The following is a 144,179-nucleotide window of genomic DNA, read 5'->3' on the forward strand; positions in this document are numbered from 1 at the left end:
CAATATTTCTAACAACAGAAGAGTGAGTGCCTTTGACTGGGAAGAGTATCCACTACAGCGCATTCCTTGGGCCACTGACAACCACTTGCTTCTGTTAGTAATTTTGCCCCATTTGGGGTAGCTTCTTTAAGATCTGTTGTTACAGTTGATCTTGAAGCCATAACTGATACTTAGTCATCCCCCTTCTCTATCTGTGCCTAAGTCCCTTTCCTTCAGCTAACACCTCCCTTAGTCCGGGCAGAATTTTTGGTGGGGTGACCCTAATCTTTGAGTAGTCTGAGCCCCTAGTTACCATGTCCCTCTCAGATGATGGCTATTCTAGCAATGAGATTCTTAACCCTGGTAGCCTAAGAATGTGGATATTCCCTGACATCCTGTTATTGTAAAATGGTTACAAATTTCACTGGTTGTAAATTTGGATGCATACTGGTAAAGGGGCCCCACTGGTTGCTATAACATATCTAATACTAGAAAGAAACTAGGAAAATTATAAAAATAAGGCCCTGGAATTATGTGGATACTCCTGAACTGTGTTAATTTGTTGAAGAGAGATAATGAAGGCTATCTATGATTAATCAACAATTCAAGAAAAAAAAATGAGAAGTACTTAAAAAAAAAAAAAATGTCAGCACCATCCTTACCCAACTTTATCAACTGACTCCAGGCATAGAAACATCCTTTGGTCCTCAATCTTTTTAGAAGACACTATCCCTCTGGAACTTAGTTTCTTCAGATTTTAATGCATCCAAAGCTCTCCAATGACTTTATTTTTTTTCTTTATTTTATTTTATTTTTTTAATTTTATTTTAATTCCATTAATTAATATATAGTGTATTATTAGTTTCAGAGGTAGAGTTTAGTGATTCATCAGTTGCATATAATACCCAGTGCTCATTACATCACATGCCCTCCTTAATGCCCATCACCGTTACCCCATCCTCCCATTCCCCTCCCCTCCAGCAACCCTCAGTTTGTTTCCTAGAGTTAAGAGTTTCTTTTGGTTTAAAGAAAAACATGATTTTTTTTGTCTATCCAGGATTTCTTGTTATTACCACAATTTGGTCATTTTAAAAATATTTCTACACTTACTCTGAAATTCTTTTCCCTTCGAGAGATGAAACTTCATTCCCCTTCATTTGAATGTTGGCTGGTTTCAGGACGCACTTTTGAATAAAATATGGCAAAAGTGTTAGCACGTACCCAAAGACTGCAGCTTCTAGCTTGGGGAAGATATTCTCTCTAGCTCATTCTCTTGATCAGATCAGTTGCTTTGTGAGAATTGGTTTCCATGGTTTAAGAATGTTCAGGGACTCTGTGTAGAGGCCCACATATTCAGAAACTGCAGACTCAATAGCTGCACTAATGCACTTTCTTGGAAATGAACCTTCTACACTGAAGCCTTAGATGAGTGCAGGCCCAAGGGACTTGTCTACAAGATCATGAGATACCTGGGTCAGAACTACTGAGCTAAACCACTCTTAGATTCCTGAGCCACACAAAGTGTGTGGGATAATAATGTTTTAAGCTGCTAAGATTGGGAGTAACCTGTCATACAGCAAAAGATAACTAATGCAACAGAACCGAAAACCATTCAAAGCCTTCTACATCCTAGAAGGTTAGAGTACATCCTAACTCACTCTAAGCCATTCATTAGAGAATTTCACACACCTACGTGGATCGTTCTCAAATTTATATCACTAGTCCAGAAATCTCAGACAAGCTTTCATACGTTGTAATGTTTTCCGTTCGTCCTATCTTCCCACTTCATTGTCTTCCTCTCTATAACCCTATTTATGTCAGAGGGGTTGGTGGTAGCTTAATGTCCTGAATGTATCTCTATCATTGCATTTAGCACTTTGTATAATTTCTAATATTTCTTTCCAAACTACTAGACAGTGAGATGCCTGAAGGTAGGAAGAGTGTTCATCTTTGCATCCCCTTGGGCCTAGCACATATGGGTCCTCAACACATTGCTATTAGTTAATGAATGGATAATTAATTAATAGGCATGATAGACCCAGTCACAAACTGTCTAAGGCAACTGTGAATTGCAAAATGTGGCTTAACAGTAATTATAGTCACCAAGCATGGAAAAATATGATAAACATTAATTGTATTTTTCATTTAGACTGGTGTTGATTGAGCTTCATCTAGAATCCTTCATCAGTATTTATGAAACATCTCCCATAGGAAAAGGATCTTCAATGAAATAACTAAATCTAATATATGCCATCTAATAAAGAAAAGATGAAGGGAGGATTAAGATCATGTCTGAAATGCCAGATGAGTATCTGTATCTGATTTACTGATTAACTTAGGCCAGAACTAATTTTCATCATCATGGTATTTGCTGAGACTCTAGACACAGGAGGTCTGTGGATGCCCCGTAACTAGTGCACTAATGCTTCTCAAGTTCATGAACCATGTCCCTTCAACCTTGACACTAGTTTGAATAGAGCAAGGCCACAATATATTTTCAGTTTCTAATCCCTTGTTATCAATTGTTCAAGTACTTTGGCATTAAAAGGAGGGGGAATGCCACTCCTTTATCCCCTGCTGGTTATACCTCTCCTAAAGTCATAATCCTTGTGACAAAAATCGATTGAAGAGGGCATTGCTCTGATGAGGCTCTTTAACCTCAATCCTTTTACATACTGTTTGTAATCTGCACAGCCATACAATTATTCAGCTTCCCTTTCTTTTTATGGCATCTCTTTTCACACTTGCAAAGCTCCCCAAACTTATAATTCAGCTTCACTGGCATAAAGACAAAAAACCCTCCCAACTGTGCTTTAAAATCATGCCACTGTTGGCCTTAATCTCCTTCTAAAGCCCTCAAATATAAATTAGGTCTGTATTCATTGTGTCCCAAAGAGCTTTCTTTTCTGAAACCAGCTCTCGCTGCCGCGGAGTCTCCCCAGCAGTTCACAATGGCCATCTGGTTGGTTTGCATTCCCAGATGGGCTCAGTCAGCACAGATTCCAGGGTCTAGGAAAAAGGATAGGAAAGAGACATTTGGTAGATGACTAAATTTAAAATTTACAGTATTGAGACAGTCTGCATTTCCTTTTCTCTCAGCTTCACCAACACCTGCAAAAGTTATTTGTGCCTAATAGGAGCTGCCATCTTGGTTAACAAACTTTATAACAGTTTATGATTTCCTGATAAAAGAACACTTTGAGACATCAAGAAATTATATTAAATGTGACAGTTTCCTTGACTTAAAAAAAAAATCTGTTACAAAAATATAAACAGATGCTTGAATTATTGTGAAACAGTAAGTTTGAACAATGTGCTCTGTCCTACAATAGAAAAGTGGACGAATTAAAAGATATGTTGTGCATTCTATTAAATAATAGTAGAAAATGCTTATCTAGGGGTTAAAACATGCCAGGCAAATGTCCTGAGTAATTTACATATGTGAGCTCATTTAATCTTCATAATAATCATGTGAAGTATTCACTATTGTTTAAAAACAGAGAAGCATAAAGAAGGGAAATAATTTGTGCAAAGTGACACAGATATTGACAGAACTAGGATTTAAACTGATGGTCTAGCTGCAAAGTCCATGGTCCACTCTTGACTATCATCAATCTCCTCCACATTTTATCCTATATTCTTGATCAGACTACCTAGGTAGGTCCACATTCCAACACTTGACCTCTGTAAAGTTATTTCCCCTCCAGCTAATTGTCACAACTGGCAAGCAGTGCAAGTACTTCTGATGTACAAACAGGGGCAAACCCGCCATTTGGTGATCTTCACTATCCGCCATGTTAGAGGAACCCAGAACTTTGTTGCTGATATTAACTGCTCTTAGGCTGAGGGATCAAGGTGGTTGGTCCGTTCGGCCCATGCAGCCCTGAGGTTAAGCAAATAATTACTCACTGTCCCACAGTAACATAATCCAGTTTCTGCTGCACTGGGTTCCTGGTTGCACCAAAAGCTTTCTCAAACTTTCAACACCACAGACCACAAATATGTATCTAAGAACATATGTGTTTTAAATCAATTCAGAGTCAATAATTTCGTGTCCATCCCATTTAGTACACCATTTGGAGACTTGATAAAGTATGCAAGTTAACTATGTTTTCATCAAAATACAAAAACATAGTTTAATTTCCGATATTAAATCCTCTGCCCTCATTAAGTCAGATCAGGAAAACAATGCATGATACGTTCAGGGCTATCGGATTTAATGCCTTCTACACATCAGGCGATCAAGAATTTAACCAAGAAACCCTATTTTTACCTCTATCAGATAAAGGTGCAAAATGGTGGGCTTTCTAAGGAGGCTATAACTCATAAGAAAAAAAGTCAAAATATGTGACTGGGCTACACTTGCAGGGGTGACCAGCAACAGGGAGAATCATGCTTCAAAAGAGGCTGTGCCATGACCATGACCATGGTAATTAAATTAGAAGGTGGAACTTTACAAGGAAGTGAAGTCTGGGAATTTGGAGATGGTTTGAGCTACTAAATATAGTTATGCAGAGTTTAAGTCTAATTTGCCTGGATTTCATAGAAGAAGGAAGCAACAAGAAACATCTGGGTTACAATGGGAAACAAGTTAGGCTCTCTTTCCTACCATGATGCTAAAATCTTCCCAGGAACATCGCAGGCCTTTTAATCTCCCTAAAGTTTCCATGGTTCTCTTGCAAACAAGCACTATAAACAAAGGATAGAAATTTCCACAGTATTTTTGGGCTCCCTAAACATTAACAAGAGAAGTTACAAGATATAAAATTCTTGATCTTTTAAGGAATACCCATAAATCTTTTAATGTAAATCTGTATTTGATATCCAGCCAGAATTAAACCACACTAATAATCTCAAAGAAATATGCATTTTAGCATTTATATTATTGTTTATCCTACATATCAGTATGAATGTAAATATTAATTTTCAACCACTCAAACTACTATATAAAACCTAAACAAGTAACAATAAAATGTTTTAAATGAGAATTTGGGAAGAAATTTGATTTAAAAAAGAAAAGAAAGAAATTTAAAGGTTGTACTGCCTATGGAATATCCTCTTTTTATGTTGGCAACCTTTATGTTGGCACTTTAGCAACAGCCTCCTAAGTGGACTCTTTCCCTCTCTGCATTCATGTTGAGCCCACAAATGTGAATTATGACACATCACTGTTCCAAGCCATCAGTAGTCTCTCATTGACTACAATATTAAATAGAAACACAACATTTTATTATGGATCACATGATAATAAAATGGTCATAATTGGAATTTTGCCAAGCCAGAGTTTCCATGCTGGCTGTTTTAACTTGCATAAGTGTTCTTTTTTTCTTTTCCATTAAGATAAACAATAAATAATAGTAACTTGGCAGTGAAATGACATTAATGATAATTTTCCCCAAGGAGAGTAAATGCATAGGTAATAAGAACTGATACTCACTGTTATAAAACTTGGCCAGGACTATTTTACAAAATTTTCTTGGCAGTATAAAGAGATCCCAAGTTGGAAAGCAATAAGAATTCTTGATTTTGAAATATTGACCAGATATTGAGGTTACAATTTTTTGCAATGACTATATTCAGGAGTTTTGTCTAACACTTTTTTTTTTTTCAGTTTAAAATGTTTCATACATAGTCCTTATAATCTTGGAAATAGAAGAAAAAATATAATATAGAACTAAAAATAGGAGTGAATTAGAAGGAAGGAGAGATAAAATGGGTAAAAAAGTAGAAAATCATGGCATCAAGATGAAAAAATGGGTAAAATGGCATGTCTGAGGATCGTGGCTGTTTTAAAAATCTCAGCAAAAGTACATTTTTAATTGAAATTTAGAGAAAATTGTAGATTGATTTGCTATTGTAAAAAATAATGTGTAGCCTTTACCCAGTTTCCTCCAAAGGTAACATTTTGAATCACATTATTGATATTGATTATAATCTACCAATCTTAGTCAGACTTTCTCAATTTTACTTACTCATTCATGTGTGTGTGTATTTGGTTCTATATATTATTTCACATATGTAGATTAATGTATCTACCACCAACAGTCAAGAAACTGAACAATTCCATCATCAAGGTGTTCTTCCTGATTTACTATTAGAATCGTACCTACCTACTCCCCACTATTCTTATTCCCTGGCAACCACTGAGCCCTCCATTTCTGAACTTTGTCATTTCAAAAATGTTATATAATCGGAATTACAAAGTATGTAACATTTCAGGGTCGCTTTTTTCACTCAGCATAGTTCTCTGGAGAGTCATCCAAGTTGTTGCATATATGTATCAATACTCTATTCCTTTTTATTGCTGAGTATTCTATTTCTTCTAAGTTGTCTAATTTTTTAGCATACAGTTGTTCATAGTATCCCCTTGTTAATTTATTAAAGGCTACAGGATCTGTAGTGATATCTCATATTTCATTCCTTAGTTGGATGATTTTTTGCTTTCTGACTTTTTATTTTTATTAATGTTATTGATTCTTTAAAAAGAACAATCTTTTTGTTTCATTAACTTTATTATTTTACTATTTTCAATTTCATTGATCTATGCTCTTTATTATTTTCTTCCTTCTGCTTGCTTTGGACTTATTTTAGTTTTCTTTTTCTGATTTCTTGAGGTAAGAACTTAGGTTATTGATCTGAAAACTTTCCTCATTTATAATACAAATGCTACTACAGAAGTTTTTCTTTTAGCACTGCTTTAGCTACATCCTATGTATTTTGATAAATTATGTTTTTGTTTTCATTAAGTTCTATATATTTCTTACATTTTCTTTTTTTAAAACATTTTAAGGATTTTATTTATTTATTTGAGAGAGAGAGAGAGAGCATGAGAGGGGAGAGAGGCAGAGGGAGAGAGAGAGAAGCAGACTTCCCACTAAGCAAGAGTCCCACGGTGGGCTCGATTCAGGACTGGATCCCAGGGCCTCGAGATCGTGACCTGAGCTGAAATCAAGAGTCAGCTGCTTAACTGACTAAGCCACCCAGGAGCCCCTTTTTTACGTTTTCTTATACTTATGGATTATTTAAAAGTGCTGTTAATTTTTATGTGTTTAGAGAATTTCCTGTTTTTATCCTGTTACTGATCTAGTTAGATTACATTCTGCTCAAAGAGCATTTCTACATTATTTCATTTTTTAAAAATGTGTTGAAGCTTTTTTTGTGGCGCACATTATTTTAGTGAATGTTCCATGAGTGATTGGGAAAAATATATATATGTATATATAAAATATATAATACATATAATAAAAATATATATTTATATATAATATAAAATATATAATATATATGCATTAGATCCTGTTGGTTGACTGTTCCCATCTTCATCTTTTCTTGATTTTTTTGTCTAGTATTTATATCAGTAGCTGAGAAGGGGACTTTAACACCCCCAATGATAACTGTAAATTTGGATATTTCTCCTTTCAGTTTTATCAATTTTGTTTTATGTATTTTGAGGCCCTGTTATTTTGTGCATACACATTTGGGATTATTATGTCTTCCTGATGGACTAATGTTTTTACCATTATATATTGTCCCTTTTTTGATAATAATTTCCTTGCTCTGAGATCTACTTTAATATTAACATAACCAATCCTATTTTTTTATTTTATTGATGTTGGCATAGTGTATCTTTTTCCACCATTTTATTCTCAACTGACCTTTGTCACTGAATTTGAAGTGAGTTTTATGTAAACAGCATATAGTTGGGTCATTCTTTCTTTTAATTCATTCATGTTGGTCTCTGTTTTTTGATTGGTGTATTTAGACCATTTACATTTTAGGTAGTTATTGATATGTGACTTAATTTGACACAAATGTGGCTTAAAACAGTCTGCTGATAGTAACATTTTACCACTTTGAGTGAAATGTGGAAACCTCATTTCCTTTTAGGTAGATCTTCAGTCTCTCCATCTTTAAACATCATTGTTTAGAGTAACAGATGGGATTATAATTTTGTTTTACTCATCAAACATGATTTATAAAATTTATGAAATAAAGGATGTCCATTGTATGTATCCATAATTTTACACTTTCTTTTGTTTTTTCTTCTTTATTAATGCTCCAAGATTCTTTTATTATTTCTTTCTGTTTGAAATTTTAAGAGTAGGTCTGATACAGACAAATCCCCTTAGTTTCCCTTCATCTTTGAATATCTTTATTTCTTCTAGTTCCTGAAGAAATGTTTCACTGGATATAAAATTCACAACTTAAAAACGATCCAACTCCTATTGGCCTCCATGTTTTCAGATGAAAAATTCATTGTTGTATAAATTGGATTTTTTCCAATAAGTAAGTGTTCTTTTTCTTTGACTGTTTTCAAGAATTTTTCTTTTGTTTTTGTTTTCAAAAATAAATAATTTTGGGAAAGGAGGTGTGTCTTATTTAAGGTTTGCTCAGTTTTTTGAATCTGTAGATTTGTATCTATCCAAAATGTGGGATTTTTTTAGACATTATTTCTTCAAATATTCTTTCAGCTTCATTCCCTTTCTTCTCTTCTGGGAATCCAATGATACAAATATTGGATCTTTTGTTATAGTCTCACAGATCCACATCTCTGTTTAACCTTTTTTCAGTGTATTCTATTTCTGTTTCTCAGATTGGGTATATTATATTTATTTTTCTTCAAGATCACTGATTTTTATCCTCTGTCCCTTTGATCTACTGTTGAACCTATCCAGCAAGGGTTTTTAAAATTATTATAATTATTATATTTTTCAATCTTATATTTTCCATTTGGTTCTCTTTTACAATTTCTATTTCTTTGTTGAAATTTTTTATTTTTTCATTTGTTTCAAAAGAATGTGTAATTTATCAATAAAGCATTTTTATAAATGCTGCTTTAGAATCTTTGCCATATAATTTGAGCATCTGATTCATCTCAGTTTTGTCATCAGTTAACATCTTTCCTAATTCAAGTTGTGATTTTCTTGTTTCTTAGTATGATAGGTGATTTTCAGTTATATCATGGAAACTTAATCTCTTATGTTAGGTGATTCTAGGTCTTACTTAAGTATTTTATTTTAGGAGACTACCACCCTGTTTAGGTTTACCACACAGTTCTTGACCTACTCTTACATGCTTTGGTTCCAATGTCAGTTTAATTTTCAGAGTTTTTGTGGTGTATTTTGGTCTGCTTGATTTTTCAGACACTACTGAGACTCCCACTTGTCTCTTTCTGGTGCTCTTGGCGGTGGTGGAAGGAGTTTTCTTGGGACCCAAAATGGATGAAAAATATAGTGGGGTTCCCTCTTACTTGTGTTCCTGGTGGCCTTGGTATGTCTGGACAGGGAAAGGCATCTCATGCCCATGGAGTCAAAGAGGCTTCTGAGGTCAGGCTACTTGCTGTGAGTGAGTCCTTCTTGCCTGTTCTGCCCACCTGCCCCGTGTCTGTGCATGGAGGAGAAGAGTCTCATGCTCTTGAAGACAAAGAAGATCTATCACCAGCTACTTGTTTTGACTAGGTCTTTCCTGTCCATTCTGCCCACATGCTTTAGTACCTCTGTGTGAAAGATGTCCAGGGGAATAAAGTGGCTACCTAGGCTAGACCATTTGCTGTATCTGTGTTTTTATTGCCAATTCTTCCCACTGCCTCAGTATCTCTTGTTGGAGAAAGGAGTCTCAGGACCACTTATTGGTGGGGGAGCTCTCCATCAATCACCTTTGCAGGTGGTGTTCAGCTCACCTGATGCTGTCAGAGGGACTCCCTTTAGATATGGAAGAATAATGAGTCTATCTGGGTGGCTTTGGTTGCCAAGTTGGAGTCAGAAAACACTAGGTCTGAGTGACCTTCTCTCTTGGGAAGGCAAATGCATTGCCACTATGTGTTTCTTCTGGTCTTGAAGTTTCAAACCAGTTTGTCTTTTTCTTGCCACATTTTAGAATTCTTCTTGAGTTGTCCCCTGAACCATGTCCAAGACTAATAGTTGGACTTAGTGGGGAGAAATAGGTCCAATGTCATCTTGTCTGGACTATAAGTGCAACAGTACATTTAAAAAACAATTTTCCATATTATCTGTAATATTTTGCCTTTTTCTCACTTCCAATTTGCCCCCCCCACACAAAATAAATCAACGAACATAATCTGCAATCTTTATGACTATTGATATCTTTTTCATTAATTTTTAACATAACATTGATTCTTGTGTAGATATGAAAAATATAGAAATTCCACATAGAAATATAAAATTCTGGCCTATATAAAATAGGTGAAATTATTCACACACATATAGAAATCATTTATCTATGGAAATACTATTTTTAAAAGCTTAATATAGCAAATTACAATCTTAAAATGTGTATTAATCATACCTCTAAATGTATTACATATCATTTAAATGACATTGTATGATTTTAAAATCTTGGAGGACACAGATACTATATTCATTATTGAATGGCAAAAAAACATGAAAGTCTAATATCTTTAAAGGGGAGTCTATCTTTAAACAGAATTTAAGGAAAGGATTAATTGCTAACCTTTAAATTGGTGGGAAAAGATTTTTAGAATTATTCATTTTTAATTCCTTTAGACACTCTTACATTGAGTGACTTTATGCAAGACTGAGTCCTAAGCAAAATTAGATATATGACTTTCTGAGGCAGTCATATTCAAACAATTCTAGCCTTAAAATAGGATTTATCAAATAATACTACTTAAAATTTTTAACATGTCATTTTGTGTCTGTGGGCTATAGAATATACATTTTTCACACTGATTTTTTTATAAAAGACTGTTATTTTTCTGAGGGCTCACAATCAACACTCCATTGCTTAAACAGTCCATGTATCCAGTGAATCAGATATGTTACCTGATATATTTTCAAATTTAAGTCTTCTTTGACATTTTAATATTTTAATTAGGAATTTTGTTTCTTTAGATAAGAAAGCTGTCGTTGTGAAATTGTGCATTTCAGCTCATTTGAAAGTAGCATTGTATCCGAGCTTTGGGAATAATGACTAAGGACAACAATGTTGAAAAATACATTGAGATAGGACAAAGTGTCATTTAGAAAAATTTAAGTAAAAAGAAAGCAAAAGAGAGTGGTAGATTTAAAATACATCCACAAATTCTTTGATATGCTTCTCTTCAAGAGGTAGAGTTTAATTCCTTTCCCTTTGAGTGTGGGCTGGATTGGTGACTTGCTTTTATCAAAAAGACTACGAAAAAGTGATGGTGCATGATTTTCAAGATTAGATAATTAAAGAATTTGCAATTTCTCTTTACTCTCATTTGAATTAGTGGCCCTGGTGAAAGCTAGATGCCATGTCATGAGGACACTCAAGGAATTTTACGTAAAGGTCCAGGTGGCAGAACGGAAACCTCCTACAAAAAAACCCATCAAGGTTTTGAGACCTTCTGCTAAAAGTCATGTAACTGAGCCATTCTGGAAGTGAATCCTACAGCCCTGGTTAAATTTTCAGATGATAGTAGCCCCAGCCAAAAACTTGACTTGACTCTGACCCAGAACCATGAAGCTTAGCCATCTTCAAGTCTTTGACCCCTAGAAACTATGAGAGAATAAATGCTTATTGTTTTCAGTTCCTAAGTTTCAAAATAATTTGTAAAATAGGAATAGGTAACTATTAGAAATAGCTTCCCTTGGGGCACCTGGGTGGTTCAGTCGTTTAAGCACCTAACTGCAGCTCAGGTCATGATCTCAGGGTCCTGGGATCGAGCCCCACGTCAGGCTCCCTGCTTAGCGGGGAGTCTGCTTCTCCCTCTCCCTCTGCCCCTCCCCCTGCTCATGTGCTCTCTCTCTCACTCTTGCTCTCTTTAAGTAAATAAATACAATATTAAAAAAGAAAAAAAAGAAATAGCTACCTTTACAGACCTTGACAAAAGGATCATATCCTTCAATGTCCAGAAATAAACATGGCCTGACATGTGCTAATCTTTGAAAACATTCTGGGGAAACACATAACTGTTTCCTTCTAACAAACCCATTTCTTCTTACCAATTTCACCTAACCAATATTCTTACGGTAATCCTTTACTCTATTGGATTTCTCTCCCATTGAAATTGGCATATTAGAATAAAAGATCTGGTACATTTTTGTTTAGGCAGACTTAAGTCAACTTCTCGTATTCCATTTTATGGTTTTCAATGAAGAGATTCTGCAGCAGCATTGTCTGTTCCTCAGAAATCAGACCATTAGATTTTTATTCAAAATAAGTACTTTTTTATTCCCATACCTCTGAATATTCTCGTTCTGATCTTAACATGAAATTGCATGTACCTGCAGTCTTCTTACATAAATTATTTTAGTATCACATTAAAATGGAGAATGATGTGTATTTAAAATTCTGTTTGAATGTATCAGCTCATTCACCTTTTAATACAAATTCTTCAGTGAAAATTAATGTGAAATTATCTGCAGCAAGGAAACCCGCTGAGGTCACTGGTAAGCAAAACTGTAAGGCAAATAATGACTTCCTAACTTAGACAGTCTTAGGAGTGTCATAATTCTGTCAATGGTCAAATTATCTTCTCTGAAATCCCACTGTTATGTGCAAGGAACTCCCAAACAGAATGCCCAAAGAGTAATATTAACAACCCTGGTCAAATCCAGTTTCTATATTTTTTCCATCTAACCCTTCATATGTCTTTGCATTCTTACAAAGTGGCAAAATTGTTGTACTGTCTTAGACAGATAGTTCTCCTTGAAGGGGAAATAAACTCTATGTCTCTATTCTAAACTGGACACATATTTCTCCCACTAATTATTTAATTGCTGTGTTTTGGCTTGGCCAACTACTGTGTATTTCATGATGGCTTTTTCTAGAATAAATTGTTTAAACTCCAAAGTTAGAAGATATTTTTCTTTAAAAAGAATTGAAAACTGCTCTTCACTAAAATGGCATGGGAAAGGATAAGTCATTCCAAATATCCAAGTTATTGGTAGAACACTTTGACAGTTGCATATAATGGCTATGTTTAACTAACTTTCCAAATTTTATAATATTCTAAGTGTGATCCAAATGAAAAAATGAAATGAATGTGCAAATCACATTACATGTCTTTAAGAACAATACAGCAACTCAAAGACTGCATTAAGATAAGAATTAATAATTCAGAGTATTTCATCAGAAAAAGTCTGCAAGTTGATTTGAATATTACTTTAACGTTAAATTGGAGTAAGGTACAACCAGAATGCCATGTATAAAGACTCAATGACAGTTATGAACTGCTAAAATGAAGTATTGTGGCATTTTAAAATTAAGATTAACAATTTGCCATCACACCAATCACTCTTGACACTTAAGGCTGAACTGCTTCTCTTATATTACCAAATTATGACAATACCAGCTCCTGTGTTATACTGAGAGGGACATTTCAAAAGGTTGACAACTGATCCTCAGGAATCTGAAAGGAAATATCAAGTAGGTGTTACTTATCCACATGTGAGGCTTCCAGGAAGACCGGGGAAATTTGTAAGGCTCAATATTGCTGGAAATTCACTTAATGCATTCTGTCCTTCTCCCTAGTGTCTACAGAGGAATGATTTAGGGATACCGGCTGCCATGTCTTGATTTAGAACTAAGATCTTAATCACAATAAAACCCCTGCCTTGGCAGACCTTTCCTGTTATCTTCATAAAGACCTCGGCAATAACAGCTACTTGCCTCCTCACAATTCTCACAGAACCACCTTATGGTTTTTCTGGGCATCCATTCTCTTTTTGGAATTTGCACTTAGACCAATTGGAGATAAGATCTGGTGCTTTGGGGAGCAGGTGCTAACAGATCCAACAAAAAGCGGAGCTGTGGAGGGCTGGAGAGCAGTGTAGGTTGAAGCAATCAATTTTATTGCAGGACACTTTTCCTCCTGCTACTAACAGCTGCTCGGAGGATAGTGGGGAAGCTACCCTGCTGAGAGATTTAAGTCAGAGGATGGAAAATCCACCTCATTTCCAGGCTGAAAGGTCCCACATTAAAAGACCATAAAGCTAAAGTCATTTAAATAGTAGCTCCGGGGGCATATTAACTTTGCCTTCTTATAAAATGTCTGTTAATATAGATCTCAAAGACAAGTTCCTGGTCACTTGAACATTCAACACAACATAGCAGCTTTTTTAACTTCGTTTCCCGCCTCAGACATTTGTGTTTGCACACACATGCGCGCACGCACAAACACACACACGCGCGCGCGTTGATTAAATGAGGGAAAAGAGCACGCCATCACTTTTTGTGCATGTGGAAGCCACCGTCTCCAAAAAGCTAAGACTGGCCATTTGAAACCTTGGCAAAGCATTTCAAGTAGTGAGAGGGATATGTCATCATTTATGTGGGGAAAAAAAATAATTTATTGCCACACATCGTGCTACAAGCTTCATGAGGTTTTGAAATTTCTGGATTGTGGATTTGGAATCTTTCTGTCGTGGAGGAATGCCTTAGAGGAACGGATTTGGAATATAAATTGGCCTTCGAGAAGTCCAGTGAGTTAGACGGCTGGATGCATGTCAACTTGTTAAGTGCGCCACCGTCTTGGTGGAGAGACACCCGAACAGCGGGACGGCCTGTTCCTGCTGCTGTCAGCCGGATGTTCCCTTGGGAGAGGCAGCTTATGGGTGCCACACTAGAACCGTAAACTACTTGGGGAAAGTGGAGAGAGTGGGATTTAGAAATGTCTGGCAGCTCAAGGATCTGGTTTGAATGCCAAGTAGCAGCTGAGACAACTGTGTAATAGCTTCACATTCCCAAAGGAGAAAAAAGAAAGACAGCTAGGTTCTTGTCGACTGTTTTGAGAATAGATAATGCCAACGCTTCTCAACAAGATCATTATTTTTGCGTTTTAGAAGTAATGTATAAGTATGTTTCACACCCAGGGCAAATTAAAACACTGAATTTATAATCAGGGTGCCTGTCTAAATGGAATTATATAAATCTGGCTGTGCAATGTGCTAGCTATTAATTTTATATCCTAAAGAGAGCATGATGAATAAAATATTTGGATTACTATAGTCAATTATTGTAATATTTTGTGCAGTGTAGACATTGGTATGGGCAAATTTTATGCAAGATTTTTAAAGTATTCCCACAATATAAAAATACCAGCATCATTTTATTTTAAGTAATCATTGTTTTCGGTAAATTATTTAGGTCAGCAACATTAGATATTTAAGTAGAAAACTGGAAGACCAATAATATAATTCATCAGGTGCTTGAAATATAGCATTAAATGATCATTATAAGCAATAAGATGCTGCAACATAACATTTACTGATATCTCAAAATTAAGAAAAGTGAAAGTTGGCAATTTTGTAAAAATCAACTACTGATAGAAATGTAAATGATGTCTGGAGTGGAATTTTTCTAAATTTTTTTTAAATTTTTTAAGTTGTTTTGTTGTGACATAACTGATTTGTCTAGGTAGGATTTGAACAGTTTGCCTAGATGAGATCTTAGTAATCTCATTTTGAAGAAAATCAAGATATTTATTTTAATACATACTCTACTTTCCAGCTTTGAAACTGTAATCAGAACTTGCAGCAGATGTTCCTTCAGTTCTAAGAACATGAATCAGCTTTTGCCAAAACCAGAGCATCCTATTTAGGGAAACTCCTCTTGGAAAAAAAAAAAATCTGATGTGATGTCTTGGGTGCAAACGAGAGTCAAAAGAACTTGCCAGAGCCTGGGCCTGGGGGGTTGTGCCCTGAAGGTGAGTCAGCATTCATTCTTCCACTCTGGCCATATGCTCTTGTCCTGATTTCCTTTTGTACCTGCCCATCTCTGATTCCTATAGCTCATCAGGAAAGCAGCAGCTGTTCGATCGTCTTCCTGAAGATGTTTAAACCTTAAGCCTGAAACTTCACAGAAAAGGAAATACTAATTTGTAAACATCATCACCCTTCCATCCGTTTATGAATGAATTATGGGGAATACCAAAAGTGATTTGTAAATACGCCAGCATACAGAAGTGTTCCCTATTTCATACCTTTTGCTCTATCTTAAGGGAGAACAGGGTCCAGATGCTTATGTAATTCCCACCTTAACCCCACACATTTTGAAAATTACCAAGGGTGAGGGTAGAAAGGAAAAATACTTGGGTAAGTATGATGCTTACCATATGTACCAGATTTCAAGTATCTTTCATCAAGAATTAAAATATTCCAGATATTTCTACATTTTTTGCCTCAAAAGTGCCTATTCCATTCTGACACTTACACCTGGAAAGCCATGTTTATGCTATTCTGTCTCTCCATTACTTTGGAAAATAGAGCCCTGACAGAGTTGGGAAAAAACCTGTGACTCTGAGACATACTGTGGAGTCTCTTCTTATCAAATTAGCACAGTTAGACACAAATGTATTATTTTGGACACAGTACTTAGTATTACTAATTTTATTTGATTTAGCTCAATGATAAAGGTCATATGGACAATGATGCCTGATCATTGTCAGTCTACATCCCTCAAGCATACAGACTCACTGAAGTTTAAAGATCCATGTTTTTCACAAGGGAAAATTGCAAACCAACCAGCAAACAGGACATTTTTTCATAAATGAAGGTCATCTTAAATGATCTTATGTACAATGACAAAGAAATATTCAGTAAAAGACCACATTTGTGACATAACTTCAAGGTTCCTAAAACTCACGTAATCCCCCAAAGTATGTATCCTGCAGTACAAACAACTTCCATTATTTTTGCTTCTATTATTAAATATATGCACTTTCAGAGGGTCCTTGTGTAAGGGAAATACACTATCCAGAATGTGTAGCAGTTTATCATCTTGGCCCTCATGATCTCATTGGTACAACTAGATTTTTTTTTTAGATTTCCACCAGAGATTAGGAACTATAACAGGATAAGTTTTTGAGAGGAGTGTGTGCAGTTTGGTAAAGTCCTAAATGCGATGCACATTGTAAAATGAGATATGTAGGAGTGCCTGGGTGGCTCAGTTGGTTAAGCGACTGCCTTCGGCTCAGGTCATGATCCTGAAGTCCCGTGATGGAGTCCCGCATTGGGCTCCCTGCTCAGCAGGGAGTCTGCTTCTCCCTCTGACCCTCCCCCGCATGCTCTCTCTCTCTCTCAAATAAATAAATAAATAATCTTTAAAAAAAGAAAAATAAAATAAAATGAGATATGTAATTGAGGTAGTAGAGGGAGATCCCTTGGGCAGCCAGAAGCATGAGCTCATGAGGACACTGGATTTCTATTAGAGGTTATTCAGGAAAAGGACAAAGCTCTACATCAGTATTTTCAGCTGCATTGTGTCCCCTCCAAAGTCATATGTTGAAGCCCTAACCCGCAGTACCTCAGAATGTGACTGTATTTGGAGATAGGGCCTTTGAAGATGTAATTAAGATAAAATGAGATCATATGGGTGGGCCCTAATTTAATATGACTGATGTCCTTATGAAAAGAGGAGGTTAAGACACAGACAGACCAGAGGAATACACCATCTACAAACCAAGGAGAAAGACTTCAGAAGAAGCAGCCCTGCAGACATTGATCTCAGGTTTCTACCCTCCAGAATTGTGAGAGAAAAAAAATGTCTGTTGTGCAAGCCACCCAGTCTTTGTGTTAGCAACCCTGGCAAACTAATAGGGTCTTTTATTATTTATTTTTTTCAGCATGTGGGCCAGAATGGGAAGCCACCCTTAGGCCTAATAGCATATTACACATAGTTTAAAATTTCAAACATAATTTAATGCAATTCAACAAGATCAAAGAAGTAGCATTCAAAAAACACAATAGGATTGAAGTCAAGAAAAAGAAGGAAATGACAAAATAGGAAGAAAGACTCCAAAAGACCAAGTCAGAAAAATTGTGAATGGGATGGCTTAAGCCAGGAAAAATGAGACAAGGGGAAAAACATATTAAGAAACAAATAGTATGTAGTATGTGGTCCCTAGTGGTGATATTGAATTGGCATTGCCAATAGCATGGAGAGTATAAAATGAAGTAAGACATGATGTTTTGATGTCCTGAGTAATGAACTCTTGGGCAAGGTATCCAAATTATAACTACAAATATTATATTTTAGTTTAAAAATACTATTATTAAGCAAAATTAAAAAAGAAAAGCTTGGAGTTTTGGTTGAAAGGCCATTTGGAATCAATGAATGAACTGAATTATATAATATGTTTTTAAAACATACAACTACATTATGTACTTATCCTTAACCGTTTATCAAACTAGGCTGACAAGAGAGCAAGTGAAAAAACAATTCAAATATAAAAGCATAGTCTATAGCATCCTTTATTATACTATATGCTAAATTCCATGCCAGTAAGCGATTTACTGAAAATGGGCCTTTTTTTCCTATTTTTTCTGTTATTACTTGCACTATTTATGTTCATCATAACTAAAGAAAGAACTAACAAGTTGTGGTAGTTAAGCCTACCTGAGGAATTAACCATTCCATAAGACATGACAGTAGACATGAACACCAGTGTGGAAGGCATAATAAAGAGTATGGGGGTAAATAGTGTTTGGGGGTTAATTTAAAATGAAACAGGGTTTAAAAGGTAACAAAATGTAGCTAAAGTAGTTTTCTAATAAATCCATTGCTTAGGTATTACTGAGCACAAAATATATAAAAGTAGTCAGACAACCCTGGGGGCACCGGGATGGCTCAATCGGTTCATCGTCAGACTCTTGATTTTGGTTCAGGTCATGATCTCAGGGTTGTGAGATCAGTCCCACATTGGGCTCCATGCTGAGCGTGGAGTCTGCTTAATATTCTCTCTCCCTCTCCCTCTACCCCACAACAGCGCCCCCCAACTCCGCTCACACATGTGCATGTTCTTTTTCTCTCTAAAACAAAAAAAAAGAAAGAAAGAAAAACAAATGGTAGAACTAGTGCTGAATGTTTTAAATAAACATTATTCCAGACCATCAATATGTCTTAGGAAGATGCTATAGTGGAACCAAAAACTTAATCAGAGAAAGTGATTATGATGCTGATGTTCTCCAGGAAAATAAAGGTGATGCAAATAATGTAGCTGTAATAGTATGATTATGAATTTGAATGAATATCTTGAGATTGCTAATACACTCTATTTCTTTATATTAGGATCTCATTGTTTAGAAGCTTATTATATGCCTGGCAGTATATTACATGTCTCCCAAAGATGGTCTTCAACCCTCAGACCAACACCATAATGCAGATACTATTATCCTCTTCGCTACAAACTGGAGGACAGAGAAAAGATTGTCAATATTGAAAACATTATATATATTTTCTTCTTCCTGCAAACCATTGTTGATTTACCAGCTCCACCTTACAGAGAGCTGCAGGTCTAACTCTCTTTGGAAAATATTTCAGAGTTTTAAAGGTTGTCTCACTTTCCATAAGTAAGAAAATATAATTTTAAATCCCTCTGTTTTGTTCACTATGTAACTCTATAAAGCATAAGCCACTATTGTTTGTGCCTGTAAATTTCATTCGGAGCCTAACTTCTAAGTAATAATAAGCACAGCTCAACAAAGGCCTAGCACAAAAGTCATTCTTGGCGTATATGAATGATCCGTTATGGAAATACTGAAGCATCTCTTAAAATTATGTTCTTGCCAGTAAGAATTATGTTTCTTACTCTCAAGCTTGATTTTTTTTTTAAATTGAGATTATTGAGGAAATAAATGTCTTCATTCTTTTTAAAAAGTACTTTATAGCTTAAAGAAGTTACCTATATAATAAATCTTTAAAAAAAAGTTACCTAAATAGCACACTAGATTACATTCTTAGAAATATTCCTTGAGCATTTTAATAATATATTTTGAAATCTCTCATCCAAATGTTACCTTTACAATATTCCTGCCAAGGGGGATTTCTTGGCTATGCTTGATTCTTTTATATTTATCTGATAACTTATTTGGGCTAACACACCCTTTATTAAAATTCCACAATGGACTGAAAAAAGAGAATTTCTCAAAGTGCCTCACCGAACTAGAGAATGTCTGAAAACAGAGAATCAATAGCCATAAAATCTAATGCATAATGAAAAAAATGATTTTCTACTAAGTCACCATTGCCAAATTCACCTGCAGCATTCTACAATTTTGTTTTTATCTGTAGAATGCTTCTCAGTGTCTTCTTAGGAAAATTTATGTTACTGTTATTTTCACAGTTTAAATGTGTTTTCCTGCACCCTTCCAATGCAATCTAGAATTAATCAAATGCATGATGAAAAGAATGAGGGAAATAATAGTAAGATGGCTTCATTTCATCTCCATGATTTCAGCTTACCAGGGGTGACCGAACAGAGAAATGATGACTTCCAATGACAGGTCACATGAAAGTGTTAAGATAACAAGAACCTCATTTGCTTGAAGCTGCCAAAAGTCGGTAAGCTGGCCAAAATGTTAAATAATAACTGCATGATGAATGTGTCCCACTTTGGGCCTAACCATAAGATGCTGTTAAATATTTAAATGGAGAACATGCATATAAGTAGATATATATGTCAAATTTAAAGATTCATACCCAAAATATTTTGATTAAGTGTTAAAAGGTTTTATTCATTAGGATGTTGTAATATAATTTCATAAAATTTTACTACATTTTGGTCTACTCATGTCTTTGGAAACAACCCAATTGAAATTCTGTGAAAAATCTATTTACAAATGATCAAATAAAAGAGACTTACTAATCTCAACAATTTATTATTCCACAATGTTAATATATCATACAAAAACTACAATAAGAAAAAATTCTCAACTTTTAGATTGAAAAAGAAAGACAGAAGTTAAATATTTCCTTTTCCATCAAAGTGCTATGAACTTGAAAGGATTTGCAAAGTGGAAACAGGTGTAGTCAACTGTTGGGAGTATTTTTAAAATTGTTTGACACATCATAATAGTGTGATCCAAAACTGAAACTTGACAGTACTATAAGCATTGGAAGATCATAAATCACTTTAGACAGCACACGACAGTCTTAGTTTTTGCACACTGAAAGTATTTTGTGATACTTTGTATTTTTAATATAAGAAAACATTAATATTTTTAACACAAGAGAGCTCTTTATTAACTTTATTAATATGAAAAATTTGGTATTATTTTGCCTCCTAATGTATAATAATATTACAATTACTTATACACACAATAATTGTGATATTGTGTATTAGGAAACATAATAATACCAAGTCTAAAGAATAAGATGAAAATTTCACTTTCTTCCCATATCCTCAATACATTATATATAATTCCATAGTGTTTGTAAAGCAGTTAAATATTTTTTCTGCTTTGGCATATTTTAATAAAGGCTGGACATTTATGAATGATGACTTCAAGTGGACTTCATACATACGTATGCATTTTATAATTGATTTAATTGATGCATAATTAAAATTACAAAAAAAATTAGAAGACTTAAAACAAAAACTTTCATACTAATTTTGGTTTTGTAAGAATTTACAATTTCATGTAAATGATAATAATTTCATATTTTACAATAGCATTTTTTCAATGTTCCCAATTTTTTTCATAGAAACAATTTCAAAACAACTTTATCACCATAATCTCATAGTAACACTGTGAGTATAAAGTAATCCAGGTCAGAAAAATGGCACACAGGATGCTGGCTCCCTCTCCTGCCCCCTGCATCACTCTCAGAGTGATGTTCCCACTCCAACTACAAAGTGTCAAAAGTTAAGTCATGCGGATTTCTTAAGATTGCCTCATAGTGACTCAAAAGCAACTTGTTATTGCCTTTCAGTATGTTAAGAAGCAAGAATAGAGTAAACCTATTTTATATCAAAAATGGATATTTTAACATGAGCCCAAAATGTTTAATTATTAAATTTAATTAAGCAATTTGCTTCAGGTTAGCCCAAAGGGTGTCTTTGAAAACTTGACTGTTGACATACACATATCCAATTCTCAAAGAAATAATAAACAATTTAACATTTAAAAAAAATACTTTTGTCAATGCTCATCTGTTCAAGTTTTTACCCCCTCTGGTCCCAAGAGATTTCTGCTGTTTTTCCACTTAATTCCTTCATCTCTTTTTAATTCCTACTTCTACTAGAAATTTTTAACATTGAACTATGCTTTTTTAACGCTTAATGATACTAACAATCTATGCTAGGACTTGATTTTTTTTTCCTGTTCTCCAAGGAGTCCCTTTCTGTTGTGAAGTTTTCAAAATCTGAATACATTTCATGGATTGAAAACATCCAAACAGTCTCTAACAGGAAAATATATAGCCCACAGTCCTTTAAAAATGCGGACAATAACAGCTGGGATTTATAATAACAAATGAAGGGAAAGATGAAGGAAATATACAAATCATAAGCTCCAAGAAACACATAAATCTTTATGACGTTTTATCATAACTCAGACAGAACGTTATCCTTTCAAAACCTGCCAGATCACGCCAGACATTATACCCGGTTTAAAACTCAGGTGCTTTGAAGTTATCTTTGAAGATCTCTCGGTTTTGGAGTTTTGGTCACTCCTCAGATCACAGCAATGTCTGCATTAGTTCTATGCAGTCCTATTGTTTCCCTATGTCAACCATTGTGTCTTCGTCCCTTTAATACAAAAATACATGGTTCTGTTATCTATAATAGATAATATGAAAGTGTTATTTCCTGCATGAAAATGTTAAATTTATAAAAGATAATAGAGTAAACTGAACTTGGTAGATTGCAAAGAGAAAACTTTTTTTCCCCCAAACTACTGTCCCCTTCAAATTCACTCTGTCTACTTAATTTTTCTTGCCTGCAGATGAAATTTGGGCCAGAATGTATACCTTTTCTCATTCAAAAATTATTTCAAATGTCTAAGTGCCTAACACAGTTATAGATGCTTAGACACACCGGTGACCAACACCAAAGTTTCCTAAAGAGCTTATATTCTAGTTGAAGAAAGGCATCAAAAGTAATTCTATGGAAAAAATTAAAATAATCAAGCATGGTAAAGGGAGTTGAAAGATCCGGTTTGGGGAAGTGAGGAGCAGTAGGGGAGATGTGGGAGGAGGTCAGAATTTAGTATTAATTGTGGTGATCAGGTAGGGCTCATTGAAATGGTGAGATTTAGACAAGGTGACAAGTTTAGCCAAACTGATATCTGGTAGAAGAACATTCCAGAATAGATAGAGCAAAAACCTTAAACTAAGAATATATCCAGTATGCTCTATAACATCAAGGAAACCAATGTGCTGAAGCTGACTAAGCATGTGTGCAAATGGTAGAAGTCAGAGAGGTGGGGTGGGTGACAGAACATGAGAGACCATATTGGCCATTTTCTGGGCTTCGGCTTTTAACCTGAGTGAAATGGAGATATGACAGAGTTTGACTTATATTTTACAGGGAAAACTCAGTATACAGGCAAGAGATGAGGATAATTCAGACCAGGGAGGTAACAGTGGAGGATATCTTCTGAAGACAGAGCTACCACCATGTCTTAACAGATTTGATACAGAATGTGAGAGAAAGAAAGGAGGTAATTATTGCTCCAGGGGAGCTGGTACATGAGGAAGAATGGAAGTGAAGCAGATGTCCAGAGGACAGATTATTTGGAATATTAAAAGTTTTATACACGCTACATTTGTGATGTCTATTAGACAGTCTAGTAGAGATGTTGAGTAGGCAATTGGACATATGAGTTTGTAGCTTAGGAGCACAATTTGGGCAAGAGGTATAAAAAATTGGGGAGTCATCAGCATATGTTTTTAAAGTTACAAGGCTAGATGAGATCACCATAAATCTTTAGCTAAAAAAGAGAAGTCTACAAGCTAAGCTCTAGGCCAATGTGAATGGGTCAGTTAAAAGAGAATGAATTGACAAAGGCAACAGAGCAACCAGTAAGCTGGGAAGAAAACCAATCAAGTGCAGTGATTTGGAAATAAAATTTTAAAAGGTAGTGTAGAGGAAGAGAGGGATCAACTATACCAGTGCTGCCAATAGGTTGTTATCGTGTTAGAATTCAGATATATAGCCAGAATTACATTTTTGTTCTGAAAACCAGTGATCAAATTACCAACCAGCATCACTTTTAAATAAAAGGTCTATCAAAAATTACAGAGTTGCTTTTAACATCTCTCTGCTGTCTGTTGAAACTCTTGATTTTAGTAAAGATGTTATTATTCCATACATGAGATGTATCTGAATTGGATTTCAGCACCAAAATTTCCATAATAGTGGTGGTTACTGAACCTGAATCTACAATTTTTGGCATCCTCCAATTGCTTTTTGCTCTTGAATAGAAGGAATTTTGGAGTAAAAAAAATCCTTAGCTCATTCTTCTTTCTCTGAAACTTTATAGACTGTTTCAACATATGTTCAATACCATATTTATGGCTCTGCCTGACTCAGAAAACTGATTGTATTTAATCCTCTTATTATTACCTTTGGGAATAATACAGAAGTGCATACTTTGAAATTTTTTCCTTAATATTGAAGCTTAAAAGACCATAACAAAACTATAACACAATAAAGGATGTCTGCCAAATGCCAATCAATCATTTTCCAAAGGGGTCTTTTGGGGAAATTACAGATAAAATCTTTCGTAAGTGCTTTCTACACATTAATGCTGGAGTTTCTCAAGAAAAATCTAAAGGCATTCTTAGACTTTTTGGAGCATAAATTCACACTTGGTATCACTTTTCACTGACTCTCTCAAACCTGAAGCATCCTAAACCCAGGGTGCCCAGACAATATCTTGCCTTATTAGTAAAGATTACATAACTAGATTTTACAATAGTGCCTCTAAGTTTTATTTTAAAAGATTTCTCAATTAAACCTAATCATTTAAAAATCCTTTTAAAAAAAGCAAAAGTTTTTCAAACCATGACTTTTATTATAAAATCATTTTAATTTTTAGCAAAATATGATTTCTTTATAAAAGGAATGGATTTAATACAAAAAAGTAGCATTTCCATTTTAATAAGAAATACCAATATAAATTATTACATATATGATACTATCCAGGATGCCCAGAACACACAACTCAATCAATTTTCAAACAATCTTCTGATTTTAGATACAATTATGTTCATTTTATGAATAAGCAATTATGTTGCCCAAGTCAAATCTAATAGGTTTAAGTGAATACTGCCCCTTAGAAAGCCCCTGTGATACTTGTTGTTCTAGGATATGAGTGTCAATCCTGGACCTGATATCTATGGTTTCTATCATCTTTACAGATTCACTTAGCCACTCAAGAATCTTAATTCCTTCACCTGTTAAATAATAACATTATTCCATGTAAATTGTCTTTATTTTTAAGTGCATTATAGTTGAAAAAAATGTATAATGTAAAATGTAAAACTATATTGTAAAAAAAAAAAAAAATCCAAACACCTCTGAAGTCTACTCTGGCAGACATTGCTAGTTATATTAGTCAGGATTCTCCAAAGTAACAGAACCAATAGGATGTATATATAGATAGATTTATTTTAAGGAATTGGCTCATGTAATTGTAAAACTTGGCAGGTCCAAAATCTGCAGGGCAGTTTGGCAGGCTGCAGATCCAGGGAAGAGTTAATGTTGTTGTCTAGAATCCAAAGGCATTCCAGAAGTAGAATTTCTTCTTCTTCTGAGAACTTCAGTTTTTACTCTTAAGATCTTCAACTGATTGGAAGAGACTCACCCATATTATGGGAGGTAACTGTCTTTACTCAAGTCTACTGTTTTAAATGTTAATCATATCTAAAAAAAATACCCTCACAGACATCTAGAATGGTGTTTGACCAAACAACCAGGCATTATAGCTTAGCCAAGTTGACACATAAAATTAACCATTAGAGTCTACCCTTTGTCATTTAGGCACCCATATGCATCTCTTTAAATATACTTATTCTCAAAATAAAGACAATAAGAAGGCCATATTTCCACCTTCCATTCTCCTGTGTACATCTGAAAATACACAAATACTTTCCCAGAAGAGTATGTGAAGTCCTTAGGTGATGTTCACTCTTCTCCTTGATGACCTATAATTTAATTATTATGATGTAAACTTAATACATGCTATGTTTTATGAAAAGAGGATAAGAAAGGGAAGAAAACAAAGATATTGCCACACACACATATTCTTAACAAAATAAGGAGGTAATACCCATAACAATTATTGTCCTTGTCTCTGTAACTGGTCACATGGCCATAGCTGGCATTTATAACTACCTTCTTCAGTAATCTATTTCTTTTGCAATCAGCAGGTGCCTCAGTTGGTCATGGATCTTTACCAGGTAGAATTACCCAAATTTCCATTCCTGAGGGTCTGGTCCACTATTAGTCCTGCCTGAACTGATTTGTAGTTTTCCATTGACTCTAATCACAAGGCATGGTAGTACTAAGAGATGCCCTAAGGAATCTCCTGTATTCCAGAGATACTCCTCCTTATCCCCATAGTAGAGTAGTAGTCCAATTTCCTCTTTGATAATCAGAATCAATCATACAGCCATTATAGTAAATATCTCCTTTACTTGTTGATTCAAAGGCATCAGAAGCTCAAAGTGGTTAGGTAACAGTTCTAACTTGAGTTTAGTGAAACATTTCTGTGTCTCTTGGTGGAGGCATTTCTTCCTTTGGAATTAAGACTTCTTAACCAGTAGGATATAAAGATATGTGGACAAGGAGCAAAAGTTTTACTATCAGATCATTAGAGGTAATAATGAGTGGTGCTACTCCCATTTCTACCCCTTAATTTCTGGATCCATGAATCCTGCTTGTGGAAGAAACAGCACCACATGTTGAACACTGATTTAGGTATGTGCAAATGCCCGAGAGCCTTGCCACAGCCCTGTGAGGTGTTGCCACCTAGCTAGAACGGCAACTGAATCTTCACAAGACTATTCCACCACTCTATCAAGCCAGCTGCTTCACACAGGCAGATCCTGGTAAGACCAGTAAATTCCAGGAGAATGGGCCCATTTGCTGTGAAGTGAGTTCCTTGATCAGAATCGACACCATGTGGACTACCATGAGAGTAAATAAGGCATTCTCTGGGTCCACAAACTGTAGTTTTGGCAAAAGCATTGCGTTTAGGGAAGACAAATCTGTATCTAGAGTGTCTATTCCAGTAAGAACAAAATGCTGACCTTCCATGATGGAAGTGCTCCAATGTAATCAACCTGCCCCCAGGTAGCTGGCTGATTATTCCAGAGAATGTCTCCATAACAGAAATTCAATGTTGGTCTCTGCTGCTGGCACTCTGGATTCTCAACAGTGGCTGTAGCCAAGTTGGCCCTCATGAGTAGAAGTTCATATTACTGAGCCATACATAACCTGCCACCATGGCCACTTTGTTCATGAGCTCATTGGTCACTGACAAGTGTGGCTAGGAAAAGAAGCAAACTGGTATCCACAGAATGGGTCATCCTATCCACTTGATTATTGAACTCTCCTTCTACTGACGTCATTCTTTGGTAAGCATTCACATGGGACACAAATACTTTCACATTTTTCACCCATTCTGAGAAGCCTATCCACATACCTCTTCCCTAATCTCTTTCTTAATAATTTTCCAATCATTTTCCTTCCAAGTCCCTAACTATCTAGTCAAACAATTGGCAACTGGCCATGAATTGGTATATAATTGCACATTTAGCTATTTCTCCTTCCACAAAAATGAATAACCAGATACAGTATTGAAGTTCTGCCCACTGAGAAGATCTCCCTTTACCACTTCAGGGATGTCCCAGGGAAGGGCTATAGTGCTGTGGCTATCCACTTCCAGATGGTGTCTGCCCATCATACAGACCCATCTCTAAACCAGGCCCAAATTTTCTCTTTCTCTGTCAATTTATCATAAAGAACTTCCTATGAAGTCATAGCTGCAGGTTGTGAGAAATAAGGCAATGTAACAGGAAGGAGTGGGGACTGTGGGCATTTGGGCCATTTCTTACTTGAACGTACTTGATCCTCCAGACCTGTTTGCACCCAATTTCATATGCACTACTTGCATTTGATGGTGATGTGCACACCCAACTTCATGGCTTGGTGGGTCAGACAGCATCCAGTTCATGATGACATTTCAGGTTGCCTGATAACTTAGTGGCTCATTGTTAGCATTCAGTCTCTACTAAGGCCTAATAGCAAACCAAAACCTGTTTCTCAAAAGGAGAATAATTATCCACAGAAGATGACAAGGTTTTCCTCTAAAATCTGAAGGTTTTAAGCTGTTATTCATCTATAGGGGCCTGCAAAGGCTCCAAATGAAATCCTATTAACTGACCCAAAAGCACCATTGGATCCATGGCCCAAGTGACAGAACAGCTAGCATGGCAGACTGAACCTGTCACAGAGCCTTCTCTTGCTCTGGACCCCAATCAAAAGAGCAGTTTTTTGGTCACTTGGTAAATGGGCTCGAATAACATACCCAAATGAGAAAAATATGTTGCCTCCAAAATCCAAAGAGACCCATTACATTTTATGTATATTTTTGGGTTGTTGGAGAGGCCAGATGAAGCAATTTATCCTTCACTTTAAAATGGATATCTTGACATGGCACACACCACCTGATCCCTAGATATTTCACTGATGTAGAAGGCCCCAGAAGTTTTGTCAGATTTATTTCTCACCCTCTGATATGCAATGTCTTACCAATAAGTCTAGGGCATTTGTTGCTTTTTGCTCATGGCACTCCATGGCATGATGTCATAAACATAACTACTGGTGGGATATCTTGTGGAAGGGAAAGGTGATCAAGCTTCCTGCAAACTAAATTATGACATAGAGCTAGAGAGCTGATATATCCCTAAGGTAGGATAGTGAATGTGTATTGTTGCCTCTGCCAGCTGAAATCAAACCATTCTGCTGGTCTTTACGAACATGGATGAAGAAACATAATTTGCCAGGTCAATACACATAGGTACTAGGGAATGTGTTAATTTGCTCAAGCAATGAAACTATGCCTAGTACAGCAGCTGCAACTGGAGTTACCAGCTGGTTATGCTTACAACAATCCACTGTCATTCTTTAAAATTCATGTTTTCTGCACAGCCAAATAAGCAAGCTGAATGGGAATGTAGTGGAATCACCAGCCGCCCTGCGTCTTTCAAGTCATTGATGGCAGCTGCAATCTCGGCAATCCCTCCAGAAATTAGGTATTGTTTTTGATTTCCTATTTTCCTAGAGGGGCAGTTTTCCTATGTAAAGGCTTCCACTTTGCCTTTCTCACCTTAATAGCCCTCATTCCATAGATGAAGAAACCAATGTAGGGATTTTGCCCATTGTTAAGTATGTCTATTCTAATTATGTATTCCAGAACTGGAGAAATAATCACAGGATGAGCTAAGGGACCCATTGGACCCACTGAAATGGATCTGAGCTAAAACAAAACAAAACAAACAAACAATAACAACAACAACAACAAAAAATGAACTCCTAAAGCTTCTACTCCACCTGGTAGGTCACAGTGGCATTTTGGGTCTCCAAATGGGTCTCACCCCAGTTCAGAGCCAGTGTTTAGGAATCCCTGAAAAGTCTGATTATTTCTTTTTCCCCAATGTCCAGTCACCCAGTAAAAGGGTGTAGATCCCTTTGGGAAAGACTAGGAGAAAGAGTAATGGTATAAATTTTGGGTGGTGTAGCTGAGTCCTTACTCAAGAGGACTCAGCTTCCTTTTCATTCATGGGGTTCTGGGTCTATAAACTGTCTTGAGTCTTAGAATTGTTTGAGGGACCATGACTCTCTTGTTTTTATTATTCAAGCTTTTATGATTCAAGACTTTTATTTACTAGGCCTATAACTCTTTTGTGTATACAAACCAAGGAAGAATTTAGTAGATTTCACATCTATTTCACTTCTAGGAATACCATGATGCCATAAATCTTTACCAGTCAGACTATTCTGATTACTGGTTTGACTTTGTTGTCCATTATGATAACCACACCCACCTTGCCTTTGGTGATCAAGGGTTGCCTCTTGGCTCTTGCCACCCCAAGATCCAACAAGCCCCATTGCATTTAGGTTTCCCAATTCATATAATTTCTGACCTACAGAGAATAGTGACCACAGAGCTCTTCAAAGATGCTTGTCACATCACAAATTTATTTCTCACAGTAGTGATGACAGGTGTGTTCTCTAGATGCACCTAGGGTGGGTGAGCAGGTCTTACATGATAACACCATTCGTACATTCTCATCTCTCTAAACCTTTTGATTACTTCCTCTACTATATACCAAGGTACTTCTGGTATTTCAACTTATTTAATATAGGTCACCTTTTCGTCCATATTTCAGCCAAACAACCAAACAAACTGTTAGAGCCTTATCTAACCCTCTGAGCTGCAATGTTAAATCCGGAATCTCTGCTTATTGATATATATCAATAAATTAAGCCTGATCCAACTTTATGTTCCTTCTACCATTATTCAAAGCCCTTAATAGCCATTCTCACATGTACTTCCTGGATTTCTGTCTGTATAAATTGGAAACGTTGGATGGTTTTTGAGATCACCTCCTCATGGTCCCACTTTGTACCTCAACTTTCAGAGCCTGCTGGGAAGTGAGTTTAGTCTAGAAGAAAAGGAGTGGGTCCTGAGGAGAATCTGCAGTGTTTTGCAGGGAAACTGCTTCACAGGAGGCCATTATGGGTTCTTCAGGCATATCAGCATTAATCTCCTCAGGTGGGGGTAGGACAGCTGAATCTATGGACAAAAAATACTAGAAGTATTAGAGGTTCACTGTCCCCAGTCTCATCAGGATCTTCTTATATGGCCCCATTCTAGCCTTCAGAATTCTATTCCTTCTCAATCAATGCCCTCACTTTACCAGTAGATATTCTGTGAGGTTTGGAATCAGTTTGTGTTGTAATTCAGCCAGTAGCAGGATGAGACTCTGGGTCTGGCTTTCAGCAATCTCTGTGGCTACAGGATATAAAGGTTTCTGTCAGGGCAGACATAGAATCTTTCAGGTTACTTACTGGTACTCAGACTGGGAATTCAAATCCTTGAACTCATCATTTTCTTTCCTCACTTTTTCCAGCACAATTAGGAACAAACAGCCAATTTCATTATACTTGTTAGTTTGACAAAAATGTTGTAAGGTATCAGGTACACGGTCAGCCTAAAACTTGCCTTCTATAAGCCTTTGATTGGGAGTATCCAAGATGATATTTTGCATATCTTTATTGCCACATCATACCATGAATTATCATTTACTACTGGAAATATAGTCATTAGTGCTTTTATAACTAATCAGATTAGAGACTCAATTCCAGAAAAGTCAGAATCAATTCGGAAAACTATCCTTAAGATTTGGTTCTTCTAAACCACTCTCAGTGGTTTTTCAGAATTCTCAGAATTTTTCAGAGAAATGCAATCAATAAGCTGTATAGATAGATAAAGAAAGAGAGATTTATTTTAAGAAGTTGGCTCACATGATTGTGGGGACTGGGAAGTCTAAAATCTGCAGGGCAGGCCAGCAACTAAAAACCCAGGTAAGAGTTGATGTTGCTAGCAGTCTTGAGTTTGGAAAATTTGTTCCTCTCAGGAGAACTCAGTCTTTTCTCTTAAGGCCTTCAGGTGATTGAATGAGGCCCACTCACACTGTGGAAGATAATCTGCTTTACTCAAAACCTACTGATTTAAATGTTGCCCATATCTAAAATATACCTTCATAACAACATCAACACTTGTGTTTGACCAAACGACTGGGCACCATAACCTAGCCAAGTTGAAACATAAAATTCACCTTCATACTACCCAATGTCTATTTTTCTTTCTTTTTTTGTAACCAACAGAAACTAGATTTTGTTTAGAACAGCTATAAACAATTACATCTCTCAACCTGTCTTTCACTTCTGACCAGTGAAATTTCAGCAGAAATCTTTAAGTATGGATTCCAGAAAAACTCTTTAAAAATGTGAGACCAAGGGGTGACTGGGTGGCTCAGCTGGTTAAGCATCTGCCTTCGGCTCAGATCGTGATCCCAGGGTCCTGGGATCGAGGTCCACATCGGGCTCTCTGCTCAGCAGGGAATCTGCTTCTCCCTCTCCCTCTTCCTGCAACTCCACCTGCTTGTGCTCTCTCACTCTCTCTCATAAATAAATAAATAAATAAACAAATAAAAAATAAATATATAAAGTGAGACTAAGTTGGCACATCATTTTGTCATTTCCCTTGCCCTTCTTCTTGCCAAGACTACAGAATATGTGGGGGCTGGGAGACAGTGGGGGAGAAGAAGTCATCTTCTGAAATATAAGATGACAATGTTGACAAGAATGCCTCACACAAAACATGGCAGAGCAGAAAAATAGAAGTTTGGATCCTTGACGTCAGAGTGGAACCACTTTCCCTAGACTGTTAACTTCTGGGCTTCTTTCATGTGAAAAAAATTAAATCCCTATTTGATGAGTCTCTGAAATAAGATCTCCTAATGTATTACCAATCTATGCTAGACACTTAACTATTTCATTTACAGCCTTAATAGTTTAACTTTTAATATTGGGCAGGTAAGTTTTTTTCTTTGAAAAAATGCATAATTACCTTATAGTCAGGGTTTTCTTTAATATCAAGAAATATATTGTAGCTTAGATGCAGATGATGTTAATATTTTCCTCAAATGTTTGTTATGAGGATTAGTTATAATAATATAAACTTGCTTTTGTAAAAGAAATATCATTTAAACAGTTATTAACAATTTTAAACATATATAAAGAAAACAGATTAATTGATATCTGTTTCATGTTCCCCACTATATGATTGAACCAGGACTAGGGCTCAGATATTCTGATACTCAACTAGTTTCTTAAGAATTATAGTCCATCGGAATCTTGTATTTCTTAGGTAGATGATAACCAGATAGATCACAAAAACAAGAGAGAAGAAGAAAGAAAGAAGGAAAGAGAGAGACAAAGATATTGAAGAAATTTTTAATATATACTTTACTCAAACAAAAATTTAGGAAAGAGATAGAAAAGATTCTCCCTAAGCTAAAAATTTTCTTAAAAAATTATTTTCAAAGCAAGAAGTAAGATAATCTTTGAAACCCTAGAGGTTTTTGTTTTAGCAAAAGCAATATGACTCCTATAACTTGGAATATAGATCTGAAGCTCTAGCTCTGGGAGACATTTGTTGCCAACAGTGTCCAAGAAGTATCACTTTGTGTGAGGTATTAAACTAAATGTCATGAAAAGGTTAGTTCTTAGAATATTAGAAGAATAAGGATTCTAGACTATGAGAAGATATTTCATCTGGTTGCTTTATTCCCAGGAATCTGAGATTCTACAATATTAGAAAAATGTCATAGGCTCTACATCCCCTGGCACTTTTCTCATAAATACAAGAGACTTTAACTCCCATGTAAAGCCATAGCTCTCTTAAACATGACAATTAGGTAACAAGGTCATACCTGACATACAGCAGTCATCTTTGAGCAAAAGGGAATAGAAAAAATTCCCTGGAAGAAAGATGAGAAGTCAGAACAAACTTTTGCATCCACGAGAAGGTCGTACTAAATCCAAGTTAAATTAACAATAACATTTCTCTTCATAAGTTGAGCAAATGTACGAAATAAAGTACCAATCCCTCTTCTGCACTCTAAGGACCGGCCAGGGCTTCTAGAATTCAAATGAAGAGGTATAGAGACAGAGCAGCTAGTGTGAGCCTTTTAAAATAAAAGATCATGCCGTATGTCTGCTCAAACCTTTGCTATGATTTCTTATTCTACTCAGAGTAAAATCAAAAACGTATACAATTTTAACAGGGTATTTACTCCCCATCTCTATTATCACACTGACAACACTTCTGGGATCAGCTAATTACTGCTATGAAACAAACCATCCTGGGATCGAGCCCCGCATCGGGCTCCCTGCTCGGCGGGAAGCCTGCTTCTCCCTCTCCCACTCCCCCTGCTTGTGTTCCCTCTCTCGCTGTGTCTCTCTTTGTCAAATAAATAAATAAAATCTTTTAAAAATAAAAAAAAATAAAAAAATAAAAAATAAATTGCCTTTAGACACCACTTGATTAGTTCTCATGAACCTGCTGGTCAGCTGTGCGGTGTCAAATGTCAGCTGTGGGTTCCCCAGGGCTGTCTGGTCCAGGATGATCCCAGGCAGATGCCAGATGCCTCTGCACCACTCCTCGGGGCTTTTCACCCTCCCTAGGCTGTCCCAGCCTTCTTCTGTCATGGTGGCAGGGTTCCAAGAGAAAGGAAAAGCCTTTTACTAGCTCCCTTGAATCCAATTTGCTGCCATCCCATTGCTCAAAGCAAGTCACGTGGCCAAACCCAGAGTCAGTCTTGAGAAGGAGTCAGTCTGGAGAATCAGTATCAAAGTGTACGGGGAAAGGAAGGCATCAAATATTGGGGCCATCGGTGAAAACCATTCACACTTTTTTTACATTTTTTGCTACCCTTCCTTTTGCTCAGACCATCCCAACCATACCGGCTTTCACACGGTTCTGTGAACACAACAGACCCCTTCCTGCATGAGGATCTTAACTTAGCTGTTTCTTCTTCCAGAACTGCTCTTCACCGGATATTAGCTTGGCTAACTCCCTCACTTCTTTCAAGTTTCTGTTCTAACTGCTCCTCAATGAGCCCTATCTGCCCACTCTATTTAATAAAGCAATCCACCGGGGCGCCTGGGTGGCTCAGTCGTTAAGCGTCTGCCTTCGGCTCAGGTCATGATCCCAGGGTCCTGGGATCGAGCCCTGCATTGGGCTCCCTGCTCTCCAGGAAGCCTGCTTCTCCCTCTCCCCTCCCCCTGCTTGTGTTCCCTCTCTGGCTGTGTCTCTCTCTGTCAAATAAATAAATAAAATCTTTTTAAAAAAATAAATAAATAAAGCAATCCACCACAAACGCCCCCTTACTTGTTCTTTTTCCTTCTCCATAACATGGAAGAATTTCTAATATAATGTTATGCATGTATATTTTTTGTTTCTTATATGTCATGGGGTTTTTTGGCTTCTTGTCTATCATTCTTTTCAGTGAAATGTAAGCTGTGATCTTCGCCTATTTTGTTTAATGATGCATCTTAAGACACTTGTTAAGTGAATTTAATTTAAAATACTTGTTAAATGAATTAGATAATCAGATTTCTGCTTCTGTCACTTAAATATAAGAAATATGAGCTTTGTGTACATCACGAAGTGCACAACAATCAGGAAATGAATACAACATAATAAATAATAAATATATAATAAATATAAAGGTTCTGTTCAGAAACTTCAAAATCTCTCGAAACAGGTAGCCTCAGTATTGGAGCAAGTCACAGGAGGTGCAAGCCCAGGAGGTGAAAACCAAAAAAAAAGATCATTTCATCCAACTTCCTTATTCTACTAATGAGGACAATTAGGCTCAAGGGCGTTAAGTGTATTGAAGAATGTTTAAAAGTCAGCTGGTGGTAAAACTAGGATTAGAACCAAATTTTCTCATTACAAACACTCTATCCGTTCTACTTTCTCAAATTAACAAAATCACTGCTCAAACAAAATTTATAATGATCAAATAAAAGTGTGATAAAAGAAATTTCCAACGTTTTGGGGCACTTAAAAATGTAGGGCTTTGCAAATTAAGCTTGCAGCTCCTAATTTCACCAAATGGAAATCCAATAGTCTGATATATACTTGTTTCTCAAAAAAAAGCATAGATGACTGCGGTTTAGCTTGTCTGAATGTAAAACTGTAATAGAAAAGAGAGATGTCTTCCTGAATCTAAATTTACAATCTTATTGAACTAAATTATTGGCTTCTGCCGGTCTGTGGGAATTTCATTTGCAGAATTGAAATGAGCATAGTAACAGCTACTACTGAGAAAGGGAAAGATTGTTTCAGCTAGTAATGTGAAGGAAGTAGAAGTCACTATAAGGGAATATCTTTTTAGTCTATTTGCTATTGAATAGTTTCAAAGAACCTTTTTTTTTTTTTTCTATTTAAACAACCAGGGAGTTAATTTACCTAGGAGAAAAGCATCTAGTAATTATGGTTTTGCTTCTACACACTGAATTTTACCAGTGTGAGAATCTGGGTCAGTGTTTTATATCACTGGCTTCTAAGACAAAGTAATGTGATACTCCCTCCTTGCTGCAACTGAAAACCAGGAAGTTAATAATTTTGTAGCAAAGTTTATCATTTCCTTTCCCAGACATTTGGCTCTTTTGGTCTTGTGATTCTTCCCCCATTTCAATGTTATAGCTAATTGAGATGCATTTCTGAGGAAGACTGAACAAATCTTCCCTGGTGAAAATATTATATATTTATAGCTATTAATGTCCTTATATTTAATTCCCACTTCACTGACAATAAATCAGTTATTAGGTTTCCTATACAAATTGGCAACACGAAGTTCATAAAACTAATCATTTAAAGGTCAATGTTTATATAGTTAAAGAAAAATAGAATCGAGGCAACCAGTTTAATTCTCTGCTTTGCACCAATTAAGAAAATGTTCTTCTACTCAGCAACCACTATAAGTCTATTCTGTAAAATAAAATTAGAATTTCAGCACCATCTGCAAATTCTCTCACATTGAAAGTTAATTACATTATCGTTAAACTGATTTGTTAAAGCTCAAAATGTTGTGTTATAGTAAGAAGACATGAAGAATCTTTCAGACTCTGGTATCAGACTGTTCTCATTTTCAAACAAAACTTTGCCTCATGTATTCAATATAATTTGGTTAACTAACTGAAGTGGTAGTTTTCTTTATTCCCATTATTGTACAAAAATGTTAAATTGTCTCCTTGAGAGTAAAGAAATACTTTATGTATTATGTAGAAAAGAGGGCAGATGCAATGACTCACCAAATCTCCGAAAATCTGAACATGGTTTTATTCTCAGCCCTATGGCAAGTTTCTACTTGACACCAAGCATCTCACTGGACAATCAATAACGTCCTAGAAAGAGGGTAGATGCAAAAAAAAAATTGCAGAAGATTGCAGTGACTTCTCCAGAAAGAAAAATATCTCTAACATCTTTGGATCATTCCCAAATTATGCATATAACAATGCTAGAATTTCTTAAAACTTTGAAAACTTGATGGTCCCTCCCCGCCCAACCCCAATCATATTTTCTCCTGGGACCAGCAATGAAAAGATTTATGTTTAATATTAAAAATCTTCCCAAATTTGCATACCAGCTTTCTAAATTATTTAACTTCTTAGTTCTTAAAGAAAGAGAGAAATCCCTTTTTCCACTTACTAAATTATTATAAAAAGTAAATACAATAATAACATATGTCAGCATAACCAAATCAACTTTCAGTTTAACCTCTAAAATTTAAAAGAAGCTTTATCAGCATGAGAAAATATTGTAGGTTCTGATTATGTGTTTTCTGTATCTCCCTATTTCTATGGTTTGGATTTGAAAATGGTAAGATGGTCCATTGCAGACTAGAAACATAGAACATATTTCCATTCCAAAAGGACAGTAACCAAAAGTATATCTTTAAAAAATAGAAGTCTACCTGGGTCATCTGCTCAAACTTGCCTTGTAGCATTTCATACAAAATTCAATTTATTCTCTAAATTCAGTAACAGCCTCACAAAAGAATAAACTATAAAAATAGGCAATACCCCTGCCCTATAGGATCTCAATATGTCTTGCTGCCAAATAAGAGAAAGTACTTACAGAGAGAGCAGAAATGCATAACCAAAGTGGGAAATAAACTTTAAAGTATGAATTTCTCCACAAATGAGTAGCAAGAACCAGAGGGAGAAAGAAAATCAACTCAATTGTTTCAGTGAGGAACTACCAAACTGAGAAGCAGTAATTTTCAGAACAATAAGCCCAACAATGTCATAAAGAAGGTGATCTGATACTTGGGATCTTTAGGACTATAAGGAGATGAGCAAATATTTAAGGATGTCCACACTGATTTTTTTTATTTTAATTTTTTTAAAAAGGAAGTTTTATGGTCTGCAACATAGAAAATAACAATCACCAAGTTATATTTTCCATTTTGGGGGGCTTGATGGTGCTCTCAGTAATGGTAAACTAAGACTGTCTGCTTGGAATTAATGATTAGAAAATCTCATCTTACAGTTTCGTTGTTAACTTTAGATAACAATTGCAATAGCTAACATTTATTAAATGTTTATAATGGAGTAAGTGGGTGCTATTCTAAGTACTTTGATTTTTTTAGCTTATGTAAAACCTCACAACATAAATTATCTTACCTGTTTTATAGATGAGATAATAAAGGCACAGAGAATTTACATGATTTACCCCAAATTACATAGCTAGTAATATTAGAACTAATATCTGAATCCACTTCAGCTGACCCCCAGGCCCCCCTACTTACACAGAGATCACTATGTCTTAGAAAGCCTAATGAAGTCAAAGGAACTTGGACAGTAGCAACAGAAGCCTAAAACAGATTTTATAACTTTATAGTCAGTTCCATTTTTTGGTGGGGGATCTTGCATATTACTTTTTCCTCTATTATATTTTAAGCTCAGAAAACAATTCTATCTTGCAAAGATAGGACAAATATTCATTTTAACCAACACTATAAATGACACTACAAAATAAGCCAACATCTTTCTTTGTGCTGATCATTTTCCTTGTCTGTACTTTGAGGGGTCCAAGTACACAGTTACCTTGAAGACGACTGCAATCATTCGGCCATGGACTTGGGAAAGACTTGCAGACTAGAAACATAGAACATATGTTCTAGTTAAGAGCTCTACCCACCTTCACATTCCCCATCTCTTTGCAGGGTACACATCAGTTAGATAAGATGTCTTAGAAGTACAAGTCACTTGGCTGAATAGATTGCCTATTTCCCTGTCATACCACCCTAATGCCATGACCTCTCAACATAGAAGTAGGACAAGAAAATTGCACTCTGCGAAGCACTGAAGCTAGCCTAACTGGATGCCCAATACCTGCCTAAATTTAGAAGATGGGCAGCCTCTGAAGCCCAGCTTATATCTCTCTGTCACCATGTGTTGCTAACAAATCACTCAGTCCCAACAACAGGTAAAAAGCTGAACACAGTGAAGAATCAAGAACTCTTCTTGGATCCATAAAGGAGCTGAGGACACAGAGAAAACCCCTGTTCCCCAGATTGGAGAGACAAACAAAGGTACATGGGGAGTCACAGCTTACTGGAGCTGAGTGAAACTGCCTGGGGAACCAGTGCTGGAGGAGGAAAACTTGAACTGTAATTGACAAATTGCTAGAGGCTTAGTGCAGACAAGTCTAAGAGTTAAAAAATCCATGGAGACCCAGTCATGTGGGGTCCCCATGCTTTTGTGAGTCTTACCTCCAGGAGCACAACCAGGTTCTCACAGTAAATATCAGAGAAAAATCCCCTCTTCCTTCTGGCAATGGTTGGGGGGTAAAGAACTGTTTTGAAATACACCAGAGCATTTGTTTCTTAACAAGTCCTGCCTTCGGGGGGAAACCAGTTAACCAGAGTCTCACAGGCTGGGGTTTTATCAGAACCTAACTGACCTGCGGTGGGAGAAATACCCAACTCCAGCCCACCCTACCCATCTTGTCCCACCAAGAGAGGGGGAGGAAAAAAAAAAACAAAATCTAATTTGTAAACTTCACAGTCCAGAGGCATAGCCTCTGGGAAAAAAAAAAAAAAAAAACAATTTGTAAACTTCACAGTCCAGAGGCATAGCCTCACTAAAAGTCATGATCTTTCCCTCATTTTGTGATACTTTTTCAATCCTGATAAATATGATAAATCTATTACAAAGCTACCGTGGAAAAAAGGAAAAGATCTTTTGTATTAGTGTGTGAGTGTGTGCATTGTGTTTGTGTCTCTGGGTGGGGGAGTTGTGAAGTGAGGGAAAAACATTAGAATAAAGCTATTTAGAAGAACATGTATTTAGCTAAGAAGGAAATGAAAAGTGATACTAAATCTAACACTCAAGTAGATAAAGCTTTGACCATCTTCACAGGAAATAAATGAATAGTGCTAATAGCTGGATTCAATTTATAAGGTACTAAACGGATATTATAGGAGGAAGGGAGATAATTAATCTTCAGCTAGAACAATGAAAGATCAGCTGCAGTGTTATCTCAGTGCCACATTGCAAGACATTGGAGGTGGTTTGCCTTCCAATGTATTAATCAAAGACTATCCAGAATTAGGATGTTTAATTATTTGCAAGGATTCTTTGTATTTTTATCTCTGCATAAAGCCACTGATTACTGTACATAAAAAGTTTTCCCCTTAACAGCAATATTAATAACCCCTGAGTATAGAAATAAAGATATTTGACTTCAAAATTTAACAAAGCTATAGTTTTTGTGATTATTTGATAGAGTAGAAATTTGATTTCAGATTTAATAAAGCTTTAGTTTCTGGTGATTCTTTGAGTATTTGGTCTATATATGTATATTTTTTAAAGATTTTATTTATTTGGCAGAGAGAGAGACAGCGAGAGAGGGAACACAAGCAGGGGGAGTGGGAGAGGGAGAAGCAGGCTTCCTGCGGAGCAGGGAGCCTGACGTGGGGCTCGAACCCAGGACCCTGGGACCATGACCTGAGCCGAAGGCAGACGCTTAACGACTGAGCCACCCAGGCGCCCCAGGTCTATATTTTTTAAACTTTAGAACTGATAACAGTGTTATTCTACTTTCAGATGATTCAAATAAAAAAATTAAAGTCATAAAAAAATTAAAGTCATGATTGTTAAACACAGGAAAAACTGTCCAAATATTAATTCTGTTTTTGCAGATTACTTCAAAAATGCGTAACATTGGTAATGAGGAAAGTTTTGTGCAATCTATGCCTCATTACAAATGCATAAAACAAAATGGGAGAGTAGAAAGTCACAGCACCAATTCAAGCACATTCTTTACCTTACAGTATTTAACAAGTTTATTCTTAAAAGTTTTGTGAATAAGCCTCTATCATTATCAAAGTGATATAATCATCAAAATGACATTGTTTGGCTACTTTTCCAATAAACAAGTTTTGAAACAGGGATGTCATTTTTTTTCTGCTCTTCTTACACATAAACCTTCCCCTCTAGTTTGAAAAGACTGTCTCCCACTGTTTGCTATTACCTTGACTCTGCCCCCTAGTACATTTTGCAAGTATATCACATTTGCCTTTCAAATGTCTCTAACTCCAATCCTTTCTTATATTTATTTTACAATAGTCAAAAGGTTCTCAGCATATGCAGATTGATGGTGCCATAACTCCATGTATAAACCTTCAAGGTTTTCTTACCCTACAGATGCAGCCCAACCTTCTTAGTATAGAAGTTACAGCTCACCCTTAGCTTGGACCTACTTACCTATGCAGTGATATCTCCTATCCCATTCTTTCATCTCCATTTCAGCCAAACTACCAAATGTTTCTTGAGATACTCTGTAGATGTTTGCCAGTACTATACTTTTTTCTTCATAGAATTCCTTTCCCCACCCAACAGCATTACCCATGGAAAACTCACACTATCCCTTCAAGACACACGTTCTTTACCGGATTCCTACTACTCACAGTCAGTCCCTTAACTGAAGTACCACCACTTGCATTATAGTTACTTTATGTGCCTTCTCTCTAACTTTTGTATGTCTAAAAGTAACAAGTGGCATATAGGACATTGTAGGTGCTCAATAAACATATGCTGCCTTAATCAATGGACTCTCCCCTATTAGTAGATCAGCATGCCCCAACTTGTAAGCTGAGTTACTGGTGACCCTTCACTTTTGTACTAACATGCCCACCTCTAGCAGGCTTGGTTTTGCCATTCTCCCCATGACAGATTCTATTCTAATCCATATGTTTATTAGAATAAAAGTAAGTAGAGTAATATTTTGGTAGGAATACAAAAAGAAAAAAAATCGTTACTTTTAAGAACTGGTTGGTAGAAAACAATTCTCCATAAATCTAGCATTTCTGCATATCTTACAAAAACAAAGGCTTTTTCTGCCCTTTGGTTCCAAACAACCTTTACAAGTATGTTTACATGGAAAACAGCCTTGGACAATAGTGTCTCCCTCCAAAGAAGAATGCAGGTTTGTTAAATGTCCAGTATAAAAAAAAAGATAATACCTTTCTCTAAGGCAATGATTGTTCAGAATTGCTTGTAGCTCATTATAAAAGATTCAGGTTCCCTAAGCTCAGCGTTTCTCAGCTGTAACATATTAAAATCAGCCAAGAAAAGAAGTGCATAGGGCAGAGCCCAGGAAATTTCCAAAATATGGAGCTTCCAGTTGTCCTATCCCAAGGAGTCTTAATGTTTGTTACTTCCTCAAACTTGCTTTGTGATAATGTGCATGGTATATTATAAACCAGGGAAGTTTACTTGATGCTTGTTGTTCAGACTTTTTATTGAGGCTTGATCACATAAACCTGATTGACCACCAACATGGCTGACCACAGTCTCCAGCCCCTCAGGTGATTGACTGAGACCTCATGACCCAAAGACCCCACCTTAAATCATACTACATCTCAAAACCTGCCAGTAAACAAAGATATTTTTAGCAGGCAGAACATTACAAGGGCTCGGATATTACCTCTCAGGGACCAAAGATAAAGGCTCTACCTCTCTTTTCAGACCATAATCAATCAGACAATAGTATGCTTTTTATTTCAAAAACCATAGAAAAATTTGTTGAGGGTCAAAATATTCAATGGTCCATGTAGATGGACTTTCCACACTCCCTGACATCTGCAAATATCTGGTATCACTTAGTTTTAGAATTATCTTCTCAAAAATAATGAAGAACATTTCCTATCTTTAGCTTTCATACTCTTTCCTTGTCTACAGCTTAATAAGGTAGTTTGGTCACTGAGTATGGTCATCTCAGAAAGAAATAATCCTCCCTCAGCCACTTCCTGGGTGACAATGATGAACAAGGTGTGGGGGTAGCATACAGACATCTTTTGAAAATGTGAGATTCTGCTCTAACTATTCTTGACCATAATGCTATTTTCTTTTTCCTAAGGGCAATCCTTGGCTAGCTTGGTTGTCACACCTTGACTGCTAAGCCAAAACGGGACATAGGAGATTCAAACCAAATTCAGGTCCAGCCACCTGGATCTCTTCTTGCTTGATATGGTCTTATATCATAAGGATAATGACCATTTGGCTGTCCACTGCTTATTGAATCCTCCTACAGTAGCCCATACAGGACAAAGTATAGGACATAGTAGGTATCTGTAAGTCTTATAGAAATGGCCTTGCTGCTCTTGCAAATGATCCTTTGTCTGAAAGGGTTTGGTGTGAGTAGGAGATGACTGGAAAAGGGGTGAGGTTCTAGCTATTGAAATGGAAACACTGATTTTATGAACATGAAGGAAGCACCAATCCTGGTGCCTGGGGAGAGAACATCTTAGATATCAAAAAGAATAAGGAAAGGAGGAAAATTAATCATAATTTTCTTTCAGAACCTTCTGTGGAAACTTTCACATGAAAGAAAATATCTCAGTATGACTCTTCAAAACTTTATTTTATTTACTTGACTTTATTTACTTAAAGTCAACTGAATCTTAGGTCACCTATCCATCCCCTTCCAGATGAGTCTGTCCATGTCTCTTAACTTTCTCAAGATGTCTACCTGAAAGAGCACCGGATGGCCCTTACTCCCAAAATACATCTGGATGTCTTCCCCACCCCAATTTTTAATCATTTAGTTGGGCAGAGGAAAGCCAACCAGCTGGTACTGTGGAAAAACTGGTAGTCCTTCTTAAAAAAAAAAAAAAAAGAATAGACTCAATTATTTAAACCGAATTTTGAACTCTCAAGGCAATAATCCAGCCAGGTGGACTACACTGGAAGCACTTTCAACTTGTGCCCCCTCACTGATGCAGGTTCTATTTGGTCACCATCAATTATAAGCAACACTTTCTTTCCAAGGGCATCTTCAGAATTACATTTTCAGGTGGAAGCTAGGCACTAACATGTCTTTCTCCCAAAAAACATGTTGGCTTGCACCTTAGTAAGGGTGATAAGAGACCTTCCGTGTTTAAGGAAATACCCCCTCTGCCCTAGAAGGCATCCAGCTCGGTCAGAACTCACTGACTAGGGTTGATATGAATGAGACAACTGCCCTATATTTCTTTCTTGCAAGACAATGTAGAGGCTGGGCAATCTTGAAAACAGTTTTGTGCGCCTGGCTTAATTCCGTAAGCCAGGTGGAAAGGTCAATATGGAAACTTAAAGGAGAAACCATCTGGCTTTCTACAAGACACCCTAATGGTTCATGGAGGTATGGCACGATTGAGGTAAATAGTGCATGTCAGCCCCATCCTTCTGCTTGGAATCTTGCTGGGAATGCCTTAATTAAATGCTATTTGAGACAAACTAAGTAGATTTGGTCCCAGCCCCTATAAGTTAGATGAACTAGAATGTTGCAATCTTAGAAATGAATACCATAGCAAAGATGATTCAGACACAAAAAGATACAATTATTTGGAGACCATTCCCCATGGATATCTCACATTTCTGCACATTTTTGTGAGCAAGGACACTACGACTAAGTACACTTTTTTCTGGACTGTTTTTAAGGATGTCTGTATAGCAGATAGAAATAGTGCGTTTCCCTCCAAGAGAGAGTAAACAAACCCGCTTGTCTCCTACAAGGCAAAGGTCAAACAGGTCTGCTTGCAGCTCCTTATAAAATATTGGGGTTTCTTAAACTTGGGGTTTCTTGGCTGTGATGGAAATCTACTACATACACAGCATTCACTTGAGCCCTTCTGCATCTCCCTACACATGAAACTCATAATGCTTGCTGCAATGGGGGAACAAGCCCTTTGTCTCTGACACAGAAGTCTCATGTTCTCCACCAGAATTCAAAAAAATGGCAGCAGACTAACTCATTAGCTCTCTAGTAAGGTATAATTTCTGACCCTTTAAAATTCTTGATAGTGGTCAGAACTTTCAAAACAAACTTATGTACCTAGCATGAGAGATGGGGGTGGGAGGGAGTCCAGAATGAGGAAAAAAACTGCATATAATTTCCATAGTTGTTCTTTGTTAATTTGTGCATTTTTTTTTCCCCTCATGGACAAATTTCCCCCTCTCAGTTAAGCAGAGACATATACAAAAACATAGTTCTCACTACCTAACCTCAAACTGAAATATATATATATATTTCTTTACTTAATTTGCAAATTAATATAAATAGGCTTGCCTTCATTTCATACATACAATTTGGGAAATCCATATTTTTGAATCAAAATATCAAGATACTAAAGAAGAGAGGAGCAATTGTTAAGGAAAATACTTTTCGGAAGTTATTAAAGTGGGATTGTAACTCTTAGTCTATTGCTTTGCCAACTGTACAAAATATGTGTCTATAATGAACAATTCATACAATTCCAGAAATACTAGAAAAGGAAATACTGCAAGCAGCATCCAGTCCCATGGCAGTTACACTGAACCTCTGGAGTGCTGTAGATTTTTGCATTATGTACAAACACGTGATCGTTTCAATTGGTCCATCTATATATATGCCTGCTCTGAGTTATGAATATGCCAGTATATGAGTACTTAAAAGCTGTTATGTTTTAAGATCATCTACGAAATTATTTTTAAAATTTTTGTGATCTGGATCTTTTCTACAATTATTACCAGTTGAAAACGTACTTCATCCTTTCTGGAATGGAAACGGGAATATATACTCTGGGACATTTGAGTATGAAGGCCCAAAGGGACATAGGCCTTGGGAACAGCTGGGTTTTGGGGCCTGATTTCTTGTAAATATTAAATCTAATTTTTCCCAATTACAGCCGGCACATATGGATGTAATACTAGTACAGCATCTCATTCAAGAATATCAGTATAGTTAAGGTATTTGGGTTCATTTAAAGTTTATGGTCAGAACAACCTAAGGCCAAGGGTTCAAACTTCCAGTGTCTGCTAATTGGCAAAAATCCAAGTGAGATAATTCAGTTGGTTGCTATTTTTGTCTCAAATGAGTTTTATAACTGATTCTTATTGTTACATACTAGGGTCAGAAATACTCCACAAATAATGTTTAAAGAATATTTTCGAACACAGAAATAAGCTACCCTTGTATACATTCTTATGAAAATGCTGCATGTTATTTTAATTAAATTGTGATGTTGTAAAATTATTTCACTTCTTATACACCTGCTAAAGGAATATTATAATATTTAAAATCAGACTTTTTAAGTCTCACGTCAGTCATAAATTTCTAAGGGATTATTTTGTCAGAACCTTATAATTGAAGGTTCTTATTAAATAGGGACTTTTTTCCATATGATTTATGAATTTTAAAGTATAAATTTTATACATCACTAGTGTTATTTTTTGCAATAGATTCTGTGAGGTAAAAGCTCCACTTCACTTGATTAATGGATATCTGTTTATGAAGTCAGTAGTTCAATAGCGCCATTGTTTTTAACCAGATGATAGGTAAGTCTATTGGGTGGTTTGAAAAAAAGGATGGAAGGATAAGAGGGAGGGAGGAAGGGAAGGAAGGAAGAAAGAGAGGAGAGAGAAAGAAAGTGTGTTTAAGGAAATAAAAAAATGCTATAAGCAGTCATCCACCAAGTAGGGCATATATTTTAATATTTACCCTTTTAGTTGACTAAATGATAACTTGTATTAACTGTGAACATAACCTGCCTTCTAGCAGAAAGCAATTACTTCAACAAAAATGTTTGTTTAATTATGTCCGCATTTCTGAATAGCACAGAAGTTCAAGTGTGTAGGTAATAAAGGGAAAAGGCTTTCCCAAACAAGAACATGGGGAAGGCTTGAATATGTTCCAGTGAACTATGTCCGTGGAACCTGGGCACTTGATTCAAATTCCCTGCTAATATTAAAAACTAAGTTATAGTAGTTATGATCCTGATTTGGACATTCAGACATGCAAGAAAGAAAATAATCTGCTCCCTCCTTGAAAGAAAACATTTCTTCTTCTCTTTTATGTCAGAGTAATTCTGTACCCCTTTTATGGCTCTTATCACACCCTGCCTTCATTTTAGTTATTTACGATATCTCCCCTCTCTCTGTACACTCCTCGGGCACCTGATTCACCCTTATATTGTTATAGTGCTTAGCGTAGCCTTTGCACAGAAATGTTTGGGATATGAAGGAATAGAAAAAAGAATGACTCCTTTATACAGTTGACCCTGTGTGGGTGGAGCCAAGATTGTTGTAGCCTCAGCAACAACTCAGCGTAGTTCAGAACTTATTCTTCCCTTACATCTGGGCATAATTCTGATTGTCCTCATCAGTCACAACAGTTGACTAAGAGCTTCAGGGTAATAGCTAAGAGAATGGGCCCCAGAGCCAGACTGCTCTGAACCCAAACCCTGCTTTGCCCCATTCCTATCTGTGTAATGTTTTGCAAGTTACCATAGTTCTCCAGGCCTCAGCCAATCTCCACTATAGGATCGTTGTGAGATTTAAATGAGTTAATCCACATAAGGTACTTAAACATCGTCTGAAACATGGAACACATTGCCATGTGTTAGCCATCATCATCAGTATTAATTTAGAATTGCAATACTAAGCACAGACCTATCAGGCACAAAGTTGAGAACTACCCTCAGGCTTTCTCTCTATTCACCAAAGGAGATACATTTTCCTCAGAATATAGGAAAGACTCAATTTCTTTTCCTTAATTTGAACTTGACTGGGGTATAATTGACAAAATTGTAAGATATTTAAGGTGGGCATTGTGGCAATCTGATCAACATTATGAAAGTGTTCTACTCTCTCCTCAAATTCCAGGTATACAGTGTTGTCACCCTTAGTCACCATGTTTTACTTTCCATCCTCAAAACTCAATTTCATGTGCCCTAAAAGCACCCTGAGGTTTTATTTTACTTTTCTCAAGCAAAATTTGTTACCTAAATTTCCTAAAGCTGACCAGTCAGATATCAGCTCCAAAATATCCCTCTGACAACCATATTTCTTCTGCCTGGGCCTTTCAGACATGCAAGAAAGAAAATAATTTGCCCCCTCCTTGAAAGAAAGCATTTCTTCTTCTCTTTTATGTCAGAGTAATTCTGTACCCCTTTTATGGCTCTTTATAACTTCTTGATTAGTTAGGATATAACTTCTTGATTAGTAACCACTATCTCTATTTAATGAGAAAAGTACATTTCTTACAACTTTCCGTAACATATCTCACTCTGTGAAGTCAATCAGAGCTGGTTTCAGGTTTGAAAATAGCATTCATCATTCTTCTCCCAGCATGAATTGAAGCATATACTTTCCTTCGAGATGCAAACTTGAAAAGACTGTGATTCACTGCATTTGATTAAGTAAATCTTCTTCATAAATACATTCCTGGCAATGGAAATATAATGGATATTTATCCTTTATCTTGTGTTTTGATCTTTAATGGATCATAATAGTAATAATAATAATAATTAATAATAATAATAAATCCATTTTCTGATGGCCATGATAGGCATGTTACACTTGGCAGCTTGACCAGATTTTCATTCTTGACACACACTGTCAGAGAAGCCAGAAAAAAGCTCAGTTTTAAGAAAGTGAGAGACTGATCTATGATGTATTCAAGAAATAAATAGCTCTACTACATTAATAGAATTCTAATATACCTCACCCAGGCTTACATGGAACTTGTAATGACAGTATATTTAAGAGAAATTAACTCAAGATATGTAAATTGATTGAGTGTTGAACCGTGCCACAGTTATTAGAACTAATTTGCCCCATCTGAATCTTACATTGACTTTTATACTGTTTTAATAAGAATCCATTATGAGGCTCATTTTAGGGAAAGGGATTCTATTAAGCAAAAGTAACCACATATGCATCCAAGCAAATGCCAAGTAGAACAAGTAATAGATTTTAAATGGAAGTTAAAATTCATAAATGTAATGAGTGATAATAATAAATCATAATTTGTATAATTCTTTTTATTAACAAAGCCCCTTCAAATATCCTATCTCATTCAGTCTTCATAAAATTCTTTGGTAAAGAAAGATATTTATCTGTAGTTTAGGTCTGACACCCTATGGATTTCTATTGCTGTTTGACAATAATATCTTATGAGTTGGGATTTTATCAAGGCAATATTCAAGAATAAACCAATGGAATTGAATTAGTCATGTTTAAATGTTCTAGGAAAGTCAGTGGAGCTAAAGAACATTACATTACCTTATTTCTTATCCTCCCAAAAAACATGACTAATTTGCATGAGAGACCAGGTGGTCAATTTGCATAGATAAGACCCTAGAAAATGTGTGCTACATTATGAAGTTTGGGGGCCGGGGGAAGGGAAGGCTGGCAGAATAATGCAGGGCGTGCTTTTTTTTTTTTTTTTATCTTCGGTTTGTTAACTCAGGCAAAGTCTGACTGGATCAGCAGGGACCAAAAATCTCTTTGTTCATTTTCTAAAACCTTGGCCATTTTTCAAACTAAAAATATCATGTTTATATTTTAGGCACACTTAATAAAGTAAATAATAATAGAATAAAATAATCAAAAAATAATAGAAAGTTGAATTGAGAAATGTAGCATGGCTAAAGATAGTTTCAACTCATCTAAATTTCATTTTCTTGATAGAGCATTACTTACTTTATCCTTCTATTTAAAACATATTATTATATTAAAATGTATTAGTTATAGAAACAATACTGATTATACGCATTTTATTCAACTTTTGGTTACTAGTAATAAATCTGAAAATACTTCAAGCTTCTTAAAATAAAGCTAATACAGTTGTTTCCCCCTTCTTAAAGCTGACATTAGGAAATGGAATGTTAACTCTTCTATTTTTGGGTAGCAGAGGGTGGTTTGTGCACTCTTCTCGTATCAAATTTGCTAGCTACAGGGGAAAGAACAAGTGCCATCATTTGTTGGTTTTACTCTGATAAGGGAGAGAATAGTACCTCCACTACTACAAAACACCTCCCTTTCCCACTTAAAATGACACTTGGTAAGAATGGGAAGCACTAGTGGAGATCAAAGTTATCTCAGTAATTAACCTTTAAGAAAGAGAAATCCCTGGTTATCCATGAAAGGAGTGGAGAGGAAGGATGATATCTAAATCCCTCTAAATATAGAATAAAATAAATTTTCATTTATCCCCCTGATAACACAAGAGATGGGTGCAGGTTCCCTGGAGGGAAAGAAAAACAGCCACATCAACTTAAAATGGAAAAAAGCTTCAGATGTGAATCTTCCAGAAAGAAATTCCCAGTCACAGAGCAGGGTCAATGAGTGGCTATTCAAGGAATGTCTAATGTTCAACTCTCAAGTTGTTTCCTTTTTAGATTTGTAAGTAACCACCATCATTCCTAACTATCTACTTAAAATCTTACACATAGGAAAAAAAAAAAAAGACTTGTGTTAGTTGTGCACTGAAGAATGGAGACATACAGAAAGAATAAAGAGACAATTCAACCTAATCAAGCAAAAGACAGGAGCAAGAATAAGAGTGTTTCTTCTTTTTTACAAGGGAAATCCTTGGAAATCCTGTGAACATATTGGAATTCCCAGAATTTCCTGGGATTGAAGTTCAAGTTTTATTTATTTATTTTTGTTTCCAATATATATTAGAAGAGAGAGAAAGTCGGATGGCTGGAAAATAGTTCACTACATATGTAACTTTTATTCATGTAAACACTATTTATGCCAGGTTCATTTAATGTGCTGTGGTATTTAATAAACTGGTAACATAAGATCTTTCCTATTGCTAATTTATTTCCTTATTTGTGTATCCTGAAGAGGGGGCAGCCCGTTGTCCTAGAAAGAGTAGACAATGGCTGGCCCATCAGCAGACAGCAAACAGCTTGGTTATAACCCTGTCATGGAATTTCCTGGAGATCAGGGACTTTGTCATCTATGATGCTATATCCGCAGTACCTTGTAAATATTTGATGAATGAAAATTTGTACTTCTGTCTGGCTCATTATTTAACATTTTTCACACAAAAAAACCCGTGTTAGTAGTGCCTTTAAAAATGAAAGTATAACACCCAAAAAACAAGTAACCCAGTTAAGACATGGGCAGAAGACATGAATAGACACTTTTCCAAAGAAGACATCCAGATGGGTAGCAGACATATGAAAAGATGTTCAACGTCACTCATCATCAGGAAAATACAAACCAAAACCATGATGAGGTACCGTCTCACACCTGTCAGGATGGCTAAAATTAACAACACAAGAAAAACAAAAGGTGTTGGCAAGAATGCAAAGAAAGGGGAACCCTCTTGCACTGTCAGTGGGAATGCAAGCTGGTGGAGCCACTGTGGAGAAGAGTATGGCATTTCCTCAAAATGTTAAAAATAGAACTACCTGGGGCGCCTGGGTGGCTCAGTCATTAAGCGTCTGCCTTTGGCTCAGGTCATGGTCCCAGGGTCCTGGGATCGAGCCCCGCATTGGGCTCCCTGCTCCGCGGGAAGCCTGCTTCTCCCTCTCCCACTCTCCTGCTTGTGTTCCCTCTCTCACTGTCTCTCTCTGTCTCTCTCTCTGTCAAATAAATAAATAAATAAAATCTTTTAAAAAAAAAATAGAACTACCTTACGACCCAGTAATTGCTCTACTAGGCATTTACCCAAAGGATACAGAAATACAGATTTGAAGGGGTACATGTACCCTCCTGTTTATAGTAGCATTATCAACAATGGCCAAACTATGGAGAGAGTCCAAATGTCCATCAACTGATGAATGGATAAAGAAGATGTGGTATAAATACACACACACACACACACACACAATGGAATATTACTCAGCCATCAAAAAGAATCTTGGCATTTTGCTATTTGCAATGATGGGCATGGAGCTAGAGTGTATTATGCTAAGTGAAATAAGTCAGTCAGAGAAAGACAAATACCATGTGATCTCACTCATATGTGGAATTTAAGAAAGAAAACAGATGAACATATGAAAGGGGGAAAAGAAAAAAGGAGAGAGGGAAACAAGCCATAAGAGACTCTTAACAATAGAAAACAAACTGAGAGTTGATGGAGGGATGTGGGTGGGGGGTGAGCTAGATGGTTGATGGATATTAAGGAGGACACTTGTTGTGATGAGCACTGGGCATTTTATGTAAGTGATGAATCACTAAATTCTACTCCAGAAACCAATATTACACTGTTACGTTAACTATCTAAAATTGAAATTTAAAAAAATGAAGGTTTACATAAAGACTGATTTACTCAAAGATTTAAAACTAATAAATCCTGAAAACCTAACTGAAAATGGGACTCTTTACATAAGAGTTTGAAATAGTTTCAGTTCTGATAGGCAGTTATAGAGAACAGCAATTTTGACTTTTCTTTTTAATTACTTGTATCTATAACTGTAAAGCTTTGTTGTTGTTTTTTCCCTATGAATCATTCTCCAGATAATGTCATTTTGAGCACTAATTGCATCTGATGAAAGTAGAATTGGTACTGCTTGGGAGTTTAAGAATAATTTTGATGGAATCGTTATTTCACTGTGAATATAATATCATTATTTTTCCTATATACACATACAATTATTCTTCCAATGCCACAGATTTGAACATTTGATTGAAAGATAAATTCTTTTTTTAAAAAATGTTAAGAATAAATTTCTTTCCTGTCCATGCAAATAAAGAGTCCCAATATATACATCAATCTGTGTAGTGATTTCTATTCACTCATGCCTACTTGCCTCTCTGCATTTTAAGGAAAAGTATTTTAAGCTTCTTGCTGATGCTACTTCTTCTGTTATAATCTGAAAAAAACAAAATCACATGATTTATGGGTTTTAGCATAAGGGATACATGTTTTAGCCCTAGAGTCCAACTCATTAACAAATTTGACTTTTCTAGACACCTTTACCTGATCGAATGCTACTATTGCATTCTGTCCCTGAGAAGAACATCTCTGATGTTACCCAGCTACTGTTTTACCATGCTCTCTAGTTTCACTTTTCTGTCTCATGCCATTCTCTCTCTCTCTCTCTCTCTCCGGTTACTTTGCTTTGACAGGTTGGCATTGCATTCTTTATTCATCATGTTTCTATAATTAGAATTCTGATAATAGGAGGAGAAAATAGCATGGGCAGAGGTATAGTTTTTGAATCTCTCCAATCTCCTAATAACAGCAGAACAATGGTGTGAGAAGAAGCTGCTGAGAATGGAATAAATCTGCAGAGGCAATAGAAACAAAGACAAGGAACACTGAAATTCAAGTTGGGGAGGGGAATAAAGTCAGGAAATCTCAGAAAGCAAATCACCATATTTTCAGCACTATAAAAATTTTTTTGAAATTAAAAAAAAGGAGAGGGAGCTCTGGAAAGCTAGAACTATGCTAAATCACATCTTTTTTTAAGATAAAATGATTGTGTTATTCTTATTTAATAAAAATAAAGACTAAAGAAAACATACCTTCATATGAGAAACACAACATAGATATAATACATTACTTTTACCAATTGAGTACTATAGTAAAGATGGGCTTCTGTGAATATGGTGAATCAGGGCCAAGTTAACATGAAGCATGATATGTCTCAATGCTTATGCCAGTTCTGACTTTGAACCACGTCATAACAAAAGAGAGCACAAAGGTGGAATCCTGTATAAGGCAATTTGACTTAGAATGGCCCTCGAAGCTTAGAAATAGCAATTGTGAGTAATTAAAAAGACTTCACTCAAACCACTTAGATTTAAAACGTAGGCTTAAAATCAAGAAAATTTATTTTTTAAGTGCATTCAAGTAAATCAGTAAAGAAATCTTTTTGAAAGATAAAGAAAACTGTTTTTTTTTTTAAAAAAAAAAAGAGCAACTCTAGGGGTAAGGGTGAGGGCTTGAGCAAAATGGTTGAAACAGAGGAGAGACGGGCTTCCAGTTACCAAATGACTATGTTATGGGAATAACAGACACAGCGTAAGGAATAGAGAGAATGACATGGTAATAGTGATGTGTGGGGACAGTTGGTAGCTACACTTGTGGGGAACATAGCCTAACATATAGACTTGTCGAATCACTATTTTGTACACCCAAAGCTAATGTAACAGTGTGTCAACTATATTCAAATAAAAAAAATTACAAAAAAAATTTAAAGTATACCTAACCAAATTGGTTCAGAGTTTCAGGGTTGGGGAACACATCCAGGTGCTGGGAGTGTGGCATGCCCAGCAAAGGGCATGGAAGCTCCACACCCTATCCCCACTTTTTACCCTATTCATCTCTTTCACCTGGCTGTTCCTACATTGTATCTTTTATTAAAAGAATAATAATAATCCAGTAAGTTAAAAAAAAGGCAACACAAAAGGGTCATAGTGAATTCTATACAAAGTTATTATAAGAAAAAAGAGAGAGAAAAAATAAGGAGCAGAGTAAAACCCCCACAATGAAAATAATGTAAACTATAATACTAATAATAACAAATGTAAACTTTAATGCACTACTTCAAGAACAGCTAAAAAACTAAAACAATTATACAAGACCTAAAATAACATAAATCTGAATTACAAAAGAGAAGAAATGAAGTAGAACTTTGGAAAGAATTAAAAATAAAACAATCATTCGGAAACACAGACCAAACTAGAAAGAATACAAGAGCCATGAACATAGTACATAATGTCTTAGTATAAATAGAAGATCAAAGGAAATGAAGAGATAAATAGGATTAAGAGAATGTGATGATTATAGAAGACAGATAAGATCTAACAGATGCCAGAAAATCCTGAAGAAAACAAAGCAAGGGTACAGGACAAATACAAAAAACTACATTCTAAGAAAACTTTCCAGAGACTTAAATAAAAATATATTTGTAACTACATATTGAAAGAGTATGCCTCATCCCTGAGACTACCAAACACTAAGGTATATTCAGATATATTCTACTACAATTACTGGGCTTTACAGAAAAAAAAAAATCTTCAAGTATTAAGGTAAAAAGATCAAGTGATGAATAGCCAGCTAACAAAAGAAGGACAATTAAGGGGCGCCTGGGTGGCTCAGTTGGTTGAGCGACTGCCTTCTGCTCAGGTCATGATCCTGGAGTCCCGGGATCGAGTCCCGCATTGGGCTCCCTGCTCAGCGGGGGGTCTGCTTCTCCCTCTGACCCTCTTCCCTCTCGTGCTCTCTGTCTCTCATTCTCTCTCTCTCAAATAAATAAATAAAATCTTTAAAAAAAAAAAAAAGAAGGACAATTAAGGACAATTGGGTTATTATCAAACTGATGCTATGCTTTATGGCAGAAGAAATGGAGTAACATTTTTGTTAGTCAAGTGAAGAAAATGTGAACTAAGGAATGTATATCCAGCAAAACTGAATTTCCAGATAAGTTTATCTGATAATCAATGTGCAAAAATTCAAGGAAAGATGTTCCTTTGATCTCTTTCTGAAGCATCTACTACAGAACAGTTTCAAAGAGCCAAAATGACTATTTGAAAGAGACCCTGCCATAAGGACTGAAGGTGAACATTAAGTATACAATTGCATGGACAGCTAAGTCTAACTAGTTAGGAGATAAAGTGCAATATGTAGTAGCTGTGATCTCTGACAATGTAGATATATTACGACTGCAAAAAAAAAAAAAAAACAGGAAAATGAGGGTAACATGCAAAAGATATTTTTTAACTGTTTTCAGTCACTTTTTTTCCCCATAGTATTAATATTAGTGTTGCAACTCTAAGTGAATTATATAAATGTTGGGTAAAACAACTGAGTAATTCAAATTGTATCATCCTCTGAGCCCTGAAGATTAATAATACTGAAAAAAAAATGAAAGAAAGAAGAAAATGAAAGTAAAGAAAAAGAAAGGAAAATTTTAAAAATTGTTCACCTTTGGAAGATCAGAAACAAAGGAACGATTTTTTTAAGAAAATGAGTATAACTTACCATTGGGAAACCCTTTGGAGAAGTTTCATTTTCCTTCCTCACCCTAGGCTTACTCTATTTGCTAGAGGACATGGACTAAAACTGCATCTTATTTAGTTCTCATAACAGTCATGTAAAATAATTATTATCTCCATGTTACAGAGACAAAAGTAAAGCTCCAAGACACTAAATTATTTGCATAAAACCTCATAGCTAATAAACTGGGCTGTGGTTCAAATTAAGTCCTTTTGAGTCCAAGTCCAACGTCCATTCTGTTATGATACATGTGCACACAAGCACAAACAAAATACAAGAGAAAAGAGGGGCTCCAGGGTGGCTCAGTCAGTTGAGTGGCCGGCTCTTGGTTTGTGCTTACGTGGTGATCTCAGGGTCCTGAGATCAGTCCCGCATTGGGCTCCATGCTCAGTGCAGAGTCTGCTTGAGATTTTTCTCCCTCAGCCCCTCCCCTCCCCTACCACTCGCTCATGTGCACGTGCGCCGGCCCTCTCTCTCTCTCTAAAATAAAATAAATAAAATCTTTAAAAATAACACACAAGACAAAAGACTATTTTCCCAGTATTTCCAATAATTTCCACTGACTAGCATTGTTTTTAATTTGTATTAAGTTGTAAAATACAGGGGGGAAAGTTCGCTTGTCTTCCTACCTCAATGCATCTATGAAATTTTGCATACGTCTACATCCATACAGTATTGAGTATCTTCAGCATCCCAGTAGGCTCCCTCCTGACCCCTCACAGTCAGTACCTTCCCCCAAACTAACTTAACTTGTATCCCAAAAGCTCTGTTTTCACTATTCTTAAACTTTACAAAAACGGGATTCTATAGTAAGTTCCATTCTGCGTCTGGCTCATTTTGCTCAACCTCGTGTCTCTGAGATTTCCCCGTATACTTGCGTCTGTGTGGTTGTATCCATGCAGCTACTCTATTTTTTTCTTTTCTTTTGATGTATTTACTCTACTGTGAGTAAATATCCACAATGTATTTTTATTTATTTTTATGTTGATTGAGATCAAATTGTTTTAGTGTGAGGTTATCATAAATAAACCTGTAATAAACATTGCTTTGCATATATTTTGATGACCATAAGCACTCATTTTTCTTGGGGATGACCTCATATCATAGTATAGGGATATACTTAGCTGTAGGTGAGGTTAGTCTCATTATAACCTAAACAATTCTGGGTTTGGCCCAAATAACCACAACTTCTTAAAGGCATTTGACTTGTTTCCCATTGCAGGAAATCTTCAAACTCCTTCAAGGCAAATAAGAAAGGCCCTTGTTGCACTTTTTGCTGACATCTTTTCCAGCCTGATCTATTGTCAGGACTGATATTAAACTTGACTCCCTAGAGACATAGAACAGCTTGAAATTACCTATTCTGATGCTACCACACTCACATCTTTGCTAATGCCGAAACTTCTGCCTAGGGAGTTCTTCCCCTCAATATTAATTTTGTTTCATCCTATTTATCCCTAAAGATGTGTTTATATTTCTACCACTCCACCAGACTGTGAGTTCTTTCAGAACATTCTCTCATTCATCTTTATGTTCCTAACCCCCAGCATTATATCTGAAAAGCACTTAAAGAAGTGAACACATGAATTCAGGAAACATCCAAACTCAAAGAACTGGAAGAAAAGACATCTTTGTTGTACCATCTTCCCTCCCCTAGTTGTGTCCCTCGTAGTGCAAAATTGCATCTCTGAAGATATAATAGAAAATTAAATATAGTAAATTTAAATATCTTAAATCTCTAAGATTAATGCAGAGGGTCTACATTTTCAAAGATTATGGTCACTAATTTTGAACTCAAATGCAAAATTTTAAAAATTACTTTGTACAACTTGTCCATGATCTTAATAATTTCAAGATGATGTTCCAAATGGAACTTCCACAACAAAGAATAAAAATATTATATTTTTACCCATTTAAGCATTAGGATTTCTGTACATACATATAAATTGATCTGGAACTAGACTGTACATCTGGCAACATTTTGTAGACTGGATTAGAACCTCATGAAAAATCAAAATGCATTACAGATTTAGTGTAGAATTGTAGCTTAATTGTATTCCTCATACCCTATAATAAGCATGCATTAAGATTAGATTATCTTCAAAGGCATATGGTTAACCAAATGTGCAAAGAAATACAAGGTTTCAGAGTAAAACATTAGCAATGTATATGCAAGTAAAAATGTTGTGTGTAACTATACCAAAGTAGACATATGCTTTAAATAGTTGCCACTTCTCCTCATCACAGAACCATTTCAGTTTTAAGGAAGAGGTACAGCTCGGGTCATGATCCCAGGGTCCTGGGATGGAGCCCCGCGTCGGGCTCCTTGCTCTGAGGGGAGCCTGCTTCTCCCTCACCCTCTGCTGCCCCACTGCTTGTGCTCTCTCTCTCTCTCTGTCTGTGTTAAATAAGTAAGTAAAATCTTAAAAAAAAAAAATTTTTAAAAAGCCAAAAAGAACAATTCCTGATGCATTAGATCTCTTGTACTTTGCATGGCAATTTTCACTTTGAAGTTCCAAGAGAAAACCTTCTCTCTCCTTCTCTCTGAAAGGTTTATAGAAGATGTTTTATTTTTTTATTGGTTTCAATTATTTTTACAAGGGGAAAAAAAAAGAAGAAGAACCTGATGTCTGGGCAACATGCTACACTAGCTGATGTTGATCAAACAATTCCATATGCTGATCCAAGTGTAGAAGGTGAAAACCTCTGCCATCATTAACTGTGATTGAATTCTTTCCAGGAATCAGATATTATAACATTATCTGTTTTTCATCTTTTATTTAATATACTTCCTGTAAAGTGTGAAATATTAGAAGAAATTCATATAGACTTTATTTTTGCAATGACTTAAAAAGGGGGATTCAGTTGTGGGAGGTTACCGGGAAAAGCACACTAAATAAGTGTGAGGTTATTGTGCAGATTTAAATTGTTGCCTTCAGCATTGATAAAAGTTTCTAGAAATGTGGTCAACCCCTTTTTCCTGGTACAGCAAGGGAGATATCCTTATGAATGGAGATTTTCCCTACACATGTAAGTAAGTCTTACAAAATCGTAACTTCTTCTACTCAGTTTTCAGATCATCTCCTGTGTCTGCTGTTTCTTAAAAATAATCCCCTTGGGGCACCTGGGTGGCTCAGTCAGTTAAGCATCCCACTCTTGGTTTCGGCTCAGATCATGATCTTCCATTGGTGAGATCGAGCCCCATCTTAAGCTCCACACTTAAAGGGGAGTCAGCTTCAGATTCCCTCTCTCCTTCTCCCTCTCCCTGCCCCTCTGCCTCTCCCCTGGTTCGCTCTTGCACACATGCTCTCTCTTTTTCTCTAAAATAAATAAGTAAAATCTTTTTAAAAAATAATCACCTTAAAACAATCCTTAGTCCAAAGAAGCACATTTTGGAAAGGCAAATTCTCCTTCCTTTCAAATGCCAACAAGTTTTTGAGATTTTGGATTTTATAAAGAAAACAGACAGGACTGAACTTCTCCCAAGAATATATGATCAATCCTTGGGTGTCTCTTAGAATAACCTTACTTTAACCAATTGCAACTGAAAACTCTAGGGGTTGAAAATTCTGGGATCATATAAGCTACAAAGAATATGGAAGTAATTAAATTCAGGAAATGATAAGGAAAATGACAACAGAATAACTGCAGGACAGAAAAAGCTCACAAGGGTTTTAAAGAAAGAGACCATGGATATGTAAATATCCTAAACATCATCAATGTCAATGACAAACTCCCTCCTTGGGCGAATACTTCCAGTAGAAGGGAATTGGGCTGTTTCTTGGGGACATTCAAACCTTGATCTGAGATTCTGCACATATTAGAAAACTGTATGGAAGAGCTTCATAGGTAGGCAGAAGGAGAAAAGGAATAGTTTGCCGCTGCTAACTCCAGTCCTTGTTTTCTCAAACCTTACCGCTTCCCTTAACCAGTGTTTGAAGAAGAAAAGGGAAAGGAAATAAAGGGGAGGGAAGGGAGGGGAAGGAAGCTGGAGGAGAGGGGGGAAGGTAGGGGAAGAGAGAAGTAGGGAGAGAGAGAAAATGAAAGGACAGTGGACAGAAAAACTGTCAGAAGGTTCCTACTGAATTTCTCCTGAAAAACTACAGAAATTACAAGAAAGAATGCATCAGAGGAACAAAAAAACTAACAAGCACTACCAAAACCTGCAAGAAACTATAGAGGAGACTACAGATTGTCATTGTGGTCAGGAAAATGTTCATATTTTGCCCTGTCCTTTCTCCTGTGTTGACTTAGAAAAATCATCACTTGCTGCTTGGGCACAGAAGCCACCAACATCCACAGAGTAATCTCAGAATGCTGCAAAAGCCTTCTTGGGGTAAGAAATGGATTCAAACAGATCTAGGGTGGCCTTCTGCCCTCCAACATTCATTCCGTTAATGCCTTCCTATGCCTACCACTAGTGGTTTACAAACTAAGGCAACAGTCTTCTCCCTTTCTTTCCAAGAATTTAAAAGTGAGTCCCTGACCAAAGGAGTAGTCAGATGATAAGCAAGTGGTCTCATCATCAGTGGTCCTCATCTGATGATGATAAGCAAGAGTGAACAACAGTAGTTCTGTAGTGCCTGAAATTCTCTACTGTGAACTTCATGCCCTTCCATATCCCCAAATTTACCAGGAGAGAAACAAACTAAAATGTAGTCCTTAGTGTTCTCCAATGCCCATTACCAGGCAAAGCAGCTGATAATTTCATAGGATAATGTGCTTATAAGACAAAAGAATAAGTACAACCACTATAAAAGAAAAACCATGACTTGAATATACATGAATTAAAGCTGAACAGAAAAATAGAAAAATGAAAGTATAATAAAGTATAAGTAAAATATAAAGTATATAAATACAGTTAAATATATGAAGATGCTAACAATATCAAATAAGAGCAAGAAACTGAAGAACTAATCAAATTTTAGGTCTAAGAATAATAATAGTTGAAAGAAGAAAAGAGATATTGAATAAACAGCACAATGAACACAGTTTAAGAACAAATTAATGAGCAGGAAATCAGCCTCAGGCCATCTTCCAGAAATAACAAGAAAAACTACAATCTAAAATGATATATGGCATAAAATTCAAAAAGAGAGATATAGAGATTTCTATTGCCAACATCCAGAGAGTTGGAATCCCTGAAATAAAGGAAATTTTTATAAAGGAAGAAAAAATGAAGATAAAGTTCCTAGAATTAAAGAAACATGGAAGACCCCAGATTGAGAGTTCTCAGAGAAACAAAGAAAGCAAATAATAAAAAACTTCACTTCTAAACACATTATTATGATAATCAAGAATACAAAAGACAAGGGAAGAATCCCAAAGCTTCCCAAGAGGAAACTCAAAATCATCTATACAAGGATAGGAATAAGTTGACCTCAGACTTCCCTGCAGCAATACTTCATGTTTTAATGTATTCAAAGGAAACAATTGTAATGTGAGAATTTTATATCCAGCCATATTACCAATTAAGTATTAGGGAATGATTAAAAAAAAAAAACTTCTCAGGCATACCAAGCCTCAGATATTTTGCCACGTTAAAGCCACCATAAAAACAAACCTGAAGAAAGTATTGAAATAAGAAGAAAAATAAAGGTGGTTATTTAAAAAATTATACATTCAACATCATCAAACACCATGATAACGTTTGTAATCTAGAAAGCTAGAAACGAATAAAAAAAAAAGAGAAAATACATTGTAACCAAAAAAAAAAAATTCTAATAAATATCATCACTGTCGTAGGTGATTATCCTGTAGGACAATCAATGAAATCAGTAGCCCAAACTCCTAGAAGTAAGAAAGAAGTTGACCTAGGTTTATTGATATAAAATCAAACTGCAAACTTCAATAACATCTCTTTATACAAACAGTAACAATTAGAAAATATAATAAAAATGATATACTACCTACACATTAAACATTTCTAGGAATTATTCCAAATTGATAAACTCAAGACTTTATGGAGGAAATTTTAAAGCTCTAATGTAGATCATAGATGAGCTGAATAAATGGAGAGACAGAGCATGTTCTTGGGTAAGACAACTTAAAGTATAAAGATGTCAGTTCTCCCCTATAAATTCAGTGCAACCTTAATCCACTAGGGTTTTTGAGCAATTTGATATATATACTCTAAAATTTATATGGGGAAATAAAAGCGTCCACAAATAGCAAAGTCTATCTAAAAAAGAGGAGAAACAAGGGAAAATTTAACATATCAGGTATTAGTTCATACTATGTAGCCTTATTAAAATATCTCTATATAAATAGATATAAATATAAATGCACATGCATACATACTGCGATGAAAGTATGTTATGGGCACAAGCACAGACAATGGTCCAAAGAAAGAAAATAGTTCAAACACTTACCATCTATGTATTATAAAGAACTTTATATATACTATATGTATTATATTATAAAGGTGGCAGCACAACCAATGGGCAAATGGCCAATTGTTTAATAGATGGAGTTGGAAAAAATGGCACTAGAGTAGCTGAAGTGAGATGAATGATGTAGGCACTGTAATGTAATATTAGGCTACTATTAACCTTCCAGCAATACATTAGGAGAATCATCTGCTTCCAGACCACATTTGACCATGGAGAACTGAAACCAGGGAAAGCAAAACCACGGATAAAGGACTACTGTAAATGGAGAAAAATATCATTGGAGCTCTTTGTCTTTTCAGGCTGCTATAACAAATCTTCGACGGGGGGGGCACTTATAAACAACAGAAATTTATTTCATAACAGCTCTGGAGGCCAAGAAGTCTAAAATTGAGTGACTGGTGAGGTCTCACATCCCAATTCATAGATGGCCATGTTCTCAATGTGTCCTCACACAGTGGAAGGGGCAAAAGAGCTATCCGGTGTCTCTTTTATCTTTTTTTCCAAGTTTTTATTTAAATTCAAGTTAGTTAACATATAGTGTAGTATTGGTTTCGGGAGTAGAATTTAGTGATTCATCACGTACAACACCCAGTGCTCATCTCAACAAGTGTCCTCCTTAATGCCCATCACCCATTTAGCCCATCCCCCATTCACCTTCCCCCAGCAACCCTCAGTTTGTTCTCTAAAGTTAAGAATCTCTCAGGGCACCTATATGGCTCAGTCAGTTAAGTGTCCAACTCTTAATCTCAGCTCAGATTCTGATCTCAGTTTTGTGAGTTCAAGCCCAGAGTTGGGCTCCAGCCTACTTAAAAAAAAAAAAAAAGTCTCTTATCATTTACCTCTCTGTTTTTATCTTCTTTTATTTTTCCTTCCCTTCCCCTATTTTCATCTGTTTTGTTTCTTAAATTCCACATGAGTGAAATCATATGGTATTAGTTTTTCTCTGACTTATTTCGCTTAGCATAATACACTCTAGCTCCATCCACATCGTTGCAAATGGAAAGATTTGATTCTTTTTGATGTCTGAGTAATATTCCAGTGTGTGTGTGTGTGTGTGTGTGTGTGTGTGTACCCCTTCTTTATCCATTCATCAGTTGTTGGACACTTGGGCTCATTCCATAGTTTGGCTATTATTGATAATGTTGCCATAAACATCAGGGTGCATGCACCTCTTTGAATCTGTGTTTTTGTATCCTTTGAGTAAATACCTAGTAGTGCAATTGCTGGTTTGTAGGATAGTTCTATTTTTAACTTTCTGAGGAACCTCCATTCTGTTTTCCAGAGTGTCTTCACCAGTTTGCATTCTCACTAACAGTGTAAGAGGGTTCCCCTTTCTCCACATCCTGGCCAACATCTGTTGTTTCCTCTGTTGTTAATTTTAACCATTCTGACAGGTGTGAGGTGATACCTCATCACGGTTTTGATTTGTATTCCCCTGATAATGAGTGATGTTGAACATCTTTTCATGTGCCTATTAGCCATCTGGATATCTTCTTTGGAAAAATGTCTATTTATGCCTTCTGCACATTTCTTAACCAGGTTATTTGTTTTTGGGATGTTGAGTTTGATAAGTTCTTAATAGATTTTGGATACTAACCCTTTTCAGATAATTCATTTGCAAATATCTTCTCCCATTCTGAAAGTTGCCTTTTAGTTTTGTTAATTATTTCCTTGGCTGTGCAGAAGCTTTTTATCTTGATTAAGTCCCAATAATTCATTTTTACTTTTATTTCTCTTGCCTCTGGTGATGTGTCTAAAAAGAGGTTGCTAAAGCCGAGATCAAAGAGGTTACTTCCTGCTTTCTTCTCTAGGATTTTGATGGTTTCCTGCCTCTCATTTAGGTCTTTCATCCATTTTGAATTTGTTTTGTGTATGGTATAAAAAAGTGGTCCAGTTTCATTCTTCTGCATGTTGCTGTCCAGTTTTCTCAACACCATCTCTTGAAGATACTGTCTTTTTTTTCCCATTGGATATTCTTCCCTACTTTGTCAAAGATTAATTGACCATATAGTTGTGGGTCCATTTCTGGGTTCTCTATTCTGTCCCATTGATCTATGTGTCTTTTTTTGTGCCAGTACCATACCATCTTGAATACAGCTTTGTAATATAGCTTGAAGTCTGGAACTTCAACATTCTCTTCAAGCAAAGCCTTGTGCTTTGCTTTTTTTTTTTTTTTTTTTCCAACATTACTTTGGCTATTCAGGGTCTTTTTTGATTCTATACAAATTTTGGAATTGTTTGTTCTAGCTCTGTGAAAAATGCTGGTGTTATTTTGATCAGGATTGCATTAAATGTGTAGATTGCTTTGGGTAGTTTAGACATTTTAACAATATTTGCTCTTCTAATCCATGAGCATGGAAAGTTTTTCCATTTCTTTGTGTCTTCTTCAATTTCTTTCATAAGTGTTCTATATTTTCAGTGTACAGATTTTTTACCTCTTTGGTTAGGTTTATTCCTTAAGGTTTTTAGTGCAATCGTAAATGGGATTGATTCTTTGATTTTTATTTCTACTGCTTCATTATTGGTATATAGAAATGCAACAGATTTCTATACTTCAATTTTATACCCTGCAACTTTGCTGAATTCATGTATCAGTTCTAGCAACTTCTTGGTGGAGTCTTCAGGGTTTTCTACATAGAGTATCATGGCATCTGTGAAGAGTTTGACTTCTTCCTTGCCAATTTGGATCCTTTTATTTCTTTTTGTTGTCTCATTGCTGAGGCTCGGATTTCCAGTATTATGTTTAATAATGGTGGTGAGAGCGCGTATCCTTGCCTTGTTCCTGACCTTAGGGGATAAGCTCTCAGTTTTCCCCATTGAGGATGATTTTAGCTGTGGGCCTTTCTTATATGGCCTTTATGATGTTGAGGTATGTTCTTTCTATCCCTACTTTCTTGAGGGTTTTTATCAGGAAAGATGCTGTATTTTGTCAAATGCTTTTCCTGTATCTATTGAGAGGATCATATGGTTCTTATCCTTTCTTTTATTAGTGTAGTGTATCATGTTGATTGATTTGTCGATCTTGAACCACCCCTGAAGCCCAGGCATAAATCCCACTTGATCATGGTGAATAATCCTTTTAATGTACTGTTGGATTTGATTAGTTAATATCATGTTGAGAATTTTTACATCCATGTTCATCAGGGATATTGGTGGGGTTATCTGTCTGGTTTTGGAATCAAGGCAATCCTGGCTTCACAGAATGAGTTTGGAAGTTTTCCTTCCATTTCTATTTTTTAGAACAGTCTCAAAAGAATAAGCATTAATTCTTCTTTAAATGTCTGGTAGAATTCCCTTGGGAAGCCATTCGGCCCTGGACTCTTGTTTGTTGGGAGACTTTTGATTACTGACTCAATTTATTTGCTGGTGTGACTCTGTTCAAATTTTCTATTTCTTTCTGTTTCAGTTTTGGTAGTTTATATATTTCTAGGAATTTATCCATTTCTTGCAGATTGCCTAATTTGTTGACATATAATTGCTCATAATATTCTCTTATAATTATATTTCTGCAATGTTGATTGTGATCTCTCCTCTTCATGACTTTATTTTTTGTGTCCTTTCTCTTTTCTTTTTGACAAGTCCAGATAGGGATTTATTAATCTTGTTAATTCTTTTAAAGAACCAGCTCTGTGGTATGATCTCAGTCTTTTTGTACTGGTTGAGGCCTGATTTGTGACCCAGTCTGTGATGTATTCTGGAGAATGTTCCATGTGCACTCTAAAAGAATGTGTATTATGCTGCATTAGGATGAAATGCTCTGAATATATCTGTCAAGTCCATCTGATCCAGTGTGTCATTCAAAGCCATTGTTTCCTTGTTGATCTTTTGCTTAGATGATCTGTCAATTGCTGTGAGTGGGGTGTTAAAATCTCTTACTATTATTGTATTATTATCAGTCAGATTTTTTAAGTTTGTTATTAAATGATTTATATATTTGGCTGCTCCCAAGTTGGCGGCATAAATACAACTCTTAGATCTTCTTGTTGGATGGACCCCTTTATTATGATATAGTGCCCTTCTTCATCTCTCTTTTTTTTTTTTTTTTTTGCCCTTCTTCATCTCTTATTACAATCTTTGGTTTAAATCTAGTTTGTCTGATATAATTATGGCTACTCCAGCTTTCTTTTGATGTCCATTAACATGATAGATGGTTCTCGACCTCCTCACTTTCAATCTGGAGGTGACTTTGGGTCTAAAATGAGTCTCTTGTAAGCAGCATATTGATGGATCTTGTTTTTTTCTTTTTTTGTTTTTTAACCTATTCGGATACCCTATGTCCTTTGATTGAAGAATTTAGTGCATTTATATTCAGAGTAATCATTGATATTATGAATTTAATGCCATTGGATTACCTATGAAGTCGCTGTTCCTGTAGATTGTCTCTATTCCTTCCTAGTCTTTGTTGCTTTTGGTCTCTCTTTCCCTCTCAAAGTGTCCCCTTTAATATTTCTTGCTGAGCTGGTTTAGTGTTCATGAACTCTTTTAGTTTTTGCTTGTCTTGAAAACTCTTTATTTCTCCTTCTATTCCAAATGGCAGCCTTGCTGAATAGAATATTCTTGGCTGCATATTTTTCCCATTTAGCATGTTGAATATATCACACCAGTTTTCTGGCCTGCCAAGTTTCTGTGGACAGGTCTGCTGCCAACCTATGTGTCTACCCTTGTAGGTTAAGGACCTTTTGCCCCTCGCTGCTTTCAGACTTCTCTCTTTATTTTGTATTTCGCAAGTTTCACTATGATATGTTTGGTGACCTTTTTTGTTGATTTTGAGGAGAGTTCTCTGTGCCTTTTGGACTTGAATGTCTGTTTACTTTCTCAGATTAGGAAAGTACTCAGTATAATTAGTTCAAATAAAACTTCTGCCCCATTTCCCCTGGTTTTCTTCTTCTGGGACTCCTATGATATGGATATTATTGCACTTTATGGGATCGTTAAGTTCCTTATGTCTATATTCATAATCTAATAGTGTTCTTTCCCTCTTCTTTTCAGCTTCATTATTTTCCATAATTTTAACTTCTCTATCACCTATTCATTCCTCTGCTTTTCCCATCCTCATTGTGTTTACATCCAGTTGGCTTTGCATCTCAGTTATAGCATTTTTTATTTGGGCCTGACTAGTTTTTAGGTCTTTTATCTCTGTAGTAAGGGTTTCTCTGATGTCTTCTTAGCTTTTTTTCAAGCTCAGCTAGTATTCTTATGACTGTTGTTCTAAATTTTTATTCAGATATATTGCTCATATATGTTTTGAGTAAATCCTGGCTGTGGTTTCTTCTTGATCTTTCTTTTGGGGAGAATTCCTCTATCTTGTCATTTGCCTAAGTTTCTGGGTTTTTTTGTGTATCTCCTGCTCCTGAGAGTAACACTATATTAAGAAGGGGTCATACACTGTCCAGTGCTTCAGGAAGTGTTCTGGTGTGTACTGTGTGCACTCTTCTGTTGTGTTTTGGCTGCTCTTTCCCATGGTCAATCCTTTGCAGAGTTCTTCCTTGCTTGCAATGGGGAGTGTTTGGACCTTTAACTAGGTGTGTTTTGATTTGTTTGTTAAAATAAGCCTGGAAAGGGGCGCCTGGGTGGCTCAGTCGTTAAGCGTCTGCCTTCGGCTCAGGTCATGGTCCCAGGGTGCTGGGATCGAGCCTCGCATCAGGCTCCCTGCTCAGCGGGAAGCCTGCTTCTCCCTCTCCCACTCCCCCTGCTTGTGTTCCCTCTCTCGCTGTGTCTCTCTCTGTCAAGGAAATAAATAAAATCTTTAAAAAAAAAAAAAAAAAAGCCTGGGAAAAAAAAAAAATCCTGATCCAAGAAACAGAAAAGGAAAAGGAACAAAGCAAAGCAAAACAAAACAGACAAACAAAAAACTTTAATTCTGATTCCAAAGAAAGAGAAAAAAAAAAAGAAGAAACCTGATCCAAAAAAAGAAAGGAAACAAAAAACAACAAATAAGCAAAAAGCTATAAGACTGATTACCACCATCACCCCCCCCAAAAAGAAAACCCTGGTCCTATTTCCACCAGACCTGAGGCTGATGATTGGAGCACTCTATGATTAGTAGACTTGATGCATGTGGGGGACCTGTGCTGGGCATCTCAGGGAGAGGCCCACTGTGCTGATTCATAGTCAGACTTTCCCTATTAAAGATGCCCCTACGGGGCACAGTGGGGTGGAGTTTGGTGTAAGCAGCTCCAGCCTCCACTGGGGGCACTGTGTTGTCCACTGAAGTCCCACGTGCTAGTGGGCAGGGGAAGATGATGTCACCCCATCCTCTCATCCCTAGGGAGGGGAGCTGAGCCTGCTGCTATTCAGGATGTCTTCACAGAAAAGCAAACAATCTCCCCTCTTATGTCCCAGGTTTCCTTCAGATCCCCGTCCTCAACCTGCTTGTGCCCAGGCTGTTGGCACACCTGATGCCGTAGTTCTCCTGTGTTTTATCTCTGGCTAGTGACTGAGATTCAAAACTCCAAATCTTAAAGGACCCGACAAGGTGCGAACCTGCTCCCCTCCCCAGGAGGACAGTCTCACAGCACTGCCCTGGTGCTGTTTTGTCCCAGAAATTCAGCTGCACAGCTGTGCAGGTTCTTGGAGTTTATGGAGTTTATGATGAAGCAAAAAGCTTCAAAGCAAAAAACCAGGTTATCTGCCCTTTGCACGTGCTTCTGTCCCTTGCTGATGAACAGCCACTCTATGGTACCCAGTGGGTCTTTTGTCCTTGGAGAGGCATATATCCTCTTCCAAATGTGCTCCAGGAATGGAAACGTTCTCTTCCAGTGCAACCCAGGGCATCCCTACACTATGCAGTCCGCTCTCCACTGTCTGCTCCCACACCTCTGCCCTCCTTTTCCCCAGGAGTCGCCACTGCCCAACTCGCTTGACTCTGGCAAATGGTGCGGACTTCTAAACCGTCAGAATTTGAGCTCCACTGTTTGTAAAACTTGCAATAGTCAGTTCCTCTCTATTTCCCAGTCATTGGTTTTGGGGGAGTGTTTTTCTTGCGTGAACCCGATGCACTGCTCGCTCTCTCCCTCTCTCTTTCTCTCTCTGTTCTCTCTCAACAAAAAGGGCTCCCTCCTCTCTGCACCTCGTATCTGCCATGTTCTCTCCCTCTAATTGTGCAGATTGTTCTCTTAATCCTCAGATTGATTTCCTACATGATCAAAATGACTTGATGTTCTAGCTGTGTTCGGGGGACGAGACAAGCCCAGGGCCCCCTGCTATTCTGCCATATTAACTCTGGTGTCTCTTTTAAAAGCCATTAATCCCATTCATAAGGGCTCAACCTCATAACCTAATCACCTCACAAAGACCAGACATCTAATACCATCACACTGGGGGTTAGAATTTCAACACAAGATTTTGGAACATTCAGTTTATAGCAATCTCCATTCTACATCAGATACAAATGTAGACTCAAATATATTAAAGACTTAGATATGTAATGTGAAAATCATAGCTAATGATAGGTAACATGGAAGAATAACTTGGGGACCTGTTGGTCAGACATGTCTTCTTAAACCTAAAACCACATACAAAAATTAGACCAAATAATTACATTGAATGTGAGGATTTTGCTCAAGGAAGAACCTCAGAAATGAAGATCAGAGTAAAATGAAGGACTGGAAGAAGTTTTCATTGTCTAAAACTATCAAGGTTCTGATACACAGACTATGCTGAGAAAATCAAAAAGGAAAACAAAAGGGTGCCTTGGTGGCTTAGTCCGTTATGTGTCTGACTCTTGATCTCAGCTCAGGTTTTGACCTCAGGGTCGTGAGTTTTATATGAGAAAATATATAAATCCCAACTGAAAATGGGGCAAAGTATATGTTCCAGGAATTTACAGATAAGGTAGTCTAAAAGGCCAGCTAACATATGAGGAGATGTTCGAACTCATTAGTAATTCCTTAGAGTGCCCATTAAAACAATGAGATATTATTTTACAACCAAAAATTAGCATATGAGGTAACACTAAATGTCTGCAGGCTTGTGGAAACATGAGAATCCTCAGGAACTGCAGGTAGGAATGGGGACTGGTACAGAGAGCAATGTGGTAATACTGATTTAAATTAATGATGTGTATCACCTAACGATGTGTAACCCGGCAACTCTGTTTGTATGTATACATCAAAGAGCTCCTCACATAGATCCATAGAGATATGTAGTAATCATGTCTCAATGCTACATTGTAACTAGACCAAAATCAGACTTTACAATCTATCCTGTTGTTTCTTTAAATGTGCATAATGCATATTAAGAATCTGCAGTGGGGAAATCCATTTGAAAAATAATCTCCTGATCATCTTTCTGTGCCTGGCATTCTGGCCCTTATTAATCACCTCCCATAAATCTGGTCTTTGACACCACAGACAAATACAACTTTATTAGCTGCAAATCTATTTGGCGGTTTCTAAATGGCTTTCTCAAATTGCACTGCTCTCACAGTGCAATGGAGTCCTTTCATGTTGATTAAAATATTTGAGGGATACAAACAACAACAACAGAGTCACAGGAAATCCAGTCATTCCTTTCATCTTCCCAGTGGGAGCCAGTCAGTGTAACTTGACTTTCTTCAAACAAAACTCCCCTTTTTGTGGCTGAAGAAAGGCTTTGGCAAACACTTCTCCTTTGATATGATATGCACTTGACAAAAATCACAGAGCAAATCAAGCCATTGCTTTGAAGAAAATGCTTATTAGAAACCTGAAGCTCTTAAGTGCACCAGGACTTAATACTGTTGCCAGCCACAGGAGGCCAAACGGGACTGGGGCATCCATGTGAAGTCAAGTCCAAAGGTATTGACTTCAGGGCTGCAGCTGCCATCTCATTCCTTAGTTTAATTGCGAGTATACCTTGAAGAATTGTTTAGTTTTCAAGTCTATTCTGGAATGTCAGTTCTATATTTCAATCCACTGAAGCGTGCATTTCATTATTTAGCTGGAAAGGAATGTGCAAAAATCCTTGTTCTATACCCTTTGCTTAATGTCCCAGAGCCTCCGGTAACATGCCAATTTCTCTTTCAAGTAGAAACTCAGCTTTGGAGGAAAGAATGCTGGAGGATCCAGAGTCAACCTAGAATTCTAACGGGAAGAGGCAGGGTTGGAAATCCTCATACACTTTCAGGATCCCACAGGAAACAGATGGCTGATTCAAATTAGGATAGTTTGAGGGGAGTTTAATAAAAAATGTTACAAGTGTATGGGGAGAAGTGAAAAACCCAGAAGGAAAAAAAAAAAAGGAAAACCCAGAAGGGATGAAGCAATACCCCTGCCCCCCCCTTTTTTTGTGTGTTCAGTTAGCCAGCATCATTAGTTTTTCATGTAGTGTTCAATGATTCATTAGTTGCCTATAACACCCAGTGCTCATCACCACACGTGCCCTCCTTAATACCTATCACCCGGCGACCCCATCCCCCCACTCCCTCCCTTCTGAAATCCTCAGTTTGTTTCCTGGAGTCCATAGTCTCTCGTGGTTTGTCTCCCTCTCTTATTTCTTCCCCTTCAGTTTTCCCTCCCTTCCCCTGTGGTCCTCCACGCTATTCCTTATGTCCCACATATGAGTGAAACCATATGATAATTGTCTTTTTCTGCTTGACTTATTTTACCTTAGCATAATCCCCTCCAGTTCCATCCATGTCGATGCAAATGGTTACCCTTGGCCTTTTAAAAGGTGGACAGTTAGCAACCTTAAGGCTGTAGGAGAGTCAGTAGTGACCAAAACCCAGAAACAGACAGCCACCCTCAATGACCCAAGAAGGAGAATAAATTTCCAAACTCACCCTCCTCCCTACTTCTTATCTCTTATTCAATTTCCCCACTGTCCTCACCTAACCAGGGGACAGAAGGAAAGGGATCCAGGGGCATAGTCTCTACAAGTTAGCTTCCCAGGACCAGAAAAAGATGTCTGTGGATCTGCAGGGCACACAGAAGACAGCCAACAAATATGAATCATGGCTTCCTCTGAAGTCATCCCTAAAGGTAAATGGCACTTGCTAAGAGAACCAGCAAAACATCAGACACCTTCTCTAAGCTTTGACCTCAGGTGAAAACTCCCAATTTTTTTTTTGTTGTTTTTTTGTTTTTTGTTTTTTTTGCGATAAAGCCCTTTCATTTTCCAAAATGCAAATGTGGAAGTTAAGTCAAATTTCTAATTTAGTTAAAAAACATATCAAATAGATTCTTGTAATGACTTATATCCCCTCAAATATACAATGATGTCAAAATACAGATGGTATACTTCATTGAAATAACTATAACAAAAATACATAAAAATATATGCAGAGATTAACTTGTAAAGATTCCCTGAAATAGCATATTGCTATCATAGTTTTAACAAAATGTTTTCTTCTCTGATTCAAGAAGTCATCACTGAAGAGAAAGTGTAGATAGAAAACATTTTTCCCAGTAGCTCAGCTCCTGCTAATCTCTAGACATTTCTGCTTTGGTCTCTCCCTGACACTTCAAGTCCATCATGTCCAGACACAAATTCCCTCTTCCCACCCCAAGACTACTAACTTCCTGAATGATGGTATGCGAGTGCGCGTGCACATGCGCATGCACTGTGTGTGTGTGTATACATATACAACACTGAGCTTTTTACTACATGGTAAATGTTTAATGGATATGTTTATTAATTATTGGATAAATATACTCTTTAACATCTACTTTAAGAGAAAAATGAAATTTTGCATGAAAAATCTAAATAAGCAGAGCCAAGGAGGTACAAACTCCTTTGCTACCATTAGGTGACCAGGACTTTGCCAGGCTGAGCAATGATTTACAAATGAGCTCACTTTCCTTAGTGAAGTAAATGTGGGATATGATCCAAGAATCTTTATCAATTAAATTAAAATAATAGTCTGTAAAGGAAGTGAATGAATGCATTATTAACCTGTCACAATCACTAAATCTCCCAGAGGTAAGCTGCAATAATTAAGAGAGAGTAAAACTGGCACACACGGGAAGACTCCAGTGTGAAGGATAGTGTGGAAAGAACAGGTGTTCCATACCAAATCTGGGACCCATTACCTGTACGACCACAGACAGTCCAAAGTGCACGGGATATAAATGAAACAAGATGAGTCTTGAGTCAACGGCTGCTGAGTAGGTGTAGATGCCAGCACCATCCAATAAAAACATAATGGAAGTGATAGATGCCATATATGTAACTTCAAATTTTCTAATGGCCACCGTTTAAAGGGTAAAAGGAAATAAGTGGAATGCATTTTAGAAGTGTATTGGATTGGGCGCCTGGGTAGCTCAGTTGGTTGAGCGGCTGCCTTCGGCTTAGGTCATGATCCCGGAGTTCTGGGATCGAGTCCTGCAATCGGGCTCCCGGCTCGGTGGGGAGCCTGCTTCTCCCTCTGACCCTATCCCCTCTCATGCTGTTTCTCTCTCTCTCTCTCTCAAATAAATAAATAAATAAAATCTTTAAAAATATATGTATATATATATTGGATTTAACTCAATATGGCCAGAATATTATTATTCCAACGTGTGTCACTAGGAAGCTTTGAAGTGCTCTTTAGCCACATGTAGCTAGTTTTCTGTAATTAAACAATTAAAAGAAAAAATCAAAAAGCCTGCCCTTACCTCCCTCTGGGACTCTTTGCCATCTCTTTGTTGAAGGAGATACACTGGTCATTACATCATTTCCAAGGTTCCTTCTAATTCTCTGGTTTTTACTTCCTTTTCTAAAGTATTCTCATTCTGATTTTTCACTACTCCATAGGAAAATGTCTTTTAAAAAATTCCTTTATGCTCACAGAGATATGACCTGAAAATTACCATTGTCTATCTAAGGAATATTTGGGGATAAATGGCCATTTATTTACAAAATAGTTTTTCTTCTGCTCCAAGTCCAAGCAGTAATATATGAGCTCTGTTCACATTTACCACTGTTTTGCTCATTCAGTTTTTCCTTTCATATAATAAGATTTACCACTTGACCAGGTGAGAGATGGGTATTGGGAAGCGGCAGATTAATAACACAAATATAAATCATAATCTATATTCAAAAAGTAGTTTTGAAGGAATAGAAATTAATTTATCATTTGTAAAAATTTAGTCCTAGTAACTAATTTCATGGATTTATCGCATTTGTCCATTTGGTTTTCTTTTTGTATTGTTTTATAGTTGTGTTTACAGAGCCTCAGCTTCATACCATTCAAAATAAGGTAAAAGTTAAAATAAAAATTCCTGTAAATAATTGATTGTGTGTAAAAATATCCATCTTTATGACTGACTAAACTGTTTAATTTTAATTTAATTGTTTTGATGGCCTGCAGCCCCACTCTGTTCTCTCAGCCCAATATTTAGGTCAAGCTCACCAGTAAATATGCTCCTGGTATCATTTTAAGGAAAGACTATCACTGTGTCTTTCTTTTATTAATCTCAACTAGAAGGAAATTGCATATTTAACCAATTTTAGGAGATCTTGATATATGAAAAAATATACCAAATATAGTGTACATTCTATATATGCAAGATTGCTTGCAATATTAAAAAGTTTAACTACCAAAAAAGATCCCTGCAATTTTTTTTTTGATAGGAAACTACTTTTGGTACACATACATGATAATTAAATTTTGAAAATCAATTTTCATTCAATTATTTAAGGACTGATTTCCTAAAACAAATTTGTTTATATCAATCTATTTCCACAAAAGAAACACAACTAATGCCTATAGAAAGATCTATTGAGTTAAATGGTATATATCTGTTGAGACTTTTCTCCCCAGTGATAGTACAAGCCTGGGATAGACACAGAATTACATCCAGTCCTTAGAATGTGAAGTGAGATGTTTTTGTACCCAGTACTCTATTTACCTCTTCCAGTTGTTAGTTTAAAATGTGGTTGTTCTTTTTTTGTAGCTTTAATAACATGCTTTATAGGTGAGTGAGAGTTCAGTGTATATGCAGTAATCCTATAAAACAATGAAATTCATAGCTTGAAATCAGACACATGCATATTTTCTTTTTTTTTTTAAAGATTTTATTTATTTATTTGACAGAGAGAGACAGCGAGAGAGGGAACACAAGTAGGGGGAGTGGGAGAGGGAGAAGCAGGCTTCCCGCTGAGCAGGGAGCCCGATGCGGGGCTCAATCCCAGGACCCTGGGATCATGACCTGAGCCAAAGGCAGCCGCTTAACCGACTGAGCCACCCAGGGGCCCCACACGCATATTTTCTATATGTTCCTTCACTACTACTCCCATGGGAGAAAAATTAATTATGGAGACTTTTTTGGACAAACAAAAGAATCATTACCATAAATCGTTTCTCTATGGTTTTCTTCATTTAATCAGCTTGTCTGGTCTTTATTACCTGTGAGGTTCCAGCCATCTCATTCTACGACATTCATGAAAACAAAGATCCATTTCCTTTAATGGGACTAAAGAATCTATTGGCATTAACAGGAACAGAAGTCTTTATGCAGTTATGGGAATAAAGGTTGGTTCTCAGTTATGGGAAGAAAGGATTGTTCTCCTGATTTGGCAGTTCTTAAACATAGCATGAAGGAGAAAGGGTAAGAAAAGAGTGACTAGAACAGGAAGAGAATTGTATTACTAATAATACTCTAAGCACACATTTCTACTTACCTGATGATCAAAATATTTAAAGATGCAAATTTAATTTAATTAATTCAAGAAGCAAATTTTCTTTCCTCTAATTTATCCTCAAGGGCCTCAACGTTTTATCACACCAACTCAGCATCTGTGGCTCCTAGAAGAAAGTTTTCCTACAGAATATTTTTTAAAAACGGAAGCCATTACTTTTGTAATTATTGGGGCGGGGGGGCATGGGGAGGAGTGGTCTAGGGGGGCAATAAACCTCTTTCAGGCCAAAAAAAAAAAAAAAAAAAAAAACGGAAGCCAAGGGCCCCTGGGCTGACCTCTTGTCGCGTGGCCGCCTAGAGAGCACCTACGTCGGCATAAATAACCCAGAAAGCAGCCCGAAAACTGGCAGAACAGACTCTCCGCAGCCCGGCACAGACAAGCAGCCACAGCGAAGCAGATCCATCCCCTCCAATCGCTCTTGGCAAGATCCCGTCAAAGCAGTGCCACAAGCCTGGCAGTGTGTGCGTGGCCCAGACAAGTCAGCACCACTCCAAAGTGAGTCCTGCCCCAGGGAGAGGGGAAGATAAGCACACACCCGTCTGACTGTGATCCCAGCAGTGGGCTGAGGGCAGGCAGCTGGTCTGACTGCAGGCCCCTGCTCTGACTGCAGGCCCCAGCCACAAACAGAAGCTTCTCCGAGGACGACACAGGGACAGGGCCTGCAGTTTGGTGCTACTGCATCTCCGGCAAACACCTGGTCTGACTCAACTCCAGCCCAAGGCAGCCCCAGAGCAGCCCACTAACACCATGGGCACCCAGACTCTGCCCACAACAGGCAGGGAGCCATCGCAGACAACAGGACTGAAGGCAAACACATCCCAGCCACAACGGGAGGACACCCCTGGGGCAACACACATAGGAGACACCCCCTGAAGCACCAGGTTCTGGGGAACAGACATTGCACTGCAGGACCTATTCATAAAGCCACTACTTTCAAGTGCAGGAGACGGAGCTGACTTTCCTAACACAGAGAAACAGACAACGCAAGAGACAGAATGAGGAGACACAGGAATATGTCCCAAATCAAAGAACAGGACAAAATCAGAGTAGGAGACCTAAGCGAAACGGAGATAAGTAATATGTCTGATAGTGAGTTTAAAGTAACACTCATAAAGATGCTCGCTAGAATTGAGGAAGGACTGCAGGACCTCCATGAGACCCTCCACCGAGAGCTAGCAGACGTAAAAAAGAACCAATTAGAGCTATTGGACTCACTAAATGGAAATAAAAATAGAGCATCTGGAATAAATAGCAAGCAAGAGGAAGTAGAAGAAAGGATCAGCCACCTGGGGGACAAAGTCATGGAAAGCAATCAAGCCGAGCAGATGAGAGGGGGGAAAAATAAGCAAAATGAAAATAGACCCAGGGAACTCAGCAACACTGTCAGGCATAACAGTCGCATGATAGGGATCCCAGAAGGAGAAGAGCAAGGAAAGGGTGCAGAAGATTTGTCTGAAGAAATAATAGCTGAAAACTTCCTGAATCTGGGGAAGGAACGAGAAATCCAGATCCAGGAGGCACAGAGAGCCCCCAACACAACCAACCCAAAGAGGTCTGCGCCAAGACACAAAGTAAATAAGATGGCCAAAAGTAGTGATAAAGAGAGAATTTTAAAAGCAGCAAGAGAAAGGAAAGCAGGTACATACAAGGGAAACCCCATACGGCTATCAGTGGGTTTTTCAGCAGAAACTCTGCAGGCCAGAAGGAAACAGCATGATAAATTCCAACTGCTAAAAGGAAAAAATCTACAGCCAAGAATATTCTATCCAGCAAGGCTTTCATTTAGAATAGAGGGAGAGATCAAGTTTCCCAGAAAAACAAAAGTTAAGAGCAAAACCAGCCATGTCCCTGTCACACACGATGCCATCGGCCTGTGGGTCCCAAATTCACGGTCCACCCGCCCTCCTGCCCAAGTCAGCGTGCACAGCCTGCCACCTGCTAAATGCCAAGTCAACATGCCTTCACCTCAGATTGCCAAGGGCTCAAATTGACACTGTTCCCCTCAAATTTCAGCCCCTGTGTCCAAGTTTGTGCACAAAAGTGGGAATAATTATAACAGCAGAATGAAGCAACCCAAACATCTATTTCTGTGGAATATAAAATGGATAAAAGGAGTGTGCTAGGCTGAGAACATCTCCAAAAAGCACATGGACAATACATACAGCATGATTCTGGTTAGTAAAAAACAAAAAAAAAAAAACTGGGAAGAATAAAACAAGATGAAACCGGAGAGGGAGAAAAACCGTAAGAGACTTCTTAAGCATAGGAAAGAAACTGAGGCTTGCTGGAGGGGAGGTGGGGGGGGGATGGGGTGACTAGGTGGTGGGCATGAAGGAGGAGGGCACGTGATGGAATGAGCACTGGGTGTTGTATGCAACTGATGAATCACTGAACTCTACCTCTAAAACTAATAATACACTATATTGTTAATTAATTGAACTTAAAAAAAAAAAAAAAAAAACGGAAGCCAAGGGGAAGACTGAAAAACCATGACAGTGACATGGCGCTTTATGCTCTAACAAATCAGCTGCCCCAACACTGGATCAACTTCAGGCCTCATGTGTCCCGATAGTAACCATCTGCAAAGTCAAAGATTTTCCAGATAAAATGCCAACTTTTCTGCAAGAGAGTCCAGACTTTCCAGCAATATTGACTTATATCACTAATAATAACGAGTGTCAGGAAAAAGTGACCAGATGTGGTAAATTTAGATGTCATACCTACAGGGAACATCCAGTTGTTCTAGTAGGAAGAGTAGGATACAAAATGAGGAGAGCGCTTCAAGACCCAATTTTAAGTGTGATCCATTATGGCCCCAAAACTTATGATTAGAAATATATTCAAGATACTTCACAAAATGGACTCACTACCTCTTAAATAGTTTTTCCCACTTTCCCCTACACATTTTCTTTCCAGACATAAGTTTTCCTCATTGATGCCAAGAAATATCTGAGCATTTCTCCCCAACACATCCTCTGCTTTCCATTTCAGGGAATGAAATGTCCCAGTATTTCAAAACCAAAGGCAAAATCCAATTTTCTGAAGCCAATTGTGACAGATCTAATCTAAATGAAACTACTCACATATCTAAATTCCCATGATCTCTTCCACTTATTGGAAACTTAAGTGTTTCCCTTAAAGTTCAATTTGTTTTATATGCGATTTCTAGTTTCCACCCATAACTGTATAGTCATCCTTTTAAGGCACTGGCATCTGCTTAATTCACCTTTGTGCTCCTCTCAACACCTAGTACATCGCCAGGTCCCCACCTGGCATTTAATAAAAGTTAAATGGATTTTATAAATGGAGAAAGGAAAGTGGTGAGAATTAGTATAATTCTCTATATTGATATTGTTCATTGGTGAAAAATCTGAAACTAAAATGTAGAATTCCCCCTTGTGAAGTTAGTGCTCTTTCCAGTAACTAATGCTATTTTCCAACACCACACAACTTTTCATACACACTTTTCAATTCTAGTCCCCACTTAGAAAAATGAGATAGTCGATGCTGCCGTTGATAACAGATGCGATTTATTTTTGGTGTGATATAAATAAGACTTCTAACCTGTTACAGCAGAATGAAGGAGGAAGAATAACTGACCATGCAAGATAACTATTCATCTATAACTATTTCATTACTGCAACAGCATTAGAGGATAATGAACAAGGAGTGATTCAGAGTAGGTGGCAATAGCTAGGCAGTAATACAGTCAAGAAGAAATAACAGCAATATCAAAAGAACAAGAAGAAATAATTGGTATAGCAACCGGTTACTCAACAAATATGTAATAAGGATCTACTCCATACCAGTTAATGCGATATACAATCACGAAATAGAAATGTCGACCTCTCTCTCCAATATCTCTAGTAGGAAAGATGAAATTGCATAAATAAATGTATAAATAATAATAAATAAAATGGATAAATCACAAAGGATATTTAAAGAGCTTTGTTTGGGAGTGGGAGTGGAGAGCTAGCCATACAGGCAGCTTGTTCTCACTGTGTTGCCTAATTTAATACAGCACCCAGCTCTCTGTGGGCACTTAATGACTACCAGTTGGCAAATGGATAAATGGTTGGGGAAAAGAGATGAGTGTGTTATCTCCTGGTTGCCCAGCAAACTGGTGTGGCTTGTGTGGGAACCTCCTCCACTGTGACAGCTACACAGTGACTCCTAGTGGTCACAAGTTGAACCTTATCTTTGATCATAGTATAACAAGCATGTAATTTAGTATAGTATAATATATACACCCACATTTATTATATGAGTTAGTATAATAACTAAAGCCACCACCCTTATTAACAAATTTTGGTACTCATTCTTCTTAAGAGTGAAAAGTATTCTGTAAAGCACAATGATGCGTGCTAGATGAACAATAAGTTCCTTTCCGATTCTGAAAGCCAGATTCAATTATTTTAAACTAACTTTCTAATAGGGTCAGTGTGGTGTTAAACTTAGCATGAAGCAGAACAAATAGAAAAGATTTTCATTATGAGAAATAAGCACTGTTGTTTCCAAGCTAATGGAAATGCCCTCCTCAGGGAAAGACATGGAATATTTCTTTGAGTTTTGTCTAAAAATTAGAGGCATTTTTCTTGACTCAGAACAACTATTAGCTTGATAAGAATTCCAAATTGTCCCAGTTTTTTATAAAATATATACGTTCTCCTTTTTTATAAAGAACAAGAACAATGGTTCGTTATATTTTTGCGTATCACTACAAAGGTATTTCCACTGCTGTTTAATATTTCTCTACCAATAAAAATAACTATGCAGTAGGTCATTCTAGTATATTAGTATTTACTGAGTTCTATTCAGGTCAGCTGAAAAACCACAATCAGTGCCAACTATATGTAAAGCCTTGTGCTAAGTACTGGAAAAATAAAGATAGGTAAGACATAGCCCCTGCCTACGAAGAAATTAAGGTAGAGGAAGGAACAAAGACCTCACTATCGCCCAGAAGCCAGAGGAAATGTGAAAAAAAATCGAACCTGGCGGTTAGATAAGGCATCATCATCATAACGACTTATAACGTCATTCTCACATGGTTCCCCCATGTCAAAGCCCAAATCCAGTCACTCCGTGAGCATTTGTCATCTTCTGTCCCATTCATAAAGGTTTTGGGAAGACCCTGACCTATGATTCTGCTGTTGTCAGCCATCCTCTTGCTCCTGCATATTAAATTAGATGAAGGCTCTGAATTCACATCAGAAGAGAAAGGAGACAGCTAGGGGAAAGGAACAGTTAAGCTATATACTGAAATCCTTTGAGAAATGTCCTGTCAAGAGTGTAGCTAGAAAATCCAAGCTGCAAGGCGCTGTATATTACCGTGTAAGTGTCCAAAGACATTCTCCTATCCCCAAGTGAAAAAGCACTGCATGAAATCAAATCATAACACCGTCCTAAAACTGGACACCTAAGTGATATATATGGACATCTGTTCATGTAGACTGACCCCTAGCGGTAGAAAGTGATTGTTGCAGGGAGAACAGTCGAAAATTAGACTCCCTTAAAAAAAAAGAGCTCACTCCTCTTCAAAATGTAGTGATACAGAGTTTCATAAACATGGACATTCTAGGTGAGATATTTGGCCTTACTGTCCTCTATAAAAACTAAATAAACATAATCTACAAAATTTATAATGAAGGAGAAGACAGTTTGAGAACTGACCTATCTTGAATCATTGAGACTATTTTCTTTATGATGACATACATGTTATTCTATGTCACCCCTAGTATTGTCACCACATGTGTGTCTCTATGACACAATATTCTCAAAGTCTTCCTATTTGGTTGCAAATGACTTATCACAAAGATTCTTTTCAATTTTCCAATCTTATTTCAATGAATTTGGACACACCACAAAACAACCTCACCTATAGTTATGTTCAAAAAGTAATTTGTAATTTCTAAGTAATAAAAAACTAAAACATATATCATTAATATGTTAACTAAATAAAAATGTAAAATAATTTGACAGAACCAGTTAAAGTGAAGAACAACTTATTTCATATATTATAAAATTATGTGCTCTTTTTAATAATGAAACAAAAAATTACATATTAAAGTCAAAATTATATTTAGGTTTAAGGAAAGATGAGAAAAAGATAAGTAAATGGTTTTGTGCTTCTAAAACTAGAAGTGAATGGCCTTTTCTCCACCATCCGTGTTGAACATAGATTAACTTAGATAATTCTTGTTATAATTAAGGAGTTTGGAAACAAAAGCCACCCACAGAGGCCAACTAAGAAGTCTTGTGTGTATTTTCTTTTTCTTCTAGATGTTCTTTCTTCCATTTTTTTCTATTGGCATCCCATGGGAAAACTGCAAGAACCTTTTTCTTTCTGGGTCTCAGAGAGAACTATTTCTATTTTTTGCTTTTCTACCATCCCTACTAGATAAGTCTATGAATCGCCTGTGAGGAGGCAGGATGGGGTAGTGACCCAAAGCATGAGTGCCTAAAGACATACTTGTGTATTCCATCTTCTTTTAAAAATGGTTCTTGATAGCCTCATATTAGGGAAAAAAAAAAACATTATGGTTAATGACAATTTATAGGCCATCTGGAAATTGTTCCACCATGAGAAACATAGACTACCATGTACTGCGGTACATGTAAATACTATAGAAACCGTAAATTGTTAACTATATGAAGTACATACCACTGAAAATTAAATTTAAAAAAAATGAGACAAATGTATGCAAACTATTCTAAAATAGTGAAGTTAACCTGAAATGAATAAATTCGGGAATTCTTAAAGTCAACCCATCAAGAAACTCCTAAATGTTGTGGCTTCTTCTAAACTGTTGATGTCCCGGCCGAGTAATATATCTTTAAATTTTCCCTCCTTCTCCACAACCAAAAACGCAGTAACTAAAGAAAACTAACAGACAAACAGAAAGAGACAGAGTTTTTCTAAAGAAAATAAGGAATTTGGTCAACAGCATGGAGACCAAGCCAACAAATGCTTGTTTATAGCACTCCACATCCTTTCCATTAGAACAACCCAGAACATTTTAGAAACTCAGGCTGTAAGGTTTAGCAGTTCTGAACCTACATTTTATAATTTCATGTAATTAGAGATCCAATACTAGTAATTCTAGATAGAATGACCCAAATTGTATCAGAAGTTTGGGAATTAGTTTCAGATGAATATATATTTTCAGAAAACAATTTATGACAGACTACAATCTCCAGGTCATTTTGCACTAAATTAAAATTCATATTCAGATTTTTGTATGCAGTCTGTGTTCTTCTTAAATAACTCTTATCGTCAAATATGCTTTAAAATCTATCTTACTGGGGCACCTGGATAGCTCAGTCGGTTAAGCATCTGCCTTCAGCTCAGGTCATGCTCCCAGGGTTCTGGGATAGAGCCCCGCATTGGGCTCCCCGCTCAATGGGGAGTCTGCTTCTACCTCTCCCTCTGCCCCTCCCTCTGCTCGTGCTCTCTCCCCCCTTCTCAAATAAATAAATAATATCTTTTTAAAAAATCTATCTTACTACAATGCCATGCAAACATTTTCTAAGTTTTTTCAAATTATTGTCAGCAACTCCTCCCCTGAACAGTAGGAGCCAACATGCAAGGTGTGGAACTCAGCAACTAAAGCCTCTTCTTTATATTTGAAACTGCTTAGTGACAGTCATGTCTGTTTATCAAAGAAATTTTTTCTCACACTCTCTGCTCTTTACCTCTTACATCAATGTTTTGAGAAGTTCTCAGCACACAAATCTCTACAAATAAATCTGTAATTCAGTTGCAAACACACTAAAGCTTGAGATCATCAATCAAAGAAAAGACACACAAAAGCAAGCACAAATTCCCAAGTCAGCACAAAAGTAAAATCTTCACATGCAACAAAGGAGTGGAGGACTAAAAAGAAGAGAGACTCTAACTCCAATGTCCCAATTGTTGATCCCACTTCAATCTTCCTTTTTTGTTGTATTAAAAAAAAAAAAATGTTCTTCCCTTGTATGCAAGTCATGTCAACGATCTATCACAACAAACAGATCCAGATGGAAAAACCAAAATTGTTCTCCAATTCACACTACAGAATGGACAAAAGGGCTTAGGTTTAATATCCACTACTACATAAATAAGTCTCTTAGGTACCTTGCATTCTCCAGTTTAAAAAAAAAATCTTTAATTTAACATGTGGAAGATTCGGCCACATTGGGCTGTTATTTGTAATAGGTCTTGCCCTTTCTCTCTCCTACAATACTCCATAGAGTGATGAGCAAATGCATTCCCCTTACAGTTAAAGAGTTTAGAAATTAAAACTATCTACCCAGAGGTAGATAAGTAAAATCTCACTTTATGAAAGCTTTCCAGATGTCTTTACATCCGCCTCTTTCCCTGGAGGCGAAGAAGAACCAATGAGAGAAACCCTGATACTTTAAATAATTCTCTTTCTGTCTGGCAGTTTTTCCTAGACAAGTCAGGGTCTGTGTATGATACTGCTCATAGCTGTTTTGGCAGCCTGGTGTTCACCGTTGCATGCATACTGTGAGGATTCAAACATTTTGTTTCTTCTAAGCTCAACAACTACCACTGAATGTAAACTTAGTTGCTTCGACATGGGAAATCATAACAGGCGGAGAAATTTCAATTAAACAAACCATGGTCTTTTCCAAACACTCCCTACGGCCAGATCCTCAGGATCAGTCAAACATAAATGTCATATCAATCGCTCTAAATACATCACTAACACATGCAAAAAATCTAAAGTAGTCATCTTTTTTTTTCCAAGCTGAATGACCTGTCAATAATAATACCTTATTGTTGCTTAAACTCTGTATCCAAGGATTTCAATATGTTTGATCTACCCTCTGCCACTCAAGTCTTAGGTAGGATATAGGCAGAGTTCATATTGTGTAAATTTAGGCAACAGCACTTAGAAATCAAGTAGCAACCAAGAAGAGTGAGGCAAGAGTGAATGGAGTACTGCACAACAGAATGAGAAAGTGAATGTGATGTATAAAGCAGAGAAGAGAAGCAAACTGGGCAAGAGCCAGCACACTTGACCAAGCAGAAGGGGCCGATGGAAGCCAATTGCAGGTGTCCTTTTCCACTGGCAAACAGGAAAGCTGTGTTCCCATTGCTCAGTTGGGTACTCAGATGACCTCAATAGTATTGGAAGCTTTGGGGCATGAAGACAAGCAATAAATTTAAATCCAACCTTTATTTCCTCTTCACTAATACCCAGCATGGTGTCTTCCTTAAAGCATAGAATAAATCTATGTTTTAATTTCACTTGGAATTCATTGGTGACTCTTGAGTGCAAAAATAATAGTAGTAAACACAATTTATCCAACTTTAAAGCAAGACAGGCTATAGGAACGTACTTTCCCCAATCCTCCTATTTGCAACAAGAAAACTGGGATCCAAATGGGTGACATGACTAGCTCCAGACTATATAAAGAATAAGAGACAGAATTAAGACTAGAACCTAGATCCACTGGTCTTATGTTCTTTCTACTACTCCTCATGGTCACTCCTGCCTCTATGAGTTTATTATTTCCTCCATTGTGATATCAGGCATGAAGAATCAAGGAATAATTAAAAGTGAAACATTTAGTAAGAAGAAAATACCAATAAACATTCTGAATTTCTGGGTACATTGACGAAATTCATTCCAATATTTAGGGAATGTTGCTAGCTAATACCCACCACTCTTTATTGTACAACATTATTCATTCCTCCCGATTCTTAAATTTAGACAAGTAAAATATTCCACAGACATGAGATTTGTTATTTGAAACAAAACTTTCTAGGTTATGCTAATTTTATGTCTTTTAACTCCTCTATATCATGTAAGAAACTTGAGACTGTATCCAAATGTTTCCCCTTTCCAAAGTACAAGTTTCTTCTCTTTCTTTCTTTTTCTTTTTTTTCTTTCTTTCTTTTTTTAATGTAAGACCTTTGTTAACAGGTGCTTGCATTTGGTTGACTTTTTGGGGGGAAAAAAAAGTTGTAAATTTTTATTACAAATTAAAAGTGATGTTCTTAAAAAAAAAAAAAAAAAGAAAGAAAGAAAAAAAACTGCAACTTGACCAGACATGAAACAACTTAAAAAGTCAGCCCCACCCTGCTCAGCATCTGGAGCTGAAGAATTTTCGCTGGTGGATGCTGCTTTTGTCTCTTCGCCATCTCGTGGTTTGGGGTTTTCTGGGCATCTGCTTCGGTAAGTGAAGAGGTGTTGGTTCTGACGATGAGGCAGCTGCTAAAGCCTTTGTACTATTTCACGTCCTTGGTCTCGTCGCCCCGATTTTCCCTGTCTTCTTCGTTGCCTTTGTCTATAGGCTAATGAGTGAGGAGGGCCCCTGCAGGACCCTGGTCTATGACCTCAGTAGTAGTCTGTGTCGCTGGCCTGCCTTGCTCGGCTGCACCCTGCTGTCCGCACCGTGCACCACTTCTCCCTGCAACAGGGGGGCTGGAGCACCGTGGTGGGGCCCACGGGGCCTCAGTGCAGGGGAAGGGGACACGGTGGCCCGCGGTGGGGGCAGGGCAGCGCTGTTGGACCTGGCCTGCCGCAGCTCGCTCCAGGCCCTCACTCTCCCACTCTTCGCCCTTCTCGCCATTCTGCTGGTGACTGGTGCAGGTAACTGGGTCTATTGCGTCCGCATGCCCTGCGAGGGGCCAGTATCTATCCTGGTTTGGGTCTGCTGCGCATTTACTGCCCTGCCCTAGCACTCCACCTGCAGCATTTGCTGCTCCCGCCGCCTTTGCTCCAAGAAGGTCAAGTCCTACACTGCCAAGGCATTTCCTGAGGTTCTTCTTTATGGTAGTCTACTCTACAAATGCATCTTCCTTGATGTCATTCCTGCTGATGAAACCATATCCGTTTCTTACATGGAACCGTTTTACGGTTCCCAAAACCATCCTCGAGGTAACCCTGTCGTTCCCGCCTCAGTTCCCGGCACCGCAACACATAGCGCGGGTTTGGGCGTCCCAGCGTTGAGGCGGGGCGGCGGGGCTGCTGGGTCTCCGCCTCGCTGACCCTGACCGTGGGCGCGGTGACAGGGTGGCCCCGCTCCTCCCTCCTGGGTGTGAGGGTAACGGCCTGCAGCCTGCGAGACAGTGGGGCTGCTCTCTGCTGTCTGCCCTCTGTTCCTGCTGCGGCCGCCAATGGAACTCTGCAACAAGGTTCTTAAACGGCCATCACATTGGAGCAATGGCCTAAAAATAATGCCTCGTTTTGTTCTTCAGAATTTGCACTAAGTTGGAGATAAACTATGACTTCTGAAAGGAATAGAGGTGGGTTTTAACGAATAAGGACTGTCAGCTCTGGAAACATATTGTGTTATAAACAAGGGCCATCTCATTATTAATTTGTTTACTGGATAGTGGAAAGCCTTTAGGGTAAATTAGTTTTTTGTAACATTGAGATGGAACCCAATTCTGATAAGACTTATTCTATAATTTCTGTCTTCTGTTCAACCTTTATTAAAACCTTAGGTAAAATAAGATTTCTAACGAAAACTGTGTCTGGTCTTTGCAATGTATATTGAATTTAAAATCACAATCAGTACTCGAGCCTTCTAGGTACGATATGTAAATTTTATTTTTCAAGAAAACTTGGAGTGGTTGTTCCAACATAATGAATCAAATGCAAATTTTTCTGCTGAGAATACATATGTGAGTTCTAGAGATATTATAGTTTCCCTGAGGCACATTTATTATAGTTTTTGAGGCCTAGAAATTTGCAGTGTCTTACATTATAGGGGAAGAGGAGACATAACTGGTTTTATTTCCTACTACTGTGTAAAATAATGAGCTCTGTGTAAACACACAGTATCTTTCTAATAGCATATTTTCTCTTACTGATGATGTATTTTGCAAACAAAGGCTTTAAGGATAATAGGTTCTCCAGACTGAGAACGGAAAGCAGGCTTGATGTCTGACTTGAAAGTGGCTATGATAAAAGGTCAACAGACATCATCAATATCTGATGATTTCTCATCAGTGCCTCACAAGGCAATTTCAATCCAACAAATATATTGACAGCGTACTCCGTAGTGAGTCAAACCTAATTCAGGTTATTATCAGTTTCTGTTCATATACTCTAATAAACAAATTCCAAAATGGCCCAATTGTGGAGATGCCTGGTCTAGACAGAGGAAGGAACAGTCATGGTAACTAAATCTGACTTCCCACACCAAAATAGGGAAAACAATATAGGCTCTTCCATTTTTAAAGGGTCCTACAGAGCAAATTTGGTTGACTGCCAAAATGCAGGATTATATTATGCTAGTTGGCCAAAAAGTAAAAGATTTTGTTTTGGATTTTTGGTTTCATGTGTTCTTTTGGATGTTTGGAAATTACTCACGATGACTGCTTGTGAAAAAAAAAAAAAAAACTGAAGTTTCTTTCTTCTTAAAGATTTTGCCATGTTCTATATTTTTAAGACAAACTCCATTAAAACATCAGCAAAAATCTTGCTGTTTCCCTTGAAAAAACATAAAGAGCTAATGAGCAGTTTCTCTTGTGTGCTCAAGGAGCTTAAAACAAGAATGAGTTTCACAAATGGAAAGGAGAGTGAATGAGAAGAAAGGAACAAAAGTGAAATCCAAGAAAGCCTACTCACCCATCTCATGTCAAGTTCTCATTAAGTGAACAATTCATGAAAAAAATTGCCATCTTACATATTTTAAAGTGTTTACAGTGAAAATGAATGTCTCTGACATAGGAGTCTATCCTCTGAATAACAAGCGATAGCTTGGAAAACATGTGAATGGCCAATAAAATTCTGGGTATGATGTTCTAATTTTTTAAACAAATCATAAAAGAAATCAATAATGTTTTTTCTTGCTTTAACATTAATCCAAGGCCTTTGGAAGCTCCAAATATAGGGCAAATAAACAAATTGAATGTAACAAAAATACATTATTTTTCATTGTTTCCAAGAAATTTTCTTGAATTTCACACTCTCACACTATACTACACAGGACAACATTTGATTGAGTGGAGTTATAATATTGGAAATGATCATTAACCCAAATCTTAGCCACTGATCAATAAGCCAGATGTGGAATTGTCTCAGTGTGAGATGTCAGAGAAGACTATCACATGCTCAAATTTTTAAAATATCTGTTGATAACCAATCCTGTGCAAGCCTTTGACTTACATATAAAGTATTTAAAGATCAAAGCTCTATATAAAGTGTTTAGAAATCGAAAAGAGAAGTTTTGACCTTGAGGAGTTTACAATTTAATGTGAGGGGTGTGCATAACCATTAGGAAAACCATACACTCTGAGACAGAAACAGTTATTACCAGTCCTAGAAGAGGACTTCAAGAGAAGATCTTGAGGGGATTGGTTACAGGAATTGGGATAAAATTGGCCCAATGTGGAGGAAACAGAGGCAAAATCTGCATCCCTGGAATGGAACCAGCTTTCAGAGACTCCACATAAATAGACAGCGAACATAATAGATGGCAAGTGTGGGCAGTAGTAGAATGGACAGACACAATAATAGTGTGTGTCATGAGCTGAGACATCAAAAAATCTGTTCAAAGATTACATGGAGAAAAGGAAGAGAATTTGTCTGATTTCAGTACCCTTCATACCCTTCATTGGAAACCATTGCCAGAAACAGGTAGACAAGAAGTCCCCAGTATCCTGTCTCCCAGAGACTTCATGCCCTGAGGACAGAGGTGAGAATAGGAAATACAAAAAGTAGGAAGCAGCTGTTCCCACTTGTAGAATCTGAAAGAGCGTCAAGAGGAAGGTTTTTTTTTTTTAACTGAGACTTGATTCAGAGTTTCAGACAGGTAATAATTTTGAGAAGAACGTGCAAGTGCCCATAAAAATCAGGTGTGTCAGAAATATATTGTGAGAACAGAGGGTCCGTTGCTGCACAGACACATCAGCTGGGGAGCTGGAAGCCAAGGACGCTGCGAGACTTGCAGGGTACACGGAGCTGTCAGGTGCGGGGGCGGCCGTGCGGTTGGGAGATTTACTGTTACAAACAAAGTAGTAAATTGATTGAGCAAATAACTGTGTGTGTGTGTGTGTGTGTGTGCGGACATGTGCCTGTGGAGAAGGAGAAACAGATACAGAGGAAAAAGGGAGCAGGTTTCTCACCATCAGAGAAGGATTTACAAACACAGAGAAGAGAAAGAATCTTCAGAAGAGTTTAAATAAGAGATATTAGGGGGCACCTGGGTGGCTCAGTCAGTTAAGCATCCAACTCTTGATTTTGGCTCAGGTCGTGATGTCAGGGTGCTGGGATCAAGCCCATGTCCAGTTCCGCAATGGGTGTGGAGCCTGCTTAAGATTCTCTCTCTCCCTCTGCTTCTCCCCCCACCATGCGCACTTGCTCTTTTTCTCTCTCTCTCTCAAAACAAAAAATAAATAAGAGATATTAGTATGAACTCTTTTTTTTTTTTACAATGCTCAGATACATAAAGAGTATACAGAGATGTGTATGTACAAGGGTAGGAATATACATACATGTATTTCCTAGTTCTGTTTTCTGAGAGGTACTTGAAGCAACGTCATCCCAAAAGCTATGAACACGTTAAGTACCCAGATCTTGGTTTCTGAATACCATCCTTCACTAAAAAGAAATCAGAGTGTTTTGGGAAAATGGCTGATTCCAAGGCTGGGGTGAGGCAAAAACAAGCCTGAGACATCTTACTGTGCCAAATCGTAAGAAAATGCAAAAAGACATGAATTAGCTTGAAAGGACCAAATCTATGACAATTTCCATCAAAGTAAATAACAAGAGTAATGGATGACTAACTCATTGAGTAAAATAGGAATTTGTAAGTCCACATATAATAAACTAAAAAATATAAAACAAAAAGTCCATATAATCTAAACAAATGATAAATAAATGAATAAATGAATAAAAAGGAAAAGTTCTCTCTTACAATGGAATGACCACTAACAAATGAAGACAATTAGAGTATCACCCATTTGACAACCATTATAGACTGGTGGCTAATTCCAGAGAAAGTCATCAATGGATGCTAAGGCTGGTCAGTGGTTTAATAAGTAACAAGAAAGTAATGTAATAGCAGAATTTCTCCTAAGAGAAAACAAAACAAAACAAAATTTAAAGGGGAAAATAGAGATGCCTGGTATACCCTGACTTGACCAGGTGATGAAATTAACATCACCAGTGGTAGGACAACTCTATTTATATGCCTACATTATCATGAATTGAGAAGAGCACAGCATCATTTCTGGGTTATTACTTTCCAGAATGCATGGCCTGAGCATGGTTAGGAGAAAGCATTATTTGGACTCATGTTGAGATTATCAAAGTCCTAAGAGACAAGGAAACATTGAGGAATTGTTCAGTCTGAACAAAATTGAAAGGACATGACCACTAAATGAAACATAGGTTTCTGGATCACAAAGGGAAAAGCAGCATTGTTGGAAACATTGGTGGAATTTAAATGCTGTCTGTGAATTGGGTCTGTGTATTGTGTCATTGTTGATTTCCTGATTTGGAGGTCAGTGTGGGGGTACTATAAGAGAGTGTCCTTGTTTTGGAGAGGTAGACACTGGAATATTTAGGGGTAATGGGGCATCACAATTGCAACTTGCTCTCCAATGGTTAGACAAATGACAATGGGTATATACATATAGCAAGGAAGGCCGATAGATCACAGACTGAATCTGGGAAAATAGGATGAGGGAGTTCTTTGTACTATTCTTGCAATGTTTCTATAGGTTTGAAATAACTTGAAATAACTTCAAAAGAAACATGACTTTATATTTTGTGATTCAATTTCATTTCTATGTTGAGCCACATTTTGCTGAAATGACAGAAAATAAATCACAGTAAATTCTAGGTTTTTCCTTCTCCAGGATGTGTGTAACTGGTGAGGAAGGATGGGAAGGCAAATATGGTGCCAGGGCCATGGAGGAGTCTGACTCCTAGTCTGAGTCATCTCACCAGGCTTGTCTGGACTGAGGAGTCCTTCACCCCACCTGGCTCTCTCGGCTGCTTCCACAGTTGCTACCTCTGGAGGTCTGCCCTTATTGTCTACACATGCCATTCATGTCCTGTGGTTGCCCTTCCCTCTCTTCACTAGTGGACAAGAATATCTTTTCTACTTCCGAGCTGTGCCAAGTGACCTCTGTGAGACTAGGCCTTACTTGACCCTTCCCTCTTCAGCGTCTACTCTTGTCACTTCCCACACATATCTGCTCATGTCATCTTCGGTCACCCAGCCCTGGTTCCAGGGAAATAATTTTTTCTGAGGGGAGAGAGAAGGTTCAGCCTGGACTCTACGTGTACTTCTGAGGAAGTAACTGTAGTAAAACTCTTTAATGGATTCAGATTTGGGGAGAGACATTTTCTCTTCTATTTTCAGCACTGAATTATTTTTCATTCATTATGGTAAACACAAAGTCAAGTATCTACTTGTGTAAGGCAGGAGAGTGAAGGATGTAAGTGGAGAACTTTAGGTTAGTTAATATGTTGGAATTGGACTTAACCAGGTGATAATAATTCCAGGAGCTCACTTTGAGAACCACTGGCCTAACCTAACATTTTCCAGAAATCAATTTTCTGGGTTTATTGGTAAATTACAGGAAGTTCATGGTTTTGGAGATTGACTAGATCCAGGCCTTAACTCCTGGCATTGCTTCTTACCAGCTATGTTAACCTAATCAAGTCACCTTCCAATAATCTCTTACTTTTACCAAATTTACCAAAATGTAGTTACATAATATAGTACTATTTTCCTAAGGAATTGAATGTCAATGTTGTAATGGATGGAATGTTTGTGTCCCCCAAAATGTATTTGTTGAAATTCTGCCCCCCACTGTGATTTTATTAGGAGATGGGGCCTGTGAGAGGTAGTTAGGGTGGAGCCCTTGTGAATAAAATTAGTGACTTTATAAAAAGACACGAGAGAGCTTGCTTCCCCTGTCTCTGCTCTTTCCATCCCATGAGGATACAATGAGAAGTCAGTAGTCTGAAACCTGGAAGAGGATTCTCACCAGAAGCCAACCATGCTGGCACTCTAATCTCATTCTTCCAGACTTTACAACTGTGAGAAATACATTTCTCTTGTTGATATAAGCCACCCAGTCGATGGCACTTTGTTAAAACAGTCTGAATAAACTAGGTCAAATGCCATGTTGAATAAATGAACTGAAGGGTTTTATTTTTCATAGTTTCATCATAACAATGTAGTGTGCTTACTTCATGATTTTTCATGATTAGAAAAATAATAAAAGAAATCTCTAACTTACTCTTATATAGATTGAAGCCATAAATGAAACGTTTATTGGGGGGAAGGTCCATTGCTTCAGGGGACGATGAACTGTGTGAAGGCTGTGAGGAGCAGAGGGGCCGTCTGTTCAGGTACCTGGGTAGAGTGCCCTGCACAACATCCACATCATTTTCAAATGCAGACATACTGAAACCCAGCCTCAAACCACACCGCTGAGCTGTGGGTACTAGACACACCTCACAGCAGTCAGCATATTTCCCTTCAAGGGAAGGGTCTTGTGAGTCACAAGTCTAGCTAGAGCTTCCTTCCTGAAAAAGCAAGAGACTGCAGAAAAAAAATCAATCCAATGAAATAGCCAATTTTAATAAAACCTCTAGAGTATTATGATATATGCCTCAGTGCATCAGTCAGTTCAGGGTTCTCCAAAGAAATAGAACCAATTAAGGGCACCTGGTGGCTCAATCAGTTAAGCTTCTGCCTTTGGCTCAGGTCATGATCCCAGGGCCCTGGGGTCAAGCCCAGCATCAGTGGGGAGCTTGCTTCTCCCTTTCCCCCTGCCCCTCCTGTCCTCACTTGTGCATGCTCTCTGTCTCTCTCAAATAAATAAAATCTTAAAAAAAATAGAACCAATTATACATTTATTATATAGAGATAGAGTCAGAGAGACAGAGATGGAGATATAGGGAAAAGGGGACACAGACAGACAGAGGGATTTAGTTTAAGGAATTCACTTATGTGATTGTGAGGACTGTTAAGTCAAAATCTAAGGCAGGCAAGTAGGCTGAGAACTCAGGCAAGAGTCCTATGTCACAATCTTAAGGCAAAATTCATTCTTCCCTAGGAAACCTAAATTTCTGCTCTTAAGAACTGATTGGAGAAGCCCATCCACATTCCCAATGGTGATCTCCTTTCCTAAAGGCAGCTGACTATAAATGTTAATCATTATCTGCAAAATACCTTTATAGCGACATCCAGACTAGTGTTTGAACAAAAAACTGGGCATCATAGTATAGCCAAGTTGACACATAAAGTGAATCATCACACTTGGTATCTTTTAAAATTTTTTGAATTCTCAAAAAACTATTTTTGAAAAAAGCATGTGAAAACACGAAGTTGGTGATACAGAAAATTACTATCCTATGTTTGCACTTCAGAAGCATACAACACATGTACATGCCAGACTCTAAAACATATCGAAATTATGCTCAGAAGTTTATGAATTGTTGATAAAACCTGTTCGAATACATGTATGACTGAGGTTTACCCAATTCTGAACTCTGATCCTAGAAGACTAAAAGGGAGGAGGCAATATTTTAAAAAGTAAGTTAGTTTGGAAAATGATGGGAGGTAACAAAGGAGATAGCAAGAGAGATGAAAAAGAAGGAAAAGATAAAACAGAGGCTTAAAAACAAAGGGAAAGGACTTTTATTTAAACTTGTACAAATAATGGCTCCGGCTATATTTGAAACAATTGGCCAGGGTGACATAGCTAATTAGAGAGAATTCCACTACAGTATCATGGACAATTAGAATGTGTCCAGACCCACTGTTTAAAAAGATACCAACTTCATAGGCAATAATGGAAATAGACCTCATTTGGAGTGCCTGGGTGGCATAGTCGGTTAGGTTTCAGCTCAGGTTGTGCTCTCCAGGTTGTGGGATCAAGCCCCGTGTCAGGTTCCGCACACTCAGCCCAGAGTCTGCTTGGATTTCTCTCTCTCCCTCTGCTTTTGCTGCTCCCCTCCACATGCTCTTTCTCTCTCTAAAATAAATAAACAAATCTTAAGAAAAAGAAAGAAGAAAGAAAGAAGAAAGAAAGAAAGAAAGAAAGAAAGAAAGAAAGAAAGAAAGAAAGAAAGAAAGAAAGAAAGAAAGAAAGAAAGAAAGAAAGAAAGAAAGAAAGAAAGAAAGAAAGAAAGAAAGAAAGAAAGAAAGGAAAGAAAGGAAAGAAAGAAAGAAAGAAAGAAAGAAAGAAAGAAAGAAAGAAAGAAAGAAAGAAAGAAACCTAATTTAAAAAAAATCACAGGGAACAGCATAATCTAAAAGATCCTATGTACAGAACAATAAGGGATCTAAACAAAACATAAATTCAAGGCACCAATACAAGTCTTTTCACCTTGCAAACCTGCCTCTCTTCTCTCAGCCCTTGTTCTTCCTCTAACCCTGTTTATCTCCTTTATACATGACTTACACTTAATGAAGTTGGAAAGAAATCATGCAATGAGCATTTGAGGGGGAAAAGGCAGGAAGGTTCAGATTAATTCACCATGAAGATCAGCCACTTTTTGTCCACAGCCTTATCACTTTCCATTCTTGCATATGGAAAAACATCTTCAGTATGTTTTCCACAAATTAATTGGTTTGGCTTAATCCCAGCACAGCACTTGTTCCTTTTAAGTAGGTTAAAGTACTTGAAATTTTAAGCTTTTACAGAATAATTTAAATATTTGACTTGTGGAAATGGCCTTCTTTACAAGTTCATATAATTACATTTTACTAGCAAAAAAAGTGGGGGGAAAAATGTTCCTTGAGTTTTCTCCTCAGAATTTAACTTTAAAAGCCAGGATCTAAAGTAAAAAAAAAAAAAGAAAGAAAGAAAGAAAGAAAATCCTTACAAATTGGTAATTATTCAAAGAAAAGTTGCAAATGGAAGAGGAAAATAAAGTATCAGGCATAAATCAAAGCGCAGCTGATGACCTCCATGGTTTGTCTTCCTGATCCGGTGGTTATGTGACAGAGTACAGATGTGACTCAGCCCTTCAGAGTTTAAAATCATGTGTAATTGTTTAATCAATTATTTTCTTATAACATCGGTAGATTGTAATAAAGATAACTCTGTCTTGGATGATAACATTGCTCAAAATATGTTTGTCATCTGATTTACATAATTTCCTTTAGTTTGTCCCTGTAAAATAGGCTGGACAGGTAGACAATATTAACCTAATTTTATAAACAGGACACTAAGATTTAGTAAATTAATCACCTTGACTTAGAAACTTCACAGGTGTCAAGGTGAGACCAAGATTTTGGCTCCTGACTGAAAAATGTTGCTCTTTGCCATACCCTGGGTGCCTTTTGTTTTATGTTGAGCTAATATTCCTGAGGACATTATGCTACAGGATAACCAGACAAAGACAAATGCTATGTGAAGTCTCTGACATGAGGAATCTGAAACAAGACAAAACACAACCATGAAAGCAGAGAGTAAAACTGGTTACCAGGGGGTGGAGAGAATGAGAGAGATGTTTAAGGATACATACTTGCAATCAGTAGGTAATTATGTCCTGGAGACCTAATGCACAGCCCAGTGATTACAGACAACAAAACTGTATTACAGACATTAAACTTGCTAAGATTAGACTTTAATTTTTCCCAACATTAGATGAAATGAAAGTTATGTGATGTAATAGAGGTGTTAGCTAATGCTACACTGGCCATCCTCTTGCAATATAAATGCATCAAATCAATATGTTGTACACCTTAAACTTAGAAAATGTACGTCAAATATATCTCAATATTATTAAAGAATTAGAAAGGGCTCACTATGTGTCAGATGCTCTAAATTTAATGAATTCATATAATTCTCATATCTGTTCCATGAGGGAGATTATATTTTACAGACTGGAGCCCACAGTCACTCAGCTTGCTAATGTCAGAGCTGAGCTTTGCAAAACCTCTAAAGGGAGATCAGGGCTACCCAGTTAGGTGTATAGGCTCATTCTTCTAGCATTTTCTGAAAAAGCATGGAATCAGTAGAAATTGTAGCACAAGCAGAGAGATGTGAGGAGAACAGAGACTAACATTGATTGTCCACATTTTTGGACTAGATGTGGGGCTTTACATTTATTCACTTGACTCATTCAGTACTTAGCCCCCCAAAATATTGTACTATTCTATTTATTCATCACAAGTACTCTATAGGACAGGCACTATTCCATTTGACAAATGAGAAAACTGAGACACAGGGCTGGTAAATAATTGGCCTCGTTTCAGAGCCAGGATTGAACACTAGTGAAATCCCACCCCAAAGTTGTAATATTTTCACTTCGGCATTCCTGCCCAACAATCCATTTAACTCGGTTGAGTAAATGCAGATATGATGGTGTCTGGCAATCCTTGGGCTATAAATAACTCACAGATAGCTCTGACCATCGCAGCCAAATTTGAGGTAGGCGTCAAGGCACTTCATAGCACTTTTTGAACAGTCGGCTTTTACTGAGTTTTTTCCCCTGGCCTGGTGTACGACATTAATGCAGATTTTCACCCAATGCTTCTTAGTCTTTCTTATCCAACAGTTATTCCCTTTGCAGTACTTTAGTAGATTTTCTTGTGTGTCTAACGCAGATGAACTTGTGCTGGCCATTTCTCACTTAGCGTCTCTCCCCCTGCCTGGCGAGATCCCCTTGTATAACAGTCAGACCTGTAGCATCCCCTTTGATGCCGGCACCTGTCACTGAAAAGGCCTTCGATAAACGTAGATTGAGTGCATGTAGAGTAATCCGGAAAATGTCAAATTAGTATTACAGTGACTTCGCCAGACTATCGATTCTTCTTGTTAAACTAATATTGATTCTTCTTGTAAAATTTATATTTATCATCAAGGGATCAAGGTTCATGTAAGAAGTAGGTTTTCAATTATTGCACAAAGCAATTAAATATCCAGACCTGTGATGAATCAGGCTTACAAGTGATCTTAAAATGTGAAATATTGGGGTGTTTCCTGATTGCCAGAACTAGAGTATTTCTACTGGGAGTCCACTGTCGCATTTGTTACACCCAGAATAAAATCACTTGCTTAGCTTCCATGTATCATGTATCAAGGAAATCATTTTGATGCAGGAGCCATTCAGTTTCCATGTCTTGAGCCCTTTTCGGTTGTTCACTCAAAGCTCTCTATAGGCATAGATCACCCTAATGACTAAATAAGATGTTATATTGACAGCAAAATAAAACAAGTAAAGCCTGCTGTAAGAAACAAGTAGGTCTGCAACAATGTTTCTTCAATAATATCCTTAAGGTTTCCTTTTCTGTATCTCAACCCTACGCCTCCCTCCACCTCTACCAATAATAAAGCAGGTAAAGACAGAAAAACAAAAGCCCCTCAAAAATATTAATGCTAAATCGTAACACACCTAACAACAAAATATTTTCCTATCTCTAATGAATGAGTGGAGAGATAAGGAAAATTCCCAGTCTGCTAGTGATCAGAGTCTGAGGCTAGCCTAATATAAACTAATGTGTATGTTAAGTCTATAGTAATATAATGATCAGCATGGTTTGCCAACTTTAGAGTCTTGGACTTTTAACTAAAGCAGTTACTGTAAGATGTTTTCATTTTTTTTTTTTTGACACTAAATTCTCAGGAAATTGAACTACACAAAAAGGATAAATCAATGTATTAAATAAAAATAAAGGGGTAGTTTAAATTTATAAGAATTGTTTTTAAAAATTCTGAGGAGCACCTCGGTGGCTCAGTCATTAAGCGTCTGCCTTTGGCTCGGGTCATGGTCCCAGGGTCCTGGGATCAAGCCCGGCATTGGGCTCCCTGCTCAGCGGGAAGCCTGCTTCTCCCTCTCCTGCTCCCCCTGCTTGTGTTCCCTCTCTTGCTGTGTCTCTCTGTCAAATAAATAAATAAAATATAAATAAATAAATAAATAAATAAATAAATAAATAAATAAATAAATAAATAAATAAATAAAAATTCTGAGTTGTTTAGAGCTAGTGGTTTTGTAGTGGTCAACAAGGATTGTTACGGAAGCTGGATTGGATCGCCAGGTGGAAGAACCAAGCGGCACTCGGAGATCTTGGAGGATAGGAGGTTTATTTAATGCCGCGGGCTCAGAGGAGAGTGGTCTCCAAAGGTCTGAGCCCCGAGCACAAAGGGGGAAGTTTACACACTTCTACTTCCGCATACTTGGCACTTTTGGTGCGTGCACGAAGCGGGGCAAAGAAGGACCCGGAAGAGTCCCGGGGCAGGGGCTGGGACTCTTGCTGGCTCGGTGAGCCATCTTTAAGACACAGATTTCCCTTATCAGGATGAGTACTTAAATTAAACACACACACACACACACACACTTCTTAAACCTAAATTCTCTTAAAAGTAATTTGCTTAGGAAGAAAGCAAACTGCGGAGACTGAGAGTCTTGAGCCCAAAGAGGATGAGAGAGGATCAGTGAGGCAAGGAAGGACTGCAAAGTCCAGCCTTCTCTATCTTCACATGGTGGTGGCAGCAGAAGAAAAGGGTTAGAGTCTAAGAGGCAGTAGCCATCGTTAGTGGAGGTAAAACTAAATGGTCTTAGTGGGAGAGGGGAAAGGAACAGTAAAAGAATAAATATGTATTTAATGAGTCTACTATGATCAAGACCCCATTTCAGAATGCTTAAAGCACTGCCACCGTAGGGTGCAGAAGAACAGAGGTTGAGTAACACTGATCAACCCCATTCCTTTATTCTATAGATGAAGACCCTTCACCATCCTGGAAAGATAATTCTCCAAAGAGCAAAGCCACTTAGTGGCTTATATTGGCATTAAAACCCAGGTCTCTTGGTCCCCATATTTTACCTACTATACCATAATGTTTCAGAGAATAGTTTTCTTAACGTTCTTACATTGAATGAATTTTGTGAAACTGGATTATTTCAACTTTCTGTTGCTAAATAACTTTTAAATGCTAGTGTGTTTTGTTAGTCATTGTGCTAAACTGATCAGGAGCAAAAAAGGAAAAAAGAAAAGAAAAAACAGAAAACCATGTCATGAAAAATGTAGCTCTTCTAGACAATGCTTACTAACTGGAGATAGCATACTTTACTTTAAAGTACCTGTAGACTTTTTATTGTTAAATTTAGAAGAATCACAAATACAAATCTTTGCCCTTATCTGAAACATTTTCTCGTTGGAGTAAAATTTTCTTGTGATCTTTTTGATCATATATCATCTGTCTCTAGCATTTCCAAGACAGCGCCTTTGCTGTATCAAATGTGGCATAATCAGATTTTCACTAATTTGACCAATTTCAGCTTGGTTTTAATGAATAAATACCAGCTTTCTGGGCAAGGAATGATGATTGGAAGAATGAGTATTCCTTGGAGAAGAAATAACCCAAGCAAAGTACCAAGTTATGGATGCGGTGAATTGGAGTGAGGATTCATGGAAGTCTTGGAAGGCTCATACAATGGCCCCAGTGAAAGATGATCTGTAGAGAACAGTGAGAGTTGGGTAGATCAGAGAGATTCAAGAAATTTCTTGTCAAAGCACCTACCTGACTTAGGGATGAACTGGATGTGCGTAGTGAGAGAAAACGGAGAGCTATGGAGCATGACATCAAATTTCTAGCATGGAAAGCTGAGTGGCTAGTGATGCCTTAACTGAAATGTGAAAAGACTAGAAAAAGAAGCAGATTTGGATATTTAGACTATAGTTCTTGAGTGAATTCACATGTGTTTGTTTGGTTCAGCTGAAGTTTTAGATTTAAGGGTCCTTTGCATGTTGATGGTTTTGGTAGGCAGACTTCTAAGATGGCCCCCAATGATTCCTATCTGCTGGAATTCATATGCTGTGTAATCCTTCCCCTTGAGAGTGAACTGAACCAAGGATTTGCTCCTAACCACTATACTATTGCAAAGGTGATAGGATGGCACTTCCATAATTAGGTTAGAAAAAGTTCGACTTCCACTTGGCTAACAGATTTCTTCTCTTACTGGATTTGATGAAGCACTGAGGACAGCCTGCAGCCATTGGCTGGTGAGGAACTGAGGCCTTTTGTCCAACAACTCTTAAAGAACTGAATCCTGCCAGCAACCATGAGTATGAGCTTCAAAGAGGATTCTTCCCTAGGAAGCCTCAGGTGAGACTCCAACCCTGGCTAACACCTTGGTTGCATTCTTACAGGAGACCACAAAGCCAAAGACCCAACTAAACTAGAGCCAGATTTCTGACCCACAAAAATTATGAGATAGTAAATGTGGTGTGCTATTTTAAGCCACTAAGTTCTGAGGTAATTTGTTTCATAGCAATAGATAACTAATACAATGGTAGTTACAATCATGGGGACAAATGAGATTTAAAATAAAAAGAGTTGTCCCAAGACAAATCTTTGAAGGAAATCAAGAATATCTTTGGGCTTCTGCTCTCTCTTCATTACCATTGCTGAGTTTCCAGATTCTCAGTTCTTTTATCTGTCATCTATCCCTTTGTCAAAATGAAAATCAATCTGGCAAATTTATTCCCAGTAAAGTGTTTTTCATCATAATGTGCTAATTGAGAGTGCAGAATATTTGTATTTTAAGAGAGAAATCAAGGAGAACTACTCAAAGGCTAAAATATCTGGCACAGATATTTGTGAGTGAGAACTTGGCCCTACCCACACAGCCCCCTAAGTCATTCCACATGGGTGACTTCTTGCTATTCCTGAGTTTAAATATGAACTTTTATCTGCCCATGGAAATACTTAAATATAATTTTGTTTGATTCCAGTTTTAACATTGTGATTTAAGATTCTCAAGGGTGAGCAGAGTTTAAATTCATATCAAAACAAGGCCTTGAGTAAAGTACTTGCATGAAGTATCTTTTACTTTCCAGATTGATTTGGAAATTCAATGTTGACCCTGCCCAAGTGTTCATAGCAATATCAAGTGGCTTTTGCATTCTATCCAAAGGCAGGATGGCATAAATGAACCAGCAGAGCAAATGCTTTTTTTTTTTTTCTGATAAATTTTATTTGGTTTCCTGAAGTGTTTAATTACAATTCTTAGGTAGAATATCATATAGCATATTTTTTTCATAGTATACATTTGGGGACAGACTTCCCTGGAAATTTTTATTTCTCTGAAAGTAAATCAAAACATATTTCACTACTATGACTCTGTTTAGGGGAATATAAGCCCTAGAAAAGGGTCTGAATTGAAAAAGTGAGGAGAAATATGGTTTCCCCACTAATGCTAGCCCCTTTAGCAATGATACATACCAAGAAATATATGTGATACATATTTGATTATCTGCTAAATGACTATGCAGTAAAAGGAAATCAAAAGGAAAATCCAAATTGCCTAAAGGCATAAGACTTCATGGAGTAATAATTTCTCTACCACAATGTTAAGAATTTGCCACATTTTTATAAATAAAAATATAAAATATTAGGGCACAAACTCTACAGAATACTTTATAAAAACATCATTCACAAATCTATGACTTTTCCACCAGAGAGGCCCAAATAGTCATGAGTGTCACAACATTTATGCTTCCATGAATGTACCTACCAAAGAAGCAAAACCCTAACAGCTTTCAGGATTCTCTCTCAGGCCTTCAAAATTTGGATTTTTAGTTACTGGACCACAGAGGTTGTGATTCATAGTCTGAGAAGGGGTTCTAGGCCCGTGTGTTCTAGAATACCTTTTATGTGATTTTGTGCACATCCAAGGTTGAAGGACTACAAGTTCTTAGAATGTTTGAATGCAACTCTTACTACTCCAGAAAATGCGTCTCAGTACTGAAGAGAGCAAACACCACAGGAGGTGTGAGAGGGTTACACATATGCAGATATTCAAACAACTTCTCTGTGAATTTATTCTGTGACGCTTGAATTTTCTCAACAAATCATGGACCAATGAAAAAGGTTAGAGTGTGGAGAAAGAGTAAAGACGTCATAAGGAAAATGTTGTTGGGGAAAACTATTTTCACTCACCCTAATGGAAGAGTGTCTTTCTCCTCATCTCAAGCCTTTCAAGGGGTAACAGGTTTCAAGAGAACCACTCTGACAGCTTTGAAATGTGTTCTCTGTAGTTGAGCCACACAGACAAGTGATATATCTTGCCTGAAATAGTTAAGCAGATGGTGGATAAGCTTAACTGCCAGACAATGTAGGGATGCAGAGAGAGTCTAACAACTGCCTTTAGACAGAATCAGCAGACTGCTGCTATGTGACCAGTGAGCTGCTCTCTCAGAGGTGGGCAGGGCAAAAAGGTCAGCTTGGGGTCACCTTGGGTACTATCCCATACAGCTCTTCTAGGGGCAAAAAGACCCCAGCCAAATAAGGCTGGATGTGGTAAGCTGGAAGCTGGCTTGAGTCTTGATGACTCTTCAGAAGAGAGATCAGTGGTTCATCTGCTGATGTCAAGGGAACCAAAGGAGGGCACAGGAACCCCCAAAAGTCCATGAAAGGACACTAGGAAGAGAAGAATCATCTGCTAGACCCAGAAAGCACAGTTGGCCAGGTAATGATGGTACAATTTCAAGTCAAAATTCTCCAACTCCCTCACTTCCATTTCTTATTTCTTATTTCTCCTTTCTGTGAACCTAAAAATCAGCAGCTAGCCAAACGGAGGGAGCTAACAAGTGAGGAGCGAAGGGTGATGTTATGGTTCAGGCTTGCAGAAAGGAAGGAAGGAAAAACCAGGCGTGGCCCCTTTCTACTGCAGACTTCCATATCTAAGGCTGGGAAAGTAAATCAAGTTCACAGCTTTTATTAATATAGGACCAGACATCCTATTTATCAATTTGAGACAATGTTCAACACATCGTCCATTAACTTTTTAATGGAAGACCTATTATATAAGAATGAAAGAAAAGTCATGGTGCCTATATCTATTTTCATCCCTGAAGGAATATCCTCACTGAATACATTTTGAATGGGCAGTGGGAGTAAAAAATAAGGTTGCCTCTTAACTATGTCATATGATATACTTATTGTTAAATTATATTTATTAACTTAACAGAGTGATATGATTACAGAAGAATAAAATGACCATGGAATTTCACCTAGAAATTCATACAGATATTCATATAGATAAGTATTCGGGATGACTTGTTAAAAAAAATAATGTCTGGATTGAAGACCATTTATGGAGCATTTTAATTTTCTATCCACTGAGACAGAACACTTTTTAATTTTCACCTATAATTTGTACTTACAGCCATCTCAATGCCTGTGGCTAATGAATCTGTAGTTGTTCGATAGAATTTACCCTGTGGTACTTAGATTATTTATTTAGTGTTCGTATATTTTCTTGAACTGGAAAGAATTTTAAGATGACTTTATAAGAGACTTTTATAATAAAACAGTAAAATCAAAATAGAAATGTGGGTTCAGTCCAGGGAAATATAAAGAGAAATTCAACCTGATAGAAAAGAAAAGCTCTGTGTATGTATATATAGAGAGAGAGAGAGAGAGAGAGAGAGAGAGCCCATAACCACATACAGATGGTTAAGAGGCAAACCATTTATATTTCTTGTTCAGCTTCCTGGAGACCAAGGCCCAAGAAAAACTCACTGTATAATCTTCATTATCAGAAGTGTCATACCATACCTTCATGAATACTATGTTTTCCTAAGACTACTCTCAAAAAAAAAAAAAAAAATTCTCATTAAGTAGTCTCGTTAAGTGAGATCTATAAGTAATAAGTAAGAGATACCAATAGAAGTGACATAGAGACAAAGGCACCGGTAGCCCAGCTTTTTACCAAATCTCTGGCATCAAAATTTGCATTGTTCTTAGATAATGAATGAAAAAAAAAAATATTGGTATATGTATTAGATTCCGGGGGCTGCTGTAACAAATGACCACCATCCTGATGACCAAAAATAACAAAAATGTATTCTCTCACACATCTGGAGACCAGAAGGCCAAAATCAGTTTCACTGAGCTGAAATCAGGTGTTCTTGGGGTCCTCCATCTTCCAAAAGATCTAGGGGAGAATCCATTCCTTGCTTCTTCCAGCTTTTGGTGAATGCCCATATTCCTCAGCTTGTGGCCACATCACTCTGCCTTCATTGTCACACTGCATTATTCTCTTCTGTGTAAAATCTCTATCTGCCTCCCTCTTACAAAGATACATGTGATTTAGGGCCCACCTTGATAACCTAAAATAATCTCCCAATCTCTATACCCTTAATTTAATCACATCTACAAAGACCTTTTTTTTCCTAATGTAAAGTAACATGCACAGGTACCAGTGACTATTTTGGAGGATCATTTTTGAGTCTACTACAACACATAAACAACAATAGATACATTACATAACATGCGGAATAAGATTTTGTATACACTCCTATACTTTGGATAAGAAACTGGCATTCAAAATCCAGAAATCATGTTGGATTTCAATAACATCTTCATTAATGTAATTAATTCTCACATCATTGCTAAAAGTAGAATTTTTAGGTCTCAGCAGTGAAAATAAAGTAGATTTCTGGAAGCGAAAAGATACTGGTGAAATGGTCTGTGTAAATGTGGGACCAGGTTATTATAAAATTCCATTACTCACAAATGCCTCTACTAAGAGTTCTACGTAAGGAAGGTAAATTTATTGCTATCCCTTTAGGATAGTAAAATCCAAAATAGCTCAATGTGGGCCTTAGCTCACCACAGAATTTTAATGCTAGACAGGATCTCAGCCCATCATCCTTACTTTTGAGATAAGGAAAGTGAGACTCAGCCAAATGCCTGCTCTTAGTTCCCAGAGCTCATAAGTGGCAGGGATCAGGACTAATACTTCCTCACTCCTGGTCCATGCTCTTTCCTTTGAGCTATGCAACTCTCTTTTCTGTTTGGTCATTTGCTGAAATAAAAGCTGGTTTTTACCATTCTTCTATGCAGGTGTCTTCGATCCTTAAAATTAAAGCACATTAATTCGAATTTAAGTCTTTATTTCTAGATTGAATAACATAAATACTCCTGTTGACCCCCTAGAAACGAAAGTCTGATCTGTAAAAGAGGGAATTTAGGAGGGCGGCCCTTAATAGTCAACCACTATTAGGTTAATTCAAAGGAGTTGGTTTAGTTAAGATTCAGCATAAATGAAAGGAGACAAAACCTGCAAATGCACTCAGTCCAGAAACATCTACAAGAAGCAGTGAGCAGGACTTAATCTGTAACAGCTGGGGAGGCTTCTATTTACAAATTAATTTAAGATGCAGAAATATTCTCTCTCACACCTAGTAAGTTGGTTTGTGCTTTTCTAAAAACTCACTGGCTATATATTATTTCTCATGAAGAGAGGCTTGATAAAAGGGCACAATGTCATGCTGATATCCTTTGTTAATCATTTGCTTTCAAGTTTACCAGGCAAGTTTAGCAAGGAGACAGTTGATTACATGACCTGCTCCTGTGTCTCTAACTGATGCCAGGAAGCTATTTGACAAATCCAGCTTTAAAAACCTGAGTGGGTGAGTGATTTTGAACAGATTTTGTTCCTGTAGTTGTTCATTACATAAAATACAGGCGACATTACAACATGGTCCAGATTTTTTCTCAGAGTATTACATATCGTGTTTAGATAGTTAGAACTCCCCGCTATTGTTTACTCATGTCAATATAAATTACTCTCTTCAAATGAACTCAGGTCACGTAAACTCTGGCTTCCCAGAACCAGAGCATGCTTTATTTTGGAGAGATGTGAATTTCACCTTATTCCTTGAAAATTGAAAAGTCAAATAACAAACAACTTTAGTGTTTGCAATCAATACCTGGTTCAGTAACTCCCTGAGATTGCTTGACTCCAGTGTGAGTTGCAGTGTTGGGAGTATTAAGGACCTGAAATCTTCTTTTGCTATCAACTCCAAAACCAAGATGAGCTGGAGTAGGGAGTTGCCTTTATTACAGGGGTCTGAAGAGGATCTCTGGTTTGTTTTATTTATTTTAAAGCCACAAGCCAATTCAAGGATGATGAATGGTGTCAGTTTGATAGCACCAAAGACTGAAATTCTTCATTTCTTCCAAGGTTTAGCAGGGCAATGACTACTGTTTCTTTTACAGTTTACCAGGTGAAGTGCATTAACCCTTACCTGGATAAGCGGATTCTAAAACTGTGGTATTGGGATCGTGATCTATTCTGACAATCCTTTTCTCCTGATAGCCCTTGTAAGTGTGAGGGTAGAGGTATAAAAAGAGATTCTTTTTACTTTTTAAGAGATTTTTTTTTTTTCAGTTGGAACTGAATAAAGCCTTCTGATTGAATTTATTCAGGTCAGCACAGTGATTGAAGGATAGGGCTGGTATGAATCTGACCCCAACAATGACTGTTCCACAGGCCCAATCTCAGATGGGGTTCAGATTTATTGACCTGAATTTGTCCAGATTGAAAGGAAGTCTCGGGGAAAGTTGACGCTTACATAATCTACCTTTCTACTTTAACAGAAACTTCCTCTGCTCTTTGATTGGCACCAATAGTGGTAATATGCGGGAATGGATATTTCTTGGTTGCTGAGGGACATCTGCGGAACAAAGAGAGAAAAAACTATCTTTCAGCTGGTCATTGCCATCCAGGTAATAATGACTTTTGATTGTTAATATACAATCTGGCTTCAAACGAGAATCATTTTGCCTGATTTGTTTTTCACTTATTCTTTCCCACAAGTAACTAGTTTACAGCATTTAAATATTTTCATTAAAATGATTATAGAAATGCAATGAAAGGATGAAAGACGTTATTTCATTATTTCTTATGCATTCTTTTCTTCAACTTTTTAAACATAATATATATATTTTATTTTTTTAATTTTTTATTGTTATGTTAATCACCATACATTACATCATTAGTTTTTGATATAGTGTTCCATGATTCATTGTTTGCGTATAACACCCAGTGCTCCATGCAGAACGTGCCCTCTTTAATACCCATCACCAGGCTAACCCATCCTCCCACCCTCCTCCCCTCTAGAACCCTCAGTTTGTTTTTCAGAGTCCATCGTCTCTCATGGTTCATCTCCCCCTCCGAGTCCCCCCGCTTCATTCTTCCCTCCTGCTATCTTCTTTTTTTTTTTCTTAACATATATTGCATTATTTGTTTCAGAGGTGCAGATCTGTGATTCAACAGTCTTGCACAATTCACAGTGCTCACCAGAGCACATACCCTCTCCAATGTCTATCACCCAGCCACCCCATCCCTCCCACCCCCCCACTCCAGCAACTCTCATTTTGTTTCCTGAGATTAAGAATTCCTCAGCATAATATATATATTTTAAAAGAAGGTTACTAATAGAGACTGAAGCTGAGTCTATATAAATAATACTAAGAAGGTTTGAAGAACAATTATACCAATAAAATTTTGTTGAAATAATGACGCTGATTGAATTCATGGAATAACCACAATATAACGGTTGTTGCTAAAAGCTTTTGACATAATAATGAAAATACAGCTTGTTTCAAGGTATTTATAATCATCCTGCAGAAACAATAATACACTGGAAAAAAAAAAAAAAAAACGGTTACAATGTGAAACAAACCTGAGTGTTACCATCAAATACTGCATGTCTTATGAAAATTAACCTCCTTTTATAGTGAATCGTTTTTAATACATAATTGTTAAATAAGGTGGCATGGACTTCAAATATTGCTGGAATTCAACTAAAGAAGAAATCAAATGAAGTATAGAGTATGTGAATTGTGAACTAGATTTGGGGAAAAAAGTATATTTTAAAAATAGGATGAAAAAATAATAAATAAATAAGAATAGGATTGGAGGAGGACATTGCCAATTAAAAAAATGCTATCAGATGGTCCAAGCATGGATTATATTGGAACAATGAGGCCTTCTCATTTCTCTAGTGGATGGAACACACTTTGAAATGACTTTAATGAATACCATTTTTCCCTTCATGCAAAACTTTCAAGAAGTGAAAAACTGAGTGATTGTTAAGATAATTTCAACCCATGTCAAAAAATAAAGTGAATTTTAACAAACTAAGTTGGAGGGGGAAAAAGAAAAAGACAAAACACAATTCCTTCTCTTAGAGGATTGAATTTTTGTGTTAAGATTTGCTGCTCACAGCATGACAGATTTTTTTTTAAATCTCTTTCTTGATTTAAAATGATGAAAGCTGAGTGAGAAATTTGCTTGAATTCATTAGACTAATATAACACTTCAGAGTTTACAAGTATAATCACTCACATTACTTATTTTATCCTAGACTGGAGAGAGGATGGCTGGTTCCAGTGTCACTACCATCGAGTGCTGTGACTTTGGCCTTTTATTTGTCTATTTCAAACTTCTTTTGAAGTTTAGTTTTCTTTTCTGTTATATGAAATGATGATAGCCCATCGAGTTGTAAATCCTTTAAAAACATGTGCTTGCTACAGAATCGGCACCCAAGCATTAGTCTCCTACGCAGACTGAGCATGGTCACCATTTAAATGATGGCAAAATCTGGAAAAAGTCCAGTACCTTGTCAAAGGCTTCACAAATGGACGACATAGACATAACAGTAGTCTTCAGATTTACCATCTTGCACTTTTTCTGCTGTGTGGTATAGCTTCGAATAATTTTTCATATGCTCATATTGATGGATGTGAGTCTCTAGATACATTTTTACCTCTATCTAACAAAGCCAACCTCACTTATGTATTTAAGTGGTATGTGTATCACTGTTAGGCCTCTTAAACAATGTATCCATGGGTTATGTGTCTCTGTGCTATTGTTGCTCAAAATCACAGATTAAATTTGGAGCACCTGGGTGGGGGGAAGGGCAATATTTTATATAAAAATAAGAAAACCACATATAAGCCATACGTAATAATTCTATTTTTAATATAAAACAAAAAGTGTGCTTGCAGTTTTAGACCATACGTTTATATGTTTATATGATCATATGTTTATGTGAACATGTTTTCTGCTATGCATAATGGGTTGAAAGGAAGGTTTGATGAGCAATGAAATACCATGTTCAAGATCACAAAGGCATTTGTGTTCACAGAAAGTTACATTTTGCAGAATATAGGCTAGAAGTTGGTGTGGTATCTAACCCTCTCTTTATACTGTAATTTCTATATACTCTTATATCTACTCTTCCCCATTTCTCCTTCTCCATTTTGAATGAAGGAGTACTAAGTATAGCATGACCAAAGGCAACCTAAGGGAGGGGCGTAGAGGGAAGCAAGCCCAATAGGAAAATATGCATAGTGGTTTCCGTACTCTAAGGGACATGATTTTACTTAAGGTAAAATTAAAATTCTTAATTATAGGGGCGCCTGGGTGGCTCAGTTGGTTAAGCGACTGCCTTCGGCTCAGGTCATGATCCTGGAGTCCCTGGATCAAGTCCCGCATCGGGCTCCCTGCTCAGCAGGGAGTCTGCTTCTCCCTCTGATCCTCCCCCATCTCGTGCTCTCTCTCTCTGTCTCATTCTCTCTCTCAAATAAATAAATAAAATCTTTAAAAAAATAAAAAATAAATAAAAATGAAATTCTTAATTATATTAAATATTCTCATATCAGTGGCCTGTGTGTGGGATAAGTAAATTTTAAACTCAATCTTCTATACTGCTCTTCGTGGTGCTGGAGCTGGAGGTCTGTAAACTCATTTCTGCTTTATCTAGCTGGATCCCTGTTGGACTTTGCCAGTAGGGAGTGCTAGAGGGAGGGAGGCTGGAAAGCTAGAGGATGAAAAAAGACTTGCTGCTTTGTCTGCTTCCTGTTCTTGTCCCAGTGGACCCAGCAACACACCTTCTCCCTGCCAGTGACACTCGTTCGGTAAGCACAGTTAATTCCTATTTGCAGTTTTTCCAACATTCCCACTGTCTTGCGTTAAATCACTGATTTAGGCATTATTTCTTTTAAAATCATTTCCTAGTGCCTTGGTTATTATCACAAACAACAGTGACAGATGTTTGCTTGCTTTTATTTTTTTTTTCTCCAACTTGATCTCTGCCAGAAATCTCCAGATAAATCATACTATCTCTCATCTCTCCCCCAAGAATTCTAGATGGGTTGGGTAATCTCCTTTTGTGATTACTGGAAAGAGAATATTCAAATAATTAAAATAAAATTTGTCTCAACACTACAAGCCATGAGACCATGAGGTCTTATTTCAAACCCTGTTTCAATGTGTCCATATAAAATATTACTGAATGAAGTAATTAATTTGAGCTTGCAATTAAAAAAATTCTCTTGAGGGTTTCTATGGGATTAGAAACTATTTTTTTCATTTCCTTCACAGATGCAGCATAAAATGTACCAGAAAACTAAACCACTATACTTCTCACATCTGTTTTTCCTACTTTATATATCAAAAGTCTTCATTTTTTTCTTTTTCTTTTTTTTTTCTCTTCTCTGTGTAATGCTCAAAAGGGCCTTGTGAAGCAAGTATTCTCAGTTTTCGACCATTTCATAGGAAATAAATACCCACAAGATGATTTTTAAAATATTTTTAAAGCTTTCATTTTGAAGATTTTTAATCTTCCAGAAAACTAGAAAGAGTTATATAATAATTTCTTATATACCCAATGTGATGGTTAATGTTATGTGTCTACTTGGCTGGGCCACAGTGCCCAGATATTTAGCCAATGTTATTTTGGATGTTTCTGAGAAGGTGTTTTTAGATGAGATTAACATTTAAATCGGTGGACTTTGAGTAAAGCAGATTGCCCTTTAAAATGTGGATGAGCCTCATCTAATCAGTTGAAGACCTAAATAGAACAAAAGACTGATCTCTTCTGAGCAGGAGGGAATTCTGCCAGCAGACAGTCCTCCCACTTCAACTCCAACAGTGGCTTTTCTCTGGTTTTCAGCCTGCTGACTCACCCTACGGATTTGGGACTTGCCAGCCTTCATAATCATGGAAACAAATTCCTTATTAACTATATATAATTTAGAATAACTATACTCACACACACATATATACCACACACACACCACACACACACATCTTATTAGTTCTATTTCTCTGGAGAACCCTAAAAAATACACCCATTATCACCATTAACAATTAGCAGTTTCTATATTTTCTTAATCTATTTTGTTTGTAATTATTTAAAGTAGATTCAGACATCATGACATTTTGTCCCTAAATTGTTCAGTACATTACCTCAGTAATCTCTGAAAGTAATATTTTCCCAAGAGAATGTCATTATCACACTTAACAAACTTAATAATTCTTTATATCAGTTAATACTCCATCTTGAAATTCTCCCAATGGTCTAAAAAATATCTTGTTCAATCAAGAAGCCAATTAAAAACCAAACATTGTGTTGGGATATGATGAGACATAATACTTTATAGGTGATAGTGTGTAGTTCATAATAAGAAGCACATAATGTCTGCATTATTAGTGGTGCTAACTTTAAACTCTGGTTCAAGAGAATAACAGCCTGATCTCTCCTGTGTAAAGTTACATCTTTTGCTTTCTGTTACCTGTAGGTAATCTTTGTGACTATATTTTGACACCCCATAAAGATCTGTAGCCATCTTTCATCTAGTGATTTTATCATCCATTAATGATCCTTACCTGAATCAAGTATTTTATTAGAGGTTGCAAAAAAATGTTAGCAGAACATCCAGTGATAATTTATTGTAGGATTACAGGAAAGCCCGTTCTATCTTCCATCTCCTAATTTGTTCAACTCTGAAGACTCCAGCATAGGATTTTTGGTTGTCATGGTTGCACTCAGTAAAATCAAGTAAAAGAGAATTGCTCTGGATGGAAGAGAGCCTACTTTATGGTCTGGTTTGCATAAGATGAGGAGAGTCTAAAAGACTAGTAATGCAAATATGGATCTTTGGAAGTCCCAACCCCCGTATCACTTTAAAAAATTAGTTGGGATATATTATATGAAATTTTCTGTTAGAATGAGGAACAGATAATAGATGAATTTTATGCTCGGCAGTGCAAACCAAGGAGTTATTAACTTGGAATTTTTCCCCCAGATTTACTGAAGTATAATCGACAAATAATAGAATTTTTTTATAAAGACCTAATCAAATGACATTTAGTATATGCAACCTGCTAATTTAACACTATGTTTACCTATTGCTGTGTATTTTTATATGGTTTTTGGCAATTCTTAACCTTTTTTCTTCCCAGTTTTTTCTCATACTCACTTTGAATCACAGGTTCTAGAACTCTGAGTCTCACCTCTTCGGTATTCGATTTTCACCTTTTTCCTACCACTGTATAGCTTCTGCATATATCAGTTTTCCTTCAGCTTTACTAAGTCTGTGGCAAAGGAACACCCACTGAGGATAAATGGAAAAGATATTAAATTTAAGGGCTATGGGAATTTAGAAATTAACATTCTGATAGGAACAAGAAGATGCTGAGACAATCCTGGAAAAAAGCCAGTTCTCCCTAAGTTTGTGGTCTGTTCTAGTAAATTGTAGACATTTAATTAAGATCCCAATAGACTTTGAACTCAGAATACTTATTCAAACTCATTGTGAACCCTTTGAGGTTGACTTATTGCTAATATTTTTCCATTTTAGGGTGAGATTTCCCACTGACACTAACCAACACAACCTTAATGTGGATAAGTGGAATAGGAAGTTCAAGATCACTGAACTCTTGTAAAATGGCCCATTTATTGTTTTTACTTAATTCCTCAGACATGCTTTGTGGCTTTTTTTATTATTACTATTAGATTTTTAAGTTCTCTTTTCTATCCAGTGGCCCTAATCTTCCTAGGAAAATCTTGAACAACAGGGACAGCTGTTAAAAGAATGAGCTCACTAATTAGTTTCACATTGGAACGATAAATAGTGTAACAAGTAACTTACCTTATTGTTTATTTCTTAAGGGATAGTGTAGAAAATGTCCACTCATGACTTAATTGCAATAAAATAAATAGGGTTCGATCTGTATGCTTTGGTTGACAAATTTTCCAAGCGTAGAACAGTGCCAAATTAAAATAAGAACCTGTCTTCACAAGCTTGGTTGTTATTTATCTATCTAGTTATTCATCTTTTTCGTCTGAGAAAAATTCAGTGGTGAACAAATTATTCTCTTAAATCCAGGTGACATGCAACAGTCCGCTCCTTAAAGTATTCCAGCATTTGGTCTGCATGCCATTTTATCCTGGAAGTAATATATGAAACAGTATCTACTGAGACATGATAGGTTTCTGTAGATTCTAAATAAGGATCTGTACACTGAATCTAATTGTTCTATTTCAGTAATGGAGTTTACTCATTTTCCCTATTTTAAAAGTGACATGTTGCTTTCTTTAAATGTAGATGTCATTTTTTTCTTTGCATCTCAATTTTTCCTTTTCCTTCCTTCACTGAAGAACTTACTGGTCTGTTATGAACTGAATGTTGGTGTCCTCTCAAAATTCGTATATGGAAACCCTACCCTCCCGACACACACACACCCAGTATGATGGTATTAGGACATAGGGCCTTTGGAAGGTAATTAGGATTAGATGAGATCTAATGAGTGGGATTAGTGTCCTTATAGGAGTTAACCAGAGAGCTTGCCCCTCTCTGCTCTCTGCTATGTGAAGATACAGCAAGAAGACAGCAGTCTACACCAGGAAGTAGGTTCTCACCAGACACTGGATTTTCAGGCACCGTAATCTTGGACTTCTGAGCCTCCAGATGAGAAAAAAAACAGATGTTATTTAATCCAGCCAGTCAAGGATAATTTGTTAGAGCAGCCAGAACTAAAATTGTCTAAACTAAATAATCACACGTCATACAAAAATAAAACTGTGTTTGAAAAATAATGCTGGTCACCTCCAATATTGCATATAAAACCATTCCACTTCATTTTACATTTTTACTTCTTACTCAAAAGATAGAGTGTTCTGCAATTCACAAATACGTCTTCTTTTTGGACAAACTTAAAATTGAATGCCTATTGGAGTTATTATGTGGTTCAACACAACTTTGCTTCTCATTTTTGCCTGGCACCAAAGTGGAGACAAACCCACAGCCAGTTCCTGGAGGGGACGAAACATGCCAACATTCATTTCTCTATGACCAGCACAAGCTACCTGGCATCCAACCCGGAAATCCTCAAGAACACCCAACTTTTTAGGCCTGCCTTCCTATGTTATGTCACTTCAATCAGAAAAAATTGAGGAAGAAAGTGAGATTAAGGGAAGCAGTAAGGAAGGGAGTGGTTGGGGAAAAAAGGAAAAAGACAATAGGTAGGAAGCATTTATAGTGGATTTCTGATTTTCTTTGCAATGTTCTCTAATGAAGTTCTGGAACAAAAGACCATTGTAACATGATGTACAATTGGTAAACTAGGCAAAAATAAGGAGTTTTACAGAGGGCATTATTAAAGTCCTCAAGCCAAATAAATAAAAACCAAGTAAAAATAAAATATTTTTATTGAATTTATTATTTTATTAAATGCATTACTAAATTCTAACAAATACTTGAGATACTAATTTCAAGCAGTCAAATAATTTTGACACGTTAACATGAGAAAACGTGTCGTATGTTCAGCCCCACCTGTAACACTTCGCTATAGAATAATTCAGGGGCTTTCCTTTGCTTTAAAATATTTTCCAAAGCAGTTTATCATACATGTTTCTTACATACAACCACTTTGCAGTTAAAAATAAGTTTTAAAAAGTTGTCTGTGGGGCGCCTGGGTGGCTCAGTTGGTTAAGCGACTGCCTTCGGCTCAGGTCATGATCCTGGAGTCCCGGGATCGAGTCCCGCATCGGGCTCCCTGCTCAGTGGGGGGTCTGCTTCTCCCTCTGCCCTCTTCCCTCTCGTGCTCTCTGTCTCTCATTCTCTCTCTCAAATAAATAAATAAAATCTTTAAAAAAAAGTAGTTGTCTGTGATAGACTCTTGCCTTTCTTTATAAGTAGGTAGATTAGACTAAATATAAACGGTATCCAATAAACCTGCAAATTGCTGAGTCACGCACAAACTCCTGTTGGCGTCTGCCCGGGTCTTTTGGTGATTCTGAAATAAAAAACTATTTCTGATGGGGAACTTGCTATGTAAGAGAACTACGGGAGAAGATGGGATTAGTGGTAAACCAAAATGAAGATTCCAACTGATACCCCTCAAAGCCTGTTAACCGTATATTGTGTGGCAAAGTGTATTTTCCAAGAATGGCCACAGCAGTATTTCTTGTTCCGCAGAGTATTTTCAGATCCTTGTCATTTCCTCATCAAGAAGTAGAGGCTGGGGGCGCCTGGGTGGCTCAGTCATTAAGCGTCTGCCTTCGGCTCAGGTCATGATCTCAGGGTCCTGGGATCGAGCCCCGCATCGGGCTCCCTGCTTGCAGGGAGCCTGCTTCTCCCTCTCCCTCTCCCCCTGCTTGTATCTCCTCTCTCTGTCAAATAAATAAATAAAATCTTTAAAAAAAAAAAAAAAAGAGAAGTAGAGGCTGTTTTTCCTCCGCTTGACACGGAGTGGGACTTTATGAGTTTAATGTACCTCAAGTGATGCCGTGTGACTTTGAGGCTGGGTGGTCAGCCATGGTGTGGCTTCTGCTTGGCTCTTTTTCAGTCTCTCAGGACAGTCCCCTTTAGAACCTGACCGCTACATGGAGCTTTGTAGGTGTTCAGCTGACAGCTCCCGCTAAAATCCTAGACGGCTGCCACACGGGTTCTAGCTACACATGTGAGTAAGTGACTCCAGCGGCCAGGCTGCTGGCTGCCCCCGCTGGCCCTGAATGGAGCGGAGACAAGCTAGCCTGCTGAGCCTTGCCCAGTGGAAAACCTGTCAGCAAAATCAATGTTGTTTTGTTTGTAAGCCCCTCAGTGTTGTGGGTTTGTTATTGTTATGGACTGGACTGTGTCTCCCCACCCCCACCCCAATCCATAACTTTAAGCTCTCACTCCTAATATGACTATATTTGGAAGTAGGGCCTTTAAGGAAATAATTAAGGTTAAATGAGGTCATACAGGTGGTACTTTAACTCAATGGGACTGGTGTCCTTATAAGAAGAGGGAGAGACACCAGAGCTAGCGTTCTCTCTCTCTCTCTCTCTCTCTCTCTCTCTCTCTCCACTGATACACAAAGAAAAGACTGTGTAGACACAGTGAGAAAGTGAACTTCTGTAAGACAGGAGGAAAGGCTTCACAAGAAACTGATGTTGGCACCTTGATCTTGGACATCTAGCCTCCAGAACTGTGGGGAAATGAATTTCTGTTGTCTAAACCACCTTCTCTGTGGTATTTTGTTCTGGCAATCTGAGCAGACTAATACAGATTTGGGTAGTACGAAAAATATCTAAAAATGGGACAGACACGGAATGAAGGAAGGGGCAGAATGAAGGAAGGCTGTTGGAGTTCAAGTATTCTATGGGATGGGATGAGAGAACTCTCCAGCTTTGGACATGCATTATCCTTCAAGAAAAGCGAACAATGACTCTGAAGGCAATTCAGAGGCCATCGGGAATGCCACTCCCACCCCAGGCCCAGGGGGGCAAGGCTGTTTCGTCAATGCTTGCAGAGGGTGAGGCCACCTCCTCAGTGTCTGTGGGCCAGGATGCTGCTGCCCAGGGCGCAGGGGCGAGCCCAGCCGCAGAGCTGAAGGGGTGGGGCTGCCACCTTGGGACTGAGGAGTGACACCTCCACCCGGTGGGCTCAGAGGGCAGAGCCTTGAGCCAAAGAGGATCTTTCTCAAGCTTTAGGACCTAGTAGAATTTTTACCCACTTGGGACTTGTGACCCCTTTTGTATTTCCATTTTCTCCCTTTTGGAATGGAAATGTCTGTCCTCTGCCTGTCCCATCGCTGTGCTTTGGAAGCACATAACTTGTCTAGTTGCACAGGTTCTCAGCTGGTGAGGAATTTTGATTCAGGGAAAATCATACCTCAACTCTCACCCATACCCAATTTATTTTTTTTTTTATTTTTTATTTTTTAAAGATTTTATTTATTTTTTAGAGAGCGAGTGAGAGAGAAACAGCATGAGAGGGGAGAAGGTCAGAGGGAGAAGCAGCCTCCCCGCTGAGCAGGGAGCCTGATGCGGGGCTCAATCCCAGGACCCTGGGATCATGACCTGAGCCGAAGGCAGATGCTCAACCATCTGAGCCACCCAGGCGCCCACCCATACCCAATTTAGATGAGACTTTGGAATGGATGGTGGAATGGCTTATGATGTAGGGAGGGCTTTGGGGATGGGATGAATTTTGCACATGAGAGGGACATGAATTGGGGGGATGAGAGGGTAGAATGTTAATAACTGCACTGTGTTCCTCTCAAATTCACATGTTGAGGCGCTAATTCCCAGTGGGACTGTATTTAGAGATAGGGCATTTACAGAGGTAATTAAGATTAAATGAGGTCATAAGGGTGGGATTTTATCCCAGTATCCAGTACTCTTATCAGAAGGTGTCCTTATAAGAAGAGGAAGAAGAGCATGCTCACACTGAGGAAAGGCTCTGTGAGGACACAGAAGAACCTGAGTGTTAAAATCTTCAACTATAATTGCACATTTGTCTATTCATCCTTTTATTTCTACCAGTTTGGGGTTTCATAATTTGAAGCTCTGTCATTAGCAGCAAACATATTTGGAATTCATGTATTCTCTTGATGAAATGACCCTGTAATCATTATGCAATAGCTTTCTGTTTCCCTGCAAATAGTCAATGTTCTGAGGTTTACTTATCTTGATATTAATATAATCACACCCACATCCTTATGATTAATGTTTACCTTGTTCATTTTTTTCCATCATGTAACTTTTAACATAGCTGTTTTTATGTTTATAGTAAGTTTCTTGTAGGCAACATATAAATGGGTTTGTTTTTTCATCCTAACAATTCTTTTTTTTTTTTTTTTAAGATTTTATTTATTTATTTTAGGGAGAGAGAGAGAGAGGGAGGGAGGGAGGGAGCAAGCAGGGGGAGAAGCAGAGAGGGAGGGGGAAAGAATTTCAAGCAGACTCTGCTGAGCACAGAGCCTGACGCGGGGCTCCATCTTATGACTCTGAGATCATGACCTAAGCTGAAACCAAGAGTCAGATGCTCAACTGACTGAGCCACCCAGGTGCCGCCCCCTGACAACTCTATCTTTAATAAAGATATAAAATATCTTTAAATATAAATATATATATAAATATATATATAAATATAAATATAAAATATAAATCTTATACTACTCACACACATAATATAGATTACTTGAGTATTGTTCTGAATGTTGGCTTTGCAAGTAAGTATAACAAATACAAAGTTAATTGTAAAGTAAATTTATACAAATAAAATCTCACTTATCTGTTGCATAGTATGGAATTCTGAATAAGGTATTTTTGAAGGCAAAAAAGACTCTGACACCAAAATGATCTTCAAGGCACAGATGATCTTGTGTTGATCGATTATTAGCTTTTGGTCAAGTGGATTAGTTTTGACTGATCTGAACTGAGGTGTAGATGCCCAAATAAACTTTCATTTCTGTACAGATGTGGGTCACTGTTTATCACTTATATTAATAGTACCACAGTACAATTGCAGAAGTAATTCTGCCACCCTCTGGTAATTCTACCATGATCATATGCCTTTGAAACTTTGAGTTTTGCGAAAATGAAAAATCAAAGGAAAGGAGAACTGTTTTCTCATAAACTTTGCACTCTGCTTCTCTCCAGAAGTAGGTATTGACTTTGCCACCTTATCAATCTAAGCTTCCATTCTAACACCTAGAATATGAAAATAATATCATTTTCTCCAAAAGAATTTAGAAAGTATGGTCACAAGAGAATAAGTGATATTTCCAAAGATTTCCATTAATTTTGTGTCTCTGAATGCAAATCTTTTCTTTATATTACCTCCCTCTCCTGAAAATTCATCCATATTATAGATAAGACATTCTTCTCTCTTCTCTTTTGCTTAGTAAATTTAACTGAAGAAAAGCAAAATGCTGATATTATCCAGAGACTAGCCAAATTGCCCTTAAAGGAAGATATCTATGAATCACTTGTTGGACTATAAAAGGTGTTGATAAAAATACAAATGATAACAAATTGTTGTAATAAAAACCATTTATTTTAAGAATTCTACCCTATCTTTCAAGTAGGTATTAGCTAGAAAAGAACAGGTAGAAGGAAAATATTGCATGGAAATAACAAAAATTCACTTGCTTTTAATTGAATGGATGTGACTCAAATTTGAACTCCTGTGTTTGCCCTGAAAAACCCCCTTATTTAGTTATTTATTAAAAATGTAGAACTTTAATGGAAGATTTCAATATACCAAATCATAGGCTAACTCCACAGAGAAAATAAACACCATTTTTCTCAAATCCTGTAAAGGAGAAAATGATAAAATTCTGTTACATTTATCAGAAATTTCTCTGTGATAATTATGAGTCTAGAGAAATCAGACCAACTCTATAAAATCTAGATATGTCTATTAAATAATTATGTATTTTACATTGAATATGTTTTGCTATATAACAATAAAGAAAAAGAAATACTAAAAAGTTGAGAAGTAAAACCTTCACTACTTTAGAAACTTAATCTCATTTCTTATAATCTCTAAAATTAAATAATCTAAACTTTAAAAATGTAGATGGCAAATCACTTACACGTATCTACTTTTTTTTTTTTTTTTTTTAAGAGAGAGAGAACGAGGGGCGCCTGGGTGGCTCAGTCGTTTGGGCGTCTGCCTTCGGCTCGGGTCATGGTCCCCGCGTCCTGGGATGGAACCCCGCATGGAGCTCTGCATCAGGCTCCATGCTCAGCGGGGAGCCTGCTTCTCCCTCTCCCTCTGCCTGCCTGTCTGCCTACTTGTGATCTCTCTCTCTGTCTCTCTGTCAAATAAGTAAGTAAAATCTTAAAAAAAAAAAAAAGAGAGAGAGAGAGAGAGAGAGAGAGAGAGAGAACAAGCGCAAGCAGGGGAGGGGAGTTGGGAGAGGAAGAGAGAGAATCCTAAGCAGGCTCCATGCTCAGCATGAAGCCCAATGCGGAGCTTGATTTCACAACCCTGAGATCATGACCTGAGCCAAAATCAAGAGTTGGACGCTTAACCAACTGAGCCACCCAGGCGCCCCAACCATATCTACATTTTTTTTTTAATCAGCATGCATAAAAAGCTGAACCTAAATGTGTAGAAGTAAAGAGCTGAAAAAATGTTAACACTTAGCGATCATTTTAAATGGATCTGGATGAGTTCTTAATTTACATAATCAATTATATAGTTTTTAACACAACTAAGCTGCTACATATTTTTTTAAAGATTTTATTTATCTATTTGAGAGAGAGAGAGAGCACAAGTAAGGGGAGGGGCAGAGGGAGAGCCAAAGGGAGAAGCAGACTCCCTGCTGAGCGTGGATTCCCGACCTGAGCCAAAGGCAGCCACTTAACCCACTGAGACATCCAGGCGCCCCTAAGCTGCTATGTGTTTATTTGAACTTTAAAAAAATAGCATTTTGAAATTTGAAGAGACCTTAGAGATTATCTAGTCTAACTGTATTCCTTTAGAATGGAGAAGATTTAAGTCAAGAAAAGATGAAACACTTACTCCAAATCTCCCTGCTAGTTAGTTTACCAAAGTGGAATTAGAACTCACATCTAATAACAGAATAATAACAGCAGGAAGTTAGAATAGTAAATTACATTACAGTTAGGAAATCACTTCTGAGTAAATATCATTTTATCTAATGCCCTTTCTATCACACCAACTGTTTTTATCCCTCAATTTCGTTTCTACTGTTTATTCTATGTAATTTTATTATTTTTCTTAGGAATAACAAACTATTTCACTTTTCTTTTACCTGAAATAGAACAGCTCATCTTCTTAAAATGAATGCCATTCTTCTATCCTCAGCAAGGTGATTTCTTATATGTCAATTAGTAACATTCAGATTTACTGACCCTGACAAATGAGAAGAGCAAGTTTTTAATTCATATTTTCTACCATTGAAATGCTTCTTGACTAACAAATGATTTCCTATGCTCATTTGGCCTAAGCTGAGATTCAACCACTCATCTATATGAAATCCCTAAATGTGTATAGTTATTTTTTCCCCTTAAGTATTATCAGTTGGGTATGAAATGATCTCTGAAATGTGTTCTAACATACTACAATAGCAGAAAATAGAAGGCTAAACCACTTTATTCTATTTTATGGTGAATTGTTCACTATTCTGCTTTCTTAAGCATTTTCTTCTAAGCTTCTATTATATAAAATGTTGATGGTCATATCTTGAGAGAAAAGAGAGACTTGCAAATAGGATTGAAACTGTAATGACTGTCTCTAATAGGGATTAGAGCTTTTAAGAAAAAGAAATCTTATTTTGAATAACAGACGGAATTTGTTGATACTCAAACCCATCATTTTAACATTTGGGGGAAGTACCAAAGATAGATATGCTGAAAATAGAAAAAATAGCACATTATTAAATTTTTTTATGACATTTGTTTCTAACTATAAGGTGCCACAAATTATATTAGACTGTGCCCCAAAATAGGATCAAACTGCAAATAAATTTGAATTTATGTATATAGACATAAAATGTGGATATAAAGACTCCCTCTACTTGATTTATATTTATGTTTGTCTGTTTATTTACTTCCTCTTCACATTAAAACTGTGATCTTTAAGGTTTCTGTATTTATAAGATAAGCAGAATAATTTAATTCCATATCTCAGGTTTGATTTATTTCACTTCCCTTTTGGGGAAATGGGCTAATTCCCATGGATTATCCAGCATTATATATAGTTTCATTATCTTTGTCTATTCAGATAGTATTCGATTGCCAACTTGATGGTGACTATAAGACACAAGCTAGCAAAAAAAGCATTCTTCATTTTGATACCAAGAAGTCATTAGGATTAACAAGTTAATGTTTATCAAATTACCCTAAACACTCAAGTGCATGTTTTTGCATTAGTACAAAGGATTATCTGGTAAACCAGATTAACAGAAGTGAACAGTATGGTAAAACAAGAATCATCTGCTTTAAGGAGTGAAGTAATTATATATAATTAATGGAAAGGAATAATAATTAGTGAATACATAATACTTACACAATAATCAGTTAACACTTTAAAAATAATTAACTTTCCTAATGACCATTTTCAACAAAATTAATGTATTTTGCATGAGTAGCTGGTGACGAGTAAAATACTAATAGCTCCTCATTACAGCACTGCCAGAGGGGATAGAAAGAATTGGTGAGGGCAAACCTTCATGTTTTTCATTACTCCCCATGATTCTTTTCCTGAAGAATAATAATTCTCCTTCAGAAAATTTAGCACTGGTAGGATTTAAGTGATAAAAAATATACAAATACATTTATATCATATGTATATGTGACTTAATATGTGTATTTATAATTGCTGCATTTAAATGCATTTGTTTCAGGGAAAGTACTTTTTAAACTATGATGGCTTGACTTTTCCTATCCTTATATTTAGTCAGCACCAATGTGAGTATGTTTTCCCCTTTAGACCTATTTCAATCTTTCCATTCCACAGGCTCCCATCATTACATGTCTGATCTCCTCTAGGTATCTTGCTTCTGTTTTTAACTCCTACATTTCATTCTATGCATAGTCAGAAATCTATTTTTTCCCCTAAAGCATGGTTTACAACCAGATTCTAGCCCATTCAAAGAATTTCAATGGTTCCCCATTGCCTACAAGATTAAACCCCAATACTAAGGCCCAACACTTACTCTGATCAAAATCCAACCCAGCTTCTTCCCCAAATCCTACTTCACTCTTCTGTTTCTGCTTTTTAAATAGTTCTTGAGTGAATTAAATGGCTACCCTTATTTTCCTAAAGTTAATAATTCAGATAATCAATGGTAAGATGATCAAAATTCAAAGTACTCCAACTTGCCAGCTATTATAATGATCTTTCAAACAAACGATACTGAACTTTCTCATTAAGATTAGGATTCAGGAAAATAATAACCAGTCATCACCAGAAAAAGAACTAAGTCCTGGTCAAGGAAACAATGAAATAAAACTTCCCATTGTGAATACACCTTCTTCCTAGTGCTCTACAGTTATTGCCAACTCTTCTAGGACATAAGTATATGCTGTAGGAATTTACTGTCTTTTTTCCATCCTTGGCTTTTTAACATTTGCCTCAGTATCTAACCAATTGGGCAGCCCAGGGTTTGCCCATCTCAAAAACCTACATGCTGCTCTTGGCAAAACATCCGCTGGGAGCCTTTTTGAAACATGACAGCTGAACTACAGGGGGAAAAAAGATAGGCAAGAGACTAACTTAGCCCACAATATTGTTTAAAGGCTAGCAGGGGGCATCACTGTAATGAGAAGGAAATCACATTAAGAAGAGATGGGTTTCCTAAAAAGGCAAAAAAAGACACAAAGACATAGGGAATTCAACATCACGTGGTGTTAGATCCAAAGAAATCTTTAGAGGTTATTTAGTCCAAACACCTTATCTTGGTAACAAGGACCAAAGATAGGGAGTGACTGATATTGTATTCTCTAGTCAGTGAGTGTGATATAATTTAAAAATGAGTGTTCTGATTGATAGCTGGTCCACAATTTTCCCGCTATCTATGCTCTAGGTCAGGGGTCTCCAAAGTGGAGTGCACATACCCCAGAAGGTAAATAAACCAAACCATTGTACTGAGTACAGAAAATGTTACCATTTCTGATTATATTTACTTTTTACATTTAAAAGAGAAAAAGAGATAGGTAATTAAGCTTCACAAGATTTTATATATACAGATCGACACTAGTCCCCACATTATGGTGATATACATGTAGATGTACATGTCATGTCACCTACAGTATTCAGCCATCCTGAGAAGAGTGAGGCATCTACAATTAGGAAAAAATGGGGTGCAAGTTCCTTCACTTCCACATTTGCTTCATCTTACTGATACATGTTACAGTCTACATTTATACTGTACCAGAAAGTGGACTTATAGATTACGTTCCCCAGTTTTAATCAACAAGTGAATTTACACATTGTATTCTCTAGGTTCAACTAAATTCAACCTCCATACAATGGGCAAGTGGCTGCAATTACATTATTGCTAATTCTAATATGACAGCTTCACTAGCCACATTACAAAGTAAAATCAATGAAAGTCTAATCAGATCTGAGAAGATATCAACAAAAATATCAAAATTATCAAGACAATGACAAAAAGTATGAACATATATATACTGTCAGTAATGGGAACTCTTACCCTAAATGTATATTACGCATTGAGATATCGGTTAATGATAGTGATATTTGTATAATAAATAAACAAATAAGTGACTGGTATAACCAAAAATATTTTGAGACCACTGCTTTAGTTAAAGAACCAGATATCAAATAACAATAGATGGGCCAAAAACTGGAGACAACCCATATGTCCATCAACAGAAGAATGGATAAGCAAATTGTGGTATACTGACACAATGGAGTAGTACTCTGCAATAGAAAAGAAGGAATTATGGATATAATCAGCAACATGAATAAATACTCAAAACACTATGCTGAGAGCAAGAAGCTAGACCAAAAAGAATAAAAGAACATACTAAGTGATTTCATTTGTATGAAGTTCAAGTTGAAATTCTGTGGTGGCAAAAATTAAGACAGTGTTGCTGTGGGATGGAAACCAAGCAGAATGGGGCATGAGAGGACTTTCTAAGATGATAAAAATGTCCTATGTCTGGCTTGGGGTGTTAGTTACACCCCAGGTGTATGTATGTACCACGTATATACATTTATCAAAATTCAGCAAATGGTACATATGAAGTCTGTATATTTCACTGTGTATAATGTTTGCCTCAAAAAAAAAAAAAAAAAATTCCAAAAACACGTTTAAATGGATAACATCAGGTGGAACATGACCTTTGATCTGAAGCTCCCATGTTCTAGCTCTTATATATGATATGGTAATTTTCATTAACATATCTGTCTCTCCTTATTGGAGCAGATGCTGTGACTTATTTATTCCTGCTTTATCCTGCCACACACAGAATATCACAGCACTGTCTCAAGGTAGGTGTTGTTGAACAGATTAACAAAAGAGATACTCATTTTTTATTTACAAGTTATTTATTATTCTTTTAATTAATGAGCAGTTCTCCACATGAATTCCACGAGGAAGCTTCTCATTGTTCCTGGAACAATGGTAAATAAATTTTTCCAAGTTCCTGAAGGCAGTCTTACCTTTAAATCAGTCAGCTTTGGGCCCCAATGCCAGATGGGCTTCTTACTACTTGTGGGATCTTAAGTAAACCAGTTAACCTCTCTGGGCCCATTTTCTCATTGATATATATAAATGATGATAATAAGACCCAACACAAAAGGTGTCAAGGGTAGAAGTTAAGTAGAAAAGCACTATCACATATGACACATACAGTATGAGTTAGCTCTATTCCCACATCCTAGAAACAACATGAGTGTGTTTCTCCTGGAGTCATCAAAATAATACAACCTACTGTTTCTCTCAACCTTTAAACATGTATGCAGATGGCCGGAGAGGTTCAATAATTAACCTCTGTTCCTACATGGTTTCGAGTTGCCAAGCTATCTCTCCCCAGTCCCCTGTTTTTAATTTGGTGTGACAGGCTAAGTGGAAATGGTAAGCTCCACAACTTTTGTGGCTTGTGTGTCAAAACCCTCTTTTAAACCCACTAGAAACTTTCTCCCAGAGCACACCAAAACTCTTTTAGGATGTGACAACTGAATTCAACAGCTCCTTGTAGAATTCAGTTTTATGAGCCTGCTGAATTATCCAAGGAGCTTCTTTCCTTCTATTTACTGTTTTACTGCCAACTTCACCCCAAAATGTAGTGTATCAGTTGTTTCCTGCTAACTGCCTCATAAGGTATCTCATTAAAAAAACAAAAACTTGTGGGAGGAAAGCCAGCAGTTTATATTTGTTCTATTCTCTATGAATACCTCATAAAAAAAAAAAAAAAAAAAGAATAGGCAATAAAACTGAACTCTACACTTCGGGAAGCTTTCTCTAGATTACAACCCAGGAGCTAGCATTTGAAATTCACAAGCCTCTGACAAGTCCTGGTTTCTGTACTTGAAGCATTTCACAGCTAAGCCTACAGATTGTGGTTATAATAAGCCCTGAAATCTTAACTTTATGAAACAATACCTACCAGCTCCTTCATATATGCAAGACACTCAAATTTAATGTGTGTGATTTCAAGGAAGAAAGGTATGAAACTGGAAACTAGTCTCTTGATAGGACGTTTAGATTTTAGCACTGTAACACAGAACAATTTTTTTCTGAATCCTTCCATTCCCACCACATTTTCTAACTAATTTAAATAAGAAAGCAGCTGATTTAATTAAGTTAGCTAATGTAAATAAGAGAGTACATCTTTACTTAACAGAATGATACTTTTACTGGACATGCTGGGGAGAGATCCATGTAACCTCAGATAACTGCCAAAGCGCACAGTATCCTCCTGAGGAAAGTGGCCAGAACTGGTTCTTTCTTGAATACGATGCTTTCAAAAGTATATTGAGTAAAATCAACCTCAGTGCTTTGGTCACAACTGACTGCAACAATAATCGGTGCACGAGTCAAAGACAACCACATTGGAGCAGGTCAAAAGTGAGGTCAACCATCTCTAAAAAGCTTTGCCCTGAAAGTCTACCCAAGAAACTTGCCCATACTGAAAGATGATAAAACAAGCCAATCAAATCTTCATCTTTAGAAATAACAAATGTTAAATGAAAAGATGTCTCATATTCCTATTTGATCCTTGGTAGTACTGTTATGGTTTCAGTTCTCCAAAGGGGGTAGTATTCTCTTAGAAGAACTTTCAACCCAGTATTTCTATATAAGTTTAATAAGCTCCCTTTGCCAAAAGTAATTCCTATGTGCCTCTTTCCTACAGTATTAAAGAATCTGACTAATATAACAATACCAGAACTGGGAATAATGTATTTATTTTTATGTGTATTAACAGAGTAATACAATAAAACAAAGCCTATCATTGACATCATAGATCATATTTCTTACTTGCAGCTTTCCTAACCACTGGGAACATATTTAAAGGGAATATAATTTGGAGGAACAAAAGGAATTAATTTAGCCAAGCAGTTGACTGTGAAAGTTGTATTATTGAGAGAAGAATACTAATTGCAAATAAATAAGTGGACTAGTTCATTGTACTAAATTCCCATTTTCCTTAGGCTGTGCCTAGGTTAAAAGTATAGCTTCTGTTTTAAAATAAAAGGTTGGCAAATACCAAGTATATAATGAAAATTCTCCCCAGTTTATAACACAAACCAACTCCAATCATCACTGACTTCCCTCCAACAAAAGCAGCTAACCAAAAACAAGGTCAGTGCAAAGGCTACCCAGCCAAAAATTTTAAAAAACACCAAATTATAGCCAAACATACAAAATAAATTCTTAGACTATAGTTTGGATGTTATCAATACCTCACTGGATAGTAATTAGATACAGAGGGGTTTTTATTTTAGCATGGTTAATCATTATTTCTCTCATAATTTTGCCTTCTCAATAATATAAACCCTGGTGCAGTTTGCACAAATTTTGCCTGTTTTCCATAATATATACTCTCCTATTTATAATGCAAATCTAATTATAATCAGTCATAAAAAGGTAAATGATATTTTGCTACTCGTAATTGGTTTTAGTAGCAACAAGGTTATTATCACTCATTTCTGTTAAGGGCATTCTATCTTCATATATGCCAGTTATGAGTGAAACTAAGTATTTTTCCATATTTTAGTCTATTTGTTTTAAGATTTTATTTATTTGAGAGAGAGAGAGAGCACAAGTTCTGATTTAAGCTCTCATTTTTTTGCAATAATTTGAAGGCATTAATGTGCTTCACTACTCCAACCATTATATTCCATCTTCTATATATCTGGTCCTGAAATGCTTTATGACACCTCTTTTTTTCTACTTTTCTTGTATGGTGACCCCCAACCAGACTTCTTTGGTGACTTCCCTCCCCCACTTCTCTAGTGACTTCCCTCTCCATCTCCAATCACTGTCCTACTGTGTCCTCCTTTCTCTTTGATCTTATTTTAACCCTAACCCAAAAATTTTGTGTATTGTTTGTTAGGTTTTGGTTTGGAGAGGTTGAATTGGTTTCACGAGGATGGTCTATTCAAATAGTTAGTTGAAATAATTAGTCTTTGGTGGCAAAGAGGAGCCAAATTTATCAGGAGAGAGCTGAGAAGCAGAAGGCCAGGGTCAAAATCTTGGTTTCTGAAAAGAATATTGAGTTTAAATAGCTATCAGTTTTACTTGAGGTTAACAACATAAATTAAACTATTTGAAGGCACTTGCCTAGAATCTGGCATAGTATTAGATTGTAAATTCAAAAGCACATTTGTAAAAAACTTGGCCTTCTTTTCTCAAAATGGCAGAGCAAATATAGTTTGGGTAGTGAATATAATTATTCTTCATCTACCTACCACTTGTTGTTGGAGGGTAATTTAATTCAATCAGACCCATCCAACGTTTACTAGTGTTCTAAAGTGTTGGTCATCCATGCTAGATATTGTTAAAGATAGAATAATCATTTCAATATTAAAAAAAATGTTCTCTGCACAAAAGGAGACAAAAGAAAGCCTGCAACTTAACCCTAGATACTAAGCATTCCAGTGACTTTGCAAATTTAAATTAAACGATCATTTCATTAAGAAGCACTGGATTTTAAACCTAGGCAATGAAAGTTATTCTAAATACGAATAATACAAGTAGCTCCTTGTAGTTCTTAGTGGGGAGACATACAAAGAGAAATCTAACTTCAAAGTACACAGAGTGCAATGGACGTACCGATGGTACCGATTAGTCCTTGTTCTCCACACAAATCATCTACAGAAGAGGCTATCTTTTGAAACTCGAAGGCCATGAAAGAAGATAAAGCTAAAACTTAAAGAGTTTGCCCCTGAAATTCAGAGTTCAAGATGCATCAGAATTTCATTATTCAAATGCAACCTTTCAGTAACATCAGATGAGATTCGATTTTTGGCTCAGAAGCTCAGGCTATGGTGATGGAAAATCTGGAGGGTCACTCCCAGGTCTGATAACATTGAAATCTGTTATTTGATTTGTTGGTTCATACACATGATTTATGAAACAATCTCTAGGTCAGTAGTTCTAGAATTCATATACCCTTAGAGCAGAAAGGAACCATAAGAAATCACCCGCAAATAAATGACTTAGTGATGGGTGTTTAAAAAAAAGACAACCGGCCCAAAATGGAGTCACTTGTGCTAAGCCTTCACGTCAGCAAAGCAAGACCTAATTGCAGTTTCAGCCTCTCCCAGGAATGTAACCTTTAACCAGTTTAGAATTACTTGATCAGCATAGTGAGGTAATCCACTCAATAGACCTCCTCTGTCCCCCATAGGAAGAAGACTTTGAAACAATCCACTCTTTACTAGAGATTTTCTTTTCCTGACTCGTTCTGTCTATAAAAGCCTTTTGTTTTGTACAGCTCTTCAGAGCTCCTTTCTATCTGCTAGATGGGATGCTGTCCAATTCATGAATCATTGAATAAAACCAATAAGATCTTTAAAATTTAGTTGAATTTTGTCTTTTAACATGGGAAGGTGAATCCTGTGACTAGTTAGGGGAGAGAGAGCATTAAAACCAGTTTTTCTGCCTCTTGGAGCAGTGATTTATTCCACTAATGCAAATACAGAGGAAAAAAAGCTTCTGTCCACTTGATAGTTTCATTTTCCTTCTATCTTTTGGTTCTTACACTCTGACCCTGCTTTCCATAAATCTCTAGGCTCTGCTGAGGTGTGATTTTTCAACATTTTCTGCTGTAATTGCTATTTATTTAAGCAAAAGAATAATTCTAATTGGCTCTTTTTTTGGCTTGCATCTCATCAGAAAATGTGAAATTTCAGCCCTGAGCTATTCTTTCAAATAATAAATAGTTTATTTTTATTTGAACTAAAATTACATTTTGTAAGCATGTTCCAAATTATCGTTCCAAAACACTTTAGAAACTCAAAATGCTGTATGAGGCCAAAAGGAAATTCTTTTTGATATAAGAGGCCTTATCTAAAAGAGCAAGGGATTTGACTACTAATTCAATAACATTTTACATCAACTCAATTCTAAATAGTCCAAAAATATGCTCTTATAATTTTAAGTGGAATGCATAACTCTCTTTAATAAATCAATCAATTATTTTATGTGCTGGCAAGAAAACAATAATATAAACCAAGACAATTATTTCAGTCACCAGCAATAACTCATTAAAATAGAGCTGAGTGAAAAAATAGCCAACACACAAGAAAAACAAAGGAAATACAACAGTGTGAAGTCTAAGGTTTATGTAAGAGTTTTTTATCCATATAAAAGAAAAAGGTGAATATGGACTTCAGGGGCCAAAAATCATCCAAGTAAATTTTGACTAAAACATGAGGGGTGGACTAACAAGAAACAAGAAAGAAAGAGATACCAGAATATTTCTAAGATTCTTATTCTCTCTTTGATACATGTATGTGTATCTGTGTGTCTGCTTAATGTTGTCATTTCTATGAAGGAGTAAGAAATCAACAAGGAAAAAATTGCACCAAAAACACTTCTCCTTAGCCAAATTTTAGGAAATAAATTTACAGGATCTGGAAATTGAGGGGAAGAATGCACAAACAGAATGGTAGCTGGATTAAAAGAGACCCCATCAGCCTTTTTGATCATCTCCAGTAATGACTAATATCAGTCACGGCTGGACCTGCAAAGTTTCCAACCCTGCTGGGTAACCACCTGAGTATTGAACTAAATGACCCTCCATGATTCTCAAATACTGTAGTAGATCAATTGCATTTTAACATTTGCACAGCTGGTTATTTGGTTAAATGTGGGCAATTCCCCAAGTCCTCATTTGATTTTGGAATGTATCTGTTCACTTAAAGCACACTTTAATGTGCTGCCTCTGATAGTGTATTTGTCCCCGGGGAATTCGTTCAGCGAGCCTGGGCTCCCACAAACCAAACATCCCTCCTGGAGAGACAGTACAAGGCTTTCTGAATTCATTGGTCACAGCCCTAAATACACACTATCTGATAATGGTTATTTTAAAACAAAGAAGCTATTAAGATTAGCTAAAGAATCAAAAGCTCAAAAAAAAAAAAGAAAGAAAGAAAGAAAGAAAGAAAATAAAAAGGGCCCAGTGACAAAATTAATCCCCAGATGATTTACGATCCAATGAAGAATCGATCAATGTTACTGAGTTTTAGTACAGTTAAAGTGCAACTCTCTCAAGCTTTGGGTCACAAAATACCAGAAAAATTGCCCACAGACTCTAAAAATTTAGTAGACCAGATTATGAGACTCGTGAATAATAAATTCTAATTACGGCATTTTAAGTTTATCAGAGGGCTTTTAAGTCTTTTCATGCTCAAAATGTAGATTATTTATACATATTATGTGGGGATTTCTTCCTACCATCCAGTGAGGAACACAGAAGCAATCTGTTCTCCCTCCCTCAGAAGGGAAAGAGGTGAGATTATGGGATCGATGTAATCCTCCAAGCCCTCCATTCCTGCTCCCAGCAGGCTTTGCTGCTGCCCTATAACAGCCCGTCCCCCTGGTCCCAGGTCTCAGAGTCTTTCCCCTAAAGCAACGGTTACGGTTACAGATTCTTCTTCTTCAGTCACTTCAGCTTCAGGACTTCTGCTTGGAGAAAAATACTTGGTTATTACATTTGTTCAGTTCCTTCTCAGGAAAGAACTACTCAGATGACATTTCTACCCAACCTCCCTTAGTATCTCTATCTATAGAGGAGAATGATTTAAAAATCTATCTCAGAAGGTTTTGTGAGAAATAAAAGAGCAAATGCATGTAAAGTATATGGTACAAGACCTGGCAGTTAGAACATGTGTGGATGTTAGCTCTTATTGTCAACACCCTACAAAAAGACAAAAGGGACTTTCAAAAATCTTAAAAGGAATTTGTAGCTTAATATTTAAGGCAGAAAGAGGGAAACGAAAAGTGAAAGAAGAGGTAGAAAAATACCAAAGTTGGGGTCCCTGGGTGGCTCATTTGGTTAAGCGTCTGCCTTCCGCTCCAGTCATGATCCCAGGGTTCTGGGATCGAGTCCTGCATTGGGCTCCCTGCTCAGGGGGGAGCCTGCTTCTCCCTCTGCTCCTCCCCCTGCTTGTGTGCGCTCTCTCTCTCTCTCTTTCTCTCTCTCAAATAAATAAATAAAATCTAAAAAAAAAATACCAAAGGCAAAAGACACTTTAATTCACTTCACTTTAATTCATGGAGCTACATCTGCTTTGAGCTCAACCTAGATGCTAAAAGGATGAAAGCAGAGTTGTTCTTCATTCCATTCGGTTTGTTTTTCCTTTACAGAACATTCCACTTACTTCATACAGAGGCTACAGAAACATCAATTTTGGAACATAATGGAAATTGTGAATGCTATGATATTTTTATTTATGTCTTGGGCACCTAAAATAGCACGTACAAGGAAGGAGTGGGAGGTGGTAATCAAGAGTGGGCTTTTTCTTTTTTAAGATTTTATTAATTTATTTGAGAGAGAGAGAGAGCGTGCACGCAAGAGAGAACACAAGCAAGGGAAGCAGCAGAGGGAGAGGGAGAAGGAGGTTCCTGGCTGAGCAGGGAGCCTGACATGGGACTCCATCCCAGACCTGGTATCATGACCTGAGCCAAAGGCAGATGCTTAACAGACTGAGCCACCCAGGCGCCCCAAGAGTGAGCTTTCGGTAGTGAAAAACCTTACAGGTTTGACAAAGCTATACCTACAATATCTCCAAAAAAACAATCTGAAACAGATAGAAATATGTGCATCCATGAATCTTTTGTATTTTTAGAAGCTTCAGAATTCATTATTTCTTTTAAAAGTAAATGAGAATGAGCACATACATGGTTGCATGAGTATGAAATTAAGAAAAATGAAAGTCAAAAAAGCCCTTTCTAGAATCGCTCAGGTGTGAGCATTGCCATTTACCCCTTTGTAGACAGATTTAATTATTTTTGTCTTTACAGATTTCTAAGAAGTTCTCAAAAGTAAAGTTTTGTTTCTTGTGCAAAGAAGTGAGGAAGGATCAGACGGCAGAGAAGCAGGAACTGACCCCAAAGGGTTAATGAGGGTAGAAGCAATGGAAGGGGGAGACAGGGGCTAGGTAGCTGGTACAGCTGGGGATTGTTAATAGCAATCAAGGGCCACTATAAACAAATCAGCAGGAAATAGAGAGACTCCACATTTTCCTGGCTTGGTAGCAGAAGCCATCTGGACAGAGGGAATTTGGCTTAAAACTCTCATAAGGGAACTTGGCTTTTTCTTTTTTAACCATTCCAGCATAGTAGGTCACTGAAGTAAACAAACTGAACCTGCTTATGCTATAACAGATTAAATTACTATCACAAAATATAAAATCCACAACAGATTATGACTAATTAGCACAACAACATAGGAAGAATTTTACAGCTCGGGAAAAGTGGGTATAGCTTTAAGAGTAGCCAGGGAAACTGAAAGAAAGGAGAGAAAAAGAAGAAAAAGTTATTGGTTTAGAATATATATATAAATTATATTCTCCAGAGTTTAAAAAAGGAGTCATTTGTTTAAAAGCATCCAAGTCAGCAGAACTGGTCCCCATGATCAAGTCTGCTTGAAAGCATCACATAGGCAGTCCTTGGTCAGGGAGCTGCTAATGAGGATAGAAGTAAAAAAACAACCTGGAGAAACAGAGCCTGAAAGGCTTTTTATCAAAAAAAAAGAATGATCACAATAGAGAAGAACAGCAAACAACCAAATGTTTTTTCCAAGACCTTTCTTTCTGTCCGTACACTTATAAATCTCCATCATCTCTGCCCCAGTTTCAAATGTTGACTACACCCAGACCAGACTCCAAATCTCCACTGTTGCCTTGTTGCTTTGGTGTTGTTAGCTTAGCATTTGCTTTACTGCTCTGTGGTTGCCTTTGTTTCTATCTATAAGTTGCACATTTCACTGTCAAGGGGACAGACAGGAGGCAAGGGGAGTCTCCAGCTATGAATCAGCAAGGTTAATTAGCTCTCTCTCCTGACTTCCTCTCTCTTTTTCAACTGTTTATAGAGCTGACTCTTTCAAATATTCTATCCAGCCAAAACTTTGACTTCAGAACTTAGATAAAGAATTGATGTGGACTCAGGACCATACATTTAGTCCATGACCTGGTGTTTTCTTCTTTTGGCTATGAAAAACTGGATGTTAAGCAGTTGCTAGGAAATACATTCATTATTGCTATCTGTTGGGTAATTTAATCCTAAGGGATACCTTGAAGATATCTAACCCCATGGAGGTGAGTTTAAACAGCCCAAAAAGGTTTACTGCATCTGCTATTAGGCCTGCATAGACAGAGGCCCACTCAGGGTAGGATCTCTGTCCTATCATGCAGCAGCTGTACATACAGTAACTAGGAGAGGTTTACACCTCTCTGAGATTCAGTTTTCTCATTTGCAAAATGGAGAAAATAGTCCCCAGTTCACAGTGTTGCTGGAGGATTTAGCATTTGAATGCATGCAAAGTGCTCACCATGGTGCCAGGCACAAAGAAGGGGCTTTTTAAAAAATAGACCAACTCTTATTACTTTTTCTAGGAACTGTTTTTGAAAAATTTTATGACCTCCCTCCATTTGAGGCAGACTCATTTAACTCATACCCAATGGTGAAATTACAAATATTTTGCTATGAATAGTTTTACCTCTACTTTGTCTTTTTTTTTTTTTTTTTGTCAGGTGCATTATGTGCACACAATTCCCACCAAATAAAGGCAGAAACAATTTCTTGGTTTTTGCTTTTCTCTCCTGGGCAGCAATTATAATTTGCTTGGAACATAGTTTATTGTAAGTCATCAAATACATTTCCCTAAGGTGTCATTGCGCACCACCTATCTAAATATTTTTTCTGCTGATTTACTTATTTATTCTTCAGAATAAAAATAAAGAAAGCCATATGACAAAAAATATAATTTACTTATCCAAGGGTCTTACAAAAAAGCGTGTACAACTTTAATACATTGACCCTCTATTTACAACGGTGATTTCAAATACCGTAGAGTTTTTAACCTAATTCTGTGCTTTCCAAAAACTTAGTTTGAACTTACACACAGAAGGAGGGATTTACATTAAGCATAGACTTACACTTGAAAAAGGAAAAACTCAGTTATATGTCCAAACATCATGGAATCATTCTTTTTGGGTTTCAGTCATTAACAAACACACATAGAGAGCACTTGGATGTGGCCGCACTCTGCCAGGCACTGAGGATATGATGGTACATAACTGCTTTGCCCTAATGGGGCTTGAATTGTGGCACGGAATTTAGAAAATAAACAAATAATACACATGCCGTGTTCGATCGTCATCAGTGGTGAGGAGAAAAAGGTAAAGCAGGCAGGGAGGACGTAAAATGGGAGTTCGAGGTTCCACACGTTGACCAGGGTGACTCACTGTGAAGCTGAATTTTGATGAAAACCTGGAAAGCACAAAGGAACTAGCTCTACAGTGTCTGAAGGAACAGCATTTGGGGAAGAAGCAGCAAGCAGGTGCCAAGTGCCCGAGGCAGGAGCGTGCTCGGCCTTTTGAGGAAGAGTAAGGACAAGCAGAGCAGACATGGAGAAAACGAAAGGAAGAGAAATGTTAAAAAAGAGCAGAAATCATGAGAGTGTGAGCTTGCAGGGTCTTGCCTTTGTATATTCTTTGAATCACTAATAAATATGGCCTAGAAAATAATCAGAAGTTTTATTATCCTACAAAATACGGACTCCAAAAAAAAAAAAAAACAATACGGACTCCAGATTAAGGTACTCTAGACAGAATATTTTATAGGAGGAAATATATATATTATAATATATATAATAGAAATGATATAATTCATCATATATATGTAAGGATGGGTAGATATGTATAGATATATAAATAAGGACAATTACTTAACAGACTTTAAGGTTCATTTACTTGGAAGTGACTTTTTGATACTCAAACTCCTTCTTTGCATGTGTATTACTTATAGTGAGTCTTTTCTATACGTCATCCTTCTTTTTTTAAAGATTTATTTATTTATTTGAGAGAGAGAGCGCGCGCATGCACGCGCACAAGCGCAGGAGGGGCAGAGGGAGAGAGAGAATCCCAACTGAACTCTGTGCCAAGCTCAGAGCCAAACGGGGTGGGGGGGGTGTTCTTACGACCCTGAGATCATAACCTCAGTCCAAACCAAGAGTCGGAGGCTTAACCGACTGAGCCACCCAGGTGCCCCTCATTCTTCTTTTAATCTGAAGTTAGAGCTACATATTGGAGAAAATAGGACCATTGGATCTTTTTTTTTTAACCTTTTGAGATAAATCACAGAGTTAATCACTTGATAATTTACTTTTAGTTTAAAAATATGGCAGAGATTAAATTAGGATGGTCTATAAAACAGAACTGACTTCAAGTATCAGGTAAGCAGCTCTACCCCGTAAAAAGACAGTTTACTCCCCATGGGTAAGGAGCCCAAATCCGTAACACTCAGTGAAGAAGATTCCTTCAGAAACTCCTTGAATTCACTGTAGGAGAAAATTATGAGCAGCAGAGCATTGACATGGGTATAAATGATCTAATTCCTTTACAATTTTAGGACAAAAAAATGCTCAAATGAAGCGTGAGAACTTTCCACCCCGAAGAGACTTAAGTACCGAAACTCCGGTGAAGAGCGAGGCACTGAGGAGCCTCGAGGTCAGGGACATCATTCAGGCACCAGAAGGAGACCCGTGCAATACACGCAGAGGAAAAGCATTACCATCTAAAGGGGGAGACATATATTTCTTAAAAAAAAATGAAAAAATGAATCTTAGAACCAAAATGAAACCAAATGTTTACAGGATCATTTTTATAATTTCAAATATAAATTTGCTGAGATGAAATAGAAATCTTTAGCTAGGATATATGAAACGCATACAACTTATTCCTCTAAGCAATACTGTATTTACTTAATCAGTGAGCAGAGAACATGTTCAGTTTCACTTACATTTGCTTCCAAAATTCTGAAACTAGCACACTATGTCAAAAAAATGGGAAATCCAGGAATGCTGTTGGATCTATGTATTAGCTTTAAAAAGTAGCCTCAGGGGCGCCCGGGTGGCTCAGTCAGTTAAGCTTCTGCCTTCGGCTCAGGTCATGATCCTGGGGTCCTGGAATCGAGCTGCAGGTCAGGCTCCCTGCTGGGTGGGGAGTCTGCTTCTCCCTCTGCCCCTCTACCCTGCTCATGCTCTCTCTCACTCTCACTCATGCTGTCTCTCTCTCTCTCTCTCTCTCACATAAATAAATAAAATCTTTTTTTAAAAAGTAGCCTCAAATTTATGACCTTTTCATTTTTGACAGTTATACAGCTTTGTCATGCTTAATATAAACTGGCATTTGATACAAAATAAATGTTGATTCCGTTAGTATATTGCCCCAGTAAAACTAGAGAGGGATATTTTTTATAATTTGGCAAATTATGCCACACTTATTAGGTATTATAACTTGTTTTCAGGTATCTTCACTCACCGCCACCAACAAAAAATATGGATAGAGGCCATGAAAACTATTGTGTAGGCCCATCTGCACCATAGAGCATGAGTTTCCCTACAGTTACCTCATGTCTAAACTTAATCTATTTGGGTTTTTTTCCCCTCTGAAGTGGAAGAAATGAGAGTTATCAAAAAGCCACTTCCAAGTAAATTAGCCTTGATGTCTGATAAATAATTGTCCTTAACTGTCTATCCATCCACATCTATATCTACATACATACATACATATACACGATGAATTCTATTACTTCTGTTATTCCTCTATAATTATAAGATTATAATATAACCTAGTACAAATCGATGCTGTTGCACAAAATTCTATACACTTCCTCTCAATACCAAAGCCATAGCTAATCCTCTCCTTTCCGTGCAGCATGACTCACTTCACACCCTTAAAATGGTTTCCCATAACATTCCTGTTGAAAACAAAAACCTTTTTCTCAAATGTTCACTTGAATTCACACTGCCCTCTCTCTTGTTTTCAGTGTCTAACTCTCTTCCACTCTCTCCACATGTTCTCAGCAGCCGCTATGTCAACCCTCAGTCTTCCCAGAATCCCTCTCTCCTCCCGGGAGCTTTCCATAGCATAGAAAGAGGTTGGCACATTCCTGCAACATAAAATCCCCATGATTTCCCTTCTACCCTTTTCTCCAGATTATGTACTCTCTAGCCTTTCACACACGTCATCAGTTTCAAGTGCTTCTCTAATTCATTATTTTTTTTAAATAGAGCTAAGGCTTTCACGTTTTACATGTGTTAACATATTTAATCTTCACAACCACTCTATGAGGTAAGTACATTGTTAGTCCCATTTTACATGGGAAGAAACTGAGGCACATAGAAGTTATTTGCCAAATGTCGCCAGTTAGCAAATAGAAGAGCTCGTATGTGAACAGAGACATTATGGCTCCAGAGTTCATGTTCTTACCCAGTTCACTAATCTGCTACTTTGTGTTCGATATTTGTCATTTATTTATATTTTTAAAGCCTACGCCACTGTGTTGTCTGTTCTAGCATACTACAAATTATCGTTACAAAGATGATGTAGCTTAATTCAACCTATATTTGAATTTTTTTAACTTTTATTAATCATCAGGAGCTAATGCGTTCAGAGGACTAACTAACTTGGCCAGTGCCATATGAGATGTTAATACACAAGGAAAAAAGACAAGGAAGAGACAAGAGAAATATGATGAAGCTGTATAAATAATATATTGGCTGAGATTTTCTTTAGGAAATTCATCATCTCCTTTCAAAGTTGTCTACTGCCTCAAACCATTGCTGAAAGATTATATTAATATTCTAGTCCCTTCAAAACTTGCTTTGTCAGTGATATTTGTGGGTTTTTTTTTTTCCCCTTGGAAACTAAAATACACTTCAAATGTTAAAATTCTGTGGCTGTTTACAGTGTATTTTATATACATTATTTCATTTGACTATATCAGCAATGACTTCCTCCTTTTTCCCGACAAGGAGTAAGTAAAGATGACGTAAATATGAGAACGAATTTCTTAACGAAAACCTTTATTTTTAGCAAATGAAAGCAGTTCCTCATGATATACATACATCTTGGCTTTCCCAAGAACTAAATATCTATCTTAACCGATAAGAAGGTTTATAATACCATTGCAGGACCAGCATTTTTTGTTTCATTTCTGCTAAATAAATTCAAGGCAAATGAATGAGAAGAGTTGGGAGCCAGGATCAATTTGCACACAGAGGTAAGTCAGGTACAATTCTTTCTTAACCATGCTCTTAACATCTTATGGGAACATATGTAGGGCTAAATCACCAAATATTGAAAAACCCTCACATGCACACACACATAAACACATGTAAATATAAAAGAATCATTTTATTAATGTATTAATGTGTAAAGTTCTTTAATGAATTTTTTCATATAGTAACAGCTGATAGAAAATAAGTAGGTGGTCTCTTATCTAAATTATTTACTTCTATTTCAGAGAAAATGTGTTAGGTTTAACAAAACAACTGCTGCTAAGCTAATTATAAGAGTGAATTTACTTTGTATATATTGTGCCTCCTTGGGTTCTTATTATTTGGGGGGAAATTTTATACTTTTTATATTGTTTTTATATTTCATACTTTCAAGGGCACTCTTCCACTGAATTCACAATAACAATAACTTAAAGATTTTTACTAGTCAGCAAAGAACCGTAGATGAAGTTAAGAGCCTCATTAAAGAAAAGATCAGTAATGCCATTCTTTATTCTGCAACCAATAGTTTTACAATTAACAGGAAATAGGTCAGTTGTTTCTCCAGTATAGACTTTTTCATAGGAATTCTTGTGATGTGATTGCCAAGAACAGATTTCCACATCTACTTCGTGGTCATTGAAGAAATGATACATTTTCAAAGTTAACTGATCTATGTCTTCAGAAGCTCTCTTACTTTAATATAATAAAAACAAAACAAAACATATAACCAAGGATTCTAACATGCATAAAGAATGTTTCAAAGTCTAACTTTTACACCCATAACATAAATAAGCACCCGGTGCATTTCTAAATTGAGAAAAATTTATTATTCTCCCTGAGCAGGAGACTAAACCACTAGCTAGGATTCACACCAAGCTTCATGTCTGTGAGTTTGCCTTTCGCAGAAAGGGAATTATTCAGCACATTTTTACCACCAAACAACACAGAGAGCCCTCAATTATGTTTAAGACAAATCCATATTGTGGAATCAAACAATCACGGCTGTATTAAAATTCTCAACTAACACAAAGATCGTGTTAACATACAAAATCAATCAGATTGATGTTTGAAGTCCACAAAGAAGTCACTGTAGCTATTCTTCAACTATTCCTTTGATTTCTTTTTCTTTTCTTTATCAGACCCTGATACTGGCAAGTTGAATTAAAAACCTGTCATAGGACATCTGTAAATGATTCTGTAACCAATGGCCAGACCCCAAATTTAATTACGTGTAAAATGATAAATAAAACAGAAAAAGTTCCAAACTTAATTAACATGGTGAACATCAAATAGCTTCAGTGGATATTATATTTAGAAAGGCCCAGCATTTAACAGGCGCATAACGCAAAGGCGGTATTTTTCTTTGCATCACACACACTGGTCATGAATGAGAGCATGCAACAATCGATTTAAAACCTTTCTGAAATTGTGGGTGTGTTTTTCTCCGCACAAACACATCATTGATACTACTACACAGCTCCATTAATGAAGAGGCTAGGCCAGTGCCAGGCTAATGATATGAAGAGAGAGGACAGTTCCTTCCTTGTCACCAAGCAGAAACTGCTCATTTCTCCTTCCTCTGGGCTCAACACAAAAACTTTCACGTCACTCAGATTTCATTTCTTGTTTGAGATATTTTCCAGGAGTTTATTTTGGTTCAAGTGCTTGAGGAATGGTAACATGTTCTGGTCTTTGGTTGGCAATGTAATACCTGCAGAGATCACTGAGAGCAACTTAGCAAAGACGGCAAATGCCAGCATTTCCTAAGTGGTGAGCTGGCTGCAGCAAAAGCATGCACGCAGTGACAGCAACTAATATTTGCAAGGCAGTAGTGATTAATAATAAAGAGCAAAAAGCCCTGGGACCAAGGGCCTGAGTTCAAGTGCCTGTTCTGCCACCTTCGGTACCTTTTGCCAAATTACTTAACCTCTCTGTACTTCAGTTGCCTCAATTTGTAAAAGGAGGATAATTATAAAGGTGTTATGAAGATTTAAATGAGTTCCTATATATATAAAACTCTAAAAAATGTTTGCTAGTTATATTGTTATATTTCATAATTTATAGTTACTCAGAGGGCATTTTGATTGTATGACACTGTAACTATTTTCTCTATTCCCAGAAGAAAATGAAACTTCTTTATGCTACTGGTTTCAAACTTGGCTACACACTGGCATCATCCAGGCAATATTTGGAACTATCATAACTGGTATAGGGTACAGCCTAGGCATTAGAATTTTTAAAAGACTCCTAGGTTATTTTAATGTGCAGCCAAGCTTAAGAACCACTGATCTATGTTCCTTCTTACCTAGATGGAACACCTGTAAAAAAAACACAGCCAGAGTGAGGTTGGAAGTAGATGACTCTAATTCCCAAGGTTCCCTGTGGCCTATGACAATTGTTCTTAATCTTTAGTGTGCATTAGAATTATTGGGAGGACTTATTAAAATAAAGATTGCTAGCCACACCACAGAGTTTCTGAACCAGTAGGACTGGGATAAGGCTCAAGGATTTGCATTTCTAACAGGTTCCCCGTGGAATGCTCACGTTGCTGGTCCAGTGACCAGGAGTAGGGGCAGATAAGCCCATAGTAACCACCATGCTTTTCGCATCTGAAGTATGGCCTGTACTAGTCAGGATTCTCCAGAAAATGGAACCAACAGGGATTGCGCACACACACGCATGTGTTTTCTATAGATGCCTTCAACTGACTGGGTAAGACCCACCTGCATTATGGATGGTGCTCTGCTTTACTCAAAGTCCACCAATTTAAATGTTAATAACCAAAAAACACCTTCACAGAAACATCCAGAGTAATGTCTGACCAAATATCTGGGCACCGTGGCCCAGATCAAGTTGACACACAAAATACACCATGCATGTTCTCATCTGTCCACAAGTGTTGAATCCAATATGAAAAAGAAGTAACTTCTCGTCTCCAAATCTCTTTATTATTGCAAGTTACCATGGAAAAAGTTCTAATTCGTCAGATGACAATAGAAACCATAAGAAAATTGAATGATCCAAAAGTGATTGAGTTTGGCCATAGTCAGTGACAAAATTCTCGGTGTATTTAGTGACCCAACAGGTACAGCTTTCTACATAAAATTTTAGGATGCTTCTGAAAAACAGACACAGGACTCATTCAAGGTACTGAGGCTGACTCTTCTCCTTTCCAGCACTCCTCTGCCAGGTGACAGGGCTGCAGAACTGTCTGAAGCCCTCTAGATTGTCCTGCTCCCTCCATCAAAGCCTATATGTCCTGTGTTCCTATCCCCACATTTCCTAATCTCAGCTGTACATATTATAACAAACTAAGATGCCACGAAGTACAGAGATAATATGATGACATTGACTGATTTTTATGAGGCTTAATAAACCGAACGCCTGCCAACATTATTTTTCCAGAATTGCAAATGGACAGCAAAACTAAGAACATGAAGGAACTTATTTTTCACACTGGGGTCTATTACAAGATTAGCATTAGTGGGAGAGCTTTTTCAAAACATACACCATGTCACTATGCGCGCAGGATATATCAATATGCCCAGTGATGGGTTTGTTCCAGATAATTCAGATAAAACCCCTCTCTCCCCATCAGTAGTTCTCAATCCTAATTATATATTAAATCACCTTGTGAGCTTTTATTATATACAGATGCCAGGGCTCCTCCCTAATCCAATTAAGAAAGAACATCTACATCTAGGATGGCTGGGGAATCGATGTATTCTAACAGCTCCCCCGGTGATTCTAATATGCACCCAAGGTTGAGAACCACTGCCTTACATTAAGAAGCAACTGTAAACAATGAGGTCACAGTTTGTAAGGAAAGCAGACCACACTATTTATCATAAAATAAATAAAACCTTTGTGGTATCAATTTTACAATATATAGTTACAAACTTTATACTTATAGCCAGCTGAAGTTAGAAACAGCCTAGCATGGGAAGAAGCTTTGGGGGAAATTGAAGATCTTCAGCACCTTCTAACCTCTCATTCTCTCAGCTTTATCATTTTTATCCATTGAAAAATTTTACTCACTGAAAATTACCACCGTAAATATGCAACATTCCAGGTACTTAGGCAGAACAATTTTTTAAATAGAATAATGATAAAAAAATAGAGGGATTTTTTTTTCCCTCTTCATTGGGCATTTTGTTTGCTAGACTGATGCCCTTGAAAGACAAATGCCCTGGAACCATCCTGAAGTTTTCTTGTAACCTTTGATCAACTAGAGCAGGGGGCATGTCCTAAATCAATTGAGGCCTCCCCACAGTTCTAGTCCAGACAGGAGCTCAATAAGTATTATTGATTGGCTGGTGGAGGATGAATTGTTTTAACTGGTTTATTTCAATTTTTAAGGTATTTTAAACACATATCTTTTAGTGCATATTTTTAAATAAGATATATATTTAAATACTTCAATTTTAGAAAAGCAATGTAAACCTTCAGAAAACATTTATGCTGCAAAAGTTTCTGTTGGTCTCAAAGAGGTAAATTTGAAAAAGATCGAAAAACCAATGCATACAAAGAATAGGAAATACTGGATTGTACTCAAAGTATTTCAGATTTTAGATTTAAGAAAATTTTA

At 37.0% G+C, this 144,179-nt stretch overlaps 1 long non-coding RNA gene across 1 annotated transcript; it reads left to right on the forward strand.

Moving 5' to 3' along the window:
* Positions 1-38,781: 38,781 nt before the first annotated feature.
* Positions 38,782-107,009, forward strand: LOC123834504 (uncharacterized). Its single transcript, XR_006788456.3, has 3 exons — positions 38,782-38,892; positions 100,470-100,601; positions 106,887-107,009. It is a non-coding gene; the product is annotated as an uncharacterized LOC123834504 (long non-coding RNA).
* Positions 107,010-144,179: the final 37,170 nt, after the last annotated feature.

This window comes from Mirounga angustirostris, unplaced genomic scaffold (assembly GCF_029215605.1).
Source record: "Mirounga angustirostris isolate CCGP_5_RB_7025 unplaced genomic scaffold, mMirAng1.0.hap1 SCAF_1, whole genome shotgun sequence".
Classification (NCBI taxonomy): Eukaryota; Metazoa; Chordata; class Mammalia; order Carnivora; family Phocidae; genus Mirounga; species Mirounga angustirostris.